Raw genomic sequence first — 144,179 nt, forward strand, 5'->3', positions numbered from 1 at the left:
ATGACAGAATTAAAAAAACCACTCAACACTCAGCCAGCGATTTGAAACATTGTCCGACCGAGTCACTAAACAGGAAGAAACTTTGGTTACATTCACACATGAAACAAAAAACAATATCACCCGATGTGAGAATCAGTTAACTCAAATAGTTTATGTGCAGCAGGAAGTGAACACCCGTGTGGAAGAATTAGCTCAGGCCGACATTTCAGCTAGCTCCACCCAAGAAAAGCTGACTGAAGAAGTGGGAAATATTACCCAACAGCTCACAATGGTAGTTCTTGAACAAACCTACCTCAAAGAAAAGATAGAAAAATTAGAAGACCGAGCGGACCTCGCGTCACTAAACAACGACACCAACATGACCGAAAGAATTGTAAATGAATGTAAATTGTGTGACGACTATCTGTACAAAAACTTGAAACAATTACACAGGACATACTTTCAAAAACAAAGACACATGTTAAAGACGAGACAAAACACACAGAAGACGAAGTGACAAAATTACGAGACAATGTTGTGCCGTGTTTGGCGATTGGTGCAAACGCATCGTCAGGGAACGACAAAACAGCTAAAACCATGGCTAATGACACAGACAGAACACCTATTGTGGAATCACCTATTTCAAATCAAAATTACAATGTGCCGCTTTCCTTTCCACCAAACGAGCAATATTTCGGTACGACACCTAGAGTAGCAAGTGACACAAACCACGTCAATGCAGTTATGCCAACCGGCATGGCCGATGACACGTTTGTAAGGCATTTGTAAGGCATGGGTATTTCCAGACATTTTCCAGTGAGGACAAGCACAAAGTCCACCCTACTGTGTTTATTAGACCATTTGACGGTGTTTTTACACGAAGTTGGTCAGAGGTCGATAAAATAAGATACGTCACCAATCTCATGAGAGGACGAGCTGCTAAGTGGGGTGCCGCTATGAAACGGCGGTGCCTTACGTTTGAACAGTTCGAACAAGCCTTCTTGGACGAATTCTGGTCCGAGAATGAGCAACAGAGTCTAAGGAGAGAAGTGTGCAACCCCGAGACCTATGACCCTAAAAAAGAGACATTAAGACAATACTTTGAGAGAGGTACCTAGACAAGACACTGTACTGGTCCAAACCAGCCAACTTGCCAGAGATAATTGACACTTTAAAGAGCCACTTACCCTTTCCATACCGAGACAGATTAATAGGAGTAACGGAGAATGGCATTAAGACTTTCTTAAACTTCTTAGATCAAATGCACGTAGTTTACAGAGGCGATTCACGCCATTCAAATTTTACTCATATTAGTAACCAAAATCAGCACCCACCTCAAAGGAACCGTAGTGACGGTGGTTGGTGGAACCATCCGTCCGCGCCGCGACACAATACGATGCCTGCGCGCGAAACATATTCAAATGGAAACGGGTATGACGGTAGGAACAACCGCAGAAATTCGTGGAATAATAATAACAACAATAATTATCACCCATATCAAAATGGTAACGACATGCAAAATGAAAATCACAGACAGAACAACAACCGCAATAGGAGACGTGAGAATAACCGGTACAACCCGGGCTACTTAGAAAGGAACATGTCATATAACAGACATAATTACCACCAAAACAACATCAACCCCAACAATCACCGACAGAATATGTGGAATACACAAAATTCACGCATGACAAATCATATCCCTCCACGGAATCCGCCGCCGTTTCCCAGTACAGTTATGCACTCCCCTTCCCAATACAGTTATGCACTCCCCGCCATGAAGTAGCAATAACAATTGCGGCGCGCCATCAGCTGACGCGTGGGCGCCAACCGGCCGGAATGTAAACATAGTGGAGCTGGTCAATGAACCCGGCCAAACACAGCAGACGACGGAAAACAGTCGACGACCGAGCTAAGCGCTCGTGCTTCGGTCGTGAGGTGTTATAAGAGCGCAACGGCTGAGACGGTTTGTTTCCTCAGGTACGATGACAGCAGAACAGGAATTAACCGACGAGAAAAACATTAAATCAGACAGTTGTGTTAAAGAATTCATACAAGCTACGGCATGGGTTAAGTTTAACGATTATGATGTACAAATTTTATTCGATACTGATGCTGCTGCAAGTGTGATGATGTCAACCGCATTCTATAATGAATTGAAACAAATTATAAACATACCTACTTTACGTGTACAGAATTACCACGTGGTTAGTGCCACAGGTACTAAATCTAAGAACATACGCATGCAAGCCCTCGTTAACTTCACATTTTCCAATACACAGTTCAAGTGTAATTTTCTGATTGTAGACAAGCTTATTGTACACTGCATCCTAGGGATGGATTTCTTAAATGAACACAAAGCAATCATAGATTTAAGTAATGGCATATGTCAATTATCTGTAGGAGAACAACTAATCAATGTTGAACTTAACAAGACGATTGAACCACGACAAAAACATTACGAAGTAAGTCAATTTCAATTGGTATATCCTACCATAGTTAGTGTATGTAATTTAACACTTGAAGATTCAGACTATCAGGAAATTGAGCAGGATTTATTGTATCAGAAATGTGTCGAATCTGACTATTTAACGAAACAACAGCAAGAAGAATTGTACAAATTATTATGTGATTATGCACAAGTTTTCAGTGAAAGGCCTGGTGTAATCAGAGGTTATAGCTACAAAATGGATGTTAGGCCACATAAGACTTATTGTAGGACACATTATAATATTCCATGGGCGAAGAAACCTGCAGTTTTACGTGAAATAGAGCATATGTTGATCTGGGGTGTCATAGAAAAATCACATCCCTCTTATTGCAAACCTATCCTGGCGGTAGGCAAGCAAGATGGCAATGTCAGATTGGTGCTAGACGCACGTGAAATCAACAAATTTGTGATACCTGTTAACACAAGACCCGTCAACTTGGACGAACAGTTGCTAAAATTTTATAATGTACAATACCTGACTAATATTGACCTCCACTTATCGTACTGGCAGGTGTCCCTTCACAATGACAGTCGTAAATACACTGCTTTCCTTTGTGAAGGACGCAGTTATCAGTTTTGTGTGTTGCCTTTTGGTTTGTGCGTAAGCGCGGGCGTGTTCATCGAGGCGCTTGACGCCGTTCTCGGCCCGTGTTTGTTGTCACGCGTCACGGCGTACGTCGATGACATTGTCGTGGCAACAAATACGTGGGAGGAACATATTGATCTGTTACAGCAAATTTTATTTAAATTTTCACAAGCTGGAGTCACAGTAAATCTTTCGAAGCCCAAAGTAGGAAGGCGTGAAATCAAGTTTTTAGGCCATACTGTCTCGCCGGAAGGCATTCGTCCCGATTCTAAGAAGATTGATGCTATTCGTAATTTCCCTCCTCCACAAAACCGTAAACAGTTAAAAGCATTCTTAGGATTATCTTCCTTCTTTCGGAAGTTTATTTAACAACAGCTTCTGAACAGCTCTCACCTGCTAACTCTACTGAAAAAGAACGCAATTTGGAGATGGACAGAGTTTTGCCAAGCTGATTTTCAGGCTATTAAAGATACATTGGTGAACGCACCCCTCCTCTGCCACCCTGACATGACGTCAGATTTTTGCCTAGCCACGGATTCGTCATCATACGGCCTTGGAGCTTTTCTATTTCAAATTCAATCCGAATGAAGACAATCTGTCATCAAACCGGTAAGTTTTGCGAGCCGCACGCTCACTGAGTGCGAGAGGTCGTACTCGGTGACGGAACGGGAGGCTCTTGCCATTATTTGGGCATTCCGTAAGTTTCGCTACTTTCTTTGGGGTAAACATACTCGCATATACACAGACCATCAAGCCCTTTCTTTCTTGCTATCATGCAAACTGCTTCATTCACGATTCACCCGGTGGTGCCTTTCACTCCAAGAGTACAGCTTCGAAATTATTTACATTAAAGGTGAATCAAACGTAGTAGCCGATGCCCTGTCCCGTTTGCCGCAAGGCATACAGGATTTTTCGGAACTTTCCGAGCAAACATCAGACTTTAACATCTTACATATGTACGATGATACATACGCCCCATACTACCGCAATGTGTGCAAGAACTTTGCTTCACTTCAGGACAGCGAGCCCAGGTGGTCAAACATCAAAAAGAAATTAGGTACAGATCCTTCTTCCCACTTGCAAAAATATTCCACAATACACAAAAATGTACTTTTTCATAGGCGTACCCCAGACTCGCACCATTGGTGTGTTTGTCTACCCGACGCGCATGTTGACGATTTTATTCTGTTCACACACAAAACTTGGGGACACTACGGAGTCACCAAATGCACTGATAAAATAGTACAGTATTGTTATTTTCCCAATCTGCGTCGAAGAGTGTTGCAAATTGTTCGTAAATGTATCATCTGCCAAAAAGAAAAATTTTCCAACCGATCATCTTCGAATGAATTACATCCCATTGTACCAAGCCGACCTTTGGAATTAGTATCGTTGGATATCGCCGGACCTTATCCCAGAGCTCGTGGAGGTGTGAAATACATCGTTGCTGTACTTAATGTCTTCTCAAAATACTTAAAATTGTTTGTTATCCGTACTGTCAACGCATCTGCTATTGCTAGATGTTTGACTAACAGCTACTTTACAAGGTTTGGCAAACCCCACAGCATTATCACGGATACCGCACCCTATTTTACAAGAAGAAAATGGAAATCTTTTGTTGCCACACATAACATCAAAAATATTCTTACATCAGCATTTCACCCGGAAGGGAACCCAGTAGAAAGGATTTTTGGAGAGTTTGGTCAATTCGTGAGAATACATTCACCTCGCAAACACACAAAGTGGATCGAATTTTTAGCACCCTTTGAGCAGATAGTAAACAATTTGCTTCATGCCTCAACAAGATACCCACCACAGGAATTATTATTAAACAAACCTGAACAGAACAACCGGGCTATGCCCATTCCAAAGCTAACAGCGTCCACAACACATATACTTTTGGAAGATAAAGTAAGACAGGCATACAGTACGTTGTGCAATAAAGCCAAGATCAGGAAAGAGAAGTATGACAAACATGTTACAAATACACAAACCTACCAGGTTGATGACCTTGTTCTTTTGCGTTCACATCCCAAGTCTACAACATTAAAACAACTGAACAGAAAATGGCAGCTATTATATTCAGGTCCTTTCAGAATAGCAAGCATACCACATCCAGGTTGTTACTCCCTAGAATACCCGTTATCTCACAAACCGAGGGGGGTGCATCCCCACAGACATTTGAAACCCTTTGTGCACTAAAACAACATAATATAATGATAACTAATTTGAACATGAGCAAGTCGCTGTGAAAACGAGATTGAAAATATTTGTACTGAATACACGAACATTAAGTTATACAGCCTAAGAACACAAACGTTAATTTATGGAAATTATATATTGCAGTTATACTTGTACACATAATTATGAAGAGAATGTAAACTCAGGTAAGTACACTTACTGAATGAGAAGATATTCATATAAGAATGAGATCTACACAGGTTACATTTGTTGTTAATTGTAAATTATAAGGTGAATCAACAATTAGTTAGTTATTTCAAGGCACTCTAATGACAGGAGGTAATAGCTATTGAGATCAGTAATGACATAGGTATGTAGCAGAATCAATGAGGATGTAAGAATGAATGAGTTAATATTTAAGTTAATATAAGAAGGTAAGTTACTGTGAAGTAGTTGATGGAGACAAGAGATTATTTGAGGAAGATATTATTGGAGTTTTATTAGAATGGAAGTGCCAGATGGCCCCATGTACGTGATATATTAATGTTTGATGAGGAATATGTTTAATGTATAAGGATATATATATTATATCTAAAAACAAAGATGATGTGACTTACCAAACGAAAGCGCTGGCACGTCGATAGATACACAAACAAACACAAACATACACACAAAATTCTAGCTTTCACAACCAACACTTGCCTCGTCAGGAAAGAGGGAAGGAGAGGGAAAGACGAAAGGATTTGGGTTTTAAGGGAGAGGGTAAGGAGTCATTCCAATCCCCGGAGCGGAAAGACTTACCTTAGGGGGAAAAAAGGATGGGTATACACTTGCACACACACACACATATCCATCCACACATATACAGACACAAGCAGACATATACAGAGGCAAAGAGTTTGGGCAGAGATGTCAGTCGAGGCGGAAGTGCAGAGGCAAAGATGTTGTTGAATGACAGGTGAGGTATGAGTGGCGGCAACTTGAAATTAGCGGAGATTGAGGCCTGGTGGATAACGGGAAGAGAGGATATGTTGAAGAGCAAGTTCCCATCTCCGGAGTTTGGAGTTCCAGATAACCCGGACGGTGTAACACTGTGCCAAGATGTGCTGGCCGTGCACCAAGGCATGTTTAGCCACAGGGTGATCCTCATTACCAATATATATTATGATGAATATGTGAGTATGGAATGAGTGAGAATGTTTTGGTAATACATAGAGAAGTGAGTAAATAGTCTACATCTTTAAGATTACATAAGGATTTCAGTTTGAAAGAAAACATTTGTGATGAGTTAGAACACGTGAGTACAAGGCGTTAAATGTGAATCTATTTACAATGCCCTTGAAAATGAACGAATGCAAGAAAAGCAGAGTGAACATAATGATAATTACAGCTGTGGAAAGAAGTGTAATAAGAATGTAACTTGGAAACACATGAGCTTTAATTTATTTCAGCTCCACACACTCATGCTGTGTTCCAACTGAGCCCTGCCAAGCCACACTGCACAGTCGTGAACCACCGTGCAGTCTGTCACGCTCAGGAGTGCTGCTGGGCCTTCAACTCAGATGTCAACACCATCACCCGACATACCCACATTGCTGGTCATCTCTCCACACACTGCCCATTGTAGAATGACAGACTGCAAATGTGCTAAAGCACTGCTTTCCAGCTGCTGGTGCGCCCACTCATCAGAGAAGAGAGCAATATTTTAATGTTGTATGTATTTTCAGGTGGGAAGTACAATGGTTAACACCTACTGATGTATTTAATCTATGTTTTAAAATAATTCACTGAAGGAAGTTCAATATCATCTCCAGGAACTAATATTCGTAAGTGTCTTGATGACATCAGAGTACCTGGGTTGGCTATTATGTTCTCCCATTTTCATACTGTTGAGCATCGCTTCTGATTTTACACACATTCTTTCTCTATTTTTCCATCTCATGTAATTCCACCTTCAGGCATCAGTTGCAAAGTGTTGGACTACACCTCCACAGGTGTGTAGGTTAATAACAGAGTACTAAAGTAACACAAAATTAAAGATATGATGATTTGGTACACACAACTTAAGTTTTTAAAATAAGAAGCACTCTCACTAGGTTAGAGTACCTTGCAGCTACAAAAAAAACAGATGTGACACAATGTATCACAGTCGTTAAACAAAATAACACTGAGGATTGATAAAGTTTCTGAGTGATGTGTATTTTGTAGAAAAATGTCCAAGAATTAAGATTATGTTGCCTGCACCATCTCAGATGCTCACTAAACCACATTTTGCATTTGTAACTGGAAACACCAGTGTGCCAAGAATTGCCTAAGACACATTAAACTTTGCTGAAAGTGAGTTTTTGTTGCAGGGCCAAAACAGACACATTGCAAGGATCTAGGTATAAAAAGAAAAGCCAGATACTTCAGTACTTAAAATCTGTCAAAGCAGTGTGCAGAACGGGAACTCAAAACCACTTTTAGTGATAATTTAAGAGAAGATATAATAAGACGTACACAGTATTGGAAGTGTGACATCTCAGCTGACAGCACAAATTTACAAAATGCTTCAATACTACGTCTAGTTATGATGAGAGATGCACACTATAGTTTTGTGATGTTTTACATATTTTCTAATGTTCATATACATGTCTGATTAATGATGATGATGTTGATAACTCTATTGACGAACGTGTCTATAAAGTTTTTATTTTAAGTTAAAAGTGAACCTTCTACTGGTACCTCCCAAGAGTTAATAAAGACCGTGCTTAGACTGAACTTCTGCAATATGCAACTAAATACTTGAGCCATAACTTGAAAACCACTTACTATTTTTGTTTTTTAGAAAAAAATGTTTTATGGAAGAGATTAAGAACACAGATGTGAAGAAGTTCTGAACAAAAGTACTGGTTCAGAACACCAGTCAAATCAGATATCTCCATCCTTCTTCTTCTTATTATTATTATTATCATCATTATAATTATTATCATATCCAGCACAGTATGACACAGTTATTTACAAAGTCAAAACCCGTCTACAATATATGCACAAGACTTTTTACTTGTTCAATTGATTTTGAGGCCAAAAATCTGATAGCCTTGATTGCTGGAACATTTGCCGATACCAGGTTCTTCAGTAAGCAGGCTTCAAACAGATCAAGTGGTGTTCAGCATCCTGAAGGTCTTCACATTTGCAGGTTGCGTCACCAGCAATATGGCTCCCACAGCTTCTAGTTTTGTTTGTACTGTTTCACTCCAGTTCATAGTCCATTCAAAGTCTTCCACGTCTGATAGGGTAGTTGGAAACCAGCAGCAGGCTCTTACTTTATGTTTCAGTTATTATTTCCAGTTGCCTCGTTTCACCACAGTTCAGTTTGGTGAGCAGGAGGTGATGATGTAATGGGTCCAGTTGCTTGAAGAACACTCTTTCTTGACTGGGACGTGACACTTTGCTTCAGACATGGGATACCTGGAATTATTTTCCTGTTTTTCTTCTCAAACTACACTGCTGTTCTTCATATAATATACAAGTGTGCTATACCTATAAGGTGGTAGATTTTGTCAACTGTAGTTGGTCATAGTCAACCAGCTGTAATCCGGTCTGCCTCATTAAGAGTGGCGTCAACATGCCTGGTGTTTACAGAGTTCTGCCCCATTGGTGCAGCACATAGAGAAACATGGAGCCAGAGTTAACATATGTAGAACATTAAGTTGAGCCCACTGTGTGCTATTAATGAGCTTGTGTACAATAGTATTTTAGCTGCAGACTTCGAGCTTCATGTTCTCACAACAGTCTTTGAAAGTAAGCGTGCTGTTGAGCTTTAGTCTGAAATACGTAGGGGTGTCCCAGTGTTGTAATTGCTTTCCTTGCTTAATGTCATGGATGTCTCTTCTATTACAAACATTAGGTTATCAAGCAATGGAAAATGCAGGATGGAATAAAGACAATATTATGGAAAGGATGGATTGCTACTCACCATGTAGAGTAGTCAAACTTTTTCGACCCCAACCCTACTAATGAGACTCAACTCAGAGCCAATGGTGAACCCTTACTGAGTCTGTTCCTCCTTCCAATCATGATTCACCACCACTGCCCCCAAATCATCCCCTGTCAACATTCCATAATTTCTTAAACTTAAATCTTGCCTTGCCATCATTTTCTAATTCACTCTACATGGAAACTAACCTTACATCCACAGACAGAACTGTCATCCACCACCCAAAAACTGATCCAGACCTTATAATCCTGCATGCCAACAAAGGCTCCACCACTGTGGTTTTGCACCACAGAGATTACCTGGTGAAGGGACTCCGCAGCTGTCAGATTTGTCCACTTACAAACCCTACCTCATTGATCCCACTCCAGAAATCCAACAGGATCTCCAGTCCCTCCTCAAATCCTTAATCTCATCCCATAGCTTCTTCCCGGAGTCTATCTCTCTCCTCACCCCTACCACCCCCTGGAGTCCTACTTTCAGCATGTTTCATAATGTCCCTAAACTCAACCACCCAGGACGCCCCATTGTGGCCGGTTACTGTGCCTCCCACTGAGAGAATCTTTGCCTTAATGAGCCAACACCTTCATCTGATTATTCATAACCTAATGTCATATATAAAAGACAGCAACCATTTCCTCCACCGACTCGCCACAGTTCCTGACTGTTCGTTTACTATGAGGTACCCTGCTTGTCATTTGTGATGCCACCTCCCTCTCCACTAACATCCCACTGCTCATGGCCTTGCCATTATTTAACACTCTCTTTCCCATTCCCCAACTGATTCCAAAATTATTTCGCCTTCGAAAGTATTGGCTACAAACATATCTGTGGCATAACAATGGGCATCCGCATGACACTATTCTATGCCAACCTATCCATGGTGCCATGTGTGTGCCCATTGCCAGTCATGATTTAGACTGAAGGTCAGGAAACCCTATCCACATTCCTCTAGAACCTTCATTTCCCTTGGTCATTCTCAACTGAACAAGCCACCTTCCTCAGTGTTGATCTACACTTCAAAAATAGCTACATCAGTACCTCCATCCATATTAAACCTACCAACCACCAGTAATACCTTCACTTCCATACCATACCATACAGCCTAGCTACATGCGGCCATCACATCTGTAGGCTCTCTCCAAATATACCAAGGGTCTCACTGAGACCTTCACAGATCAAAATTACCCTCCCTGCCTTGTACAGAAACAGATCTCTCTTGCCTCGTCCCTCCAGTCCTCTATCACCTCCCACATTCCCATCATCCAGCTGCAAAGGGGCACTCCCCTCATGACTTAGTACCACCCAGGACTGGAGCAACTGAATCACACTCTCTGCCAGGGTTTCGACTACCTCTCATCGTGCCCTGAAATTATGAATATCTTTACACACTACCCCTCCCATTCTTCCCACAGTGGTAATCCACTGTCAACCAGACCTATACAATATCTTTGTCCATCCCTACTCCACCCCTGCCCCCCACCCATTGCCTCATGGCTCATATCCCTGCAATAGACCTAAATGCAAGATCTGTCCTATACATCCTTCTATCACCATATGCTCCACTCTGGTCACAGGCATCACCTGTCTCATCAAAGACAGGGCTACCTGTGGAAGCAATCATGTGGTCTACAAACTAAGCTACAACCACTGTGTTGCTTTCTACACAGGCATGACAACCAACAAGCTGTCTGTCCGCACGAATGGCCACAAGCAAACCATTACCGAGAAACAGCTGGACCACCCATTTGCTTAGCCCGTTGCCCAACAGAATGTGCTTTACTTCAACAACTGCTTCACAGCCTATGCCATCTGGACCTTTCCTACCAACACAAGCTCTTCTGAACTGCACAGGTGACAAGTCTCCCTGCAATATATCCTATGTTCTTTAACCCTCCTGGCCTCTATCTTTACTAGTCCTTGCCTTTCAGCCACCTACACCTTTCCTTCCTCCCACTCCAGCACCACAAGGCCTTCCATTCCACCAATGTGCCCATTACTTTTTTTCTCCTTCTCTACTTCGCTCCTTTCCCACTCCCATTCGTCCGTCCCCCCCCCCCCCCCCCCAAACTCCCAACTGCATCTAGACCCCACCACATCCCTGCATGCTCCCACAAACAGCACTACACCTTCCCCACCCCTACAATGCTGCCCTCCCCCTTCCTGCCCCAGCCTCCTCCTTACCCCCATCACTCACGGATTGCTTCTCCCATCAGCTGCAGTCTGGCCTCAGCAGTCGATCAGAGACAGTGGTCATGTGTGTGTGTTGTGTTGTGTATGGTTTTCTACTTTAGAAATGGTTCAAATGGCTCTGAGCACTATGGGACTTAACATCTATGGTCATCAGTCCCCTAGAACTTGTTGTTGTTGTTGTTGTTGTTGTTGTTGTTGTCTTCAGTCCTGAGACTGGTTTGATGCAGCTCTCCATGCTACTCTATCCTGTGCAAGCTTCTTCATCTCCCAGTACTTACTGCAACCTACATCCTTCTGAATCTGTTTAGTGTATTCATCTCTTGGTCTCCCTCTACGATTTTTACCCTCCACGCTGCCCTCCAATGCTAAATTTGTGATCCCTTGATGCCTCAGAACATGTCCTACCAACCGGTCCCTTCTTTTTGTCAGGTTGTGCCACAAACTCCTCTTCTCCCCAATTCTATTCAATACCTCCACATTAGTTATGTGATCTACCCATCTAATCTTCAGCATTCTTCCGTAGCACCACATTTCGAAAGCTTCTATTCTCTTCTTGTCCAAACTATTTATCGTCCACGTTTCACTTCCATACATGGCTACACTCCATACAAATACTTTCAGAAACGACTTCCTGACACTTAAATCTATAATCGATGTCAACAAATTTCTCTTCTACATAAACGCTTTCCTTGCCATTGCCAGTCTACATTTTATATCCTCTCTACTTCGACCATCATCAGTTATTTTGTTCCCCAAATAGCAAAACTCCTTTACTGCTTTAAGTGTCTCATTTCCTAATCTAATTCCCTCAGCATCACCCGACTTAATTTGACTACATTCCATTATCCTCATTTTGCTTTTGTTGATGTTCATCTTATATCCTCCTTTCAAGACACTATCCATACCGTTCAACTGCTCTTCCAAGTACTTTGCTGTCTCTGACAGAATTACAATGTCATCGGCGAACCTCAATGTTTTTATTTCTTCTCCCTGGACTTTAATACCTACTCCGAATTTTTCTTTTGTTTCCTTCACTGCTTGCTCAATCTTCTTCATAAGTCGCCAATCCTAAGATTGATTTGCAGCAGCTCTCCATTCAGTGCGATTGTCGGCCAGCCTCTTCAATTCCGTGAAACTTCCGCATCCTAGGTCCTGCATTATCTGGCTTATGTACTTTCTTCTAGGTCTGCCTCTTGCCCTTTTGCCCTCCACAAGGCCTTCCGTTATAGTGTGGAGAAGACTTTCATGTCTCAGAATGTGTCCCATCCATATATCTCTCCTCTTCTTGACCGTCTTCCAAAGAACTGGAACTTCCTCCGCTCTCTGCAGGACTTCTTCATTTGTCATCCTGGCCGTCCATGGAATTTTTAACATCCTTCGCAGACACCACATTTCGAATCCTTCAATCCTTCTTCTTTCGTCCTCTCCAAGTGTCCAGGTTTCGCTTCCGTAGAGAAGCACACTCCCAACAAAGGTCTTTATTAACCGCTTCCTTAACGACAGACTTATGTTAGATGTGAGGAGTCCTTTCCTTTTATAGAATGCAATCTTTGCCTGATTTATTCTACTTATTACATCTTTCCTACTACGACCATCTGATGTTATTCTGCTTCCTAAGTAGACAAAGTCTTGTATTTCTTTCAGCTTCTCTCCATTCAGCCTTATATTCGTAATTGCTTGATTATTTTGTTTGCTTGCAACTAAGATTTTTGTTTTTGACTTATTAATTTTCATGTTGTACCGTGTAGCAAAAGTGTTTTCCATTTCCTCCAACACTACTTGTAATTCTTCCTCATTTTCCGCTAGGACAGCAATGTCATCCGCAAAACGCAGCATATCAACTATTTTTCCCTGGATCCTGATTCCATTAGCTTGTCCTAACTTTTCTCTGACCTCGTCTATTGCTTTCTGTATGTACATATTAAAGAGGACAGGGGAGAGTGCACATCCCTGTCTCACACCCTGTCTAATTTTTGCTTGTTGTTGATGTTCCCCACATCTCACTATTGCCACTTCTTCTTTGTATATGTTCCATATCGTTCTCCTGTCCTTGTACTTAGCTCCAGTTTCCCTCAATATCTGGAATAGTTTTTTCCATTCAACCTTATCAAAGGCTTTTTCGAGGTCAATAAATGCTATGTAGGTGTCCTTTCCTTTTTCCATTCTTTTTTCTATTATGAGCCTTAGGGCCATAATGGCTTCTCGCGTACCTCTCCCTCTTCTAAAGCCAAACTGGTCTTCTGTGAGCATGCATTCCACGTTCCCTTCAATTCTTCTGAGGAGGATGGTCGTCAAAATTTTTGATGCATGTGATGTTATGCTGAGGGTTCTGTATTGTGCACATGATTTTGCTGGCATTTTCTTTGGTAATGGAACAATAATACACTTTTTGAAGTCCTCAGGCAGCTCTCCAGTATCATATATTTGGCAGATTAATTTATACAATTTATCTTTTATTTCTGTTCCAGCTGCTTTGATGATTTCTGCAGGCAATGAGTCAATTCCTGGTGCTTTTCCGTGCTTAAGTGCCTGTAGTGCCTGATCAAATTCAGACCTTAGTATGTTGTCTCCTAGTTCATCTTTATCTACTTCGTCCTCACTTTCAATCATGTCATATTGTACGTTGCCTCCATATAATTTCTCTAGGTATTCCTTCCACGTAAGTGCTATATCTTCATGATTATACACCATCTTATTATCCTCTCTTATTAGGGCATTGCATCTAATCCTTTGTCCTCCTGAGAAGAAGCGTTTCACTGTTTTGTATGCTAATTCAAGGTTTCCTTTCTTCAGAAGGTCTTCTACTTCTTTGCATCTGTCTTCAAGGAATCTTTCTTTTACTTGCTTCAACTTCCTGTTGATTTTGTTCCTAAGCACTCGGTATGCCGTTTTCCCTTCTTCCGTTTCATTATTTTTGAGCTTCCTTCTTTCCTCAAATATAAGTATTATTTCATCAGTTATCCACTCCTTCCTCTTTTCAGGTTTTTGTTTTCCAATTATCTCTTCAGCTGCTTTTATTAGACCATCCCTCATATTTTCCCAATGTTGTCCTACATTCTCTATAGGATGCTGTTGTATTAGATCCTTAGCCCTTTCTTGGAACTCCTTCTGCGTCTCACGGTTTCCAAGCTTCCCTATATCCAGTTTTCCATTTCCTATTTTCTTCCTTATACATTTGAACTTGAGTCGGCATTCCGCAACAACCATGTTGTGATCACTCACAATATCTGGGCTTGCGTATGCTCTAGAGTCTTTTAGTTGATTTCTAAATCTATTTTTGACTAGAATGTAATCAATTTGGTATCGTTCTCTATCCCCTGGTGACTTCCAGGTGTATCTTCTACGGGGGTGATGTTGAAACCACGTGTTCGATATTATCAGTTGATTCCTGTTACAAAATTCTATAAGTCGGTATCCTCTATCATTCCTCTTACCAAGGCCGTAGCGTCCAACAGCTGGCTGTACCTCTTTATCTCCTACTATTGCATTCCAGTCTCCCATGATTACCAAATTTATTTCCCCTTTGATTCCTCTCAAGGCTCCATTTAACTCTTCATATACAGCTTCAACTTTCTCATCCTCCTGGTTTGTGGTAGGCATATAGACCTGTATCACAACCGTCTCTGTAGGTTTGGTATCCAGACTGACAAATATTATCCTTCCTCCATATTGTATATATCCCTTCACTCTCTGCCCCAATTTTCGACTCATAACTACTCCAACCCCACCTGCTCCAGGTCTATCTTCTATCGTTCCTGTGTGAATTATCCTGTACTCATCACTCCAGAAATCTCCGCAGTTAGGCCATCTCATTTCAGACACTCCTAGTATATCCAACTTCATTTTCTTCATTTCTTGCTTAAGGTTTTCGAGCTTCCCCATCTGCAGTAAGGTGCAGACGTTCCACGTTCCAATTCTACTATAGCTCTTTTTATTTCCTTTCTTCCTATGAACTGTTGAAACGAGATCTCTGGTAGTCCCCTCCCGGAGATCCGAATGAGGGGCTATTACTCCGGATTGCATTTTTACTAGAGCTTGTTTCATATTCATATTATGGTTGCTGATACTTGAGAAATCTAATTAGATCTTTAATGAAGTGGTTTCTCCTTGCCTTCTTCATCCTATGCCGTTGGCCATCATGTGGCTCTTCCGCCTTTAGGGACAGTTTCCCATCCCAAGGACAAGAGGGTGCCCTGCCTCTACCTGCTCATCCGCCCTCCTAGGAGGCCGTTGCGCTTGGTAGAGGGTGTCTCCTTATTCCGGGAGATACTCGGTCGCCATATCCTCGTTAGTGGTAACAGGGTGTACCGTGCAGCAATCCTTAGCTGCAACTCGTGAAGGTGAGGTTGGCATTTGTATGGAGAGGCTGTTTGAGACGCATCACATACCTTACACCCTTTACTTTAATACCTACTCCGAATTTTTCTTTTGTTTCCTTCACTGCTTGCTCAATATACAGGTTGAATAACATCGGGGAGAGGCTACAACCGTGTCTCACTCCCTTCCCAACCACTACTTCCCTTTCATGCCCCTCAACTCTTGTAACTGCCATCTGGTTTCTGTACAAGTTATAAATAGCCTTTCGCTCCCTGTATTTTACCCCTGCCACCTTCAGAATTTTAAAGAGAGTATTCCAGTCAACATTGTCAAAAGCTTTCACTAAGTCTACAAATGCTAGACACGTAGGTTTGCCCTTCCTTAATCTTTCTTCTAAGATATGTCGCAGGGTCAGTATTGCTTCACGTGTCCCAACATTTCTACGGAATCCAAACTGATCTTCCCTGAGGTCGGCTTCTACTAGTTTTTCCATTCATCTGTAAAGAATTCGCGTTAGTATTTTGCAGCTGTGACTTATTAAACTGATAATTCGGTAATTTTCACATCTGTCAACACCTGCTTTCTTAATACTTGAAAATGGCGTAAAAGGCTAAAACCTGGGTTGTACTTAAATAAACAAGACAGTCAAATGGCGGTGTGTTCCCTTAAAAATATTGTATGACTGTTGCTCAGGAACATCAAAGTGTCAAGGATATAGGACAGTAGTGTTGTGGATCACTTCTACTACTTCCATATAGGTTGGATGACACATATCTCACCAATATGATGGCCTGTGTAATGAACCAGTAATAAAAAAGCCACTGCAGAGGCAAGTCTGTAGGTAATAAGGCCTGCAAACATTGTAAATGATACAGGTACTAGAAATTATCGCGGAGGATGTTTCACAGAGTCGTCTGTCTTACCCAATCCTTGTGGGCTACCTCCCCAATGTCGGGGCATATTCTAGCATTCAACATCTTTTATATCAATGGCCTCAGAATGCATTCCCAGCTGTAAGACTTTTTTTGCTCCTTATCCTCCCAGAGAATGTTTCCTCCAGTTTGTCCCTGTTTAGCAAGATCACCTGTATTTACACCATTATTATTTGTTTCAACTACAAACTGAAGTATCAAATAATGGAAAATCCAGGACAAAATACCAACAGTATTATGAAAAGGATAGATTGCTGTTCACGTGTGTGTGTGTGTGTGTGTGTGTGTGTGTGTGTGTGTGTGTGTGTGTGTGTGTGTTTGTTTTCCTACTTTAGAACAAGGCCTTTTGGCTGAAATCTTGAATCTATAGCACACTTTTTGTTGTGCCTGCCTGTGTCTCAACATCTCCTCTATACGGTGATTAGCAATCTATCATTTTTCACAAACTGAAATATGTGATATGTTAGTAGCAGTCTAAGAAAAACTGGTTCAAATGGCTCTAAGCACTATGGTACTTAACATCTGAGGTCATCAGTCCCCTAGACTTAGAACTACTTAAACCTAACTAACGTAAGGACATCACACACATCCGTGCCCGAGGCAGGATTCGAACCTGCGACCGTAGCAGCAGCGCGGTTCCGAACTGAAGTGCCTAGAACCGCTCGGCCACAGTGGCCGGCGCAGCCTAAGAAAATCCATTAGCATTTTGCTAGTAGGATGAAATGTCCATGTTTTGAATATGGATGATAATGCATGTCATGCTGTTCATTATTCCAAGTCTCACTTGATTTATTAGCTTCTGCCTGTAGGATTCTTGATTGTCATCCATTTCATAACCATTCTGGTCCAAACCTACCGATTTTTCACGGTCATGAAAATATTTGGAAGTTCTGATCCCACACTATCATCGCTATGGCAACTTTCTGTATTATTGTGATTCCTGCAATCCTCCTTTGATCCCTTATTTATTATCTCAAAACCGTCTTCTAATACATTCAGTAACTCATTTCCAGTGAATTTTTAATTCTTCCTGCTCTTTTTAGTGCTACAAGGTCACAGTGACAGTTGATTAGCCACAATTTCATACAATGTATATCACAGGCAACTAAGCACAAGGAAATGTAACTGCAGGCACAAACACTTGTTTGCTGAGGTATCATTGCTTGAACAAGAACGTTGCTCACAACTGCAAAACTGGACACGCACATTTGTAAGCATCTGCCATACTGGCTTGTTGGTGGCAGAAGCACTCGGCTCCTGTTAATGCTTGTAAGTGTGAGCCCCAGCAAATGCATTTAACACTACTGTGAGAGCAGCCGGCACCCCTATTTTCATCAATGTGAGCTTATCTGTGGATTACGGACTGGGCTGCTGAATAGGTATCTGACCCGAGTCATCTGGCTCAAATTGCAAATTTTTTTTTACTGTATATATTCCAACAGGTTATCAAGAAGTGTTTGCAACTTGTTAACACGTGTTTTACTAAATTAAATTTTCTCCTAACATGTACCAATTGATATATTATTTTCCACGGATCCTATCCATTGAGAAAACTCTTAACACTTGGTATGTGAAATGTGTCAAGCTATAGATGCTCATACAACAGACTGCTCCTGTGTGCTACAAGTATCTGCTTCACATCAGTCCTATAATTAGTTTAACATCCATTGTCGTTGACTCATTTCACAGAGAGTAAATGTTACTATTTTACAAATCCCTAGTAGGGAAAGCATTATAAAAACATAGGTATATTTGAAATACAGAAATAAAACAAAAACAGCCAAACTGAATTCGTAACTGAGGTTTCAGGTTTTTATTTTTTTAAATGTCAAGATGTTATAAAACATACACTTCTGCATTTTTTACACAAACATATTTTACATGTCACACAATATTAGTTTTTACATAGAGATTATACAAAGTTAAATGGCACTCGGCATTTACAGTCAAGTTTTTGGATTGCATGAAGATAAATTCAACTCCACAATCATACATTTCATATAAAAAAACCATTATTGTCCTGTATGCAGTATGTTTCTAAACTTCTCGTTACCATTGTCTTCTGTGATCCATGAACCATGAATTTTGCATGAAGGCACAACAATGTCTGATCAGGTACACACACAGATGTAACAATTAAGATAAAACACTAGAACAGCAAAAATACAGCAAAAATATACATAAAAACCTGAGCATTTCTTTCAACAAAATCTATGATCGAAGTCATGTTTTGTTAACATGAGGTGAAAAATTGGAAAAAAATAGCTTGTTTTCCGCAGCTTTCACAGCAGATGTTTCGAGAAAATGCGACGACTGTAAAACCTTAGTTTCCAAAATTGGTAAACTGAAAATCTTTACAGATATCTCTTTTGTTATAAAATCAACATGTCACATGCAACAATGAAAACTTCGCTTCCAAGTTTGTAAACAGGACTGATTGTGCATAAGACCTCTTTGAGGAATGCAGGTATGCTGCGCTAACATGACAAAGAGGTATCTAAAACAACTTTGGTCCACTTAAAATGTCTCATTAAGAAATTGTAGCACAGGGAAAAGACAATAAATGGGATGGCTATATACGTTTTTGTGTTTGTGAGTATTCAATTTTTTTCCCCTTGGAAGTGCCAATATGTAGAAACAGTAATTACATCATATGCACATTTAAATAACCTGGGCAAAGATAGGCCCAGTGCCACTCATAAAACATTAATTGAGATTCAAGGAAGTCACCTCAAAGTCCATAACCACTATGTCACAAATATTCACTAGAATTTAACAGATCACACATTATAACTATCAGCAGCAATCTCTTCCTTCCTCTGTCTTTTCTAATATCTTACATCAGAAACAGCTCACAAGTGACAATTACAAAAAAGACATGATGGTCCAACTTCATGTGTAAATGAATCATAACTGAAAATAAATCAACATGAGAATACTGCTGACAGTAAGAGAGTCATCAAACCTTCTAAAAGTCTTTCAGTCATCAGGTCATGTCAGACAATTCACCATCACGCATCACTAGCAATGGTACTCGTACCATCTAGGAGGAATGATGCATCAGCTAAAATCTCAGCACTTGTTGTGACCAAAAAGAGTAACCTACTTTCTTCAAAAGCTGTAAGATGATGATGAGGCCGAGTGGGAACAAGAGCCAGCTCATGTAATGCTGTTGCCCGTTCCAGGTCAAGCCATCGCTGCAGAGCTTGTTCACGTTCCACTCTCGAACCAGTAAGTGCAGCATCTGCAGGTCCCCATAACCACAGTTCGAGAACAGATTTTGCCTGTGCAAAAATAAAACACTGTATTTTGGTTTGTTATTTATTTTCTCACAGATAACATTTTTATCTGAGCTATCAAGCAAAACAGTTGTAATGGGAAGCTCCAGACATGGAATAATTCAAGAAATCATCCCAGTACTCAGGTTTTTTTATGTTTTATTCTAGTTAATGTATTATTCAATATTGAGGATATTTATCAAGATCAGCATTTGTACACATGAATAAAAACTCTTAATATCCATTTCTCTCTACCTGATGAGCATGTTTGGTTAAACTGTGTCACTGTTGTATAACAATAAAGCATGCTGCACAATAATGGATATAAAATCGGCTACCCTAGTTGGGAACTTAACAGTGGGAATGAAGTTGAATGACAGTGTTACTAACTCAAATAAGTTCTTATTGGGAGAGTCTTTAAGGAAATCTACACTGAAGTCACCAGAAACCACTATTTCTTTATTTTTGTTTGTTAAATGGGCCAGTACAGCTTCAAAGTGGTTTATGAACATATTAAAGTGCAGGTGCTCGATATACACTTAATATTATTATTATTTTATTTTTTTTATGAAATTCTACTTCTGTTGCACATGCTTCCATATGCTGTTCTAGGCAAAATTTATGAATGTCTATGTTCTTAAATTTATGAGAGTTCCTGATCAATGTGGCAACTCCTCCTTTCTCCATATCTGCTCTACAAAAGTGAGATGCTAACCTAAATCCTGTAACACTTGAAAGTTCTATACCAATGGTCATTTGATGTTCGGAGAGGCAGTGCCTGTCTGCTACTTAACATCATCTCTACATGGTGAGTAGCAATCTACCCTTTTCATAATACTGTCATTATACCAGCCTGGATTTTTCATATGTATTTTTGCATGTCCATGGTAGTGTACAACTAGCTATTATATGCAGTACCCAGTGAACATCTTTTCTTCACAAATGAAATGGTTAGATTATTTTTCAACTGCTATTATTTATTCACTCAAAATTTATGTCTAATGTAGTAACTGTCGATTATAGTTACACTAACCCCCAATGAACCATGGACCTTGCCGTTGGTGGGGAGGCTTGCGTGCCTCAGCGATACAGATAGCCGTACCGTAGGTGCAACCACAACGGAGGGGCATCTGTTGAGAGGTCAGACAAATGTGTGGTTCCTGAAGAGGGGCAGCAGCCTTTTCAGTAGTTGCAGGGGCAACAGTATGGATGATTGACTGATCTGGCCTTTTAAAACTAACCAAAACGGCCTTGTTGTGCTGGTACTGCGAACGGCTGAAAGCAAGGGGAAACTACGGCCGTAATTTTTCCCAAGGGCATGCAGCTTTACTGTATGGTTAAATGATGATGGTGTCCTCTTGGGTAAAACATTCCGGAGGTAAAATAGTCCCCCATTCGGATCTCCACGCGGGGACTACTCAGGAGGACGTCGTTATCAGGAGAAAGAAAACTGGCGTTCTACGGATCGGAGCTTGGAATGTCAGATCCCTTAATTGGGCAGGTAGGTTAGAAAATTTAAGAAGGTAAATGGATAGGTTAAAGTTAGATATAGTGGGAATTAGTGACGTTCGGTGGCAGGAGGAACAAGACTTTTGGTCAGGAGAATACAGGGTTATAAATACAAAGTCAAATAGGGGTAATGCAGGAGTAGGTTTAATAATGAATAAAAAAATAGGAATGCGGGTAAGCTACTACAAACAGCATAGTGAACGCGTTATTGTGGCCAAGATAGACACGAAGCCCACGCCTACTACAGTAGTACAAGTTTATATGCCAACTAGCTCTGCAGATGATGAAGAAATTGATGAAATGTATGATTAGATAAAAGAAATTATCAAGGTAGTGAAGGGAGATGAAAATTTAATGGTCATGGGTGATTGGAATTCGGTAGTAGGAAAAGGGAGAGAAGGAAACGTAGTAGGTGAATATGGATTGGGGCTAAGAAATGAAAGAGGAAGCCGCCTGGTAGAATTTTGCATAGAGCACAACTTAATCATAGCTAACACTTGGTTCAAGAATCATAAAAGAAGGTTGTATACATGGAAGAAGCCTGGAGATACTGACAGATTTCAGATAGATTATATAATGGTAAGACAGAGATTTTGGAACCAGGTTTTAAATTGTAACACATTTCCAGGGGCAGATGTGGACTCTGACCACAATCTATTGGTTATGAACTGTAGATTAAAACTGAAGAAACTGCAAAAAGGTGGGAATTTAAGGAGATGGGATCTGGATAAACTGACTAAACCAGAGGTTGTACAGAGTTTCAGCGACAGCGTAAGGGAACAAATGGCAGGAATGGGGGAAAGAAATACAGTAGAAGAAGAATGGGTAGCTTTGAGGGATAAAGTAGTGAAGGCAGCAGAGGATCAAGTAGGTAGAAAGACGCGGGCTAGTAGGAATCCCTGGGTAACAGAAGAAATATTGCATTTAATTGATGAAAGGAGAAAATATAAAAAATGCAGTAAATGAAGTAGGCAAAAAGGAATGCAAACATCTCAAAACTGAGATCGACAGGAAGTGCAAAATGGCTAAGCAGGGATGGCTAGAGGACAAATGTAAGGATGTAGAGGCTTGTCTCACTAGGGGTAAGATAGGTCCTGCCTACAGGAAAATTAAAGAGACCTTTGGAGATAAGAGAACCACTTGCATGAACATCAAGAGCTCAGATGGAAACCCAGTTCTAAGTAAAGAAGGGAAAGCAGAAAGGTGGGAGGAGTATATAGAGGATCTATAGAAGGGCCATGTACTTGAGGACAATATTATGGAAATGGAAGAGGATCTAGATTAAGATGAAATGGGAGATACGATACTGTGTGAAGAGTTTGATAGAGCACTGAAAGACCCGAGTCAAAACAAGGCCCCGGGAGTAGACAGCATTCCATTAGAACTACTGACAGCCTTGGGAGAGTCAGTCCTGACAAAACTCTACCATCTGGTGAGCACTATGTATGAGACAGGCGAAATACCCTCAGACTTCAAGAAGAATATAATAATTACAATCCCAAAGGAAGCAGGTGTTGACAGATGTGAAAATTACCGAACTATCAGTTTAATAAGTCACAGCTGCAACATACTAATGCAAATACTTTACAGACGAATGGAAAAACTAGTAGAAGCTGACCTCGGGGCAGATCAGTTTGGATTCCGTAGAAATATTGGAACACGTGAGGCAATACTGACCCTACGACTTATCTTAGAAGCTAGATTAAGGAAAGACAAACCTACGTTTCTAGCATTTGTAGACTTAGAGAAAGCTTTTAACAATGTTGACTGGAATACTCTCTTTAAAATTCTGAAGGTGGCAGGGGTAAAATATAGGGAGCGAAAGGCTATTTCTACATCTACATCTACATCTATACTCCGCGAGCCACCTTACGGTGTGTGGCGGAGGGTACTTATTGTACCACTATCTGATCCCCCCTTCCCTGTTCCATTCACGAATTGTGCGTGGGAAGAACGACTGCTTGTAAGTCTCCGTATTTGCTCTAATTTCTCGGATCTTTTCGTTGTGATCATTACGCGAGATATATGTGGGCGGTAGTAATATGTTGCCCATCTCTTCCCGGAATGTGCTCTCTCGTAATTTCGATAATAAACCTCTCCGTATTGCGTAACGCCTTTCTTGAAGTGTCTGCCACTGGAGCTTGTTCAGCATCTCCGTAACGCTCTCGCGCTGACTAAATGTCCCCATGACGAATCGTGCTGCTTTTCGCTGGATCATGTCTATCTCTTCTATTAATCCAACCTGGTAAGGGTCCCATACTGATGAGCAATACTCAAGAATCGGACGAACAAGCGTTTTGTAAGCTACTTCTTTCGTCGATGAGTCACATTTTCTTAGAATTCTTCCTATGAATCTCAACCTGGCGCCTGCTTTTCCCACTATTTGTTTTATGTGATCATTCCACTTCAGATCGCTCCGGATAGTAACTCCTAAGTATTTTACGGTCGTTACCGCTTCCAATGATTTACCACCTATGGCATAATCGTACTGGAATGGATTTCTGCCCCTATGTATGCGCATTATATTACATTTATCTACATTTAGGGAAAGCTGCCAGCTGTCGCACCATTCATTAATCCTCTGCAGGTCTTCCTGGAGTATGTACGAGTCTTCTGATGTTGCTACTTTCTTGTAGACAACCGTGTCATCTGCAAATAGCCTCACGGAGCTACCGATGTTGTCAACTAAGTCATTTATGTATATTGTAAACAATAAAGGTCCTATCACGCTTCCTTGCGGTACTCCCGAAATTACCTCTACATCTGCAGATTTTGAACCGTTAAGAATGACATGTTGTGTTCTTTCTTCTAGGAAATCCTGAATCCAATCACAAACCTGGTCCGATATTCCGTAAGCACGTATTTTTTTCACTAAACGTAAGTGCGGAACCGTATCAAATGCCTTCCTGAAGTCCAGGAATACGGCATCAATCTGCTCGCCAGTGTCTACGGCACTGTGAATTTCTTGGGCAAATAGGGCGAGCTGGGTTTCACATGATCTCTGTTTGCGGAATCCATGTTGGTTATGATGAAGGAGATTTGTATTATCTAAGAACGTCATAATACGAGAACACAAAACATGTTCCATTATTCTACAACAGATTGACGTAAGTGAAATAGGCCTATAATTATTCGCATCTGATTTATGACCCTTCTTGAAAATGGGAACGACCTGCGCTTTCTTCCAGTCGCTAGGTACTTTACGTTCTTCCAGAGATCTACGATAAATTGCTGATAGAAAGGGGGCAAGTTCTTTAGCATAATCACTGTAAAATCTTAAGGGTATCTCGTCTGGTCCGGATGCTTTTCCGCTACTAAGTGATAGCAGTTGTTTTTCAATTCCGATATCGTTTATTTCAATATTTTCCATTTTGGCGTCCGTGCGACGGCTGAAGTCAGGGACCGTGTTACGATTTTCCGCAGTGAAACAGTTTCGGAACACTGAATTCAGTATTTCTGCCTTTCTTCGGTCGTCCTCTGTTTCGGTGCCATCGTGGTCAACGAGTGACTGAATAGGGGATTTAGATCCGCTTACCGATTTTACATATGACCAAAACTTTTTAGGGTTCTTGTTTAGATTGTTTGCCAATGTTTTATGTTCGAATTCGTTGAATGCTTCTCTCATTGCTCTCTTTACGCTCTTTTTCGCTTCGTTCAGCTTTTCCTTATCAGCTATGATTCGACTACTCTTAAACCTATGGTGAAGCTTTCTTTGTTTCCGTAGTACCTTTCGTACATGATTGTTATACCACGGTGGATCTTTCCCCTCGCTTTGGACCTTAGTCGGTACGAACTTATCTAAGGCGTACTGGACGATGTTTCTGAATTTTTTCCATTTTTGTTCCACATCCTCTTCCTCAGAAATGAACGTTTGATGGTGGTCACTCAGATATTCTGCGATTTGTGCCCTGTCACTCTTGTTAAGCAAATAGATTTTCCTTCCTTTCTTGGCATTTCTTATTACACTTGTAGTCATTGATGCAACCACTGACTTATGATCACTGATACCCTCTTCTACATTCACGGAGTCGAAAAGTTCCGGTCTATTTGTTGCTATGAGGTCTAAAACGTTAGCTTCACGAGTTGGTTCTCTAACTATCTGCTCGAAGTAATTCTCGGACAAGGCAGTCAGGATAATGTCACAAGAGTCTCTGTCCCTGGCTCCAGTTCTGATTGTGTGACTATCCCATTCTATACCTGGTAGATTGAAGTCTCCCCCTATTACAATAGTATGATCACGAAACTTCTTCACGACGTTCTGCAGGTTCTCTCTGAGGCGCTCAACTACTACGGTTGCTGATGCAGGTGGCCTATAGAAGCATCCGACTATCATATCTGACCCACCTTTGATACTTAACTTAACCCAGATTATTTCACATTCGCATTCGCTAATAACTTCACTGGATATTATTGAATTCTTTACTGCTATAAATACTCCTCCACCATTGGCGTTTATCCTATCCTTGCGGTATATATTCCATTCTGTGTCTAGGATTTCGTTACTGTTCACTTCCGGTTTTAACCAACTTTCCGTTCCTAATACTATATGCGCACTATTTCCTTCAATAAGAGATACTAATTCAGGAACCTTGCCCTGGATACTCCTGCAGTTTACCAATATTACGTTAACTTTTCCTGTTTTTGGTCTCTGAGGACGGACGTTCTTTATCAACGATGATAATGTTCTCTCTGGTAAGCCGTCAGGTATTTTATCGTTTCGCCCAAGGGGGGGTCCCTCTAACCTAAAAAACCCCCGTGTGCACGCCACACGTACTCTGCTACCCTAGTAGCTGCTTCCGGTGTGTAGTGCACGCCTGACCTGTCTAGGGGGGCCCTACAGTTCTCCACCCAATAACGGAGGTCGATGAATTTGCAACCATTATAGTCGCAGAGTCGTCTGAGCCTCTGGTTTAGACCCTCCACACGGCTCCAAACCAGAGGACCGCGATCGACTCTGGGCACTATGCTGCAGATATTAAGCTCAGCTTGCACTCCGCGTGCGATGCTGGTTGTCTTCACCAAATCAGCCAGCCGCCGGAAGGAACCAAGGATGGCCTCAGAACCCAAGCGGCAGGCGTCATTCGTTCCGACATGTGCTACTATCTGCAGCCGGTCACACCCAGTGCGTTCAATAGCTGCCGGAAGGGCCTCCTCCACATTACGGACGAGACCCCCCGGCAAGCACACCGAGTGCACACTGGCATTCTTCCCCGACCTACCCGCTATTTTCCTGAGGGGCTCCATAACCCGCCTAACGTTGGAGCTCCCTATAACTAATAGGCCCGCCCTCTGTGACTGTCGGGACCTTGCCGGAGAATCGGCCACTGGCCCAACAGGCGAGGCATCCTGTGGTGGCTCGGAAACGATGTCATCACCACTAGGAAGCACCCCGTACCTGTTGGAAAGGGGTAAGGCAGCCGCCACGCGGCCAGATCCCACCTTCGCCTTTCGGCCAGGCACGCGCGAGCCCACCACTGTCCGCCATTCACCCTGGAGTGATGGCTGACCGGTAAGATGCTCACTGCCGGAAGACGCAGCGACATCAGGGGTTCCATGTGATTCCAAGGCCACCGAAGTAGGCATAGGTCTCACCACAGTTGCCCCAACGCCACTACGAGCCGACGCCTGCGCCTCGAGCTCGATGAGCCTAACAGACAAAGCCTCCACCTGTCCCCGAAGAGTGGCCAATTCTCCTTGCGTCCACTCACAACAACCACAGTCCCTACACATGACTATGTTTACCCTACTCTATACGGTGACAAATTCCCAAGATAATCTTCTGATGAGCTACTCTGATAATCAAGAAACACTCACTGAAATACGAGACGCGAAAACTACGCTAGGTTTTCCCAGAAAAACTATTTAAAAGCTAAGCGCAGCAAATAAGTACAAAAACACTGTTATTGAAATAAAAGGTTCTACCTAGCAAGCACTCGAACACGCAAGAACTTACAAAAATAAACTAGTAATTACACAGATAACTGAAAATAAGTCGCTGCTGTTTGTAAAATATGTAAGAAGCAAACGGTGTACTCGCCTTAGTAGTAGCAGGAGCTAGCGATGCGCTCTCGCTGACGGTCTAACTGACACTGACTATTTACAATTTGTATAGAAACCAGATGGCAGTTACAAGAGTTGAGGGGCATGAAAGGGAAGTAGTGGTTGGGAAGGGAGTGAGACACGGTTGTAGCCTGTCCCCGATGTTATTCAATGTGTATATTGAGCAAGAAGTGAAGGAAACAAAAGAAAAATTCGGAGTAGGTATTAAAATCCAGGGAGAAGAAATAAAAACTTTGAGGTTCGCCAATGACATTGTAATTCTGTCAGAGACAGCAAAGGACTTGGAAGAGCAGTTGAACGGTATGGATAGTGTCTTGAAAGGAGGATATAAGATGAACATCAACAAAAGCAAAACGAGGATAATGGAATGTAGGCGAATTAAGTCGGGTGATGCTGAGGGTATTAGATTAGGAAATGAGACACTTAAAGTAGTAAAGGAGTTTTGCTATTTGGGGAGCAAAATAACTATGGTGGTCGAAGTAAAGAGGATATAAAATGTAGACTGGCAATGGGAAGGAAAGCGTTTCTGAAGAAGAGAAATTTGTTAACATAGAGTATAGATTTAAGTGTCAGAAAGTCGTTTCTGAAAGTAATTGTATGGAGTGTAGCCATGTATGGAAGTGAAACATGGACAATAAATAGTTTAGACAAGAAGAGAATAGCTTTCGAAATGTGGTGCTACAGAAGAATGCTGAAGATTAGATGGGTAGATCACATAACTAATGAGGTGGTGTTGAATAGGATTGGGGAGAAGAGAAGTTTGTGGCACAACTTGACTAGAAGAAGGGATCGGTTGGTAGGACATGTTCTGAGACATCGAGGGATCACCAATATAGTATTGGAGGGCAGCGTGGAGGATAAAAATCGTAGAGGGAGACCAAGAGATGAATACACCAAGCAGATTCAGAAGGATGTAGGTTGCAGTAGGTACTGGGAGATGAAGAAGCTTGCACAGGATAGAGTAGCATGGAGGGCTGCATCAAACCAGTCTCAGGACTGAAGACCACAACAACAACAACAACAACAACAACAACAAAAACTACTACTACTACTACTTGGAAGGGCCCCCACAAAAAATGAGCCATCGTAGGTCAATGAAACTTTGTGGAAATACCTGTAAGGACATGCAGTAGAGAAATAACCACATTGCAATTTCCACACGAGAGGGTAACATTTGCCCACTGTGTACCATGCTTACATTCCAGGTTACAAATGTTGCTCATTGTTATGACCACAGGGTGATGACCATTTGCATCCACAATACCATGGATACCATTTCACAATTGTTCAACAGCAACTTTTGAACGGTGTACCATGGAATGTTCAAGCTGCTGTGGCACAGGTTGTGCACTGCTTGAAGATTGCACGTTGCGTAATAGAATTCACGCCTTTGGCAGCAGTAGCTTCTTCAACAATTTGTGGTGCAAATAGCCACTGGCATCTCCCAGGCACAATTCCCAAATAACCTGTTAATTCAAACTTCCAAATCGTGTTCTTCAACCCCAGTGCAAAAAGAGGACCTCTGTATTCCTTTAACACGTTGATACTGGTAAAGATCAGCACAGTATTGCTGATTTCATAAAACAGCTTTATGAATAAAGCCCTCGTCACCTTGTCCAGATCCATGTTGACTGTCTGCAACTGTTAATTCAGACTAACACTTGCATTTCAACCCTACATCGCCATACCAGTACTGGTGCCTAATGGCAAGTCATGACACTAACGCTACTAACAACGATAATTTGCAGCACACATTCCGAACATCAGTCCTATAAGTTGGGTGCCCATACAGTAAATAGCTTTCCATCTACACTGGCACAAGTGGCACAAGTTCAATTACAACCACCCTCTATAACGGCAATCTACCAAAACTGCATTATATGATTGCATAAATACACTATTAGAAAACAACCCATAACAGGCATATTTCTGGATCTGTCAAAGGCTTTTGACACTGTTGACCACAAAATATTACTGGAAAAAAACCAACACTATGGTATCAGAGGAATTGCAAACAACTGGATAGCTACATTCCTAACCAAACGGATGCAGACAGTCAGCATGAAATACACTAATAGACAAAGCAACACAATAACTGAAATACTATCAAGTAATAAAACTGTAAAGCAAGGTGTTCCACAGGGCTCAGTATTGGGACCCCCACTTTTTCTCCTGTATATTAATGACTTCAGTCTGAATGTTGATGCACACAAAACAATAATATTTGCTGATGACACAACTGTACTCCTCAAAGGGGAGAATACAGAGACTGCAAAAATTTGTGAACTTGGCCACTGACCAACTCAGCAACTGGGCTAAAATCAATAGATTAACTATCAATACCAAAAAGACAGCTTCCATGAACTTTCACACAACACAAAATGCAAATTCCTCTCAGCCATTTGTCACTGTAAATAACCAGCCAATAGATACCGACACTGTTTTCAAATTCCTGGGTCTGTGGGTTCAAGATAACTTGAAATGGAATACACATACAGGAAAGGTAAATGCCAGGATTTGTACTGGCTGGTATGCATTGAGTGTTCTGAAAACATGTGCTAGCCTGAAAACATTAACCAGCGCGTACTACACTTACATACAAGCCCACCTAAAATATGGTGTAATATTCTGGGGAAATTCTCCAACTGCTCTGAGCACATTCAGAATCCAGAAGAGAGCAATGAGGATTATTACTGGGAGCAAACCCAGAGACTCTTGCAAACCCATCTTCAGAAAGTTTGAAATCCTTACACTGCCTTGCCTCTACATTCTCGAGACTCTAAAATTCTTCAGAAACCACATAGTGCCAACTGATCCCAGAGTCGTAAAAAATAATGAAATACATGAACACAACACCAGGAGAAACGCAAATCTGCATGTTATACGTACTCAACTGTGTAAAAAGGGAGTTTTCCACATGGGCCTCCAACTGTTCAACAATCTTCCCACTAGTATTAAGTCAATCAAAGACAACATAAAATTTAGCAAAGCCGTGAAGTCATATTTGTTGTGTCACTGTTTTTACTCTGTTAATGAATACTTAGAACAGTAATCTTGCTATTTATGTTAAATTGAAAACATTGAGCAATATAATACATTAGGATACTATAGGCCTATGTTAATATATGTTAACAATGTTAACTGATATTTTCAAACATCTGCAACACACTGTGTACCATCAGATCACATGGAGTAAATAAATAAATAAGGTCTGTCAAACCTATCTACATCTCTCTCCCTCTCTCCCTCTCTCTCTCTCTCTCTCTCTCTCTCTCTCTCTCTCTCTCTCTCTCCCCCCCTCTCTCTCCCCCCCTCTCTCTCCCCCCCTCTCTCTCCCCCCCTCTCTCTCCCCCCCTCTCTCTCCCCCCCTCTCTCTCTCCCCCTCTCTCTCTCCCCCTCTCTCTCTCCCCCTCTCTCTCTCCCCCTCTCTCTCTCCCCCTCTCTCTCTCCCTCTCTCTCATTTTCTCTCATGCACGCACATGCACACATTACTGGAGAAGTTTGTATTTGGAAGTCTTAATACTGTTAACCCAATCCCTAATAATTCCTTTTTCTGATAACTTCAGATTTTACTAACTAAATTTCTCATTAGTTTATATCAATATGCTATTTAAACTACCTGTGATAAGGAAGCTGCCTGCCCACGGGTCAGAAGATCTGTTAACAATGATGTTCTCTGTGTAGCAATGGCTGCTGGATGCAGGTGGCGCAGTCCAACTAGAGCGCACCGACACAACGACCTGAGAAATCACGAAATATATGAGGTTCCAAAGTAGTTTTGAAATAGGAAACATTTGAAACACACACACACACACACACACACTTTAATTTTATATATAGACTGATGTTGTTGAGGTTGTAGTTTTCATTTAAAATTGTAAGAGAATATCACACATGCAATGTAAATCACATTAAAACTTTTATGACAATATTCTGAATGATACAGTCTTTTAATTAAGCATGCTATCCACTTCAACATACTGTACTGCAGGGGTTTCCATTGTGCCCCCTTTCTATAACAAATTATTCTGACTGCTCCCCAGCCCATTTTGCTTTCCTTCATCAGTACTTCCCATACTTGGCACAAACAGGGCCCACAATAGCTATTATTGCAACTATCAGTTACAATGACAGTAATAATAATAATCATAAACTTGTGTTATTCAAAGATGATGCAAGATGAAACTGCATCCAGTTTATAAATAACAATGGCTGCAAGTGCAGTTACTGAAATTGAGCAAATATGTGCATTTCACTAAATTTTTTTACAAATTAGTTCACAAATTCATTAGTTAGTTAAAATTTAACAATTTCCATCTGTAGTGCTTTTAATTCATTTAGGGAGTTTTAATATTTAAAACCTCAGGATGTACAAATGCTACAATATTCACTACTTAAATGCCAAATTAAAAATTGTTATATTCAATTTGATCATTCAAAAAGCAAATAAATAAGGGTAAAAATGTACATGGTTCAAAATTAAGAACACTTTTGGAATTTGTGTGTGCTTGGATTTCTGAAGAAAGCAGACAGTCTTCATTGGATCTTTGAAACAGCAATTCACAGAGCCCCTTCCATCTACAGTTTCGTCTCGATTAATACCACTGTGGGAAATGTATGGTGATTTGAATTTTGCAATTAAGTAGATTACCTCTAAGAATGCTACTATATTAGGACTTTCTTAGGAACTTATACCTTTTTTTTTAAAAATAAAATTTCATTTTAAGTGTTCATCATGCCACTTAAAAAATTCAATGGTTTTACCTTCATAGTCTGGTTGTTTTGTCTCAAAGTGTTTCTTTAGTTTTATACACTTCAAGCTATCGTTAACTAAATCTCCAAAGAAGAACACATTGTGATCATGCCTCATCATTCAAAAGGATGCTGGTAAAACCTAATGTAAGAAAATCAACTTGATATTATGGATGTTGGATTTGCATTTAGAACTAATGTTGTTAACAGGAACAGAAGAAGATGCGAAAGAAGAATGTCCTTTGATTAAATTCAAACCTTATTAGAACTACATGCATGGGATCTCTTATCACCATTGCAAATCAGCCACTTTTGCATGGGAAGTGCAGAACTTGTTTCAGTTTATTTTAAATCTAATTAACTACAATTTAACTCTTAGCTAATTCACTACCTTCAGCTGACTCTGGAAGCCTGCCTGAAATCTAGTGGACAGTCAAAATGGTTGTTATTAAAAATCTATTCTTGTACCCAGAGTTGCAAAGAAGTGGTGGAAGCATTGTCAAGCATATTATTGACATCTTGGGTTGTCGGATGTTCTGCCGGATATCAGCGTCGTACTTGCACGATATTTCGGTCACGTAGCTCGTAACCTTCATCAGGTGCGACCTGAGGCTGCTCCTCGAGTGGACCCGGTCCAGTATTTATGCCTATGGCCTTCCCCCTACACCAACGGCTGCAGGCGCTTCCTCTGTGGTCCGCGCCCATTCCCTGCGACCTGCTGGAGCGTTGCTGTTCCGTTTTCCGTCCGCTGCGGTATTATTGTCATTAATGATTGTTAAATGTTTGGTAAGTTGCTAACCCTGTGGATGGTTGGTGACTTGGGCTATGTAATGAAATACAACTTGTGACTTTTCTCGTAATTCCAGCTGACAGGATCTACTGCTCAGTTCTTGTGAGATATGACAGGAAATCAATGATGGGCTAGCTTGGTTCATGGAATTTGAGAATCCAACACTAACAATATTTGTTCCCCAGGTGTCTTTTCTTACATAATATGAAATATATGTAAATATTTCAATGAAAACCAGCACCCCCTCTATTACTATCTGCACCCTCACCCCCTCCTGGGGGTACAAAATACCTCAGTTATCAACAATAAAATCAATTATTATAGCTACAGAGTTATCAAAAGTTATTTTGGCAGTACCATATTACATTCAACAAAAGGCAAAGGTCCCGAGTTCGAGTCTCGGTATGGTACACAGTTTTAATCTGCCAGGAAGTTTCATATCAGCGCACACTCCGCTGCAGAGTGAAAATTTCATTCTTTCTACATTCAACGAACTCCCAGATTATTTACATGCAAAGATTTACAATTACTATTAGTTACAAAACAATTAGTTGTCTTTATTGTAAAGCTGCACCACTCACAGTAGTGTATTGTAAACAGGTCTCTGCTCTTACAGACGTAGGTACCTGTTTTCTTTGAAACTTTATTCTGATCAGTCTTCCAACTTGTTTGATGCGACATGCCATGAATTCTTTTCCTCACCTGTCTCCTCATCTCGGAATAGCACTTGCACCTTATGTCCTCAACTATATGTTGGATATATTCCAAATCAGCTTTCACTAACTGTTTTTATACTCTACAGTTCCCTCTAGCACCACCAAATTGATGACCTCATGTCTTAACATGTGTTATCATATTGTCCCTTCTTTTGTCATTATTCTCCATATGTACCTTTCTTCAATGATTCTGCAGAGAACCTCCTTATTCTGGATCTTATCAGTTCACCTAATTTTCAATATCCTTCTATAGCAACACATTTCAAAGAGGTTTTCTTCTTTTCTGGTTCACAATTCACTACTGTATAGTGCTGAGCTTTAAATGTACATTCTCAGAAATTCGTTCTTCCAATTAAGGCCAGTGTTTCATACTGCAGTTAGTAGTGAAATTCCCATTGTACTCTAAATGTTAACCTCTTGCTTTTAATTTTGCCAAAGGTTATTTTGACTTCTCTATATGCTGAACCAGTTCTTCAAATGCCTACTGCCTTTCTAACTCCCTCATATTTCTGCTGAAGCTATTTTGTTTTGGTTTCCCTGCAATTTCTATTTATTTCATTCATCTGTAGTGCTGTATTTCTCTCTTTCCCTTGCCATTTTTGTACTTCCTTCTTTTGTCAATCAGTTTCAGTATTTCTTCTGCTACCCAAGGTTTCTTCACAATTACCTTCCTTGTACTTGTGATTGTCTTTCCAACTTCTGTGATTGATGTTCTTAGAAATGTCCATCCCTCTTCCACTGAACTGGCTACTGTGATATTGGTTATCATCTTCTTGGAAGTTCTGTTAAAGTTCAGTCTACTCTTCACAATTACTAAATTTTGATCGAAGTCTACATCTGCTGCTGCGTATGCTTTACAATCTAATACACGATTTCAGAATCTGTCTAACCACAATGTAATCCAGCTGGAATCTACCCATGTCTCCAGCATTTTCCATGTATACCTCTGTCTCTTGTGATTTTTGAAGAGAGTATTTACTATTATTAGCCGAAACTAACTGTAGAACTCAATTAGTCTCTCTCCTCTGTCACTGCTACTACCAATCCCATATTCTCCTGTAACTCTGATGCCATTTCCTTCACATACTACAGTGTTCCAATCCCCCATTATTATCATCCACATAATTACCCATTAAATATCTTCAAACACTTTCTCTACCTCTGCCTCTACCTCTTCATCTTCACCTTCTGACTGCATGTGTGCCTGAACTATTCTTTTTGCCATCGGCTAGTGGTAGATTCTACTGAAAACAACCCTATCACTGAACTATTCTCTCTGCCCTACTAACCTATTCACAATGAATCCTACTCTTGTTACATCCTGTTCTGCTAATGTTGATATTACTCAATATTTGTGTGACCAGAAATTCTTTTCTTCTTTCCATTTCATTTCGCTGACCCTAATTATATTTAAGTTAACCCTCTGCATTTCTCTTTTCTGATTTTCTAGCTTCCCTACTTGCACTCCTGAAATTCCATGCTCCAACTCATAGAAAGTTTCCCTTTAGTTGCTTATTCAATCTTCTTCTCATGGCTACCTCCCCCTTAGCAATCCCCTCCTGGAGATCCAAATGGGGGTCTAATCCAAAATGTTCTGCCAATGGAGAGATCATAATGACACTTTTTCAGTAACAGACAACATGTCATGTGGACACACATTATGTCTTTAAGGCAGTGGTTTCCACTACCATCTACATCCTCATAACACTGATCACTGCCGATTCTTCCACCTTTTAGTTGCAGTCTCCCTCCTCTAGGGTAAGGAGGTGCCCCAAAACTCTGTCAGCTCCTCCTCCAATGTTGAACTACCAACAGAAGATATAGCAACTGAGGAGGCAGTAGCTTTTTTTCCTCTCAAAGTAGTTGTTTTCTTCTAATTTATTAAATTACATTTTGCTGGAGCATAGAGCAGTACAGTAATTATTTATTGTCAAGGCAGGGTACAGACTTCATTTCTTTTGCTTTGCTTGTCTTCTTTGAATGGATGTCTTGAGTCATTCCTCTCCCCTGAATGTTCTCATTCCTCATTCCTGCTGGGATCTATCACATCTACAGAACACAATGACAAAAGAAAAAAATATTCCATAGAATGGAAGTTAGGTTCTAAATTTCCATCAATGTTGAGGTTTTAAGAGAAGGACTATTAGCTCAGCTGCAAAAAAGTGAAGGAGAAGAAATCATCCTGGTACTCATCTGAAGTAATTCCATAAAATCATGGAGAATTCAACTTACATTGACCTGACTGGTATTAGAGATCCATTAATCCCATATGGAAAGTCCATGTCATAATCATTGCCCCAACTCACTAATTAAGTATTCCATGAGCCACTCATATGAGATAATGATAAAAAAGTCAGTTTACAGGATGTTTAATGTCCTGTGTTTAACACGAGTACATGCTGCCCATTCTTAGTCTTAGTTTCTCATACTTTCTCAATATCTTACAAAGAAATTATTTTATTACCTTACCGTGAGGTTGTTCACCTCAGCATATTTTGAAAAGAACTTTATGCTACACAGCCATAATTTTTTTTTTCCTTCTGTAACAGTAATATTATACAGAAATTAAATTGCACTCACCCTCTTGGAGCAGTGCCACCACCACCCTCAGCTGTGCTAGCACCCAGTTCCCTCAGAGCACACAAGTGTGGGTGCATATCAGCCTGCTGGCAGTCCTCGTAGCGGCAAAGGACAAAGTTGGTCAGTGAAAGTGGCGCCTCCTCGATTCCCTGAGCCTGCAGTCTTTTCAGGCCATTGACAAGCTGCAACAGTGCAAAGCTTGCTGCTTCTTCTTCCCACCTTTCCTTTTCCCGTAGCCTGCGACCGTACGACTGCACTGTGTCCACCTGAAGTCGTACCAGCACTGACACAGATGCTGCCAACAAAAGGAGAAAGGCTAATGAAAAAGTGAAACCTTTTTGATATTATTATTATTTTAATTTTTTATTGGCGTTAGTGATCAAACTTTTGTTTGTGTAGAGTGTGCGAGAGTTTTCCAAATTTTATTTTTTTCTGTAAAATGTAGTTTTAACAGCTCCAACAAAAATAATACATCTCTACACAGGCATCTAAAGCCCCTTTGAAACTCTTGATCAGAGCTTCACAAACTAACAAGAAAATAATATGAGGACAGAGGGCATAAAGAAAAAGTCCAACTGCTGATTAAGTAAGCAAAGCACACATATTAATGCCAAACTTTTATTATTCTATCTTGCATTACCTCAAACTATTTTTTTCCTGTCCCAATAGTTCGCACTTCTATTTTTGGAATATTCCCTCCAAATGAGTCTATTTACGTTAAATACTCTTATCTTTTACATTAAGCTGATCCTCTCCTTTCGCATAATTCAAATGTCATCACCACATACCTAATGTTTTACCACTAAAAACAACATAGAAGCAACTGACATGGGATGGTTCTCTAAATTTACGGTAACACAAATCACAACCAAAACATGGATGGGAAGTATTCACATTTAAAGGATCCAATTTCTAGTGTTGCCATCACAAAAAACTGGGAAAATGTGGAATTATGGGCACTGTATTAGAATGGTTTAGGTCCTACCTAACCAACCACAGGCAAATTGTGGTTATAACATCAGAGAAAGGAAATCATGCTTTAGAATGGAAAAACCATTTCACAAGGAGTACCCCAAGGTTCAGTATTAAGTCACATTCTGTTCCTGTTTTTCGTAAATGATCTACTGCTTAATATTGATTGTCACTCAGTTTTATTTGCAGATGAAACATCCATAATCATAAACATATACAGTACATTTCAAATAATTTTTCATAACAAAATTCAGTCATCAAATACATTTTTATTACACCTTACCAGTTTCAACAAATTAGTCATCTTCAGAAACCTACAAAATTAATCTTTATATCTTGGATATACAGTTAAGTGAAGTATAGGAAGTGTATTACAGAAACTTACTTAGTACTGATTTAGCAAATGTCAAAATCTTCTACATAGAGGCATAATACCATGATATGTCCAGAAATTTACTTATTGCATGCGATTATGGTATACACAGATTGACAATTTACATTAACTATCACATCTATGTATATGTCAAGCTGTTGTGCTAGCAGCAAAGAACACACATAAATGCAAATAAAAATTGCTATTGCTACAAAACTTAAAATTATTAAGTACATAGTCATCAAAAGTGTCTCAAGCAAACTGTACAATACCAAAACCAACAAGAATATAAATTCCTCTCAACAGAATAAAAATGTCCTTCACTGTTAATAAATACACTACAATCCCATTTCAAGGTGACATTCCACATTGCATAGATAATGTATTTAAAAAAATATGAAATCACTGTGTTCTTTGCCACCAATAATACTCTTTGGACATAATGGAAACCTGTGACAATTTTCTCAAATCTGGAGTATAGAAAAAGGACATAATGTGTGTCAAAGTTTTTATATAGGACAGACAAGGAGGACATTTAAGATCCGCTTTTGTGAGCATTTGCTCCAGAAAGATGGCGAGAATTCATGCGTCAACTTCTGCTGAACATCTCAAAATAGAGAAACACACTCTTCCTCTGTAATCCTTGCTTAACATGGAAATTTTGCATGTAGTTGAAAAGGGCCACCAAAAGAACCATTTGGGAGAATTTGAAATATACACACTTTCCTACCTAAATTCAAAAGATACGTTGAAGAATCAATTTGCATTAAAAACAGACCCTATCCTATCTCTTATACAACATGAAAATTGGCCTAGTCCTTTTGTATATTAGAACTATGTGACTTTTTTTAATGAAATATATATAAGTTCTTTATATACCTTGGTTATATTTTTATATATGCTTTTATATACGTTCCTTGCTGCTAGCACAACAGGTTGATGTAAATATGACGTGACTGAGTTACTGTAAATTATCAATCTGTGTTAACAATAATCACATACAACGTGTACACTTCAGGATGTATGGCATTAAGTTTGTATGAGGAAGATATTGACATCTGCAAAACCAATACTAAGTAATTTAAACTTTTTATATTTCACATAAATATACAGCAAAGATCTAAAGATTTATAATATACATACATCTGTAGGCTTATGAAGATGACAAATCAGTCTGTGTAATAAATACGAGGGTTGCAACTTTAATAGTGGTAACTATTTATTTACAGCTCGTACAAGATAGATACATGTTTCAAAGTTTTACTGACCTTCAAAGTAGTCACCAGCATTGCCAGTGATGTGGAAGTCATAGGATACTCTTAGCAGTGCCAGTTGTGTTGACAGTTCGAGCAGTGTGGTCTATTGCCCGACGAAGCTTGTCGTAGGTTGTGTTCCAAAAATGAACCAGCATACACACAGAAGTGATGACACTTTCTGCAGGACCTGACCATCATTTTGCTGGACAATGCTCAGGCACACACAGTTACTGATTTGTTTGACTGATGGGGCTGCTAAGTGCTATACCACATACTGCCCCCCTGACTTAAGCCCTCGTGAGTTCAACTGGATTTCTAACACTTCACGCCATTCGCTTCAGAACTGCTACAAATTCGTCAGGCAATAGACCGTGCCACTCTGTCAACACAACTGGCAATAATAAGAGTATCCTACAACTTCCACATCACTGGCAATGGGTTATACACAATGCTGGTGACTATTTTGAAGGTCAGTAAAACTTTGAAACATGTATCTATTTTGCATGAGCTGTAAATAAATGGTTGCCACTATTAAAGCTCCAACCCTCGAATATATTTTTTTGAAAAATATATACTACAGTTGCTGAAAATTATAGGCATGCATAAAATAACAAACATTTAAAATAAATAGCTTAAAATTTGTGGTCATATTATATAGTGTTAGCAGCAAGCAGTATATCACAATTACTTTGAACAGTAATATGGTACTGAATTATATTTTGTGGTAGCCCGTGTCATACATCTCTAATATTAAAACTTCAGAAAACTAATCATTAGAAACATGCTCAGTGTAAAGCAAAGAAATTTATGTCGCCCACTCCAAAATTCTTAGTACTTTAAGTGTTCGCTCACTGTACATCTATAAACTGACTATCTTTGTACACAGTAACCCTGATTTAATGTAACAAAAATTTCAACATTACTACAACACCAGAAATCAAAATAGTTTTACGCTGCCTACTCACTGTTTGAAACTTCACACTATATAGAGGGTGAAAATTTACAACAAAGTAAAAGCAAAATTAAACAAACTCTTAGCTTTCAAAATTAGAGAGGTGGAAGGAGGGGAGAACCATTAGTAAGCACTGGGCCAACTTCAGTTCAGAGTTGATAGAAAAATCTGTGTGAAAAGTAAAGGTGGAAAGGAAGAGGAAACAAAACAAATCAGAAAGAATAATGCAGTTAAGAAATAGAAAGAGGAAAGGAGAGGGAGGAATCAGGAGAAATTAATGTAAAAAGCAAATAAAAAATTAAATAATGAAATTTTACCGTATAGGAAATTAGGTTGAGAGGGGGTGGGGCAGGAGGGTTCCTGTGTTCAGGCAACCCTATATCAGGGTGTTTCACAATTCATGTTACACACTTCTAGAGGTTGTGAAGGGGACTTAGAAGATCAAATTTTACATAGGAATCCATGTCCAGAAACATCATCCAACGACAATGACGCTACAGAGTGTCAAAGTTATAGGCACCGGCATATACAAGGTGATTCCATGATGATTTTACAACTTTCAAGAAGGATAAACATATCAGTTTTACATACGGGTCCCTGTACTGGAAATGAACAAGTCAACAATTATAAGTGAAAACTGTTGTGATACGTCTGAGGGTGGAATATATGTACTGGTACTGTGGTTGCTAAGATTGTAGGGTAGGCAACATTCAGATATGGCAGTTATGGACCAAAACAAAACAAAATGTCTAGTAAACATGGGTTCTACAATGGATACCTTACGAGCTATGGGCACTTCTCAATATAGGAGATATGTTTCATGCTGGTGAAAATGAAACAAGTGCTCATAGCTCCTCAGGTATGCATTTTAGAGCCCATGTTTACTAGACATTTTTTCTTGTCTTGGTCCATACTACCACCCCTGAAAGTTGCATACCCTACATTCTTCACAACAACAGTACCGATGCAAGTATCAGAATGATTTTCTCATGTAACTTTCAACTCATTTGTTTCTGAACCAGGGATTCCTCCCTCAAATTGATGCAGTTATCTGTCTCCATCATCCTCAAGAGTTTGCAACATCACTGAATTATCCTGCATATGCATGCATTTACAGACACTAGTGCCTGCAACTTTTACATTCTTGTAGTGTCATTGGATGACATTTCCAGGTGTGGATTCCTGTGTAAAAATTGATCTACTACGACACCTCTACAGCCTCTAGAAGTGTTTAACACAAATTGTGAAACACCCTGTAAAATGCCACGCAGTAAACACATTTAAGCTGGTAAACAACATGTACTGTGCTTCACTGGAACTTTGAAGTAGCGTGGGCCAAACTGGTACAGGTAGCTAGTGTATTTAGGCAGTAGATTGGTGTGCATGGGACAAAAGGCACAAGAACTTCTATGGAGGCATTTTTAGGGCCTTGTAACGGTAAAGCACTTTTACATTCTTCTGACACTCAGTTTAGGTGGAATGTTAGCATGGGAAACGATTTTGTATGTGTACGTGTATAAAAGCTGATGAAGCTTCTCTACCACATGATCCTTGTGGTCAAGTACCACAGTAGTGGAGCCTTTGTCGGTATGGAGGATAATAGTAGAGCAGAATGCCTTTAGATCAGAGATAACTCAATATTCAAGAGTAAGGCTTGAAGTTCCATTTTCAGGGAGGGTTTGAAAGCAATGTTGGAATTGAGGAATCACTGGATTGTATGGTATGGATGATTTTGACGGGATGGACAGGTATCCGTTTGAAATTTTGATCACAAGCAGAGTTCAATGATCATTGTTTTGGTTATGGGTTGGATTTGCCTCCACTCCTCGCGTACGGTGGGATACGCTCAATCTAGAGACTAAGAGAACTGCTTCCCACCCCTCTTTTCCAACCAATCCCTCTGTCCTTTCTGGAGAAGCAGGAGAAATATATAGTTCTGAAAGGTGCGAAAACATCTAAAATTAACTGGTGGCATTACTAAGAATTGAGCCTCCAGAAGGTAGGTACCAAATAATTCAAATTAACCTTAGAAATTATTCATTATTAAAATATCCTTTAATGCAGCACTGCTAACTGCCTTACAGGATAACAACTTCAACTTATGAGGGAGTAACCAATGCTGTCAAAATATTTTGTCACTCACTACTGGCCAATTATCAAATTGTTCCTAGTGTAGAGGTGGCAGTGGTACTTTTTGTATCCAGTCTCTGTTCTTCTTAACTTTAGTAACATCTTGATTTTTCATTTTCAGGAGATCTTTTAAGCTTGCACAATTTCAAATTACATATAAAACTTTAAAAAGTACACAATTTCATAGCTGATCCAATAATGTAAAAAATAAAAGCATGTGTGCTTTATGCAGTTCCACTTCTGTCCTTTATATTACACATGACAAAGATTTTAAGCTTTTTGGCAAAAGCCAACATAAGTATTTACATTCTTAGAAAACTAGTTGGAAATTTAGACTACAAAGCCACATTATAACACTGTTCCTAATAATTGGGAAGGAATTTTCAAGATGGAATAAACAGTACTCTGAAGCAATGTAACAATTCTATGGATTAAGAAAATATGGCAAACACACAAGCAGAAATGTAGCTATCAATATGGTCATGCCTGGCACCTTAACGATTTGCACCAAACAGCGTTAATGCTGCAACCTCATTCATAGAACATCGACATCTGTACTCTTCATCCTATACACTAATAGCAGGCAATAAATATTCCGTCATCAAGATGTTTTATTCAGATTGCATAGTTGTTTTGTATGAAAACTGATAATCAAAGTTGACATTAAATAAATAACAGAGATACAGTGTAAATACTGATTGAGTTTAGTGCAACACCATTACTACTACTGTATACCTTATGTAAATTTTATATTACCTCTAACCAGCTGATCAGGATCAACAGATGGAGGCCGGAGAAGGTATCTGGCAGGAATCAGATCACAGAATTGAGCAAGGGGAGTAAGCATCGGTGCCCGAGATGCAGGTAAATCTCCACCACCACGCCCAGCAGCACTAACGCTTAACGTGACCGGATGGCCTGACCAAAGGGCAGGATAAAATGCACGCCGCCCTGCCAGTGTTCGGCCTCGTTCATCCACAGAAAAGTCAGACCAATGGAGCTCAGGTACAGTCTTGAGACCTCTTAGAGTTACCGGTATAGTCAGAGCAGAACTATGCTTAACCTGTTAAATGGAATTTACATAAATTTGTAGTTCACAGCACACAGACTGAACATGTAAAAACTATAATTATTGTAACATCATATAACTATAATATTTCTTGGTTTTGAAATGATTAAGGTGGTGGTGGTGCACTGCTCTTGTTTTCGTAGTACATGATTAGTGGACCTTGTGTCCATGAAAAGTGGAACCCTTGTGTACATGAAACGTGGAGTCCTAATCCTCACCCCACCATATTGATTTATGTTTGAGTAAATAATCCCAGGAGAATGCTACAATAGTTCATTCAAATGGACATAGTTGATCCCTTGCCCCTCTTATTTATTTCTCCTACAATTAACTTAGTAAGCCACCTTTAATGACTTTGGTGATGACGGACAATTTGTAATTCTCTTTCCTTTTGTTCCCAATAGTTACTATAAACATCACACACATTGTGAGCAGTTTTTATTTAAGAACTGTGACAAGCTGAATATATGAAGAGGGCTGATCAATAGAGATAGAGACTAATTTTTTTTTTGCTGTTGCTTCTGATAGTTTCCTACCAATACCATGAATATTTGAGAACAACGGGCTTTTATGTTTAATGTCCACAGACAGTAGCACCCTCATATCAGTAGGTTGGTAGTAATGCTCTATTTTGTAGACACACTGTGCATTTGGCATACGGTACAATGGAGGTGACATGTTAGGAGGAGCAGTACTGGACACAAAAAGTCTGTTCGTTTAGTGCATACAGCCACAGCAACTTAAGAAATGTGGCATTAAGCATACAGTGAAGAAGCACTACCTCGTGAAACAGTGTTTAGGTGATTCAATGACTTCAAAGATGGGCGACTTGTCTGTGTTAAGCAAGGTGGGCCTGGTATTTCTACCTCTGCTGTGACTGACGTCAACATCGTCACAGCTGATGTACTGTCCATGAGGATTGGCGGATGACAATCTGAAATAAATGTTGAGAACTTTGTATTGCAGGGTTTTACAATTATGCATAATCATCTCCATATGAACTGTGACTGTGCCTGTCGGGTACCATGCCTGTCGAGTTCCAAGCAAAAGGCTGTGCGAACTGAGATAAGCCATGACGTGCTGCGTCTCTCTGCTGACAGAGGTGATGCATTTCTGGGATCAGTTACCGAAGGTGATGAGTCATGGCTGCAGCATTATGATCTTGAAAGAAAATGAACCAGCACAGTGTAGAAATCCTAGCACCAAAAAGGGGGAAAGTTGTTCCATCTGCAGGGAAAGTGATTTTGATCACATTTTTTTATTGTCGTGGAATCCTTTACCAGTGTGTAGTTCCCCCATTACACTACCGTTGTAGCAGCTTACAAACACACCTCAGTATTGGCCAGATTAAGAAAGCACATTACAAGGAAATGACCAGAACTTTCTCACACTGGGTGGCAACTTTATCATGACAACACACAGCCTCATGTTTCAAATCAATTTGTGCAGTTTCCCACTCAATTCAACATTATCCGTGTACACACAGCTTCAATCTTGCGCCATGTGATTTCTTTTTATTCCCATCTCTTATGGCAACACTTTGCGACATTCAATTTGAGAGCTCTGAAAAATCGCTCAAGAAAAGTAAGGCAATTCTCAAGGACCTGACAAAGAATGGTCTGCACCATGTGTTTGAGGACTGGCAGAGATGCTATAGAAAGTGTATTCAAGTAAATGGGGAGTACTTTGAAAAAGATCATGTAAACATTGAAAAGGAGTAATAAAAATCATGGGGGGGGGGGGGGGGGGAATCAGCCTCAGTGTTTGTCAATCGGCTCTCAGACCTGCAGCTATTCTCTAATATACATTATTATTAACAAACATAGTTAATTCATATGTAAATGTAGACTTTCTCAGTGTATATTACTGATTAAAAGTTCTTGAGTGGTAGCATTAAAATACAGTGATGATTCAGTGAGTATCGTACTTATTATCTTTTCACCAAGCGTCAAGATTTGTGGATGTTCCAATTTTTTATTTCACTGTTGATGAGAACAACACTTGTCAAAATATCACAGTATCTTAATCCTACTAGCTGGATTGAGAACCAAGAACTTTTCCTCCATTAATTAATGTTTCGTAAACTATAGCTAATCTGCTATATCCTTGCAATGATTCCTTCAAATTGTGGTTTGATAAAATCATGCAAAAAGATGAACAAAAATGTGATAACATTATCTCTGATTTCTCGTATGATGGAAATTATGTAAGAACACCACTGCTGAACTAGTACATTCTGTTCCACGTTCATCAAAATTATTGCTAATGATTTTACAAGGACGTGTTGGAATTTTTAATGCGAAAACTCTTAAAGCTTTTTAAATAAAATGAATGTTATTAACATTCTACATATTTATTCCTCAAATCTACATATTTATTTCCCAACCCAGTCAACGTGACAACAAACACAGTCTCCCGACAAGACACCAGTTTGTCAATACCCTCACTGTAAAATGTTTGACTTTTGCTATTAGAGCTATGACTCATCTCTGCTTGCACTGCTTTGTCACTATCAAAGTGAAGTGTTCAAAGATGTTCTTTAAGTTTTGGAAACAGACGAAAAATGGATGGGGCCAAGTGGGGACTGTAGGAAGATGACTGATGACAGTGAACCCAGGCACTGGATTGTTACAGATGTTGCAGAACTTGTGTGTGGTCCAGCTTTGTCATGCTGAAGGAGAGGGTGCTCTATGTGTGGACGAACTCCTCAAATTTGGAACTCTTATTAAAGCACACTGTTTCTAACACACTGACATAATTACATTATGCACCGCCATGTTACATGCTAAAATTCAGCACACTGAAGTGGTAGAGGACTGCAAATATATAGACATGAAAAATAAACACATAACAACACTTGTTTTATTTAAAAAAGCTTTAAGAGTTCTCACATAAAAAATTCAGAGGCATTACTTTTCAGCATATTATCCTATATCCTTAGCTTTAACCTACCAAAAATAAATAAAGACTCAAAATAACTTTTAGTTTAAAGTGATGAAATTTATTAATAAAGTATGTACACAGACCTGCTCTAGAACTTGTGCAAGTGCTTCATGATTAGCCACAGTGACTGCACCATAATTATCCTCAAGGCTTTCATGTATAACACTTCGTCCTTTCCTTAGACGCAAGTGGCTGTTCCTACAACTGTGTCCACTAGATGAGATCCAGTCAGCATCATCGTCATCTCCCTGGAAAAAAAAAAGTAATATTTCCCCCTGAGAGTTACGTACAAAGATTGCCAAAAAAACACCACCATTTATGAAATCATACTAAGAAAACTATAGGAAGATACACAGAACTCTGTTGATACCTACAAAGACAGGACATTTCTAAAAGTTTATTACATAAACTTGCATGTTAAATACACTGTGCAGTAGATGCATGTATCTTTCATGCCATAAAAAAGGCACTGCTTCAAAGCATTCATTACTTAGTGGTGTTTGTGGAATTTTAACAGAAGACTGTACTACAATACATTCCACATGGTTACTTTGCAAAGCTACAGCAAAGCAGAACAAATTATTATTACAGAAAATAATTTTTCAAAAACTAACAAGACAAAATTTGTAAATTATTGATGTATAATGAATAATGAGAGCATTTTGGTTTGCCCAAGCAGCTTTTTTTATTGTTGCTTGTAACTATTATAACTATTGTTATAATTATTCTGTTGGCTATAAGGGTGCTATATGAGCACACATGTCAAGTCATACTTCCAAAGGGCATTGTTGATCTTTAGACTTTTTCTAGTAGTTAACAGGAAATTTACAGATTCCTAAGCCCTTTAGATGAAATCCCATCAGCATTATCATCAGCATAATTCTAGGGACCTAGGAACCTGCTACACCGTATGTGCCATTTGGCTTCTCCCACCCAACACCAGTCCCTCTGAACTGCGGAGATGGGAACTTGCACTCCAACACATCCTCTCATCCTGCCATCCCTCTGGACTGAACCTACATTAAACAACCTCACTCCCATTTACTCTTCAGTCTTTTCCTCTTTCCCTTTCCTCTTTAGCCATCCACACATATTTTCATCCTACATAGTTGTGTTTATCTTTATACTATATACCTCTTTACTTCTGTATGCATCCATCCTCTTTGGTTTGAAGCTGGCACAGTACTTACAGTAGAATATCTTTGGCTTCCCTCTGACAACCATGCCTCCATCCTTGCTACCCTCCCTGTTTTCCTTTCCCTGTTGCTTCATAACCTGCGTTGTGAGTAACTGAATCCACTTTCCCTTCTTCCCTTTCTTTCCCCTCTCTCCTCCCTGATGAAGGAACATTTGTTCCGAAAGCTAGGAACGTAAATTTTTGGTTCTGTTTTTTGTGTATCTATTGGCTGTACTGAGCTGAGGTAAGTACTGGCCAGCCCCTCTATCTCTTTGTTAGTATTTCTTTCACAATTAGCACCCTTATATGATATGACAATCTTCAGATTTTGATCCTAGTGGATTGGTCTTATTTTGTGCCAATAAATTCTGTTTTACTGTTTTTAACAAAAAAAAAAAACAATATGACCTTTTAGAATAACCTGTCTCCATGCACTTGTCTGAGATAACCAACAGATTGTACCTATCTATAGCGAATGGTTTCTGTTATTTTACAGTAGACTTTTATGGTGAGTGCTGTTCTTAACAATGGGTCCTACAGTACAAATCATATAATCTAAGTACCAATACATGACATAACAACAAGTAGGCATCTGGAAAAGTTTTGATAGTACAAGAACTTTTGGAAATATATTTCAAAAGAATGAAAACTTTATAAAGGAAAGTACCAGAGAATTGGAGCAAGTCTAGCCTTAAAATAACAATGATGATGATATTATTAATTTTATTATTACTATTTTTGCTACCAATTTAAATCATAAATGATCATCCTCAGACACCTGAGTAACACAGAAACAAAACAAGACTTATTTATAGATTGAGATATAATTTAAGTAACCTATTATCGATTATGGGAGAAAAGTTGATCCAACACCTTGCAACAGACTCCTTGATTCTAACCTGACTTGATATCATGTAAATTCTATTTTTATTACACACAAGACATGTTTCTAACATGAACACAACACTGCTGACTGCTAGGTAATCCTGTAGGCACCAAACAAACCTTCTGAAATTATATTTTCATCTCTCTGTAACAAATCCCTATTTTGAATGTGATAACCAGATGAATCTATTACTCCATATTTTACTATCACAAACTGAGGATCTATAACAAAGATTGCAATAGGATAGTAGGTTTCATGGGGGACCTATTCTTTTGGCTAATTACAAAACTGTGTCATATATGGACAAAAGAATCTACCAATCCAATTAAATGATGTTTTCAAGTACAGTGAAACTTCATTTATACGTTTTTCACTTGTCTGTTTTTCTCACTTATACATTTTTTTATTCGTGTCCTGGCGAAATATCCACAGTGCGCACAAGTTATGATGCAGTGTTTCAGAGTGGTTTGCCGGAAAGTGGGTTGGTAAGGCCGACATTAGACTATAATAAAATTTGAGAGTGTAATAAGGAACTTTGTCAAAGTTAGGCAATGGGCAAATTTTCTTTGATAAAATGTAGCACCTCGCCTCAGATTTTATAAAAGGAAGCGTTCGTCTTATGTTTACTGCATGGAGAAATGAACCACTTTGAGAGCTAGCATCGCTGTAGCTGTCCAACACACAATATTTATCAATATAACTCCCAAATTTACATGGTGTGTCACATATATAATGAAACTGATAGAAATACTTGAGGTACATGAAGCACTGTGTAGCTTATGACATCCCGAACTATTTCCGAAAAGCCGGATTTGGAAATGAAGTCTATTATCATGGTGAAAATGATCATACTGACAATATTTCACCTAATGATGAAGAATGGAATCGACTTGAAGAGCAGGCATCGTTTGAGGATTCCATGAATGTTGATGAAAACCTCGTCACTACAGAACCCACGACTATCGCTGAGATAATTCAATGTGCATCGCAGGACCTGGACGAGGGAGAAACTGACGATGAGAATGATACATAAGAGCCTCAGCATTACACCGTGACATTTAACAATGCAGTAAATGCGTTAGAAATAATTAAGCAATTTGTGATGCGCCACAATGTTTCTGATGAAATGATGACAGAGTTATTAGTTTTGATGGTATTTACGAAGTGACATTTTCTTCTGTGTAAAGGTTTACATTTTTCTTTACATCTTTGTTAAGTATGGTACCTAGTAGGCCTATATAATGTTTTGTATAATGTAAATTTTTATTTACTGGATTTTTCATTTGTGTTTACCAATTAATTTGATAGTATGGTGCTATATTTCATAAATACGTTTTTCGCACTTAAACAGTTTTTTTTCCCCGTAGTCTGCTGAAAAACGTGTAAACAAAGTTTTACTGTATATAGGTCATTCAACTAACGTCAGAGGACGCGTCTGAGATGACGTCGGTGTGATGGCTCTGTCCGCCATGGTCGTCACTATACGTTTGCTCGATTTACTCTTGATTAACCCAATCGCTGGTTCCCAAGCCTTGCTAAGATTATAGCCACAGTCACGGTTTATGAGGTCGTCATTGGTGCAAATTTCGATGGCCTCTCTAACAACGCTGTCCCAGTATCTCGACGTCTGTACCAGAATCCTTGTGCGTTCATGAACCACGGAGGACAGAGCCATCACACCGACGTCACCTCAGACGCCATCGCAATCTGTTCCACCGCGTGACCGTGGCGCGGACAGCGGAGGGAGTGCGCCGCGGGCAGTGGGTATTTAAATCGGCCGCCGCCGCGACCGATGCCAGTTCCCCCTGAGCAGCCATAGCGTACAGATCTCCGTACCGGCACGTTCACAGGAGCTCAGTCCGTCAGTTCACCTGATGATGGCGACATGTATGATCGCCAAAATATTGTGCCTGTTGGACACTGTAGACTGGCAGTACACCCGTGGATATTTTGATAATATTTTGTTATCGATAACTTTGGAAATATGGCCATCAAGCAAAACCTAAGATCAGTTTTGGAATTAGCACGACTAATGCTTTAAGCTGAGGCTTTTTCAACATTTTAAAGTCTTTTTTCAATTCTGTAAAAATTATGTTTATTTTCTTTTGCTAGGATGGCAAAATGATTTTTAGATGGAATACACGATTCAAATATTGTTGCTACCATATTTGTATACATTTCAACCAATTTAATTAGCAAATGAAAATCTCTTCTGTGTTGAAATAACAATAAATTAAAATATTGCTTGCCACCAGACAGCTTACTTTTACTGTTAAGCAAATGTTTACACTCTGTTTTCATGAACCTACATGTCACTATATACATTGTTTTGAGACGCCAACAGTAGTTCAGTTTGGACATCAATGTCATAGGCCATATATCTTACAATTGGTGTATTTTTTGTGATTATCTCCACAAATTAAGTAGGGAACACTGAAACAACATGACCACTATTTTGTTGTTGTAATCTTGTGTGAACAGTGTGATTTCTGTGAATGGTGTTTACCAATAAACATCATAGTCTGAATTAATGTTTCCACTTATTATTTATACTTTAAGCACAGCACAAGTGAACACAGGGACCAATCTCCTTCAATAGTCTGCGGCCAATATTATCCAACACTGTAATCAATGAAATCCATTATGGTATATGGATCTGTGGTATCATTTAATTTATTGGGCTCGAATTTTGATTTATTTTAGACATTCAGTGATAGGAAATGCCACAAGATGAATATGCGTGACAGACATAGTACTTTTATCAATTTATTTTTTACACTGTTATGTCAGCATCTTTATGTGTAAACAATCATGGCATCGGAATTGGCTATTCCACGTTGAATTAGTTATTAAAATGATCAATTTGCTTCAAATTTTTTTGTCTGCCTATGCATTTAGCAATTTCATTGCATGTATGTATCTATCTATCTCTTCAGATCTCCTTGTAAGCCACTGATACGATTTCAACAAAACTTGGTACACACATCACATACTGTCTGAAAAGAAGCATTGTGGCGTAAGAACCGCCTACCTCCCAGAGGGGTGAGGTGGGGGGTGAAAAGGTGCTGCCACAGAAGCACTTTCAATCAAATTTTGTAAATATACGTGTATAAAAGTACTGTGTGGACAATATACCCCTACCCTCTAGTGATCATAACAAGCAATAGCAGTTGCTAAGCAACTGGTGACAGTCCTGATGACATTTTTCCCATGGCAATGGGTGGAAGTGGATGATGGGGGGGGGGGGGGGGGGTGCAAAGAAAGTGATGTATCAGCATATCTCTGAAATGCCTGAAGCAATTTCTGCTAAACTTCACCCACATCTCACTTGATATCTGGACAAAATTACTGTAGCTGTAAGATGGCCCTAGTGCTCATACAGCCTAGGAAGTGGTTGAAAAGGGATGACACGAAAGCATCACTCACAAATGCCTGGAGTAATTTCAGCCAAATTTCATTTGTACCTGATGCGTTATCACTATAAAAACACTTTGGGAATAAGATATACCATTATCCCGAGGGGTGGGGGTGGGTGTGAGTGTGAGTGACACGAAAAAATGTTCAAAATGGCCTGTTGGTATTTATGTCATGAAATATGTCAGAGAGAGAGAGAGAGAGAGAGAGAGAGAGAGAGAGAGAGTTTGTGTGTGTGTGTGTGTGTGTGTGTGTGTGTGTGTAATAAATCACATGAATATGTGGGTGAAGTTATGGGCAAAATGATAATACTCATAAAATTAGTAATCAAACACAATGACTGTACGTCATGAATGTCATTAATCACTACTTCATTATAAAATACAAAACTTACACTGCGTTTACAAATAGTAGTTAAGACAAATGTGCTGCCAAGAATCACTCAGCCCTATCTGCATTACTATACCAATACTAAAATATTCCTATCAATGAGAGGTAACGGTTCTTGTCAGTAAGCAAAATGAACATGCACCAATGGTACAATTATTTGGAAAGTGTTTTGTTCAAGTTTATTGCACAATGCCACTGAACAATCTCTAATAGTATAAAGAACAGAAGTGTTTATTACAAACAGATGTACAACAAGTAAACAACATTTATCTATTGATCTTCAAAAGAAATTATAACCTCGTCAGCCATACAATTGGCCCACAATCTCTATCACATAGTTACAAGATTATTATTAGTACATCAATGTTGGACATAAATGCAAGGAACATCAACACAATAGTTTTCATGAAAGTAATAAGATTAATGAATAAGAAGACCATTTAGCTTATAACAGTTACATTACAAATCATTAAGACATCCTGATAATTAGATGTGCTCATTCTGCAGCCACTAAAATAAATAAATAAAAGTAAAATAAAATAATTCTAAAAATAATGGAAATTCCTGGCTGGAGCAATAAATAAAATAAGGGAAAGGTCCAGCAAGTCACTATAAGCAAGTGGTTGCCTTTCCCTTATTTTATGTATTACAATATATTTTTGGCATTATCTGAGTGCCTGAAGAAGATTGTTTCCTGTAAGCTGGTAGCAAAACAAAGTGATGCATCTTAGCAGTTGTCTGCATTTTCAACATGGCTTTCTTAACATTTAAAATTAGTTGACTCCTGCTTATTGAGAACATTATTAATAACACGGCACAGAAGACTTTCATTCCCTTACCTCTTCAAAATAGAAGCTGTATGGACTATAAGTATCAGAATCAGTTTCAAAGGCACAGTATGTATATGATGAGGAGCGCACATATCCAGGCCTTGCTTTGACACAGCTGCAGTCATCCAAACTGCCATCCGACCTTCGACGAGGACTGTTACCCCTCCTTGAAGATTTCTTACTGCTTGATTCTGGTGATGTTGACCTTCCCCTAGTCATGTGCTCATATATAAAGTCATTATTGACCTAAAACAAAACAACCATGGTAAACCAAACAATGGAAAATCCAGGATGGAATGTAACAATATTATGAAAAGGAAAGTTGCTACTCACCATATATCAGAGATGCTGAGTCACAGATAGGCTCAACAAAAAGGATCTCACAATTAAAACTTTCAGCCTTTAAAGCCTTCACCAACAATAGATGACACACACACACACACACACACACACACACACACACACACACACACACACACAAACTGCTGTCTCAGGCAACTGGTTTCAGTTGCCAGAGACAGCACTTTTGTGTGTGTGTGTGTGTGTGTGTGTGTGTGTGTGTGTGTGTGTGTGTATCTATTGTCGACAAAGGCCTTAATGGCTGAAAGCTTTAATTGTGAGAATCTTTTTGTTGGGTCTACCTGTGACTCAGAATCTAGGCTATATGGTGAGTAGCAACTTTCCTTTTCATAATATTGTTACAACCATGGTAAATGTCATGTAAAATTATATAACTCTGAACTTTACTCTGAAATTAGCACCTAAAATAAAAACAAACTAGTATAAATTACTGTTTGGCCCCACTAATATTTTATGCTCCGCAAGCGATAAATAATTTCATTTTGATCATTTGTTTACAGATAGGTAGAGACAGGAGGGGAAGGGGGGGGGGGGGGGAAGATACAGAATACAGAACAGAAATTCGTAAACATGAGAGTTAATTTAACATCTAAGGCAGAAGAACATTAGATTTAAGCAATAAAAGATTATTTTACTCTTAAAGTAATGGAACAGCATTTTATTAGGATACACAAGTCCTCAGTTAAGTGGAAGTAAATGTGATTATAAATACATATAAAATATATTACAGCATTCTGAAATAAAGAGATGTTTCTGTAAATTCTTAAAGGCTAGGATTTTCCTGTCTTTTAATAAACAATATTTTGTTATTTTGCTTATTTCAATGTAAAAGAACAGCCTACACAATATTTATGGTGACTGTGGACCTATACATAAAAAAAGACTATTCCTATAAATGACAGTCTTGCACAAAAATAACCAGCAAGAAGCTGTTTACAAAATGGAAATGAAGTGTAAGCATATACAAAATGGGCATCTTACCTGTTGTGTTTGAGTAACAATTCTCCCGTCTGCCATTTCCACAGATTCATATCCACTATCTTCTGAAGCATATTTCCTCTTTGGCATTTCACACGCAGCATCCCTCATGCTCGCTGTTCTCTGAGGCTTGTCTGGAGTTAGACCCAGCCGCACCTCACCTAAAACAGGGGCTATCACTGCCAAATCAGGGCAACTCTACTTTTCTTATTAATTATACTAACATGCATTACTGCTACATTCTTCATACATACAAATGATCAATACCTGAAAAAAGTGTAACATCCATTATAACAAAGCCTTAAAAAATGATAGCAATAAGATAGGTAAGGTATACCAGCCATCATCCTGAAGGCTGGTTTTACTTTATCCAAGCACTGTCATAGTAGAGATGGCACATGCTTACCTACCTCTGACCTCTGAACTGAAATTCACACTTAGTTATGCTCGTGCATGCTTTTTAACTTTGAGTCTGACTTATGGCGCAGCTTGGCGTTTTTCATACACAAAAATCGATGCCAATGGTGAAATAAGTGATGAGTGAGAAAAAATTACAGAACTGACAGACTCTGGGTTCTTTCTCGTGAATACTATTTAAGCATTACTTTAAATAACATGAAGACCCCTTACAGTTCCTGTGAGGTATGTGCGTAATACTGAATAAACATTCAGCTACACCTGATTGATTGGATTACTTGTGCAGTAAGATATGTGCAACATTTCAGATGTTATAAAAACACAAATCCCATTTTCTGAGACATGGCAACAAAAACAATTCAGGTATTACATCACTTTGACACTTTAATATTCTACAACCGGGTCCAAGTAGAAATACCTTCCATTCCTTCACCCCCCCCCCTCCTCCTCTACGTCACTGTGTGACACACAACTTACACCACTATAGTGACATTAACCTTTCATACAAAGAACTATAGTCCACGACAGCAATGACAGCCTCTTGGCCGGGGATGCGCAGTATACAGGTGTGCAACTAGCAAGTCAGCAGTTTCCAGATTCCATACTGCATGAATCTCCATTGAATTTGAGCATTCTATCGTCTTTCAAGTGCACAAAACTATGATTGATTTCTGTGGCATTCCTGTGTTCTGTTAGTGGTTGTAATGGCTGAAACCCTAGACAGCACCAAGTGTTCCACAAACAGGCAAGGGACCTTCATGTTTAAAATGTATTCACTCTTAAAAGTGAGGTATACTCATGTGAGCCAGTCTGCAACATTGCCAAGGTACAGGAACACACTGCAGTGGCCTGTGGGGATACCGGTGGGCGAACTGTCAGGTGAATTGTGCAAGAGGCCAAACTGTTTCAGCAGACAACTGGAATAGTAGAATTTCGGTCTCCAGGGAAGAAGCATAGCATGCCGAAGTGGGTAACAGGAACCAACAACTTCGATCAAGATGTTTTATGTCAAAAGGGTTTTGAATTTTACGAAAGAGGCGAGTTCCCCACAGCGTGGAAATTGCTCACTGTTATGTATGAAGCTACTGCCTTTAAAGGCACTGCAAGATCAATGCAAAGAATATTTAAGAACATCAGATTTAAGTAAGTAAAATCCAATTATGGATAGAAATTTTTAATGGAGCATTGTGATATTGCTGCTGCTGATAGGATGATGTTTTTAAGCACAATCCATGAAAGCAGATGAAATGGAGCATCAGTTGTGTATTCTTGGAAGAGACTTGGGTAAATCAAAACCACACTAGAAATTTTATTTCACACACAATGGAGGGACAAAGCAGCTCGAGAGTTCCAAGGGGAACAAGAGAGTGTCTTATAACATGTCACGGCATTTTCACTGTCACTGGATTTGTGCCAGAAAGTAAACTTGTATTCTGAGCAAAATCAAATATCAACTGACTACAGTGATGAAATGAATGGAGAAACATTTCAAGATTGGATCCAGAATCAGCTGTTGTCTTATTTGCACTGAGGCTCTGTCACTTATCGACAATGTGAGGTGTTACCCACATCCTGCCTGAGCTAATTTGTAGTTGGGTTAAGAGTGCGAGCTGACCACCTATGATCTACTTTTGCTTTGCAGTGCTTATATACCACGTTTGTTCTTCGTAGTTGACTGTCTCCGTGCACTGAAATCTTGAGGCTGAAAACTTAAATTCAAACTACCTCTCGGATCCACAAAATAAGAGATCTAGGTTCTTCATGGAATATTGTATATTAACTGAATATTACTGCAGGAAAGATTTTGTTTAATAAACGTCTATTGATTAACATTAACATTCATCATATTAACTGAGCAGTCTTTCCACTGCACGAGATAGACACACCACGAACATTTTGCTGTCCTCGTGACACCATCCTTTTACTATCACCAGCTTCAGCACTCTCTGGAGCACTGCACGTCACCGAGAAGGGATGCACCTCCAGGGAGCAGCTGTTGACCCAGCAAGTACCGTATTGTGGTACAGAGCTGTTATAGTCGCTCCATCTTGTAGGAACACAGCGTCCATCCTCCCGATTTCGTGCACACATAAGTGAATTCCCGCACAATATGTGTATTTGCAGTTATTACCCACTTAATGAAATTTCTATGTGCAGATGACTGCAGTCATCCTGTACACAACATGTGTATACATGCGACAGCACCAGGCCACCTGTGCTCTACACTTCCAATAGTCCACGGCAGTTGTGCTGACTGGTCACCAGAGGGCACCTGTGGTGAGTCACAAGACTAGTGTGTGTGGCACAACATCTGCTGTGCTGCCTACCTGATCCCTCCTCTATATAAAGACAGTGCAACCAGCATGCCTCCTCAGATTGTTTTCTATTGCTCATTGTACTGTTTCTATGCTTGCCATGGATCAGTTAACTTTTGTTCTCAGTGGCCGTACTATTGGCTGTGTCTAGCATTATGACAATTACAATCGTCACTCATCGCTAACTGTTACTTCTCACTCTTAAGAAGTGATATGTTACACTTCTTACTCTTTACAGGCCTCCCATGACAAACACTAGAAAAAGTGATATTGTTTGATGGCTGCGAAGTAATAAAATACCATATATTGAAACACAAGGAAGAGCAAAGCCGTTAGAGCCCACTAAGATTTTAAAAGGCAGCATAAAATGTATGGAATTGATTCTATAGCTCTGCAACAGGGTCACAGGGTGATACAAGTACCTCCTCCTAATGACTGCCATTATAATCTCAAGGAACTAGTGTGGGCACATGTGAAGAGAGATGTGGCAGATAAAAATACTACTTTTAAAGTAGTCAACAAGGAAGGGCTGATCCATGAAGCAATAGACAAAATCACCACTGCTGATTGGGAAGCTTGCATGCATCACACTGACAAACTGAAAGAAGAAGATTACCACAAAGAAGTTGTCAGAGGTGAAATAATGTATTTTTTTAATGGTCTGTCTGGCACCTATAGCCAGTGGCTCCAGTTCTGATAGCACCGACAAAGAAACAACTGAGTAAAAAGGTACGTGAATAGGATCTAAATTTACTTTCTAATTTTTGTGGAACATTTACTTTCTTGTCAAGCTGTTCATGCTGCAGATAGTAGCCTCAGATCTGTTCTGTAATGGGAATTGTTTTTACTTGTCTCACTATTAGGTCTACAATGTAACATAGTTTAAAATTCTGTTTGCCCTGCTGTGGCTATTTTAAATTTGATTCTTTCATCATTTTATTAGTAAAGTAAGAGGAAATGTAATGTATAATCCACTCCGCAGGGAGCAGTTTATTATAGAATCCATTCTGCAGTGCGAGAACCTGTAGCACTGGGAAAGATTGAACACACAATCTGTTCTTTAAAGTGTATGTCATACTTAATAGGTACACTTGATAAATTTATCATGAAGCAGTTTGTAGCATACCATGAACCTGACCACAGTAAGATTGGTTAAACTTCCGCTGTTGCAGCTGTCTGTAATGTAGCTACCGCCAATGCAGTTTCAGCTGAGGAGTTGACAGAGCAGCACTCCTCGTGAGCTGCAGGATGAGAGGTTATTAGTGCTGTCGCGGACTACAGCCTTCCAACATACTAGTCCAAAGGTGTGATTCCCAAACATTTCTTGTGTTGCTAACCACAGCAGCAACCATGACAGAACAAAACATATTGTTTTTACATTGTAAATAGCCACCAGACAAGGCTTATGCTGTGTGTGTGTGTGTGTGTGTGTGTGTGTGTGTGTGTGTGTGTGTGTGCGCACGCGCACACACTCGCTGGCATGCAACTCTCACTCACCGAGGTTAGCATACAATGTGTCCTGTGGAGATGGTCGTGTTAAAGCCACTGCAGGAGGAGGCAGCTTCTGCTGGCGCAGCAGCTCCGCTGACCTAGGTGGCGGTGGCCTGACTGGTTTGTTGGCTGTAGCATCAGAGTTTCTTCCGTACTGACTACGTGGAGGAGGTGGGGGTCTTATTGGCCTTCCTAAAACACAAAGAAAATTTCTTTTTTTTCCCTATAAACATAATACTGCTGTACATGAGCAAACCATTTTAGTCCTTTTCTTTCAATAAATGAAATTTCACTGATTACAAGCCAAAGAGAGAATGTAATGTACATCATACCCTGTGATAAATAGTAATTACAACAATCTGTATTTTAATAGTACACAATGAGTGATACAAGAAATGCTACAACCTTTAGCCTTACACGAAACATAGCCACTTTTACAAGCAAACAAACAGACCAGATTCTCTCTCTCTCTCTCTCTCTCTCTCTCTCTCTCTCTCTCTCTCTCCCCCCCCCTCCCCCCCCTTTTTTCCCTTCTTAACACAATCACCCACCATCGACTTTCTTAGTTCAAAACATAGGTGGGCATCGCCAAATATATATACCACAATTGCCAATGGATTCAGACAGATCTCACTGTATGGACACAGAAGATGTAGGGGAGGGACAGGACAGGAAAACAAAGAACTGTTGATGTCAGCTGCATCGGAATTTTATGCGAAATCAGTGGTGATGAGTGACAATGTGTACTGGACCGGGATTCAAACACAGGATCTCCCACTTATTAGGCAGTTGTGTTAACCAACATGCCAGCCAGACACAATGTTTATCACAATTGTGCCGACTATCTCAGCATGCCTCTCGACCAGCCCACATTCCCTATCCGCAGTCCCTGTCCCTGTCCCTATCCTCCATGCTTGCCACTTTTCACAGGAGGTTGATCACAATTGTGTATCTGCGCTGAAGGTGGCAGATTTATTGCCCATCAAGGAAATGTACGAAAGAACTGACATGACACATTCATACAAGTGAATTGCCTCAATGGGCAATGAATCCACCACCTTCTACATGGGCTGTGGATGAGTGGCGCTAGCTGAGAATACAAGTCAGCAGAGAGGCGTGCCAAGATAGTTTGTGCAACTGTGATAAACACTGTCCAGGTGGTGCAGTGGCTAATGCAACTGCCTAGTAAGCAGGAGATCCCAGGTTCAAATCCTGGTCTGGCACACATTTTCACTCGCTGCCGCTCATTCCGCATAAAGTCCTAATGCAGCTGACATCAATAGTTCCTTCATTTTCCTTTCCTTTCTCCCCTTTACCTCTTCAAGTCACATAGTATATATCATAGCTGTGGATTCCATGTGCTGTCAGTTCTTTCGGACATGTCCAACAGAACACCATGCATTCATAAGGAAGATCTCACTGTGCTAGCTAGCTTCCTCTATTCGTAAGCCATCCCATCACAATGCTAACACCTGTACTCTATGTAAACAGCACTGAGAACAGAGGAATATTCATTCTGTCTCTATCCCATGAAGTGGAAACACAGCTCAATGATTCTGCTTGATGTGCTGAACAGTGCTTTTAAAAGCACCCACGCAAATTTCGTGTGATGTAGCTATCTAAAATACTTAAAATATGACAAACCCATATTAAGACATGAATTCCAATCTGAAAGCATGATATTTTTATGGTTTGAAATGTACTAAAATGAAGTGTGTGTGGTCGTGGCTACTTGATCTTGCATAACATACGATAAACTAGTATCTCTGTTATCCCCAGTATCTCCATTATCCCCAGCAACATACCTTTCAGTTTTCAGAGGAATTCCAACACTAAACTTTATATGCATCATTTACTGAAAGTACATTCATAGCAACTGAAGTGTGGAGGAAGCTAAATTCAAGTCTGCATACTTCACTTATAGTTCTTGTAAGTTACAAAGCTAACAAAATGAAGAATGTCAGACTTCAACTAGAGTATTTTTGTATTTTGTGATGTAACTATAGATTCATGAATACTTGTTCCACAATGCTAGTATCATTACACTCATGTGTTTCAAAATATCTGGCAGCACATTGCATAAATTGCAGTGAAAAATTGAGGATTATGTTAGGGAAACATCTAGGCCAGATGAAGCAAAATGTCCACCATCAAACAAGATATTATATAGCTGACAAAACCACTGATTTATAATAGCAGAAATATTTGTATACAAGTGCAGTCATCAAGTACACTTTTCAGGGAGCATCAGTTTTCTTTAGTGCCCATTTCCTTCCATTATGGCTCAATGCTAAATTTTAAACAAATTGTTGGTTCTAAATTATGACAAATATGCAAACTCTTTCGAAATGGGAATTACGTTTACCCACTCATCACCAAATGCAAATTTATTACATATTTTTCTTACCTGTTGGGGAATGATTTGGGCTATCTGCCTCCACTGAGCTTGAAGAATCTGTTGCCAAAATTTCAGAATCCTGAAACAAAAATTATTTATTCAGTTTACAAAGTTTGCTGCAAAAATGGAGAGCTCTTTACACATAACACACAGTAAACATCAAATTTAAAGTTCACAAGTCACATGACAATGCACGGTGTATGTCAGGGAGGGAAAGTCTATGCAGAGAAGAGTTTTAATCAACAAGTAAGAAGACATGTTAAATCAACTCTCTACCCGATCATGCGACACACAATTATTCGAAATGAGTTATGCTCACCGTAGATGCCAAATTATCTGCAGATGCTGAAAGTGTAACCATGCTGGCTGACATCTGAGGCGACTGTGGCTGTAAGTGTGGCTGTGGGTGTGGTTGTGGTGCTGGGGAGCGCACCACTTCGACAGCTGCACCATCCAGCGAGAATGGATGAACTATCTCAAGACGTGGTCGCAACTGGGGGCGAGTTTTAACCCTTATTTCACTCTCGTCTGGTTCTGTGGGAATAACTACAGTGAGAGATTCTCCTGCTGCGGGTTTGCTGTCTCCTTCCTTGTTTTGATGGTGACTCGAGCTAAGACGGAGGAACTTCCGCAATGAGAAACGGCCCTTCTTCTTATCTGCTGATGTCACAGGTGCCGGAGATTGTGAGCCTACAGATGTAACAGACACCTCAGTAGTTGAATCAGTGACTGAGCAAGGTGGTGAAATGTCATCTGATTCTCTTGCAGTCCCTTTCACCTCCTGCTGAAACAGAGAAGGAACAATATATGTCAGAGCAAAAATAAAAATAATTACAGTAACACACAAGGTGTTATCAAAAAAATTCAGTGAATAATTTTATTAGAAACAAAGCAACAAGATTACAAGGAATCTGATTTAATCTCTTTCAAAGTATTGTCCTTCGCTACCAAATGCACTTCCCCCAATGTTGAATCCATCATTTCTGGAAGGCTCCTTATGGGAGGGCATTTAGCCACTCTGTCATGGCCCTCTCAATGTCAGTAACGGTGTCAACACGTTTTCCTTTAAGAACAACTATGTAACAAAAAAAGATTGCTACTTACTATAACAATGTGGGTAAGGAGGATGTGGACGGACAGGAACACATTTTCTGACCCCACACACTCAAACCAAAAGCAAGGTATGACACTGCATGTTGTTGCGATGAAAAGGGAAGCCATTGGCCCATTTTTCCGGTCTCTTTGTTCGTACATCATTCCACAAATGTTCCAGTATTCCCTTGTAAAATCTGGCATTTACAGTTGTTCCCCTTGGAAGAAACTCTAATTGCACTATGCTCTCTATATCGAAAAAACCAAGAGCATGATTTTGACTGCTGAGCCTTTTTAGGGCAAGGATATTCATTTGTTTTCCATTGAGAACCCTGAATTTTCATCTCAGGGTCATATTCATAGACTCAAGTTTCATCTCCATTTACAATTTTGCATATGAAGTCTGGGTCTGAATGAACACAATCCTTCAACATGGTCCAAACTGACACGATTTTCCTTCTGTTCATCACTCAAAAGTCTGGGGACAAATTTTGTACTCACTCTTTTCATTTGCAAATTGTCGGTTGAAATGATTTTCATGGAGCTGTACGAGTCGCTAATTTCTTTGGTAAGCTTTCCAATAGTTATTTGTCTGTCTCAACAAACAATTTCAGCCACTTTTTGCACGTTTTCTTCTGTTTTTGAAGTTAATGGACGTCCTGAATGTTGTTTCTCTTCTACTGACTCAATTCCTTTGTTAAATCACCCATACCAGTTATATAGTCTTCAGAGATACAGCACTATCGCCATACACCAATTTTAATATTTCATGAGTTTCTTTGGCACTTTTTTGCAACTTGAAACAGAAATTAATGCTGACACATTGTTCGAAATCCATGACGTGCAATGGATGTGCCAAACACAACCTCATTCTAGTGTCTCTGCACACTGACTCATATGTCAGAACTTGTTCCAGCTTGACCCTGCCTATCTCAGTGTCACTGTATTTTTTTATCACACTTCATATAATATAAACTGGAATCTGGAGGATTATTTCACTTATTGTGAATGGCTGCGATACTGAAGGCATATTATTGCACTGACACAGTTTTTTTTTTTACAAATACATGCTAAATAACCTGGGCACATAAGAACAATGACAAATATTCATGGGGAAGCTAACATTCCACCTGTTTTACTTATGACCTACTACTGGATAAAGTATGAAGTGTATCATAAGAAGTTATGAAACATACTTTGGCTTTACATTCAATAGAATAACTTTGTAACACACATTTCTATTCATAATTCTACACACACACACACACACACACACACACACACACACACACACACACACACACAGAGAGAGAGAGAGAGAGAGAGAGAGAGAGAGCGCGTTTTATGACGTACAGTGCTGGACTCTCCAGTTTGCCCTTGATGGGGGTGGTGCTGGGGATGATGATGTTGGGACTCCGTGCTGTTACTGCTGCTACTGCTACTATTGCTGCTGATGCTCACAGAGCTGGAAGGTGGTCGAGGTGCCTGTCTCTTGTGCGGACTGCGGCCGTCTGCTGCCAGTGCACACATGAGTGACGGAGCCACTGCAGTTATGAGTGCTGCAGGTTCTTCCACTGGTTGTGCCTGCAGAATTGGTTCCTGTGATTGCAGTAACTGTTGCTGCTGCTGTTGCAGTGGTGGTAGTTGTGGTAGTGGCTGATGTTGCTGTGGTTGCTGTAATGGTTGATGTTGCAGTTTTGACTGTGGCTGCTGCTTCTGCTGGTCTTCTTGCTGGTGTTGGTGTTGTTGTGTGTGTTTCTGTTGCTGACATGTTACTGGTTGTTGTTGTTGTTGTTGCTGCTGCTGCTGCTGTTCAGCCTGAGAAAAGAACATCAAACATGAATCACTCAAAATGGTTCAAATGGCTCTGAGCACTATGGGACTCAACTGCTGTGGTCATCAGTCCCCTAGAACTTAGAACTACTTAAACCTAACTAACCTAAGGACAGCACACAACACCCAGCCATCACGAGGCAGAGAAAATCCCTGACCCCGCTGGGAATCGAACCCGGGAACCCGGGCGTGGGAAGCGAGAACGCTACCGCACGACCACGAGCTGCGGGCTGAATCACTCATTAACTATCCACCCACCTTACCTCAAACACTATACTACTTGATATGAATTGAAATGTAGCACCATTTCAACTACGTTTGATACAGTTCTCCATGTTAGCTTATCATTTGTCAGCCTCTATCCCTGCATCACTAACACAACATACATCCATTTTACTGTCTCCCTCTACAATCCCCCTCCCCTTACATTACTAACCTGACAGTTTGTTGACTTAGGACTTACAAATTAAGTGAATGCAACTGTTGGCAAATGCTCTTTGTGTAAAAAATGTTCACATATTTCAGTTTCCCAACTGGTCTATTTCTGAATATGAAAGTATCACATTTTTAGTATCCGAAAGCTATTTGGATTTCCCTCCCAGCTCAATAGCCACAGCTTGATCTCACGAGTGGCACTGCCACAGAGACAGACCTCTTACTCAGCCCCGACCTCTATCACTAGTGTGACAGTAAATACTTCACTGAAGCCTTAGATAGGTGCCACCGACTGGTATAGTGTTTGACCATGCTTGCATTATGTTTTTGATCTAGACTGCTCCCTGGACTGTTTTTGTATGATCACAATGCTATGCTCTGGACTTTGTTTGAGGGTAGCCACTCACTTTGTGAACACTGCTGTCGTCAATCTCAGGAACCGCTTGTTGTTCCACCAGTCTCTGCCTTACCGCCAGTGTGAGTGATCATTAACTGTGATTCGCATATGCACAGTAGGGTGGAATAACATTAACACTACCGTAAATGTTTTGCAGATTTGGAGAGAGGGGAGTGAAGTAGTCATGAACAATAGAACATTGGATTCAAAAGCACCAACAGCAAAAGTCATTCTCAATGTAATTTTCAGTGATCAAATTAGATAGATAAAAAGAGCTACACACCAAGCAGCAGAAGAAAACACATGTATAAAAGTATTTAAATTTGCAGCCTTTCAGGATTGAACGGAAAGGAAAAATGCAGAACCATGGGTCAGAGGAGCCTTATTGGACGGGATGAGAAGGAAAGACTGAATTGGTCTTTCCTTCTCACCCCATCCAGAACATCTCCCCTGACCCGGGGTTCTGGCCGAGTTTTCCGAACACTCCTTATTTCCTAAACCTTACCAGCCTTTTTCTTCACCCCTTCCCCATTCAACCCTTCTGCCAGAAGAAGACACTACTGGCTCTAACAACTTGCAAATTTAAATACCTTTATGCATGTCTTCTCCTGCCACTGCTTGGGGAGTAGATTTTTTTTATCCATCCAATTAAATTACATTTTCAAAAACAGGTTATTAGCATTGACGTATTCCCAAATGAGTGTTACATACCTGTTTTTGTCCCCTAACTGGTGACTGCTGCACAAATGAACTGCTTGGCTTCTGAGGAAGTCGAGGCTTTGCACCGTGAAGAAACGATGGACGAGGTGCGGCAATAGCAACAGCTGGAGAAAGGGGCGGCTCCTCTTCAGGATCTTCAGCACGGCCGTCAGGCTGCTCACGTTCCTGATCTGGGATGCTGCAGGTGCTCGTATTGGAATTAACTTCCACTTCTGAAGGCTTCTTTATCTCAACTGTCACAGGCTTATCTTTCATATTAACTGCTTCATTTTCATTTCCCATCTTTCGGTGGTCCTGAGTAGATCGATTCATTTCTCTTCCTCTCATGGCGAACAGGTTCTTTCCGATACTAGATTTATATACATCTGAATTTGGTTTTGATACAACTTCCTCCATTTTTTGAAATGTTTTGTCTGCTGATTGAAGACTTTTGTACGATTCTATTGCTAATGATTTCTCTTTTGTGGAAGGTAGTTCTGTTGCTTTACCCTTCCATTCACATTTTAGTAGTGTGCTGCTAATCTCATGAGCTCTGGTTGTAAATAAGCTTGAACTTGTAGTGTATTTGTATGGAGTTCCATTCAGTTTCATGGGAAGATCACCAGACTTTTTCGAAAATTTTGTTTCCGTTGTAATGCATTTACTAACTTCAGATGAATGTTGTTTACTCATTTCTTTCTTTGTCTTTGTCACAGAATTTTCAACTGCTTGGATTTCTACTGTTGATGGTTTGCTCATATTCCTGTCTGTTACAACTTCTGTTACTGATGAAACTACTTCTACATCATTATTGGTCTCTGTGTTGGATATACCAACATCGGCATTACCATTAACAGTCACTTCATGTGAGGCAGGTATATTATCTGTGTTAATATTAACCTCATCTATTGCTGGTGTACAATTATTAACAGTATCTGCCTTGTTTTCAGTGCTGAAAGATGTAGGTAAAGTTTCTGTGAATGCTGATTCATTGTCAGTAGTTACTGTTGGCTCAACAGTTGACGCACTGATAGATTCAGTGGGAAGAAATTTATCTCCCATGCCTACAGGAGTACAGATTTCTTTTTCATGAATTTTTAAATCTGCTGTTTTTTCACATTCAATAACAGATACCCCAGTAATACTACTCTTTGAAAAATTCTCCTTTTCTGTTTTGGTAGTAACTGACACACTTTGTTCTGCACTGGTAGCTCTACCCTTTAAAACTGGTATTCTGCTGCTAGATGGTGTAGCAGTATTTTCGTATGGCTTTTCCTGGTCTCCGTCAGTTTCATTTCTGCAAATATACAAAATAAATGATCACTTGCTATCTTTTAAAGCTAATACAATTCCACATCAAACTATATCTAAATACGCAATTATCAAAATTTTTGCAGAAAAATGACTGTCAGCCACTGGACTCAATACTGAATATAAGAGCCAAGAAATGGCAAGGCAAAAATATTTGTTTTCATTAGTTAAAATGTACAACAATAAAAGTATTTCACTCAAATAGACATGCTGATGACAAACAGACCCGAACTTTTCAACTCAGCATAGAATGGGGAATCAGTGATCATAAGGCCATTACATCATCACTAATATGGCTGTAAACAGCAAGACAAAGAAATACAGGAAGATTTTTCTGCAAGAGTGACAAGAAACATATTTCAGATTACCTGCGTGGTCAACACGAAAATTTCATCTGCAGTACTAACAACATTTAGTATCAATGGACAAAGTTCAAGAACAATGGACAAAGTTCAAGAACACTGTACAATACGCTTCACACAGATATATGCCAAGCAAAGATGTGAGGGATGGAAAAGATCCGTCGTGTTCTACTGCCATATTACAAAACTACTATGAAAGCAAAAACAGCTTCACTGCAAAGTTAAATGAAGGAAAAGCCTCCGAGACAAACAAAAATTATGACACCAAAATTAGCATAAGAAGAGTCATGTGTAATGCATTCAACAGTTTCAAATGTAAAATTCTGTGTACTGACTTGACAGAAAGTCTTACAAACAACAAACGGCTGATACCAAAATAAGCAATCATAGGACAGAAAAGCAACTGAAAACGCACAACAGAGGGAAGGCTACTGACGAGATACCAATATGATACTCCAGAGTGTGTGAAAGTACTTGTTCCTTTTCTAGCAGCACTGTACTGTTTGTCTTTGAAGGAGCTAAGAGTTCCTGCTGATAGGAAAAAAGAACAAGTCATTTCTGTTTTCAAGAAGGGTCATGGTAGACACACACAAAACTATGGGCCTGTATCTCTGATGTTGACCAACTGCAGAATTCTGGAACACGTTTTATGCTCACATACTATGACATTTCTGGAGACCGAAAATCTTCTCTGTAGGAACCAACACAGGTTCTGAAAAGAATGATCAAGTGAAACTCAGCTCATTCTGTTCATCCACAAGACCCAGAAAGCAGTTTGATATAGTTATGCACTGCAGCTTAATAAACAAAATATAAGCATATGGAATATAAGACCAACTGTGTGACTGGACTGAAGAGTTTCTAGCAAACAGAACACAGCAAGTCATTCTGAAAGGACAGAAATCTTCAGACATAAAAGTAGCTTCAGCCGCGCCCCAGGGGAGTGCTATAGAGCATTACTTTTCACAATATACATAAATGACCTAGTAGATAATGTCTAAAGTTTGATGAGGCTTTTTGTGGGCAATTCTGTTGTATATGGAGAAACTGTGAAACCAAGAAATTGCAACAAAATGCAGGAAGACCATCAGAGCACCGATGCTTGGTGCAGGGAGTGGTAATTGACCCTGAAAAAAAAAAAAAAAAAAAATGTAACTTATTGCAAATACACATACAGAAAGATGCTTCATTGTATGATTACAAAACTGTAGAATGATCACTCAAAGCAGTCACTTCCATAAAAGTATCTAGAACTCCTATGTATATCTTACAAAAAGACCACGAAGATAAAATTAGAGGGATTCAGGTTCACACAGAGGCTTATTGACAATCGTTCTTCCCAAAAATTATTCACAACAAACGGGAAATAGGGGAAGTGACCGTGGTACACAAAATACCTCCGCCACACACACACACACACCACACACACACACACACACACACACACACACACACACAATCGCAAGATGGCTCACAGATTACAGATGTAGATTCAGATTTATTGTTTATACGGTGACGCAAATGAACTGCAACTTTTAACTCAGAATCTCAACATGTTCCATGTTGAAGAATTAAAGTCAGTCTCTCATATCCAGAACATAATGCAGCCTCCGAATTGCAAAATATTTGAGATGGGTGCGGGAGAAAAGCCATCATGAACTGTGAAACATAGTTGCTTTCAAACCAGATGTGGTAGAAAGCACATTTTCTGATCTAACAACCAATTTGGGCTGCACTGTATACTCCAACAAAGGGTGAAAGGCAAGGAACAAACTTTGAACAATATTCAAGGCCTTCAAGTGTTCCCTTAAGCTACTAATTTGGCAGTTTGAAACCTACACATTGTCAACATACCTACAGCACTAGAATAATGTCTTGGTGCACTAGCCTCATCTGGCCCGAGTTGGTGGATGTTTGCCTGCCTATTACACAGCTGGCAGTCAGTGTGTTGGATGAAGAAAATAGCAATGCGAGTATCATCTAATTAAAATCAGTCATAAATTATTTTAGGTCCATGCCACTACTACTATCCGTCAAGAACTTCACAAGTTTTTAGTATAACCAATTTGAATAAAAACTGAAAACTGATGCAGTCAGTTACATGTTACACTGGTTATATAAATGATGATCATTAAGATGCTCATTATCAATTTGAAGACATGTAGTTATCTAACTTCTATTTATGAACTTGTATACTGCACAGAAAAAATTGTTAAAGAGGAAGAACTTGAAAATATATTCTGGGAGCTACTTGTTAGCTACCTAGATAGTTAATATTTAGTGTTTTAGAATGTTAAACCATGAAGTCATCTGCACCATTACAATAAATATGTAGAGAGGAGTTTGATAAAATCTAGTATATCAATAAATTCCAAGACCAAGCTCTGCCAACAAATACAGCACAATAAGCAAGAATTTAAATTACAATGTTTACATATGGTTGTGACAAGAGATGAAAACTCAGCAGAATAAATGCAGATAAAATCAGTCATTAAATGCCAGGACAGATATATTTAATGCATGCCAGATTACTGTGACTAGGGGACTTTTTAAAATGTCGTCTGGAACACACTAAACCATCACACCCAAAATTCTGAAAAGGAGCCCCGACAACACAAACAACCTTAAAACACATACCACATTCAACTCATTGAGGTAAGCCATGGTCACCTAAGTTTCACTGACCACAGCTTATTGCTCCTCATTTCCAGCCACTGAGCCTCCAATTAATGCATGAGCTCCACAGTTACATACCATATGGGTGACTACACAGAGGGGGGCCAAACAGCAAGGAGGAGGTTGGAGGGAGCAAGCCTCATTAGCAGCCACACCAGCAAGTTCATTTCCTCTGAGCTCTATGTGCCCCAGAATTCAGTAAAAAATGCTGATAAAATCGCTCACATTTGGAGACCAATAGGTAATTATCATATGTGGAATTATTTTTCTAGTAGGAGCTGCATTTTTATTGACAAGGGCAGAAATTTCAGAGGTGTTAAATTGTACAGCTGTTGCTAGCTTTAATGAAAGCAATCGGCATAGAAATTTGTACACTAGCACATCTCATTTGCAGATCTGTTTCATAGTAATATGTGGTCTAAGAAGTAGCACAAAGCAAGGAAAAATGTAGTATCAAACATGTTAAGTAACGTCTTTGGGAGTTAAATTTGATTCGAAGACATTTAGACAACTGCAAATCACTGTCAAATTAATGGTTTCTCCCAATCCAATTTGCAAAATGATGATAGAAAAATTCCATATTTACACACGAGTTTCTCTGAGTCAGAAGATATTCATGGATTCTGTAGAGCGTTTTTCAAAGATAGAAAAGAAATTGACTAATGGTTCTTGAACTGGCCAAGCATCATTTTCCTAAGGTGAGATGGGGCAAGAGTAGAAATCATAAATGAGAATAAGCAGAGTGGGACTTGGACCAATGTGTTTTTCGTTTACAAGTGCCGTCTTTTTCTGCTGAATTAGAAGGTATATGACAAGGTATATCAGATGACAATTAATTGGATCAGAAAGAATGCATGGGAAACATAATAATTATCTTGACCAAAGCAAGCATAAATAACTTATTATTTACGCTACTCACGTCAATAGTTCAGAGACACAAGATGTAAAGTGGCGTACATAAATAAACCTGGATCAAATATGAAGAAACATTATCATATTTGGAAACGCTAAGATAGGAGCCTTTCATGCTCGTGTGAATGACGTCTACATTATAATCAGCAAGGCTGTTTCAAATTAAATATGTCAATCTTTAGGTCTACCAATATCGTCACTGCAGTTTCAGTTTCATATGAGAAATGTTATAGCAAGTTTCGGGAGTTATGTTGTTTTCGCAACATGACCCAACAAAACATCACTACAACTATTGTAAATAAATCAATTACAAACAAAATCAAGCATATTAGACGTTGTCACAGTAAAAACCTAGGTTGACAACTCATACCGTTAATAAAATACCAGGTGATGAAAGTGAAGGCGTAAAGAGATGAAACGCTGCTACATAAGTGCTAAGTCTAGCGTTTGCGTAATCCGACAGAAACGTCAAATTGCGCCGGTCATTCCGTTGCCAACTGCAAACGATAGTTTCATAAAATCCCGCACGCCTATAACAATTTTCTGTAGACAGCAAAAATTAATTCATTAAGATGCGGTATGCTCCGTTAAAATTACGTAAAAACCCTTGTGAAACAAAGCGTGGAAATAATAATAATAATCATTATCATTATTAATGACAACAGCAACAATTAAGATTACGATATGCAATTGTTTGGCAGCAAACTCGCGACGTGACCGAGAGATGCCACGGCTGTCGCTGGCTCACCTGTCAGGGCCACTGGCGCCGCCAAAGGGCGTGACGCAGACGACGAGCGGCGTGTGCTTGCGTCCTTCGGCGTCGGTGCGCAGCCGGCCGAGAGGCAGTTGCATCAGCTGCACCTTCCCGGACACGGTGTTGAAGTCGGTGTTGGAGCGCGTCAGCCGCTGCAGCGCGCGCTCCTCCTCGTCCTCGGCCTGCCATCACACACAGATCACGCCCTCCGCCGACTGTCTTTTGCTTCGAGTTTTGTTAGTGGACTACAGTGACGGAGGACCATGGGGAAGGAATTGGATACAGACAAAGGCGATGCCCACGAAAAAGGCAGTTCGTAAATCACTTATTCGAACGATAAGGCTACTAAGTGTGGGGCCTTTACTAGGTAAAAATGAAGAAACAGGAAGTAGCATGTTTCGCCACAGTTTCGTTTTTTAAACATGAAAGTGCCTCTGAGATGCTCATCCGATTTCATTGGCAGCCGGTACAAAAGAGGCGTCGTGCACAGCTATAGTGCACTTACGGTGTACGCGGCTCATCCTTCGCGTTGGTTTATTCGTTGTCTTTGGTCGGAGCCAAATGACCAATGTGAGTCTCTCTTTCTTATAATCTTTCGCAGCATATCCAGTGTAATCAGTGGTATGTCGTATGTTGTCCGTTAGATCAGGAAGAGCCCAGATACATCCTTCACAGACAGGATCTTTCAGATACACCCACAACCAGAAGTCACATGAATTTAGGTCGGAGGATCTGGAAGACTACACATCTTGAAATTGCCTAGAGATTATGTGATCGTTACCGAAGTTTTCTCGAAGCAAATCTTTCACCTGACGAGCGACATGTAGTGTCGCCCCATCTTGCATGAAAACAGTAGTGTGGGCAATCACAGTCACGTTCTCGCAAAACTCGGACCGTGTTACATAAGGGGGTCCATATAATGAGCAAATGTCACTACACCTAACAGGCCCACGAGGTACCATCTCCTCGAAGAAAAACGGACCAAAAATAAAGGACGTTCCGAAACACACCACACAGTCACTTAAGCTGAGTGCAGTAGATGTTCCTGCACAACATGTGGCGGAGAAGAGCCCCATATGCGACAGTTCTGTGCATTCACGACACCGTGCAGAGTAAAATGTGTCTCGTCCGTCCAATGAATATTCCCTGGCCACATGTCAACCCTTTCTATGCGTGCCAAAACACGAAGGGCAAGGTTAGAGCACTGTGGCTAATCTTGGGGTTACATTTGGTTCACATTGTGAATCCTGTGTAGGGATACCAGAGTAAAATGCGTCGCAAAATCGTTTGAGCTGTTGACGAAGGGAGAGCGAATTCCCGTGACACAGCTCAAGGACTGGCTGCAGAATTAGGGTCGCATCTCTCTCTCTCTCTCTCTCTCTCTCTCTCTCTCTCTCTCTCTCTCTCTCTCTCTCTGCTGTACCTCCTCATTCACCTATTTCTTTGAATTTCTTGTTCATACTCTTTAGTCCATTTACTGACATGGAGTCTCTTTGCAGATGTATATGCCGGTGATATTCCCACAATGTAGCGCTGCTATTGCTGCTGTTCTGATAACAGAACTCTACCAGCAGTGCACACAGTCTTTCTTCTCAACAGCGATTGCATTTTATACAGGAATCTTCGACCTTCTTAAGCCTTTACACCCACGAAAGAAATCAACACGTGTCGTCAAGCGACAAACAGCATACTGATGTCAAAACAGGAAACATTCCATATTATGACTGCTTACAGTGCCACATTTTCACTTGTTGGCAGAAAGTGGAAACCTCGCAGAACAAAGGGGTGGGAGGTGGCGGCTTACTTTGAGCCCATCTTCTAAAACTATCCTATCTAAGGCGGTATTTTATATTGTAAAATTTTGAAAAAATATTTATTGTTTTAAGTATTCCAGTAACAGTTATCCCTAAAAATTTAAGTGTTAGAAGTGACAGTTCATATTTTCAGGTTTAGGGCCCTTCTTACGCATGTATATAACTTTAAAAGTTACGTTGCAAATGAAAATCAACGACAATTAACGAAATTTGTATTTTTTAATTTTTGTAGTGGTCATGTAGTGCCCCTCCATTTCGTGTAAACACTACAGAAGATGTGTTGCTAAAAAATATTTTCAGGTTATGTACCCTACTCACACATCAGTACCTATTTAACAGAATGTTGTTAAAAAACGGAAAACACATTTAACAAAATGTTTTTTAGGGTTTTTTATTGGTAGTGGTTACACAGTACGCCCTTCCCCCTTGGTATTACGTTTAATGGAAAATGTGTTGGTATTGCTAGGATTAGTGAACATACCTACAATATTTCAGCGTCCTGTGACGTATGCTGAATGCATTGTAGCACTCGGAACACCGTCGGTTCAATCATAACCACCTCGTATTAGGATGTCATGGTCCACACAATCAAAAGTGTTAGTCAAGTCATAAAATATTCCCAATGGTAACACTATACAGGGTGAATTAAAAAGGAATTTACAAATTTGGAGTGATACAAAAATTTATTAGATAACTTACAAAATCAGTAAGTGTGTTACCTTATAGCAAACGACCTCAAGTTTGACACAAAATTGTCAAGTGTCATTTTAGTTCGATGTTACTACCATTTGTGATGCAGCAAACATGCCACCGATAATCTGTTTCTTTCTACACTCGTTGCAGCAAATTGGGCGTGACTTGTGCAATGGCACTGCAGATTATACTTTTTCAGGTCGGCTAAACTGTTTGGTAGGTGAGAAACATACAAGCAGTCTTCAGTGAAACACCAGAGAAAGAAATCCGGCGGTGTCAATCAAAACATACAGCGAGCACGCTCCGCACCAGTGAAAGTAACCATTTTAATGGTACACTGCGCTGGCGCTCCTGGTGGTGGAATGAGGTACTGATGCATTACGTGAATCAAACTTGAGATTTTTTAGCGACATGATTATTATAAATACCAGCGGCGTACACTGCTCTTTAAATGGTTTTTATGTTATAAGTTATTCACGATTAGCCCATTTCAACATATTTCCATCATCAGGTAACCTGTAAATACACAAGTAAGCGATGTCGGAATATAATGGTCTGTAACTATGATCAGAAAAGTTATAATACATCGTTAGGTGTTTTTACCTTACATGTAAAATCGTTGCTGCCATGTCCGATCTTTTTTTTAGATTTCTTAGTTTCTCCTTATAAGTACACGAGATGTATATCTGATTTTGGTTGGTTTTTATGTAGGCTATTTTTCTCTTGACAGCTTGGATGACAGTGGATCAGCGATATTACATGTTCACATAGTTACCATTATAAGTGAGCGATGTTTGGAAATTCGTTGTTTTTTATATAGGTTTGGTGCTAATTATTTTTTTGTCTGGACATCAGTCATTTATAATAGTAACTATCTGAACATGTAAAATCGCTGATCCATTGTCATCCTAGCTGGCAAGAGAAAATTGCATACATAAAAACCAACTAAAATCTGATATACAGGGTGCGTCAAAAAAAATGTATACACACTTTGAACTGTCATAGACAATTTATATCCCGTTCTACAAGGTTAAATATCTGTGAGAAAGTAATGTTACGTTTCTTCAACAGGTGGCAACAGTGGCAAGGAAGTAACTGCAACATGGCGGACGTGCGTTTGAGCTTTGAAGCGCGGAAACAGATAATTAAGTGGTACTGGAAGTTTGAGAATGTAGCTGCGGTTCTAAGACAGTGGAGAAGTGAGTATGGTACAGAACCACCTTCAAGGTTAACAATTACACGTCTACGAGACAAATTCGAAATTCATGGAACAGTGTGTGATGTGCATAAATGTCGATCAGGGCGACCTCGTACAGCTACAAGCGATGATTCCACAACTAGCGTTCGCCTCAAAAATTTTCAAGGTAAGCGGCAAGTGAGAGCAATGTAAGTCTAGTAGTGTGCTACGCATTCTGAAGAAAAGCAAGTTTTGTGTGCACATTCCAAGGCTGGTGCAACAGCTAAGTGATGACGATTCAGATCGAAGGTTAGAATTTTGTAAATGGGTTCAGGAGATGGTGAGACGTGAACTGGGGTTTATGAGTAGCATAATTTGGTCAGATGAAGCCCAATTCAAACTCAATGGATCTGTCAATAGCCACAATTGTGTGTACTGGGCTGAAGATAATCCTCACATTACAGTTGAAATGGCCTGGTGTAAATGTGTGGTGTGGTTTGTCTGCAAGGGGACTCATTGGGCCTTTCCGCTTTGAAGGTACTGTAACTGGAGAAACGTACCTAACAATGCTTTCTGACTCCATATTCCCTGCCATTCGTGCATTATACGGTAATGATGAGTTTTATTTCCAACAAGATGGCGCCCCGCCGCACTATCATAGGGATGTACGAGCATACGTGGATCACAATGTGCCAGGCCAGTGGATAGGACGCAAGGGACCAATCGAGTTTCCTGCACGCTCTCCAGACCTCACGCCGCTGGATTTCTTCTAATGGGGCACAGTAAAAGATGAGGTGTACAAACGTAAACCACGTAACCTGGACACACTTTGGAATGAGATTCAGGCGGTGTGCGCAGAAATCTCATTGGACACTTTGGTACGATGTGCAGAATCAGTGGTGACTCATACTCGGAAATGTATTGATGCTGAAGGCCACCAGTTTGAACATTAATCACATTTGCAAAGTACATTTATTTCTCCAATTGGATTTTAAGCTTTCCATTTCCAGAAATTTAACATTGTAGAACGGGAAATTTTCTATGACGCTTCAAAGTGTGTATACATTTTTTTGATGCACCCTGTACATCTCCTGTGTACATATAAGGAGAAACTAAGAATTGTAAAAAAAGACAGGACATGGCAGCAACGATATTACATGTAAGGTAAAAATACTTGATGATGCAGTATAACTTTTTTGGTCATAGTTACAGACCATTATATTAAGACCATCGCTTATTTTTGTATTTACAGAGCACCTGATGATGGCAATATGCCGAAATGGGCTCATCATGAATGATTTTTTAAATATAAAGCATATAAAGAGCAGTGTAGCTGGCTGATATTCGTAATAATAATGTCACTAAGAGACATATTTTGCACTGCGGGCCACAAAGAACAAAAAACTTGACGTTGTTTGCTACAAAATGACACATCTACCGATTCTGTAAGTTATCTCAATAATTTTCTTTATCATTCCAAAGTTGTGAAATCCTTTTTGATTCACCCTGCACTGTAGGCTTAGGTACTTTGCACGGATTTATCCGTGAAGAGCCCACGCTCTGCCCCACCACAGTGCGAGGACGCGAGGAATGGCTTGTAGAGGAGACAGGGCCTCACCTCGAGGGCGGCGAGTTCCGCGGCGGCGCTCGCCTCGTCCAGCGGGGCGTCGTCGTCGTCATCGTCGTCGTCGTCGGAGCAGAGGCACTCGAGGCCGCCGACGCCGATCACGTGCGACTCCTCGCCGGCCGTAGGGAAGCGCACAGACGGCGCGCCGCCGCCACGGCTCCGTCCGCTGCCCTTCAGGATGCCCTGTGGAGGAACCACGCGACACACCTGCCGTTAACAGCTTATCCGTGTCCTGGCGCGACGCGCGGCCGGTTATTCCGGCGAGCCTGCTTTCCGTAACCGCCAGCACAAATGTCAACCGCCTCATTAACGACTAGCATTACCCACTGCCTGACAAAAACGAGTGAAGCACCCAGAAGACACGGTCGGACGTCAAAGTACCTTCGTATACGTAAAAACCATCGGCAGGCATGTACACGATTAGAGCTGCCATTCTGTGTGAAACGTAGAGTGCCTTAGTGTTCTTTGTGTTTGGTAGAGTATACGAGGGTGGTTAGGTAAGTCTCGTAAATTCCCATGAAATAGAGCAGGGGTCTCCAAACGTTTTAGTCTGCGGCCACATTGACTCCTCCACGAAGTCATAAGGGCCGAGATCTACCTAGTTGGATTAAAGCACCCTAGCACTCCGTGATCACCGTAATGTAAGGCTAAAGAAAAGATGTAATACCAAAAATCTAAGGTTGTGGGAATAGCTAGCACTGAAACGAACTACGATTTTTATTTAATTACACAATTTTGTATTGGTGGACGTACCTGACCGAAATTCTGGCGTATTTCATTCTGGCGAATTTCACCGACAAAAAAGTATGTCACTGCACATTCTTCACGAAAGCGTCCTGTAAAGTTAACGAAATCTCAAAATCATTGTTAGCAACACTATTACTGCAAGACGTAACATAGGTAGTCAATGCATTGTTATTTTAAGCGGCGCAACAATAAGTTTAGTTATGTAGTCTTGTAGCGAGTAGCAGAGCCAATGTCGCAGTGTATTGGTCGCGATAGGCCTCGAAATTCAATTGTCGGAGGTATAGGTACCACCTCAAATATTTGGCGGGCCGGATACCGGGGATGTCCGGCCACATAATGCGGGCCGGTTTGCCGGCCCTCGCGGGCCGGTTTCGGCCCGCGGGCCGTAGTTTGGAGACCCCTGAAATAGAGGAACATTTTTGTTGAGACTTCATGGTTGGGAAGCTTGATTATTCCAAGGATCCTGTAAAGATTTTCAACAACGTACACCGTACAGTACATTATTGACACCCGCCTGAATTGCTCAGTGCGTCGGCTGCGATTGAAAATGGAGAAAACTGAATTTCGTACTGCTATTAAACGTTTTCATTTGAAGGGATGGGCTGCTGAACAAATCAAAACAGAAGTGAAGTTCACACAGACTCCGCTCCATCACTGAACACCATGAGCAATCAATTTAAATGTGGTCGAACAGTCCACGGGTATACTGCCGGTTCGTAGTGTCCAACGGGCACAATATTTCGGCGCCCGCCCTCAGGAGCTCAGTTCGTCAGCGCACCTGACGATGGCGACATGTCTGATCGCCGAAATATTGTGCCCGTTGGACACTATGAACCGGCAGTATACCCGTGGACTGTTCGAGCAACAAATACGTCGGGAGAAACTCAAGAATCACAATTTAAATGTGGTTGGCCAAATGCCGAAGATGAAATGCGATCTGGTCCTCCAATTGAGGTCACCACTAGACGAACCATTGACAAAATCCATGATATGGTGATGCCCTCTAGCATATTTCAACACAACGTCTGGCGATGTCTAGTCCGCAAGACTTTTTGTGTGCCGAAACCTGGCTCCATCGTTACATACCAGAGTGAAAACAGCAGTCAAAAGAGTGGAAAGATGCTGGTAAAAGTGTAGCGAAGAAGGCAAAGACCATTTTGTCAGCTGGTACGGTGATGGCTGCTGTTTTTGGATTAAAAAATGGTTCAAATGGCTCTGAGCACTATGGGACTTAACTCCTGAGGTCATAAGTTCCCTGGAACTTAGAACTACACAGTTATCAGCACCAGACAGGGTTTGTGACATGTTGTTACCACTAAAATTATACCAGGCAGAAGTGCCTCTAAGGACATTACACACATCCATGCCCGAGGCAGGATTAGAACCTGCGACCGTAGCGGTCGCGCGGTTCCAGACTGTAGCGCCTAGAACCGCTCCGCCACTCCGGCCGGCTTTTTGGATTCTCAAGAAATAATTATAATAGATTACTTGCTGAAAGACAGAGCCATGACTGGATGCTATTTTGTTTCATTGTTAGATCGTTTGAAAATTGCGCTGGCTGAAAAAAGACCAAGGTTGGCAAGCTCTTTCACGAGGATAATCCACCATCACCGATAACAATAGCGAAAGGGCATGAATCGGGCTTTGAACGGTTTCCTCGGGCACCTTATTCACCAGACTTAGCCCGAAGTCATTTCTTCCTGTTCCATAACTTGAAACTTTAGCTTCCAAGGAAGAAATTCTCAACAAACGAGGAAGTGGAAGTTGCAGTCAACAAGTGTTTTGGACAGTTTGACACAACCTATTTTTCAGATGCTATGAAAAAGCTGGAGGGTCGCTGGACCAAGTGTACATCCCCCCTTTAACTACGTCGAGAAGTAAGGTGAGGTGTTTACGAAACAAACATTTTTTCTTGCTTTTTTCCAGACTTATCAAATAATCCTTGTACAAGCGGCGAGAACAGCGTCAGACGTTGAGTGATCCCTTTGTAAGACCCGGGGATGCCGCATATTTGTGTGAAACACAGTTATCAGCACCAGACAGGGTTTGTGACATGTTGTTACCACTAAAATTATACCAGGCAGAAGTGCCTCTAATTGGTTGTAACATATAAGTATGTCTCTCTTCATCATCTTTGCATTCAGAAATACACTCATTCGCAGCAATTTAAGCTGTCCTCTTAGGTTCGTGCCTAATCACACACTCGGAAGTACCCACGTATTCGGAAATAAACAGTCAGATATTTGTAACAAGGAAGAACACGAATTTTATTGTTGTGAATGAATGCACCATTGTTTTGAAGTACCGTAAGTTATAAAACAAAACAGCTAAATATGCCAAAATCAATACGGCGTCTACCGCATTGAGCAGCACGTCATTTTGCTATCACTTCCATGCGCTGTAATAGTCTCTGGCCCTAGACGGAAATGGAACAATTCTGTCGTCAAGGTATACTGTCTTTGTAGGTCTCCATTTGGCCTCCTGGTCAGTCGTGCAGTATTCATATTTGTGGAGCGTTGGGATGTGGCAGTAACCCGCTCTTTTATTGTATAGGAATGTGAGGGCAGGCACACTTTCCATAACTTTCCGGCCGATCAATTGCGACCACCACAAGCGAAGATCGCCGTACTGTGCAGCAACATTCACTGCCATCCAGCACCACTGGTGGGTGTCCGCCAGCAGCCCCACGGGGGAATTACCGTCCCAACAACACAAACGGCGTCGCACTGTGTTCAGCGATGAATCGCGGTTGACCACAGTCGGTGAGTACGGCCGGGACCTCGGATAAGCTCGCATTCTTCCAACGTTTTGGAGAGGTATAGCGGTGTTACCTCTGGCGACTTGATGTGGGGAGCCATGAGGTATGATTTCAGGTCACAGTTGGTAGTGATCGGGGAAACTCTGACGCCACAACGGTAAGTCACAGACATCACGAGTCCCCATATGTTACCTCTCATGCGACAGTATCGTGGTGCCATTTTTCAACAGGACAATGCCCATCCACACTTGGCTCGTCTGTCTGTGAACTGTCTACGTGGTGCTGACGTACTCCCGTGGCTGCAAGATTTTCAGAGGTCACCGATAGTACATGTGTGTGACCACCTCGGACATCGGCTCCTTATGAGTGTCAGTACTCAGGATATCAAGATTCAGTTACAATAGTCGTGCCAAGTTTGCCTCAGGGAAGGATACAACGGACTTATGACACCCTTCCCAACTGAATCAGTGAACGCATGCAGATCAGAGAGCGTGCAACGTCATGCTGGTGACTGGGCTCGTACTGCTAAGTTCTTTGTAAGTCTGACTCGATATTGTAATCCCTAAAATAACATCACATGCCCCCTCAACCGGTGCAGTTTCATTTCGTTTCCTCCTCCCATTCTGGGTGGCCCACTTTTTGTCAGGCAGTATACTGTTTTCGGTATCAGTAGGAGTGAAGTGGCACAGTGGCAAGACACTGAACTCGCATTCCGAAGGGCGACGGTTCAGATCCCCGTCCGGCCATCCCGATTTATGTTTTCCGTGGTCAAATGTGACCAGATTAGTACCACATCCCAAATTTTCCCAACTGGGATCACCACTGGTAGATTGCTTGGTATTTTGAGTGGGAACGTATGAGCCCTACTTTTCATTTTGTGAAGTTCGGCCCCCAACGAATAGAAAAGAAAAGTTGTATTTCTTATAAAATGACCCTTCTCTCCATTTAAGATCGTTCAGAGCAGGGCTAATGAATTTAAGCGTAATCGTGCGTACAGTGAAGATGACGAGCGTGCAGAAGGTCGAAAATCATGCACAAACAGTGAGATTACGACAAAAATAGATAATGTCGTACTCAATGATCGCCGATTGAAAGCACAAGAGGTTGGCCGGGGTGGCCAGGCGGTTCTAGGCGCTACAGTCTGGAACCGCGCGACCGCTACGGTCGTAGGTTCGAATCCTGCCTCGGGCATGGATGTGTGTGATGTCCTTAGGTTAGTTAGGCTTCAGTAGTTCTAAGTTCTAGGGAACTGGTGACCTCAGAAGTTCAGTCCCATAGGGCTCAGAGCCATTTGAACCATTTTTTTGAAAGCACAAGAACTCAAAACAATAAAAAGATATAGGTCGTCCTTGCACACCACAGTTCACTCGAAAATTTTGGGTATCGATGGATGCCACGTCCTCATCGACAGCATTCCTTTCGAGTTAACTTCGCTCACGACTGTTTGGAGTTATTTCAAACGCGATTTACAGGGAGTTTCTCCGACATTCCGTAACAGGATTAAATATGATTGCATCATTACAAGGAAGTGAAAATATAGCAAAGAAAGCAAAACCGGTTCCATCTGCAGAGAAGATAATAACTAGCGTTTTCTGCATTCCCATCTTGTGACGCGCTCAGAGTGCCTCGAGAAAGGCAGAGCCAGTGTCGATGTGCATCACCTTTCACTGCTGAATAAACTGAAAAACACTATCGCGGCTGAAAAACACTATTCCGGCTACAGGTCCACATATTGCGAATACGCAAATCGTCGTCCACCATCAAGGTTAGGCGCACTAATCGGTGTTTCGGATCGTTAAGTCTTTCATACCGCGCCCGACAGAGGCAGAGGTACTTTGGACACAGTAAAAAAAAAAATGGCCAGGTGTGAGCAGGACTTACAAACTTAACTATGTACGTAGATAGCTCATCCACTCTGGAAATTGAGGGTCTCAACCATTTTTGCCTGTTATCGACATTGATACTGGCAAGATATCAGTGCCAGGGATTAGAAGATACTAGGCATTCCAAGATTCTCGAGAATATTTTAATTTCAATAATATAAATGTGACAAAGTCATGCAGGAGGCAGGCGATCATTAGTATAATAATCAGTAATTCTCCATTCAGGCTGACTGGGTCACAGTGGTATAAGCCAAACATCAGGTAAGGAATGACTGTATTGCTCATATGACGTGTTTCGGAATTTATCTATAATCAGGTATCCAGTGCAGTAATCGCTCCTGGATATCTGATGATGGATAAATTCCGAAACGAGTCATATGAGCAATAAGTCATTCCTTGCCTGATGTTTTGCCTTTTACCTTTGCGACCCAGTCTGCCTGAATGTAGACCTACTGACTGTTTTAATATCAAATACGACATCGGAAAACAACTGACAAAGGAAATATTTCTTTCGTGTGATAATAATACAAATTACAAATTTTCGGATTTTTTTTCCTTTACCTGTACTGTGAAACCTTTCGTCTTACCAGATTTCATTACCATAGATCAACGAGAAGTACCATATAAGGTTTTGATGATTGAGTTCGCGAGTATCAAAATATATGACATAAATGGCTAAGTGAATTAGAAGCTTCAATTTTTTACACCGCCAAGAACCGTAGGCATAAATTTCAGCTTGGTGCGTCTACCCGTTTCTAAGAGACGCACGAACTGACAATCAGATACGAAATGACAAAAGAAGTGTTTCATGTGATATAATTACAAGCTCATAGTTTTCGGATTTTTTCCTCTGGTTGTACCGTGAAACCTTTTTTTCCAAATTTCATGACTCTAGCCCAACGGTAAGTACCCTACACGTTTTGATAAGTGAGTTTGCGAGTCTTAAAATATGTGACAAACGGCCGTATCTTTGGACTGCATTGGCTTCGAAGCTTCAGAAAGACGGACGGACGGCGAAGCGATCCTGTAACGATTCTTTTTTTTTACCTACTAAGGCACGGAACCCAAAATTTATAAATGTCACACTTTGTTCCGGCAATTATATTTGTATCAGCGGCGAGTGAGAAGGCAGAGAAATTGCTTACGCTGAATCCCCCTCTCTTGTCGCGTATAAGGCTGAAAGAAGCGAAGAAACGAAAAGCAATTAATGTAGAATAAAAAAACGTCTGGCATGGAATCTTGCAGAAATCAGATGAGTTTTCCGAAATGTCCGACTGTACGTGTAATCTTGTTGTATTCTCAACGCATAATTACTAATAAGAAAATAAATTTTGGTGAGTTACAGTGTAACACGTCGACTACATTATTTACATCAATTCGAAGTCACATTTTTGCTACGAACCATACGCCAGCTCGCGTCGGTTATTGCAGCTGCTGCCAAGCTGCATGACCTTCGCTTCTAAGTGCTTCCACATCCACTGCTTTCGATAACGGTGTTTTAGTTTTGTTGCCAAAGTCGAAGAAAATGACTACTTAGGAGATAATTCACATCAAATGAAGAGAGTGAAGCTGAAACATTTATTATACACCCTTATATCAGACGTTTTGAAAAATCTTATTTTACTGAAGGTACTGAAATGTTGGAAGCCGTTGGATTAAATATAGTGATTTGCAAGGCTACTATCTTGAAAAATAAAGAAACGTCACTAGTGCTTTCTTTGTCAGGTTGAGAATTCTTTACATTCGTCGTAGTTCAAATGGTTCAAATGGCTCTGAACACTATGGGACTTAACATCTGAGGTCATTAGTCCCCTAGAACTTAGAACTACTTAAACGTAACTAACCTGAGGACATCACATACACATCCATGCCCGAGGCAGGATTCGAACCTGCGACCGTAGCGGTCGCGCGGTTCCAGACTGAAGCGCCTAGAACTGCTCGGCCATACCGTCGTAGTATGAGGGTGTTTAAAAAAGTAAGAGTAAACTGACTTTTCTGAGATATATTGTTTGTATTTATAATTGAAATATATAGCTTACCACTGCTCGACATAATCTCATCGCTGAATGTACAATTTTATTCATTCACTAAATAATGCTTTTAGTAGTATCGTCTCAAACAACACGCAGCTTTTTTCAACCTCATTAACATCAATCTCAAATCGTTGAAAATTCAAAGCGTCCTTCACGATTCGATACACGTGATACACCACGATACACGGTCCAGTCACATTGCTCAACGGCAGTGTAATATGTCGGGGGTACGCGGGAAACTGCGGTCGTTACGTACTGGCAAACAGCGCCCTACAGAGGTCCTTTCACAGTAGTAAAAAATGATAACTGTCAGACTTTGTTCCAGCAACTATATTTGCATCAGGAGCCAGTCATACAAAGCAAAGAATTTGCTTACGCTTAATCCCCCTCTTGTCGTATAGCTGAAAGAAGCGAAGAAACGAAAAAAAACGAAAAATAATTAATGTAAAATAAAAAAGTCTGGCTTGAAATCTTGCAGAAATCAGACGAGTTTTCGGGAATGGAGCTATTTATCTCACGCCAAAAAGGTTATGATCGTAGGCTATGTGGACAAGGATGGAAGCATTTCCGAAATAGCTAAGTTTCTAAACTGTTCCTGTGTCGTTATGGTTAAAGTATACGTGCACGGCAAAAATGCCGCTATCCAAAAAGGGGCCGAGGCAACAGTGGCACACCACGGGCCGTAGGATAACAAGGGTGAGCGACGGGTGCGGGGGTGTTTCCGGGCGAATAGACGTTCAACAACTGAGCAACAAGCCGCACAGTTGAACAAAAACGCTACCAACAGTATCTTCTCAATGACCGTTCAGCGAATGTCCCTTGGTATAGGCCTCCGCAACAGGTGCCTGGTTCAAGCAGCCATGCTAACTGCTGTTCTTCGGCGACGAAGGCTGGAATTTGCATGCCGATACCGCAACTGGGCGTCCGCTGAGTTGCGACAGGTAGCCTTCTCAGATGCCAGATTGCCGTTGGCGTGTACGGCGTGAAACATCTGACAAGGGGACCCTCCATACTGTAAATCACGGATTTTGATGCGCTTCAAATACGTTGTAGAGGCACTTACCCTGAGTACCTGGCTATCCGGTTATTTAGCGACGGGCCTTGGTTTTTTGAGAAAATCGATTTTAAAGTTCACTGCGCGCTTTATATACCCGTAACATTACATACATTGCGAGCAAGTCAGCGGAGTGCAGCGGTAAAGGCTCGCGGCTACCGCGCTGGAGGTACCGTGTTCGAATCCTGCTCGTGCACCTTTTTTTTTCAAAATCGACCGAATTTTTCAATTTCATTTCAAACAATATCACCAGACAGTGTAAGATGTGCGAAATTATAAAGATATATTCAGTTATTAATTTTTTCAAATATTAATTCCGTTTGTGGCTCGCAGTTGGAGTGCCAAATGTTCGTACAACGGTCGCTTCTTGTATTACCTGAAATCGATCTCCGCCCATTATCGTCCCATCTCCCGTGAATACCGTTAGCCGTAGCGGGAAGCCCAGCCCCTAGTTGCGGCCAATGAAGATGCGAGTTGCATTCCTTTACGTTCGCATCTAACTACCGCGTCAGTTGCTCGCAAATCATCTCTAGTGCCGTGTGTTAGAAAAGTTCTGTGAAATGGAAGAACCAAGTGTTTCTGCAGTAGTGCAGACAGAAGGAGATCCACAAGTAGAGGAGTTGAACGAAGAATCAAAAGCCGAAATCACAAATGCCATTAAATACGCCGAAAATCTACTCCGCGAGCAGGATTCGAACACGGTACCTCTAGCGCGGTAGCCGTGAACCTTTACCGCTGCGCTACGCTGACTTGCTCGGAATATACGTGATGTTACGAGTATACAAAGTGCGCAATGAACTTCAAAAATCGATTTTCTCAAAAACCACGGCCCGTCGCAAAAACAAATAAAAAAAATCCAGATAGCCAGGTACCCAGGGTAAGTGCCTCTACAACATATTTGAAGAGCATCAAATTCCGTGATTTACAGTATGGAGGGTTCCCTTGTGATAGGAAACACCTGGAACAATCGTCGGAAGGGTCCAGGCCGCGTTATGGTCTGGGGAATGTTTTCGTGCCATTCACTGGATGATCTAGTCATTTTGGAAGGCACAATGGATCAACATAAGCGTGCAGCTATCCTAGGGATCATGTCCACCCCCACATGCTGTTAGAGTTTCCTCGGCACGCTGACATATACCCGCAGGACAAAGCAACTTGTCACACAGCTCGCAGTGTAGGTGGGAGGTTCCAGGAGCAGTTTACCGTACTCGCCTGGTGGCCACCAGATTTCCCGGATGTACACTCAACTGACAGTCTGTAGGACCACCTCGAATGCGCGCCACGAATCCCCAACCGAGAAACCTATCACATTTGACCTCGTCGCTGGAGTCGGCATGGCCCCACACCCCGTCGGTACCTTCCAAAATATCATTCACTCTTTTCCTGCACATCGCGTGGCGGTTTGCGCTGCAGAAGGTGGTTATTCAGGCTTTTGACAGGTGATCGCATTAACGTGACGTGACAGATTATGATCTGCATGAGAGACGGGGGAATACGGGATTCAAGTTTCTGAATCCTACCAACTTCAGTGAAAGTGCTCGGTCTCCGAACGAAAGACACTGCCAAAAAACGGACGGTTTCTTTTGTCGCCGTCGAGTTGTCAAGCACTGCTCCATCTGGATATTTATACTTCTGTAAAGCGCGCGCAAACTAACAATTAGTGAATTACCATTCAACAATTATAATGATCACTACAAGACAAAAACTGCTACCGGAATGCTCACCTTTACACTGTTTGCCGTGTCATCTGACGACAGAAGACACAATATTCGCAACTACAATTTAATATAAAAACGGCTGTTAACTTGATGTACATATAATTTCAAACCACAGATGAAACACAGAGATAATAATAAAAAAGTGACTAGTTTAAAGCATACTACTAAATTCAATATTTATTAACTTATTGGCTTACGATTTTTGAGGATTTACCATAAAGAATTAATACTTACTTTTCAACTTAAAAATTAAATAAAAAACGACAGTCATAAAACACTAATATTTCTTTTAAAGCTAGCTATCTTAAGAAATGCTGACATCTCATTTCCGTGGTAAAATTATTGATGATTATAAAACATTAACAACAATTAGACGCTAGATCAGCCAAAACCCAGGCTATTGTAACAAACAGTAATATTGTGATAAAGCCTAACGCAAAAGGCACAAAAATTAAAATATACTACTTACAATCTGAATTATAGTTCATAATCCGCTTACATTACTAATAAACTAATAACAGTGAATTCTGTCTAGCATTAGATTAACAGAAAACAATAAAATATAGATCTATCACTTAATCACTTAATGAGATACGCTTCGAAAAAACAAAACTAAAGCGGAAACAGTTCAACGATTTATGATGGCCGTGCAATTATAAAGGAAGGGAAATACTCCGTGAAGTGGTCTTGAAGGCTATTCCACACGAGTGTTGCCGAAACTGATGTGATATGCGTCCTGATTACGTTAATAGCATATATTTTCAAAAACTGCAGCCAACTCCAGCTCTGCTTTCTACATTATATGAGAAAAGCCACTAGGAGCTGTGACTGATATAATTTACTTTCAGGTTCTTCAGCCAATCAGCTGAATTGTTAATTCCATATTTAGCTCGTTCCTAATAGCGAGGGAGAGGCTCATGGTTACGGCGTTATAACATTACAGCAGTGTCATTTAATGATGTGGTGGTAGTCTTTTACAATATACTTGTGCTGTGCCGTTTTCTTGCCAAGACTTTTAAACCGTCCCTGGCTTCTGCAACTGAAATATTCGGAGAAAATTTAGAGTTTAACGTCTCGTACTTAAACAGAGTTATCTTGGATGGAGAGCCATCGTCTGATGTAGAAGTAACTTCGGGTGTGCCCCAGAGAAGTGTTGGGACTCTTGCTGTTCATGTCCATTATTGACTTTGCAGACAATATTAACAATAAAATCAGGCTTTTTGCAGACGATGCAGTTATCTATACTGAAGTACTATCTGAGAGTCAGGTCAACATGGTGCAGAGACTGGCAACTTGTTCTGAATGTTCAGAAATGTAAAATTGTGCACTTCACAAAACGAAGAAAACGCAGTATCCTATGACTATAATATCAATGAGCCACAGTTGGAATCGGCTAACTCATGCAATTACCTGGGTGTAACACTTTGTAGGGACATGCAATGGCATGATCTCACAGGTTCAGTCGTGGGTAAAGCAGGTGGTAAACTTCGGTTTTTGGTAGAATACTGGCGAAGTGCAATCAGTCTACTAAAGAGATTGCTTACAAATCACTCGTGCGACCCATCCTAGAATATTGCTCAAATGTGTGGGACTAACAGAGGATACTGAACGTATACAGAGAAGGGCAGCACGAATGGTCACAAGTTTTTTTTTTTTTTTTTTTTTTTTTTTTAAATCCATGAGAGAGTGTCACAGAGATCCTGAAGGAACTGAAATGGCAGACCCTTGAAAACAGACATAAACCATCCCGACAAAGTATTAACAAAGTTTCAAGAGCCGGCTTTAAATGATTACTCTAGGGGAATACTACAATCCCCTACGTATCGCTCACACAGGGATCGTAAGGATAAGATTAGAATAATTACTGAACGCGCAGAGGCATTCAAACGTTCTTCCCGCGCCCCATACGTGAATGGAACAGGGAGAAACGGTAACAACTGGTGCAATGGGACGTACCGTTTGCCATACACCTCACGATGGTTTCCAGAATACAGATGTCGATGTCGATGTAGAAAGAGAGCATTAAAGACGGAGCGTTAGCAGGCGACAGAAAGACGGGCAGAAACATGGGACGTGGCCTTATTGCAGAAAGTCTCCATACATTCGCCCAAAGTGCTTTAAGAACCCAGAAAAAACATAAATCAGTATGGGCGAACTGGGTTCGAACCCTACTAGTCCCATTTATGGTGAATAACTGTTGTCGAAACAGCAATTGCAATAAATTATATTTTCAACAGCCAAATGTGGAACCACCTCATTCACTAATTCCAATTATGGTTTAATGACTACATTATTTTCATCAGATATTCAGACAAGCACTACGGACTTGAATGCACTGCTGCTCTGCGCTAATCTCTCTCTCTCTCTCTCTCTCTCTCTCTCTCTCTCTCTCTCTCTCTCTCTGTGCACACAGTACGGAGAAGGAGTGGAACAGACAGGGACAAGGATTAACGAAAGATAAGAAGTTTTGCCTTGTGATGTCTAGGACAACATTCCGCCAGCGACGGAATTCCTGAGATAAGAGCACCATTGTTTGTCGTCTCCTAAATATAGTCGTAACTCTCTAGGAAAAGATTTTATGCCCTTTGGTACAGCGCTACCTGAGGGCATATAACTGAGTCAAGGAGAAAGCGCAAAGCCTTACCAAGGCGTTGTTAGGCTGGTTCATAAACATCCCATAAGCTCTAAGGACTGTGTTCCCCCTTGCACCAAAGGTCGCAAACCGACCTAGGAAGCGTTAAGACACGGGACTTCTGCTAACAGTCTCACAGTCCAGCACACACCCCCCCCCCCAATAAAAAAAGATGCATCAACAACTTTATATTTACTATTCTGATAAAAAGCTGGACTTGTTTTCGGGAAAGATGAGTTTCAAACACACTTGCAGCAGCACCCCCAACGCCCTTTAGGGTTTCTGTGCGTTCCGGATAATTCATTCTAGAAAACAAGAGCGATCAAGAACGATTTCCTCCATAATTCTCGAACCAGTGAGCTAGTGTTCAGTCCCAACAACCTCAATGTATAAGTGACTTTGAACTCTACAAGGTTCATCGTACTGAAAAGCGAAGACTAACATTGGTGAAAGTACATGACAATAGTTAGTTAATGTTCCGTTAGTTAATGTTCCGTTAGTTATGTTCCGTTAGTTAATGTTCCGTTAGTTAATGTTCATTTCAACGTTTATTTTATAGGAATGATGTGGAACGAGTCAGTTTACAAGATATGCATACATGATTAGTGTTAACGTCAATGAAGACATTTTTTTGGTCTTACTCGTCCAACTAGTCTTAGAAACAAGGTTTCTTTTTGCTGGCTACCACTTTTAAGCAGAAATTCGTCAATGGAATGGAACTAGTTGACCGGGACAAATGATTTTAAGTGTGGTTTAAAACTTGCTTTGCTACCCGTCATACAGTTTACATTATTGGACAAATGATAAAATTTTTTTGCTGTTGCACACTGAACTCTTTTCTGAGCCATTAAAAATTGGTAACAAAGTTCATGTTTCCTTCTAGTGTTGTAGCTATAGACACCCCTATTCTTCTCAAATTGTCATGGATTATTTGTGACGAATTTTATTAGCGAATGTATGCATTACGACGGCGACCTTAAAGAGGTACCTACATGACGTCCATTGATGAACACCACATTTTATTCTTACTGCTCTCTTTTGTGCAACCAATACTTTCTAAGTTGAGTTACCCCAGAAAATTATTCCCTAAGATATTATTGAGTGGACCTATGCAAAAAATGTCAAGAGAATTATACGTTTGTTTCCAATATTATCAATTATACGAAGAACGAAAGTAAGTTAACTTCGCTGTTTGAGAAGCTCAGCAATATGCTTCTTCCAGTTCGAGTTCTCATCTATATGGATACCCAAAAATTTTGAGTATTCAACCGTATTTATTGACGCCTGCTCATGTGCTACATCAGTTGCTGGTATTATTCTGTGTTGCACAGAACTGAATATAGTGTTTTTCTGTTTTTTCAAAATTTAGGGAGAGTCCCCTTTATGGAAGTACGACTCTATAATTTCTTCGAAAATACGTTTTACCGTATCTACTGTTACCTTTTCACTAATAGGATTTATTGTAACATTACTATCGTCCGCAAAATGTACCAGTTTTTTGGAAGGCCATTCACATACAATAAGGACTTTGAGTGAACCAAAATTGAACCCTATGGCTCTCTTTGTGATTTCTTCCCAGTCACTAAAATTTTCTATCCTTGAGACAATGCTTGAATTATCCATCACAACTTCTTGCAGTCTGTTTGTTAAGTATGATCCAAACCAGCTATGTTTTTCTAACATGATCTACACAATCAAATGCCTTGGTAATATATTTTGTTATTTAAGATTTGTACTACTTGATGAGTGAATGTATAAATAGTATTCTCGGACGATCAACCCTTTTCGAATCCAAACTGCAATATGGTTAAGTCTGAGACCACATTTGAGTAGGTTACTTTTTCGAATATTTTGAAAAAAAAGTCGATAAGGAAATTAGACGACAATTGTTTAAGTCGGTAGTCATTTTTCTAATGAAGAGGTTTAACATTTGCTTACTTAAGCCTGTGCCAGTGATGCGTTGCATATATCACTAAGGATAGTATTTATAATAATATGACGAGAAATGCTCCAGTAAACATTGATGTCCAAATGATCCGTTTGCATGATAACTGCGAATGTGCGGCTACAAGCTGCCACAGACTTCAGTATAAAATAATCTCAAATTTCACCCAAGGCCTACCTTAATAAAAAAAACAATACCACTTCAGCACGTTACACGTTACAATGTACTGCACACTCACACCTGTTAAAAGGATATGTTCCACGTGTCGTCCTCGTACTTGGATGCAATTCCTGCGGTCGTCTCCGCCGCGTGTTATGAATTCTTTCAAATACCTCTGGATCACCTCGTAAAGCCTGATGAATGGGTGTAATTCGCTGTTCCAGTAACTGCGACATGCTGTACCCTTCACTTCTGACCATCATGCATGTACGACATCTCGAAGGTTGCACAAGGCGAACATCCTCAAGAAATCGAAGATCCTGCCGCAGAAACCGGAAGTACCGTCGTTCATCAAGTTTCCTTGGAAAAATGCATGGCTCAGTGAGACGGTCACCTTGTATCCGTGATGACACATTCCATGAGAAACGCGGCTGATGCGGTAACTCGTGCAAAGACTGAGGCTGTACTTCAAATTCGAGCCTATTTGATTGGGGTCTTCGTCGAAAAGTTTACATCTCAAATACATTTGTACCATAAAATTTTTAACTTGGCTGGAGGCAGCAGCGTAGAATGCAATCTTCGCGAGGAGAAGGTGGAAAACAGCCATATCAGTTGCAGTAATAAAGAGGTTTATTAAAACCACTTGACCTAGGTTTCGACGTCTTTTAAACGTTTCTAAAGACGTTGAAATCTAGGTCAGGGGGTTATAATAAACATTTTTACTACTGGTACTGATCTGCCTGCTTTTCACCTATTCCCGGAGAACATTTAATTAGATAGAACAGGGATGTCCAACCCGTTGCCCACGGGTCGCATGCGGCCCAAAGCTGGTGTCAATGCGGCCCAAGAAGTAACCATCTGTCACTTTCACACAATCAGTAAAAAAGATAAATAAATACACGTGCAACTTCGTTTATGTAAAGTTATGATAAATTGAATATTTTCAATTTGAAACTCCCACAACACGATGCTATTCCCTCATTGGTTCATTCCTTTCTTATCAGCGGTTATTGTTAAGTACATTATGTGCGGCCCAAAAATACTCATCCTGTTGCAACGTGGTCCAGGTACGATTAAAGTTTGGACATCCCTGAGATAGAACAACGTTTCATACTGAAGACAGTCGCAGCTCATAACACAGATACGCAAGTACGAGTAACTCGCAAACAGGACACAGACATGTTTATTAGAGCGTTATGATATCATATACTTCCACCAGCGTCAGTTTTCACAATTGATTATGATACATCTCGCATACTTCGTACCTTGCTTAGCTCCAAGTAATCGAGCTGTTCGCTGCAGAGAGGTTCAAAATGGTTCAAATGGCTCTGAGCACTATGGGACTTAACAGCTATGGTCATCAGTCCCCTATAACTTAGAACTACTTAAACCTAACTAACCTAAGGACAGCACACAACACCCAGCCATCACGAGGCAGAGAAAATCCCTGACCCCGCCGGGAATCGAACCCGGATATGGGACAACTGATAAGTCGAGATACGACTCTGACAGGTGACACGTACGTAAGCATCCATTCATATCCATTGCGCACTCCGACGGACTTGGGAATTCCAGCAGGACAATGCGACACCCCACACAGAATTGCTACAGAGTGGTTCCAGGAACACTACTGACTTTAAACACTTCCGTTGGCCACCAAACTCCCCAGACGTGAACATTAATGAGCGTGTATGGGGTGCCTTGCAACGTGCCGTTCAGAAGAGATCTCGAGCCCCTCGTACTCAGCCCTGCAGGACTCATGGTCTCAGTTCCGTCCAAAACTACTTCAGACATTGGTCGACTGCATGCCACATCGTGTTGCGGCACTTCTGCGTACTCGCGAGTGCCCTGCACGATATTAGGAGGGTGTACCAGCTTCTTTGCCTCTTCAGTGTAAATGCCCAATTGGATGTAAGCTATCCAAAGCAACAGAAAACGAAAGATATTATTAATAATATTATTAATAACGTTTGTGTCAAGTAATCCGTCAGCACTTCCAGGTACCGACATCAGAACTTTGAAGGCGGGAAACTTTGCTTACGGTGCAATGGAGGTGAGAATCCACATCGTCAGCAACGCCAGTCTTCTATAGCAGCACTTTTCCCGACTGTTTTATGTTACAGAATGAACCACTGGAAAAATTAAGAACAGCATCGCTCTGTCCTCCTTTTCAGAGATACTCAACATCTGTTAAGGAAAGTACCGAAATAAAAATTGAATTAAGAAAGAAATAATTTTCCTTAATAAGAAAGATACGAATTACAAACTAACCGCCCCTATTCGTGCCATAGATTGTCAAAACTTTTTTTTATATCTAACGTTTTATGAACTAGAAGGGGGTGTATATGTTCCGTAGATTATCTGTTCACGTTAGCTGATAAGACGCCTAAAGCTGCTAAATTCGTAACTCCATCCACCATTCAGCCTCTGAACTACAAAAGGAAGTGAAAACTTCGGCGCATCAATATGTCGGTTCCATAGTGAGAAGTGAAAGAGCGTAAGCCACTGCCAGGCTGGCAGAAATTCCTTGAGCGGCGAAAGCACCTCGCTCCGTGCATACAGTGAAAGTGTGGGAGGTCGCACACGGCTTATACAGTCCTCTCCTCTCCCTGTGGGAGTTTTCCTCCGTGTGAAAAGAGAATACTTGCCAGAGAGAATACTTGCTATGCTCCAAGACAAGAATCCAGTTCAGCATCCCGTCGAAATCGATATCATTAGGGTCTGTGCGCAAGCGAGATGGATGGGAAATAAATCACGTATCTAAACCGTGTGCAGCGATGAAGAGAACTATGTTAGCAAAAGAAAATGGCTGCGGTTTCCCAAGACAAGGATCTAGGGACTGGGTCGGCCTCGCCGCTACCACGCTAAATAACAACACAGAACAACTTTAACAAACAATGGCGCCTTTGAGTCAAACAATATGTCCTTTTCTGTGTAACAATGGCATGTCCTTCCGGTGTGTCCAGAATGATATGACACTTATCCGAGAAAAATTTTGAGGTGCAGACTACAACGTGGCTTAAAGATAAAAAGCTCATCTACTTCATATCAACCAGAAATTTTTAAGGCCAGCCATGTGTGCAGTTTCAGTCAAAACTGTTCGGATGCTTCCAGGTGACTCCCATTTTGTCTATCGCAGCCGCATAAGGCCTTAGATAACAGTGTATTCCGTGTTATATGGACACAGAGGCCGAAGAGTAAAACATTACGCCCGTGTATCAAAACAAACATTACCAGCCATGAAATACAGCAATTGTGTTTCATTAGAGTTAGGGATCCACTGTAGGATTCTAGTTCAGCTATTGTTGCTCGATAGATATTTTCAAGTTGTTCTAGGTAAGAAAATACGAAACCGGAGAAATCTGAAGAATGGACTCCCACAGTACTCTGTACTTGCACCAATTCTTTGAAACTTATATATTGTTGGTACTCGTAATGACACCAGGAAATTCGCTTATGCCGAACTCTCAGTTTTGTGGCAGTACGAGACGATTCACTTCTAGCCCAAGTCCACTTCGGTAACCGCGCGTTGCGGACTGCTAACCGAAGGGGAGCGGGTTCGATTTTTACCGCTGTTGGACTGAGTGATATGTTACCCTTGCGTTCGTATCGCCATAACTGGCATTCCACTGTTGAGACAGCTGTATGGGCACGTCCCCAAAAGCCAGTAAATTAAAAGAAAAAAAAACTCCAGCCCGAGTAAAACAAAATGCTTATGGTTCTATTTCAGTACCACGCGGGCCAACAGCCGATTTAATGAAAACATGTAAAATACAGTCCTCCTACAAAGTATTTGGGAGTCACACTTGATAGATCCTTGACCTATCGATCACACTTAAAACTACAGTCGAAGACCCCGGCAGGACTAATACCCTCCAAAACCTTGGTGCTATCATTTGAGGAGTAAGAACGACGACTAACTCAGTACTGCAATGGGCGCGATGACACAGTCTACAAACTACAGCAGCTTACTAGTTCTCAACATTAAGCGATACATCTCCAACTACGGTAGCTTACGATAATGATCGAAGCAGAAGAAATGAATTAACATTTGTGCTGTGGCCAGGACTCGAACCCTGGGTCTTCTTACTTGATAGGCAGAAATGCTAACCTTTACACCACCACAGCACTATGGTCAGTATTGCTGCACGAACTACCAAAGTTGAGTGCCCTCCCCAACAAAATCTTCAGTTCATATCTTCAGCTTATTTTCCCTTACATCGTCACTACTGCCAGGGCTCCCCGGCATTGGAATACCATTTCTGCCTAACAAACAAGAAGACCCGGTGTTCGAGTCCCAGCCGCAGCACAAATTTTAATTCATTACCGTAGATAAAGAAAAGAAGGGAAAAATTTAATTATAAGATCTATAAGATGACCTATGGAACAGCACTTTCCCATTACGTCCAACGCTGGGATGCTATTCCAATGCCGAAGAGCCCTGGCAGTAGTGACAATGTAACGGAAAATATGCTGAAGATATGAAGTTTGTGTTGGGGAGGGTAATCAACTTGAGTAGTTCGTGCAGGAATGGTGACTATGATGTTGTGGTGGTGTAATGGTTAGCATTTCTGCCTAGCAAGCAAGAAGATCCGGGGTCCGCAGCACAAATCTTAATTCATTTCTTACGCTTCGTTCATTATCGTAGATAAAGAAGAGATCTAAATCTTTAATGGAAAAATTTAATTGTAAGATCTATAAGAGAAAAGAGTATAAGAAGATATGACTGGACAACCGCGAGCTCCCCGTTCATGACTATGTCCCAAGTGCTAAAATCCAGACAATCACCATTAAAAACCGCTATAGAACTCTTTGACGAAGGATTTTGTATATGCCATAAATGGGAGCAAATATGGATCCATCGAGCGCCACCAGAACTACAAAACGACCTAAATATCCGTATCAGATCAGCAGGCTCCGATTTGTCTCGATGCAAGGGGAAGTTAACACACAGAATTGGTACAAACCATGAACTGTGCAACGTGCTTCTTTTCGAATGGAAAAAGTGTCCCACACACCTTGCTGTTGCGACGAAACACCGCATACCATCCAGCTCATCATGCAGGAATGTCCTTTAACAATCGTATCCACGCAACAGAAATGACTGTCTGACACTGATTATTGATGCTGATACTGGACTGAGAAACTAATATTGTTGTGGGGTTGATTTGGGGGAGGAGACCAAATTGCGATGTCATTGCCTCGTCGGATTAGGGAAGGATGGGGAAGGAAGTCGGCCGTGCCCTTTCAAAGGATTCATCCCGGCATTTGCCTGAAGCGATTTAGGGAAATCACGGAAAACCTAAATCAGGATGGCCGGACGCGGGACTGAACCGTCGTCCTCTCGAATGAGAGTCCAGTGTGCTAAAAAATTGTTGTGCTATACTAAATTATTGTCCCACATATGCAAGATATTTAAGCAATTTTTAATTATTTTTCATCACTACTATTGAATCATATTGTAATACGTACCGTCCCGGCATAGGCTACATAAAACTTTGGAGTCTGTGAAGTAGAGATTCGGCTTCTAAGGTTTCTACACACCAAGCGTCGTGAAGTAGGCATTCATACGTAAAACTATGTGAATTCTTAGAAATGTCTCTGGCACGGTGAAATGCAAGATACTATCTAGCAAACCCGGCAATGTTTCGCAATTGCTAAATATGTATGGGAATTGGATTTACGTCCTATTCTCTTTCTCCCCCTCACTCTCTTTCCCCCTCCTCCTCTCTCCCTTTGTCCATCTCCTCTTCCTCCCCCCCTATCACTGTCCACCTACCCCCCCCCCCCATTCCGAGTATGCCTCTTATCCACACGCTCTCTACCATCTCCTCCTCCTTCATCTCTCTGTCCATATCTTCCTCGCCTTCTTTATATCCATTCCCTCCCCCTTTTCTGTCTATCTCCTCCCCCTACCTCTCTCTCTAACCTTAGTTATTGTTATTGCAAACGGAACCTTGATTGGGAATAGAAGGCAAAATGAAGGGGTAAATCGGTTGGGTCACAAACAGAATTTTTCTTTTTTCTGTTAAAAATTACTACGAAAAGGAAAACAGCACAGCTTAGCATATTCTTTCTCGCAGGCGGTTTAACAGAGAGTGTTTATCGTATAATTCTTATTCGTCGATTTATTTTTCCGCACGCTGTTTGATGATGGAATAATAGAGAATTATTGTGAAGGTAGTGCGAGGAACCGTCTGCTGGCACTTGAGTGTGATTTTCAGAGTATCCATGTAGATACAGATTTAGATTTACCTCCAAGAGCTATCTATGTTGTTCTTCATTCTCACTGACTCGATGAAGTTAGCTTGCGTTGCGCGTACGCCGACCGATATTCCGACGACGTGGAATTTTTTCGAAGGGAATAAACCAAGAGCTGAAATCAATTAAATGTTTGCAACGCACCAAATTACCACAAACTGAAATCAATTCAATCTTTGCAATACACCAAAGATACGATCACCAACGATAACATTCTGCATTACCGTTTTCAATTCCATCCTTTTTCGCGGAATTTGTTGTTATGGAAACATGCGGCAGCAGAACTGTCGTACTGAACGTCACATTTTTTTTCTTTTTTTATGAAAACATATGACAGCAGAACTGTCACACCGACCGTCACATTTCTTTCACTGAGATTTTCATACAAAAATACCATCCGAGTTTCCGATTTTTCCTATGGATTTTTCAAAAATTTTCAATTAGTCAAAACTTGTCCTGACAATTACGAACACACACACACACACACACACACACACACACACACACAAACAGACAAACAAAGTCAGCCAAATCGGTTGAGCCGTTCCCAAGTGATGATCTTTCACACACTAATTGTTTATTTATACACACTACCAGAGAGTAATTACAACATTTAAAAGACGTAAACACTTTGCCCTCTGAGACAGTACAAACACTGATTGTTTATTTATACACACTACCAGAGATGGTTCAAATGGCTCTGAGCACTATGGGACTCAACATCTTAGGTCATAAGTCCCCTAGAACTTAGAACTACTTAAACCTAACTAACCTAAGGACATCACACACACACACCCATGCCCGAGGCAGGATTCGAACCTGCGACCGTAGCAGTCCCGCGGTTCCGGACTGCAGCGCCAGAACCGCTAGACCACCGCGGCCGGCCACTACCAGAGAGTAATTACAACATTTAAAAGACTTAAAAACTTTGCCCTCTGAGACAGTACAAAACACAAAGGTGAATTTCGCTGACGTACTTGTAAATCTGTGTACCGGGCCGGCCTCGCTGTGGAATCTCTCTCTACGTTTGGGTGTCGAGCACTCTATCGCCAAGGCTATCACAATGGCCCCGCCGCTGACGACGCAATGTTTAATTCTGTCAGACCCTCTCTGCTGCTGCAGAAAACTCGACAGTGGACCTGCTTCCCATCTTGCATGTCTGCCTCCGCTGAGAGAAAAGATAGGCGAAAAAGCATTTCGATTTCAGGTGTTTCAATCGCTTTAGACGAGTGGTTTATTTCTCATTCATCCCACTTATGGACTATCTTTAAATATTTCGATATCGGCGGGATCCTTATGTCTTTACATTGTTTCGTCGGTGGAGTTGTGTAAAGTAGAAGTCTAGAGTGGCGTGTTCAAGGCGGTAAGCAGCAAGGATCCGCATTCTTGTCTGCACTGCATAAATCTTAATGAATCACAAATACAGTGTACTAAAAATGTCGTGTGACTAGGGCCTCCCGACGGGTAGACCGTTCGCCGGGTGCAAATCTTTAGATTTGACTCCACTTCGGCGACTTGGGCGTCGATGGGGATAAAATGATGATGATTAGGACAACACAACATCCAGTCTCTGAGCGGAGAAAATCTCCGACCGAGCCAGGAATCGAACACGAGCCCTTAGGATTGACATTCTGTCGCGCTGACCACTTTTTTTCTTTTTTAATCTCATTTTGTTCTATATTGTTGGACGTTCGATGACACCCGTTCAGGTTGTTCGTTGATCCGTTCACTCAGTTATTTTATTACAGAGCGTAGACAACCCTCCAACCGAACAAGCTGAGCTACCGTGCCGGCGCAACCTACCGGGGGCGGACACAAATATACTGTTGTGGCGCTGGTACTGGTAAGAACGAAAAACAAAACGAGTCTCGAATGAAACATCCGTTTAGGACAGAGTCAGCTACGACCTATGTCAGTACCGTGACAGGTATAGGCCTACTCTTTACTGTTAGTTGGGATAACTGTGTAGAAGATAGGAAGGTTTGGTCTTCAGAATGAGATTTTCACTCTGCAGCGGAGTGTGCGCTGATATGAAACTTCCTGGCAGATTAAAACTGTGTGCCCGACCGAGACTCGAACTCGGGACCTTTGCCTTTCGCGGGCAAGTGCTCTACCATCTGAGCTACCGAAGCACGACTCACGCCCGGTACTCACAGCTTCACTTCTGCCAGTATCTCGTCTCCTACCTTTCAAACTTTACAGAAGCTGTGAGGACCGGGCGTGAGTCGTGCTTCGGTAGCTCAGACGGTAGAGCACTTGCCCGCGAAAGGCAAAGGTCCCGAGTTCGAGTCTCGGTCGGGCACACAGTTTTAATCTGCCTGGAAGTTTCAGGTTTGGTCTTGTTTAGTCCTCACATCACGTACCAAGTAATTGGTCTAGCTTGTTATTTACACTACGGAAATTTCCAAACAAAACAGACAAAATTTACTTAAATTTACTTAAAAAATTTACGAACATAAGCTGAAAAATGTCGTCCAAAGTAATTTACTCTTCTTGCCGATTTGACTGTTCTTCGTTTTATAATTCCGTCCATTCACTCTTTTCCTTTTAATTCGCTTATATTTCGGTATGTACTGCCCACTTCTATTTCGTGTTGGCTGGCGTCTTCACAAGTACTGTTGTACCTTTCAAATCAAGATCAGTCTTGACAACTTGGGTTGTCGGGTGTTCTGCCGGATATCAGCGTCGTACTTGCACGATATTTCGGTCACGTAGCTCGTAATCTTCATCAGGTGCGACCTGAGACTGCTCCTCGAGTGGACCTGGTCCAGTATTTATGCCTATGGCCATAGGTATAAATACTGGACCAGGTCCACTGGAGGAGCAGTCTCAGTTCGCACCTGATGAAGGTTACGAGCTACGTGACCGAAATATCGTGCAAGTACGACGCTGATATCCGGCAGAACACCCGACAACCCAAGATGTCATTAGATCGCCGGGAAAGCCTGAAGAGTTACAAGATCAGTCTTGCTTTTGGACAAAAGTGCCAAAGCTGAATCACGCTCGTGACTCTGGGTAGACGTTTGAAACGTTTTCATTCTTTTCAAGGCAGTAAACGAGCTTTCTGCACAGGCAGTTTAAAAAAAGGTAAATGGTTATTACTGAGAAGATATAATCTTCAGATGCGCCACGACCAACGCACTAGTTAATATGGCTGTTCTTCAATGAATCTTTTTAAACGTATAAAGCAATAGCTGTTCATAGGTGCCTGCGAATTTCTGCACTCTTTTCCAATGCTTGGATACCGTAGCTAGCGCTAGATGAAATTAACAGACATAACAGACACAAACAAGGAATGGCCAAAGGCATCAAATCACTCCCCTGTAAGCAGCAAGCATTCGACAGCCAGTTAGGACTCGAAAATAGCCGCTGCGCACTCGGGAGATAGATCGTGGCTGTACAACCACTTGACACGGCTGGGAGCCCGTAGACATTTTATTGAAATCTTTATCTCTGTTTGCACAAATCTTTTGTTACACGACGACCAACAGACTGTTCTTCTTGAAGGAGCAGCTTTAAATCTGAGTTAAAGAGCACACGTAAACACGCAGCAGCTGACCGTGTAGAGATGATCTCACCGCTGCTTGCCTTCACGTCATCATAACACGTTTCGTCACCTGCGGCTCGAGGAACAGACCGCGTGATAGTTACCCACAGCCCTCGCTAAGCCGTATGCTTACATGACGAGGAGTGGGTACCCCACACATCTACATCTAAATTATTACTCTGCAAGCCACATTTAAGTGACCTCCTTCGAGCAATTTCTCAAGCGTTCCACTCTCGAAGAGCGCGGAGTGGGGGGGGGGGGGGGGGGGGGGGAGAAATGAACACTTCTTTCCGTGCGAGGTCAGATTTCTCTTATTTTATTGTGATGATCATTTCTCCCTCTGCAGGTGGGCTCCAACATAATATTTTCGCATTCGGTGGAGAAAGGTGGTGACTGAAATTTCATGAGAAGGTAGTGCCGCAACGAGAAACGCCATTGTTTTAATGATTGTCACCCAAATTCGCGTATCATATCGATGGCACTCTTTCCCCTACTTCGCAATTATACAAAACGAGCTGCCCTTTGAACTTTCGCGATGTCCTCCGTCACCCCTACATGATGAGGATCCCATACCGGGCAGCAGTATTCAAAATGGTTCAAATGGCTCTGAGCACTATGGGACTCAACTGCTGTGGTCATCAGTCCCCTAGAACTTAGAACTACTTAAACCTAACTAACCTAAGGACATTACACACATCCATGCCCGAGGCAGGATTCGAACCTGCGACCGTAGCAGTCGCACGGTTCCGGACTGCGCGCCTAGACCACCGCGGCCGGCCAGTATTCCAGAAGAGGACTCGAGAGAGTCTCTTTAGTAGACCTGTTGCATTTTCTAAGTGTTCTGCCAATAAATCGCAACCTTTGGCTCTCTTTCTCCACAACATTATCTATGTGATCGTTCCACTTTAAGTTACTCGCAATTGTAATCTCTCTGGCCGGCCGCGGTGGTCTAGCGCTTCTAGGCGCTCAGTCCGGAAGCGCGCGACTGCTACGGTCGCAGATTCGAATCCTGCCTCGGGCATGGATGTGTGTGATGTCCTTAGGTTAGTTAGGTTTAAGTAGTTCTAGGGGACTGATGGCCACAGATGTTAAGTCCAATAGTGCTCAGAGCCATTTTTTGAATTGTAATCTCTAAGAATTTAACTGAATTCACAGCCTTCAGATTTGAGAGATTTATCGTGTAAGCGAAGTTTAGCCGATTCGTTTTAGTATTCATGTGGATGACCTCACACTTTTCATTATTTAGAGTCAATGGCCACTTCTCGCACTATACAGATATCTTATCTTGTGTAAATCGTTTTTCAATTGGTTTTGATGATCTGATGACTTTACAAGACGGTAAATGAGAGCATCGTCTGCAAACAATCTAAGAGAGATGCCCAGGTTGTCTCCTGAATCGTTTACGTAGATCAGTAACGGCAGAGTTGCTTGCGGAACGCCAGATATTACTTCTGTTTCATTCGATCACGTTCTGTCAGTTACTACGAACTGTGACCTTTCTGACAAGAAATCGCGAATCCTGTTTCACAACTAAGACGATACTTCGTAGGCATGCAATTTGATTTGACGTTGCTTGTGAGAAACGGTGTCAAGAGCCTTCTGTAAATTTAAATAAATGAAATCGGTTTGACATCCCCTGTCGATAGCACTCGTCATTTCGTGAGAATAACGGGATAGTTGTGTTTCATAAGAATGATACTTTCTGAATCCGAATTGGTCATTTGTCAATATCGTATCTTCGAGATAACCCATAATACACACAAAGAAGAAGCGTTCATGGCAACTCGAAGCTCTCTTTCGAAAGGAAGTGGAGGGTCTGAACAAGTAATGTGATCAGAGAGGCTGAAGAAAATAAATGTGGCAGTTCCTAGCATCGTTCTCTATGGAAAACGGCGCTTACTTAGGAGCGACGGAACCACACAGGCAGGTAAAAACTGAGCCGGACCGAGAATCTAACGCAGGAGTTTCAGAAGGATAAGAGAGGTACTGGCGGAATGACGCATGTTCGGATGGTAGTTGCATCTGCTGGGAAGGTTCACAATACGGTAGTGAAAGTAATGACCCAATTTTGGACTTTTTTTTGTCAAGCCAACTTCGAAGTATAAATTCATGTTCCACTCATTACATCTACAGCATAAATTACACTGGCGAACATGGAAAGCGTTACACCTTAAACACCTTGACCGAACGCTACCGAACTGGTACTGCAATATTAGCTTGTGGTGTTTTATTATTGACTCTGCGTGTATGTGTTTTCCTCGTCTTGATTTCATCAACATCGACAGCTCTAACACGGCGGGGCATCGCATCGTGTCAGACTAAACTTCGGTGGGAGATATGGGTTCGTCATTCTGTGCTGTGATTCAGCCATAGGCCAGAGTCCTGTAATCGTACTGGTTGTGAGGCGGTGATGTATTAGCCGCCCGACAGCCTCTGACCGGATGTTATCAGTGGATGACAACTCTGGGGAACGTGTCGGCTAGGGCGAAATTCGAACACCCTCCGTACCGAGGCTGGTCGGAACAGTACGGACAATAAACATTCACGGGGACATTTAAGACAGGGCACAGAAACCTGCCCTTACAGGGCTGCTACCCGAATTCTCAGCTATGTGAACCAGGGGTGTTGTGTTGTGCACGCAGTGGCAGCTTTCACGGCGACCCCAGGTGCTAGGCATGCATGACAGTTTCAAATGCAATCTGACAACACACGGATATATCCATGTGATGTTGAACTCAGAACGGGTACTCGTCTAAAAGACGTGCTGGTACTCCTGTGCCCATTGTTGTTATTGGCCGGATTGCTGTCAGCATTCCTCTCTCTGCCCCCATCCCAATGGAAGCCATGACAGTTGCTGCCATGCTGACTGTCCTTGGTGCTTCTGATATATTTGCACTGTCCGTGTTGATACTTGTGTTGTTGCAGAGAAGTCCATTTCCTGAATCGAGGTGGGTGTTGTGCCTGTACAATCCTGCACAGCCAAGCTAACAATATGTCAATCCTCTCGGGCGCTGGTCACGTGGGTCAGTGATATTCTGCATGAGGTTGAACATGGCCCACCTGGACGCATCGATTGCATATTCACGTGACGCGCTTGGAGACGCTTGGAGATAAAAATCGATTAAACGATGTTGGCAATCGAAACTGAAACCGTTTTACGTGTTGACATTTTTAATAAAGACCCTAACTGCAACGATTACGTACACTTATCACAATGAAAGGAAATGTATGGAGTACAACAGACAGTACAGAGCAGACATCAATGGCTATCTCACACAGTATTGTCAGCTATGTAGGTAGTGTTGGCGGTAGCGACAGACTAATGACTATTGGTCCCAGTCTACCGCCCTCTACCAGTTTAGATACTTCCACACCCCCCCCCCCCCCTAAATTGGGCCGGCCGCTGTAGACGAGCGTTCTAGGCGCTTCAGTCCGGAACCGCGCTACTGCTGCGGTCGCAAGTTCGAATCCTGCCTAGGGCATGGATGTGTGTGATGTCCTTAGGTTAGTTAGGTTTAAGTAGTTCTAAGTCTAGGGGACTGATAACCTCAGATGTTAAGTCCCATAGTGCTTAGAGCCATTTGAACCCTAAATTGGCATTTGGTCACCGTCACACAGCATTTCTGATCTGGGGAGCTGACCGGCCAATTTAAAGCGAAACTCTGAATGGCTATTGAGTGCAAGTGTTTTATGGACTAAGGGCTGCATTTTTTAAGTTCAGTTACATTTACAAAAGTATAACGAACAGACCACATAGTGCGAAATATTATCCGTTCAGGTGTAATCGGATTATTTATGTATACCCACAAGGTTTGATCGGGAGTCGGGTTTCGAACAGAATAATCTGGCCAATCACACCTAAATCGGGTTAGCTGGCAACCCTGGCTGTGACGGCCGTGGCTCCTCACCTGCACGGCGGTCTGGGGCGCCGCCCGCTCCCTGGACGGCGTCGCGACGGCGGCGGGGGCGGCGGCGGCGGGCGACGCCTCCTTGGCGGAGTGCTCGTCGCGGCTCTTGAAGCAGTTGGCGCACAGGTCGCGCCGCCACGCGTTCTGCACGAACTGCCGGCACTGGCCCACCATGGAGGACTCCTGTACACACACAACAGACGCATCCTCAGCTAGGGTAGTCGAACCTTAAAGCCGGCCGGAGTGGCCGTGCGGTTCTAGCCGCTACAGTCTGGAACCGAGCGATCGTTACGATCGCAGGTCCGAATCCTGCCTCGGGCATGGATGTGTGTGATGTCCTTAGGTTAGTTAGGTTTAATTAGTTCTAAATTGTAGGCGACTGATGACCTCAGAAGTTAAGTCGCACAGTGCTCAGAGCCACTTTGAAAGTGAAGTGTAAGATGTCCACCTGCTTGCCAGATGAGAAAAGGCAGTTTTCTTAGATACAGTGAATTAGAAGTTACCTATAAGTACCTTTCCATTTCGAAAAAACGTTAAGGAACTGTTTTTAAATCTACAACCTAGATGTCAAACCATAACCTATGTGTAAAAAGGACAAATCATGTAATATTTCAGGACACTCACTGAAGATGCCTTGTAAAAAAAGGCGAAACACGTCCGGGTGCAGAAATAAATATAAAAAATTTCGATGTGCAGCATGCAAAAGGCATTTTCTTTGAAACAATTGAAATTGATATACAGCTGCTGCGAAAATGACCAGTACAAGAAACGTGTTTCACAAATTTCTTTGGCTTGCGACAGAGGGCCGAAAAAGTACCGTACCTGGCGAAAACGAAGAGAAGAATCCACTGTGATTTCACCGTACTGTTGTCGTCCATAAATCGCTGGAAACATACTGTTTCCATTACATCATTGACTTTCTGGGACAAAAACCGGTTATGATATTTTTTGATTAAAGGCAGTCTCAGTTGCAAAACTGTTTTTGTTAATGTCAGTTACGCGTTTCGTCCTTGTGAGGCATCATCAGATTTTGTACAAATGTAGCAGAGAAACTTCATTCATCAGTTCCTATAACAGGGCATAAAATAAGAATAAATAATCATCTGGATAAGGTATCCGTCCGTGAGAAGACGGAAGTGGAAAGTGTATGTACTGAGACGGGATCAGTATGATGTGATCCGGTTTTTACTCTCTTTCGGTTCCGATAAAACTTTTGACGAACGGGTACCTTATCCAGACGAATTTTTATTCTTATTTTATGCGCTGTTGTGTCAACTGAAGAATGAAGTTTCTTCTGCTACATTTTTACACAATATGATGATGATCCACAAGGGCAAAACACGTATTGTTATCAGCTTTTCAACCGAGACTCCTTTTATTTAAAAAAAAATCGCCGAAAACAGAACTGTTAAATGTCTAGGAATATGCGTCTGTAGCGACTGCAACCGAAACAACCACACAAGACAGCTTGCAGGAATGGCAGGGAATCGCTCGAACACTCCTAACAAAATTTAACCACGGCGGAGCTAGCTCATAAAACCACCGTTACGCCGATTCTTAATTGTTGTTCGCCAATCTTGAATCGTTGCTAGATGGGATTATTACAGGAGGTAAGGATAAGACTGGAGAAGAACTGCTTATTTCATCCCGACTTCGTTTAGTGGGCGCAAGAGTGTCACCAAGATGTTTAGCGAAGTCCGCTACCAGACGCTGCTTGAGCGGCATCACAGAGAGACCACTCCCTAAATTCCGAGAGCCCTAGTTCCGAAATGAGACAAGTCATATATTACTCCCTCCCAAATGTGTATCTGATCAAGCGACCAAGATGTTAAAATAAGAGAAATTCCACCTTATAAAGACTTGGTTTACAGTCGTTCTTTCAATTGATTATTAGCTACTGAAGCAGAGAGGGCGCAGCAGAGGATGGGGACCACGAGTTGGTGGCGGTAGCACACCATGTGCCCCCGACTACAAATGTAGATTTACGTATCACAGACGCACTGACAACTCCGATGAAAATGAGGTAAGCGCGAGCAGTGTAATGCTGTTTTGGGGTAGCTGTTATAGCAGACGAGTATACAGAAGGGAGAGCACGAAGCCACCACCAACAAGTAGCCAATTCTCTCCACTAACATCAGGAAACAGGAGGCCGCCAAGTTTAACGTCCCTGTCCAACGAACGAATCACAATCCTTCCTAACAAGAGAACCTCCCCATCGCACCCCCCTCAGATTTAGTTATAAGTTGGCACAGTGGCTAGGCCTTGAAAAACTGAACACAGATCAATGGAGAAAACAGGAAGAAGTTGTGTGGAACTATGAAAAAAATAGGCAAAATATACAAACCGAGTAGTCCACGCGAACATAGACACCAACAAGTACAGTATGAACCAAGGAGCGCAGTGGTCCTGTGGTTAGCGTGAGCATCTGCGAAACGAGAGGTACTTGGTTCAAGTCTTCCCTCGAGTGAAAATTTTAATTTTTTATTTTCAGATAATTATTATCTGTCCGTCCGATGCGATCACCTTTTTCGGAGTGATTATCACATCCACAAGAAAACCTAAATTGGGCAAGGTAGGAAAATCTTTTTACCCATTCGCGAAGTGTACAAGTTAGGTGGGTCGACAACATATTCCTGTCATATGACGCACATGCCGTCACCAGTGTCGTATACAATATATCAGACGTGTTTTCCTGTGGAGGAATCGGTTGACCTATGACCTTGCAATCAAATGTTTTCGGTTCCCATTGGAGAGGCACGTCCTTTCGTCTACTAATCGCACGGTTTTGCGGTGCGGTCGCAAAACACAGACACTAAACTTTTTGCAGTGAACACAGACGTCACTGAACGAACGGACAGATCATAACTTTGCGAAAATAAATTAAACTTTTCACTCGAGCGAAGACTTGAACCAAGGACCTCTCGCTCCGTAGCTGCTCACGCTAACCACGGGACCACGGCGCTCCTCAGCTAACGCTATCCTTGATGTTGCCTATCGTCCGCATGGACTACTCAGTTTGTATATTTTGCTTTTTTTTTCATAGGTCCACACAAATTCTTCCTGTTTTCTCCATTGATCTGTGTTCAGTTTTTCAAGGCCTATCCACTGCGCCAACTTATAACTAAATCTGAGGGGGGTGCGACGGGGAGGTTCCCTTGTAAGAAGTCAGGTAATCAGAAATGTTCCGGCAACATCCTCTTTTCTCTGCTACCCAGTTACTGGGGACTAAAAATTCCTTCGTAAGTGGGATGTGAACAGCCACCTCTGGGTCGAGTGCTCTGGTATTGAGGAACGTCCCTAACCTCGGCTATGAAAGTGTGGAACTAGTAGCTGCTTGAAAAAAAAAATGTTCTTACCTGGAGTAAATGTATACTTCACATACAGATTTTTTGCGATGAATCTACAATTACTCTCCACATTCCTGCAGACTGCTCCCATACTGTTATGTATGCCAACAAAGTGTCATTATCATATACTCCAGTGGTAATTACTAATCAGATACTCTCTCTCTCTCTCTCTCTCTCTCTCTCTCTCTCTCTCTCTGACACGCACGCACGCCCACCCATCAACACACACACACACACACACACACACACACACACACACAGTAATATATACAGGGTGGTCCAGCCATCGCATAAATACTACATTCAGGAACGTTATAGTCCTGAGAGATGCCGATCATGTCATACTAACATATCTCGTCTCCTCTATTGCAGTAAGTTTCTCTCATCTTTTTCGAACAACCGGACGCGGAATTAGCACAAGTCTGCTCACAGCAGAGAACTTGATTGGTCCTAATTTATTGCCTCCAATGCCTGCCGTGCACACTTCTGCGCCTTGTCAAAGTGGCGAGCCTGCGCTTTACTCGGAAATGTGACGTCACTTCGCGGCGGCAGTAAACAAGTGCCGAGCAGCTGCGATAAGTGATGTCATCTGCGTCTCGTCCTCGGCGATCGGATTCAGAACGTAAAAATACGAATAACAGGCTACATCAACACGAGTTTGAGTACGGCTGCTATCTCGCTTGTGTCTGTGTTTGAATGGACTATCATTGTTTCTAGCGAAACTAACTACTCGTTACCCCAATTACATACGACAAACGGCCCTCCTAGGGGTATACTTGACGCAGAATGTTGCACCAGCATATTTCGTCGTGCTCTACCAGTCACATCCTGATGTACAGTACCCCTATCAGCGAATGGAAGAAGTGGACAAATCTCTTGGCCTGCATGCTCCTGGGTATTTATCTGCAGTATCTTGTCAAGTTAAAGATCTACGCAATATATGGTAAAAAGTAAGTATTTCTTCTCATGTAAGTTTTGGAAGCATGTGAGACAGACAGTACGAATTATCCTAGTGAGTTCGAGCGTGTCCCAAACTGACTGTCGCGACGGGGAATACAGGTTGGAGTAAGTACTGGACACTTGGGCGAGTCACCTTTAACTATTCGTAAAGCAAAGTAATAAATGATAAGTCCAACGAAAATTTGCTTACTGACATACTAAGTATAACAAATTCAAAATTTAGACACTACGGATTTTCAAACCAACGTTGGTGTACTGTAAGCGTTTCTCATCATTTGTAAATGACAATCCAGTTCATTACGCATTGCCCACTGTTTTCGACACATCCAGTACGTGCAACTGATTACTTTCATTTCTCCTGCGTTTCATTCATTACTAGGCGAGGTGACAATGACCCCAATAAACATAAAAGAGGTAGTGTATGAATGGTAAAAGAAGAAGAAGTTTTAAAATGAAAATGAAATTTATTTATCTGTAGTGAACTGTTAACTTACGAAACGTGTAGCACTGTATTTTTAACAATTGTTCCTTAAAAATAATATTATTAAGATCAAGAAGACATGCACCCAGTCACCAGAATTTACTGTACAATGGGGACTGCCAGCACTTTCTCCTTGTAAACAAACACTGGCGGTGAAATCTACGACATATGCACCAAAAATGAAGACGAGCTCAACTGGACAAACAGGGCAAGAAGTGCAGTTTGTTATCGCACTGGACTCGCGTTCGGGAGAACTAGGAGCAGTCCTCGTCTGCCCATCTACACGACGTCAAATATGAAGTTTTGCAGCAGACTGGTTTTCAGTTCAACACATCATGAGTGCAATCACTTACTCGAATCTTTCAACTAGCATAGCATACAACTTTCGTGTTACATCCTTTCGGTTATTTGTTGTTCCATGTTTTCCGCATCATATCTACGTTTGGGCATAATTAAATAAACAACGCTTTCTTTATAGATGTTAAGCCCATAACTGCAAAATATAAAATTAAAATAAATGATTCACCTCCTAAATTCAGATCAAGATGTTTCAAAAAAATGGTTCAAATGGCTCTGAGCACTATGGGACTTAACATCTGTGGTCATCAGTCCCCTAGAACTGAGAACTACTTAAACCTAACTAACCTAAGGACACCACACACATCCATGCCCGAGGCAGGATTCGAACCTGCGACCGTAGCAGTCGCGCGGTTCCGGACTGAGCGCCTAGAACCGCTAGACCACCGCGGCCGGCTAGGATGTTTCATAACAGTGACACCGGACTGACAGTTACTCAGTCGAAGTTCTTGTCAAACATAAATGGAACTTGGACCAACTGTCTTGCTTTTTGTTTAATTATTCTTTGCACTGAACATTTTTGATGAGTTCAAACTGTGTTCGGTGTTGTTCATATGATAGTATACCATCCAAGAGTAAAAGGGTTTCATCTCACTGTCAGTAACAAGAGAACGTGGTCAAGAGCAACTCCTGTTACTCCCTTTGACCAGGAGCCTTACTTTACAGCGCGGAGTTTCCTAGGAACGAAAAAAGGTAATATGAAATGGTTCAAATGGCTCTGAGCACTATGGGACTTAACATCTATGGTCACCAGTCCCCTAGAACTTAGAACTACTTAAACCTAACTAACCTAAGGACATCACACAACACCCAGCCATCATGAGGCAGAGAAAATCCCTCACCCCGCCGGGAATCGAACCCGGGAACCCGGGCGTGGGAAGCGAGAACGCTACCGCACGACCACGAGATGCGGGCAGGTAATATGATTAACTGAGTTGATGGGGATGTGCTCGGTTGGTTGATCTGAAAGAACTGTCCGCTGAAAGCAGGTGTCGTAATTTGAACGCATGTGCAGAATAGTTTTAACATTTCGCGATTTTGAAGACGTAAATAAGGCTTAAATGATTCATTTAAGAGTAATTCAACACTTCTATATGGGATCAGTTTTGTTTTAAACAATTACCACAGAACATTACATTTATAGTTACTCGAAAACAATTACCATGATCCTAGATTCCACTGTAGAAAGAGGTATTAACTGTTCATCTAATTTGTGAAAGCATATACAACAGAGCATCGATTATTCTAAACAATTGGGGATGGGAGATGTTCGATTAACTGATTTTTCAAATAACTGACCATTTACGAAAGCATGCGTACCAGTATTCACAGGAATTTGAAACACAAACACTGAAATAGAGCCGACCGGTGTGGCCGAGCGGTTCTAGGCGCTTCAATCTGGAACCGCGCGACCGCTACGGTCGCAGGTTCGAATCCTGCCTCGGGCATGGATGTGTGTGATGTCCTTAGGTTAGTTAGGTTTAAGTAGTTCTAAGTTCTAGGGGACTGATGACCTCAGATGTTAAGTCCCATAGTGCTCAGAGCCATTTGGACCATTTGAACTGAATTAGAAACATTACTATACTTAGAATTTTTTTATCAATACGTCTCATGAATAACCCAGAGAACTGATTACACAGCCTAGTTTGAAACGCTCAAAGTGACCATTAAAGTACGGCTATAGTTTACAAAATTTGCTCTTGCTTCACAACTAAGACCTTTCTTTTAGCTAAGTGCAGTCGCAAATTATATAACGGCATCGCCGTTCTTTTTAATGTCCGATCTTGTTGCTTTTCCGGCTCCATATCCGCGAGCTAAATTTGATCCACTTTCACGTTTCTTCGACAGGTCTAGAGATTTTACGTTTTCCGAAAAGAAAAAATGCATTATTCACGTATAGTCGCTATTGAGAGCAACAGCGTGATCTCATATAAGCAAAGGTTCAGACATAAACAATGACGGCCAACAGGGAGGGGGAGAGGGGAACCTACGAACTCTGCTGCCCATACAGCGCAAGCGCAAATTTTAATTTGCCAAGTCGAACGCTTTCCGTCAACCGATGTCTCAGGTCCTCGGTATTCGGATAATCGCTGCACTACTGTACGTAACTCCGTCATGGAATGGAATTTAGTCAAGTCACCGTGTGTCCATACGTACGTCAAACACTTTTAAATACTGTTGAAAGAAATAAACAGGAGACGACTGACCTCTGTGGGGCCCGCCTGTGTAGCGGACACTACGTTGGGCGGCATTGTGCCGCAACAGAGTTGCTGCTGCTGTTACGGGTCACAACAATCTCTGTGGCGAGGATATAGTATTGTTGATACCGAAACGTCAAAATGGAGCTGTAGCCGCCGACGCACAGCCAGGCGAAACACAGCCTGCGACACTATTCGCGTAAAACACGGTGGCCGCGCGCGTTGAACGCACCTGACTAAACTGGGCTCTGCCACGAGAGAACCTTTATAACAAAAGGAGCTCTCCACTTCTCCCTCCCCTCCTCTCCCGCCATTATTACCCCCCCCCCCCTCCGACTCGCTCCTTCACACGGTGATAAGAAACTTTACCACGAAACGCACCAGCTACGAGGGAATATGTGTCGCCGCCGTCATGCGACCCACTCTCTGAGAAAGATTTAAAGACGTTTCGCGATCATGCGATTAGATACTTTTGTTTTCATCCCGAGTCGTAATTGTCATATCTTTACCTCATTGACTCGTTCGAGGAGGAGGAGACGGGCTGGAAAAAGCTCTTGATCGGTAGGGAGTTTCTTTTTTGATATCTTATCCTGCGACGTAGTTGCATAAGCGGCGTGGAGTAGGTCTATAATATCTTGTCTTCCCATCTCTTCCGAGGCTGTTTATATTTTGTCACTAATACGTAGCAGCCCAGTCAGCGATGAGTCAAAACTGAAAATACTGTTAATTCGTCGAAACCTTCGATTTCAACAGTTGAGTTAAGCGTTGAGAGAAATTGAGCAACCCAGACATCGAGCTGGCTCGAAAGTTTTGTCGGTATCTTGTGATTAGTGTCGCAAAAAACCGTTTCTCTCTCTCTCTCTCTCTCTCTCTCTCTCTCTCTCTCTCTCTCTCTCTCTCATCATGTGGATTCTGTAGTCAAACTACTTGGTATTCTACTAACTTCGAACATCGTAGCCTGGTTTCAATTCTCTGCTATAGTAACGATATTGATAAATGTTTACTTACTGCTCTTAAATAACGTAAGATGGAGAAGAAAAAAAAGCAATTAAAAACAAAATCGATCAAGAGGGTGAGGAGGAGAAGAACAGGTAATCTATTTTCACTCCCAGTGTACACCGCTCTGTTCAAGTCTGTCTCAGCGAAGTGGTTCAAATGGCTCTGAGCACTATGGGACTTAACTTCTGAGGTCATCAGTCCCCTATAACTTAGAACTACTTAAACCTAACTAACCTAAGGACATCACACACATCCATGTCCGAGGCAGGATTCGAACCTGCGACCTTAGCGGTCACGCGGTTCCAGACTGTAGCGCCTAGAACCGCTCGGCCACCCAGGCCGGCTCAGCGAAGTGGCTGATGGATTTAGCGGAACTGATGCAAACAGACTACCAAGTGTAATTACCAGACGGATTTAATTTTAGTGCGTCAACATCTCACTAAACGAGACGATTTTAAATTTAATCACATACAACTTGAAACTTCCTGGCAGGTTAAAACTGTGTGCCAGGAAGTTTCATATCAGCGCACACTCCGCTGCAGAGTGAAAATCTCATTCTGGAAACATCGCCCAGGCTGTGGCTAAGCCATGTCTCCGCAATATCCTTTCTTTCAGGAGTGCTGGTTTTGCAAGGTTCGCAGGAGAGCTTCTGTAAAGTTTGGAAGGTAGGAGACGAGGTACTGGCAGAAGTAAAGCTGTGAGGAGGGGGCGTGAGTCGTGCTTGGGTAGCTCAGTTGGTAGAGCACTTGCCCGCGAAAGGCAAAGGTCCCGAGTTCGAGCCTCGGTCCAGCACACAGTTTTAATCGGCCAGGAAGTTTCATATCAGCGCACATCCCGCTGCAGAGTGAAAATCTGATTCTGGCCACATACAACTTTTCAGCAACCTTTAGCTAACCATATCACTTCTCCGTCCATAAACGTAGCAGTCTACTCTTGCTAGCTAAAGTGGGAAGCAACTTGGAAACAATGCCGGTGCATGTAATACGATTTCTATCGATTCAGCTATTTTCAGTCAGCGTCCTCGCAGAAAGTCGTCTTAGAGCATAGTAGACACCGCTCAACTACCACAATGCCGCCGGACGTGTCCCCAAAGACAGAGAAGGGGAACACGATAAAGGTAGATACATACTAGGCCAACCAGTACTAAGCAAACAGAATAAGGAATGCCTATTACGCGTACGACAGACCTCATGAGAGATTTTTCATGTAGGCTGTAGAACTTAGGCAAAGTTCCTCAGAGCTGGAGAGAGATTTTTTTCAGCCACTTTCTGAAACACGTATTTACAGGCTGTGATCCTTACCCATAATATTCGTGCCCGATTGGAGGAACGGCTACATTAGAGTGTCATTCCGGTGATCCTTGTTCTGGCAGTTGTGGTCTTCAGTTCTAAGACTGGTTTGATGCAGTTCTCTACGCCAGTCTATCCTGTGCAGGACTCCTCATCTCTGCGTAACTACCGGAGCACACACCCATTTGAACAGCAGTCAAACCTTGCTCTGCGTCTCCGATTTTTATCCCTCCCTCCCCCCCCCCTCATTCTCCACTCTCTCCCTCATCCCTGTATAAACATACTAATAATTCCTGGATGCCTCAGCATGTCTTATCAACCGATCTCTTATTTTAGTTAAGTTGTTCCATAAATTTCTTTTGTCCTTGGTTCAGTTCAATGCCTTTCCTTTAGTTATCCGACCTACCCCTCTAATCCTCATCATTCTTCTGGAGCACTAAATGTAATCCGCTGAATTACAGGCCTATATCACTAACGTCGATTTGCAGTAGGGTTTTGGAACATATACTGTATTCGAACATTATGAAGTACCTCGAAGAAAACGATTTACTGACTCATAGTCAGCTCAGTTTCAGAAATTATCGTTCTTGTGAAACACAACTGGCTCTTTATACTCATGAAGTAATAAGTGCTATCGACGGGGGATGTCAAATTGATTCCATATTTTTAGATTTCCAGAAGGCTTTCGACACCGTTCCTCACAAGCGTCTTCTAAACAAACTGCGTGCCTACGGAATATCGCCTCAGTTGTGCGACTGGATTCGTGATTTCCTGTCAGAAAGGTCACAGTTCGTAGTAACAGACGGAAAGTTATCGAGTAAAACAGAAGTAATTTCCGGCGTTCCCCAAGGAAGTGTTATAGGCCCTCTATTGTTCCTGATCTTTATTAACGACATACGAGACATTCTGAGTAGCCGTCGTAGATTGTTTGCAGATGATTCTGTCATTTACCGTCTTGTAAAGTCATCAGATGATCAAAACGACTTGCAGAATGATTTAGATAACATATCTGTATGGTGCGAAAAGTGGCAATTGACCCTGAATAAGGAAAAGTGTGTAGTTATTCACATGAATACTAAAAGAAATCAGCTAAATTTCGATTACGCGATAAGTCACACAAATCTGAAGGCTGTAAATTCAACTAGATACTTAGGGATTACAATTACAAATAACCTAAATTGGAACGATCACATAGATAATGTTGTGGGTAGAGCAAACCAAAGACTGCGATTCATTGGCAGAACACTTAGAAGGTGTAACAGGTCTACTAAAGAGACTGCTTGCACCACGCTTGTCCGCCCTATTCTGGAGTACTGCTGTACGGTGTGGGATCCGCATCAGGTTGGACTGACATCGAAAAAGTACAAAGAAGGGCAGATTGTTTGGTATTATCGCGAAATAGGGGAGATAGTATCACAGACATGATACGTGAATTGGAGTGGCAATCATTAAAACAAAGGCGTTTTTCGTTGCGACGGGCTCTTCTCATTAAATTTCAATCACTAGTTTTCCCCTGCGATTACGAAAACATTCTGTTGGCACCCACCTACATAGGGAGAAATGATCATCAAGATAAAATAAGAGAAATCAGGGCTCGCACAGAAAAATTTAAGTGCTCGTTTTTCCCGCGTGCCGTTCGAGAGTGGAACGGTGGAGAGACAGCATGAAGGTGGTTCATTGAACCCTCTGACAGGCACTTTATTGTGAATAGCAGAGTAATCACGTAGATGTAATGTAATACGCTATGATAATCTTGTATGAACTGAGTGCCCTTACACGAAGTGATATTGAACAATGAGAAAAATGGAGAAGGGCCATTTTAACAGGATGAGGAATTAATTATTTCTGATAATCATATGGTCAGAAACGGGCCACCAGCAACATCAAGAACAACAACAACAACAACATCAGTTTCTTCATCTTTATATATGTCTAGCACTGCCCGTTATCACGGCGTTAGCATTCTCTCTTTCATGTTTCACCTTTTATTTATTTTAACATTGGACCGGATGCTCTTGCTATCATCACTTGTTTCCACTATAGAAGCCATTCTATTCACCCCCTTACAGTAAATTGTGGTGGGCGACTTGTTGCTGAAAGAGATCTTCTACTGTAAGTTTGGCCTGGAGGCATCTATACACACACCATAAAATGGATTTGTTGCACTCATTCACATGCACAAGCCTGCATTCGAATGACGTCATACGTAGCACGAATGCATTTCTCCAGTCCCTGAACGTCGCGGGCGGTCTCCACGTATACGAAAGTTTTCATGTGATTCTGTTCGTAGAAGTTCCAGTGGTTGATGTCCAGCAACTGGACGGTTCATGCAACGGGACCGTTTCGTACGATTCTTCGACAAGGAGAGACGCTGTCGAGACGCGGTGATGCGCTCGCATCAGTATCTAGCGGCATCGTGTTCCTTCATGTCATCAAAAGCGCTTCTACCAGTGAACGCAGTAACACGCCTCCATTTGAGGTGTCGTGGGAGAACAACCACTACGCGTGGGGTTCGCCAACAACCACCGCTCATACTCTGAGATTCAGCTGGTATTCGTGGTAAGCTAGCGACCACGCATCAGAAGTGTTCGCAGCCCTTAGATGGGTGATGTGGAGAGTGACATGCACTGGGAGGTACTAAACAGGGTGGGCACAGTACAACGTGCTGCGCTAATGCATGCATTAGTATTTTAACCAACTATAATGTACCATGCATTTAGATGACTAGAAATTAATAGGCTCAAAATAGTAATAGGGTATGAGAAACTGAAAATGTAAATTTATTGACATTCTTCGGATGCACCTTATCGCTCCGAGGAGAAGGGGGCATTCTGAACAAAATAGGTAGGATGTCAAATTAAACACCTTTCAGCAGTCTAGTTTCCAACCGTATTTTATTTAGCAACCAGTTACAGCTTTTCACTACGCCATCTTCAAGCCCCTGACCGACGTGTAGCAAGATTGGTTCAAATGGTTCAAATGGCTCTGAGCACTATGCGACTTAACTTCTGAGGTCATCAGTCGCCTAGAACTTAGAACTAATTAAACCTAACTAACCTAAGGACATCACACACATCCATGCCCGAGGCAGGATTCGAACCTGCGACCGTAGCGGTCGCTCGGTTCCAGACTGTAGCGCCCAGAACCGCACGGCCACTCCGGCCGGCGTAGCAAGATTCCATCTCGGTTGTGATGGTGTAGTAAAACGCTGAAACTGGTTGCCAAATAAAATAAGGTTGGAAACTAGACGACTGAAAGTTGTTTAATTTGTTATCCTGTATCGAACAGCCGAGTCCCGCAACCATCTCTAGAAACATGGCCATACAGAAAATAGGAATGTTTCATTACATTAGTCATGCACGTTACAGAGATTAAAAATATTAAAATAAAGAGATATATTAAAAACTTAAGGGCCGGCCGGAGTGGCCAAGCGGTTCTAGGCGCTGCAGTCTGGAACCGCGCGACCGCTGCGGCCGCAGGTTCGAATCCTGCCTCGGGCATGGATGTGTGTGATGTCCTTAGGTTAGTTAGGTTTAAGTAGTTCTAAGTTCTAGGGGACTGATGACCACAGCAGGTAAGTCCCATAGTGCTCAGAGCCATTTGAACCATTTGAAAAACCTAAGGTTCCGGTAAGAAAAAACATTAAAAACATCTTATTAGTGGAAAACAGTCTTGGTTGCAATTTTAGTTTTTTTTTATTTATCAACTACGCGTTTCACCTTATTTAGGCATCTTCAGGCTGATCTTAATTTGGTATTTCTTAGTACGATCCTTTAGACCGTGTAGCTAAAGGACATCGTCGAGTACATCAGGCCAACATCGCCTTCGTTAACCTCAGTAAATACTTTCTAGATGATTTTATTATCTGCTCCTGTGAACGTGTACGCGTTTGCAGGTCTTGGAGTCACTCACGTCCATCTAGAAAGTATTTACTGAGGTTAACGAAGGCGATGTTGGACTGATGTACTCGACGATGCCCATTAGCAACACTGTCTAAAGAATCGTCCTAAGTAATACCACATTAAGATCACCTTGAAGATGCCTAAATAAGGTGAAACGCGTAGTTGATAAATAAAAAATCTAAAACTGCAACCAAAATTGTTTTCAACTAATACTATTAAACACTGGTTTGCTGATTCATGCCACAGATGGATTGGAAGAATTTTAAAAACGTCTACTTCGTAACGAGGAATAGGTTCTATTGAAATACAAAGAAAGGTGATTACGAGCAGCAAAAGATATTATAGAGAGAAACGGTAGAGTACGCATAAATTAGAAATACAACTAGAACCACAAAGGACTATAGAATCTAATGGATGAATCACAGCAGATGGAGTGGATCGCGCTACTGCTACTCCCAAAGCAATGTGTAGGCCTATAAGATAAGGTTCTTCGGGAAAATCAAGGACCAATATCGTTGTTAGAAAGGGAAGAGGGAGGTGTTGTTGTTGTTGTTGTTGTTGTCTTCAGTCCTGAGACTGGTTTGATGTAGCTCTCCATGCTACTCTATCCTATGCAAGCTTCTTCATCTCCCATTACCTACTGCAACCTACATCCTTCTGAATCTGCTTTGTGTATTCATCTCTTGGTCTCCCTCTACGATTTTTACCCTCCACGTTGCCCTCCAATGCTAAATTTGTGATCCCTTGATGCCTCAGAACATGTCCTACCAACTGATCCCTTCTTCTAGTCAAGTTGTGCCACAAACTTGTCTTCTCCCCAATCCTATTCAGTACCTCCTCATTAGTTATGTGATCTACCCATCTAATCTTCAGCATTCTTCTGTAGCTCCATATTTAGAAAGCTTCTATTCTCTTCTTGTCCGAACTATTTATCGTCCGTTTCACTTCCTGACATGGCTACGCTCCATACAAATACTTTCAGAAACGACTTCCTGACACTTAAATCTATACTCGATGTTAACAAATTTCTCTTCTTCAGAAACGCTTTCCTTGCCATTGCCAGTCTACATTTTATCCCCCCTCTACTTCGACCACCATCAGTTATTTTGCTCCCCAAATAGCAAAACTCCTTTACTACTTTAAGTGTCTCATTTCCTAATCTAATTCCCTCAGCATCACCCGATTTAATTCGACTACATTCCATTATCCTCGTTTTGCTTTTGTTGATGTTCATCTTATATCCTCCTTTCAAGACACTGTCCATTCCGTTCAACTGCTCTTCCAAGTCCTTTGCTGTCTCTGACAGAATTACAATGTCATCGGCGAACCTCAAAGTTTTTATTTCTTCTCCGTGGATTCTAATACCTACTCCGAATTTTTCTTTTGTTTCCTTTGCTGCTTGTTCAATATACAGATTGAATAGCATCGGGGAGAGGCTACAACCCTGTCTCACTCACTTCCCAACCACTGCTTCCCTTTCATGCCCCTCGTCTCTTGTAACTGCCATCTGGTTTCTGTACAAATTGTAAATAGCCTTTCGCTCTCTGTATTTTACCCCTGCCACCTTCAGAATTTGAAAGCGAGTATTCCAGTCAACATTGTCAAAAGCTTTCTAAGTCTACAAATGCTAGAAACGTAGGTTTGCCTTTCCTTAATCTTGGTTCTGAGCACTATGGGACTTAACATCTATGGTCATCAGTCCCCTAGAACTTAGAACTACTTAAACCTAACTAACCTAAGGACAGCACACAACACCCAGCCATCACGAGGCAGAGAAAATCCCTGACCCCGCCGGGAATCGAACCCGGGAACCCGGGCGTGGGAAGCGAGAACGCTACCGCACGACCACGAGATGCGGGCCTTAATCTTGCTTCTAAGATAAGTCGTAGGGTCAGTATTGCCTCACGTGTTCCAATATTTCTAAGGAATCCTAACTGATCTTCCCCGAGGTCGGGTTCTACTAGTTTTTCCATTCGTCTGTAAAGAATTCGCGTTAGTATTTTGCAGCTGTGACTGATTGAACTGACAGTTCGGTAAATTTCGCATCTGTCAACACCTGCTTTCTTTGGGATTGGAATTATTATATTCTTCTTGAAGTCTGAGGGTATTTCGCCTGTCTCATGCATCTTGCTCAGCAGATGGTAGAGTTTTGTCAGGACTGGCTCTCCCACGGCTGTCAGTAGTTCTAATGGAACGTTATCTACTCCCGGGGCCTTGTTTCGACTCAGGAAGATGACGCACGTTAAAAATAAGAATCGAAACACCAAGAACACAGACCGTTCGCAGGGAGTCCGGCAATTTGCCTGGAGATACTGGAGGCACGTCAGCTAGTTCTGACGGCGTATCTCTCCTGCGAGATCGCTACCCGCGCCCAAGGCTGCACATTCCGACCACGCCCAGGAGGTGTGAACAGAAATGCGCAACCGCTGCTTCTGATTCCGAAGAGTTGCGCCGCAAGCTGTGTGCCTTATCCTTCCGTATAAAGTGGATGATGTGAAATACAGGTATTCGTCCCTAGGTTCTCTGTACCTCTCTCTCGGTCTAGCGAATTATCGTCACGAACATCGCAGTGGTACAGCAATTAATTAACTGGCACGGAATCCGTTGGAGTAGTCTAACGACAACTGTTTGTCCAGTACACACGAAAAGTGCAAATGTAACTGAATTCCTTCATATTTCTGCAAATTACACTACTGGCCATTAAAATTACAACACCAAGAAGAAATGCAGATGATAAACGGGTATTCATTGGACAAATATATTATACTAGAACTGAAATGTGATTACATTTTCACGCAATTTGGGTGAATAGATCCTGAGAAATCAGTACCCAGAACAACCACCTCTGGCCGTAATAACGGCCTAGATACACCTGGGCATTGAGTCAGAGCTTGGATGCCGTGTACAGGTACAGCTGCCCATGCAGCTTCAACACGATATCACAGTTCATCAAGAGTAGTGACTGGCGTATTGTGACGAGCCAGTTGCTCCGCCACCATTGACCAGACGTTTTCAATTGGTGAGAGATCTGGAGAATGTGCTGGCCAGGGCAGCAGTCGAATATTTTCTGTATCCAGAAAGACCCGTACAGGACCTGCAACATGCGGTCGTGTATTATCCTCCTGAAACGTAGGGTTTCACAGGGAGCAAATGAAGGGTAGAGCCACGGGTCGTAACACATCTCAAACGTAACGTACACTGTTCAAAGTGCCGTCAGTGCGAACAAGAGGTGACCGAGACGTGTAACCAATGGCACCCCATACCATCACGCCGGTCGCAGTTGCCGAGCGGTTCTAGGCGCTTCAGTCTGGAACCGCGCGACCACTACGGTCGAAGGCTCGTATCCTGCCTCGGGCGTGGATTTGTGTGATGTCCTTAGGTTAGTTAGGTTTAAGTAGTTCTAAGTTCTAGAGGACTGATGACCTCAAATGTTAAGTACCATAGTGCTCAGAGCCATTTGAACCCCATACCATCACGCCGGGTGATACGAAAGTAGGGCGATGGCGAATACATGCTTCCAATGTGCGTTCACCGCGATGACGCCAAACACGGATGCAACCACCATGATGCTGTAAACAGAACCTGGACTCATCCGAAAAAATGACGTTTTGCCACTCGTACACCCAGGTTCGTCGTTGAGTACACCATCGCAGGCGCTCCTGTCTGTGATGCAGCGTCAAGGGTAACCGCAGCCATCGTCTCCGAGCTGATAGTCCATGCTGCTGGAAACGTCGTCGAAATGTTCGTGCAGATGGTTGTTGTCTTGCAAACGTCCCCATCTGTTGACTCAGGGATCGAGACGTGGCTGCACGATCCTTTACAGCCATGCGGATAAGATGCCTGTCATCTCGACTGCTAGTGATACAAGGCCGTTGGGATCCAGGGCGGCGTTCCGTATTACCGTCCTGAAGCCACCGATTCCATATTCTGCTAACAGTCATTGGATCTCGACCAACGCGAGCAGCAATGTCGCGATACGATAAACCGCAATCGCGATAGGCTACAATCCGACCTTTATCAAAGTCGGAAACGTGATGGTACGCATTTCTTCTCCTTACACGAGGCATCACAAGAACGTTTCACCAGGCAAAGCCGGTCAACTGCTGTTTGTGTATGAGAAATCGGTTGGAAACTTTAGTCATGTCAGCACGTTGTAGGTGTCGCCACCGGCGCCAACCTTGTGTGAGTGCTCTGAAAAGCTAATCATTTGCATATCACAGCATCATCTTCCTGTCGGTTAAATTTTGCGTCTGTAGCACGTATATCTTCGTGGTGTAGCAATTTTAATGGCCAGTAGTGTAGTAGCAGCTTGCGAATTGCGAGAGCTGATTTAAGGACAGGAGTTGAAAAGCTTCGCAGGCTCATTGGAGTGTGTTGAGTCTGTTGTCTGCGGGCCTGTCGCTATCATCACATTCCTGTGCAGTAAAAAATAGTTACTCTTTGCGGAAGGAGGAATTCGGGTTACGCGCGCCATTTTAAGACTGCGCCGTATTTTTTATGGCTGATAAGACGTGCAGGAAATCTAGCAAAAGAGAGAGCTGCCAACCATACAGATTTATAAGAGTATTTTTTACGAGAGCCACACATTGCACATTTATGAAGCTACATTCCAGGGAGCTAGATAGAAGACGAAGATGCAAAGGAAAGAGAAATGATAATGCCCCGTTGAAACTGATAAATTCATAACAGTCTGGGCACTCAGCCCTCGCGAAACACAGTAACTTTACAGTCTAAGGTCACACAAACTGTATCATTCATGCATTCACGATTTAGACATATCGCAAGCGATCATCGGACGATCCGATTAAACAGAAAGAAAAATGAGAATAGAAAAATACAAAGAAACTGAATTACAAATCAAACTAACTACTATAAGCAACTATACGTGCTTTAACATCCTTCTTGTGAAGAAGGCCGAAGAGGCGCGCACAGACTGCTTAATATACCAATGTTTAACATATCTGTGCTCTGATTTTTGAACATACCCGTCCTCCGACTGTTGGAACTGGAGGCTTGCGCTTGATTACCTAATAAGAAACAGATGACATCTCTTAAACCACGAATATAAGATTAAAAATATTCAGGATGGAAAAATGATTGTGAGAGAAGGAATTCTAAAAGTTAAACATAGTAAAAAATTACTGAACTACTGATGTAGATACGGTAGACATAAACTAGAACCAAGACAGATTATGCCTACTTGCAAACGCGATCCGCGAGTAGCGAACGAATAGCTTGCAGTCGCAAGTATATACAAAATAGACTGGATGAAACAACAATTAAATCTAACTACTATTAGCTAAGTGCGAGCGGAACCGCAACAAAAGAGAAAAAAAGAAAATGACAGGGAGAAGAGCCATCGTAACAGATCAGAAAATACTTTGAAAAAGACTTTGTTCGTTTTCACAACTGCTGTGGGCACTTCCCCAAATCCACCAAAATGTCAAACTTTTCAAGTGTATCCAAATGGCATCCTTTAGGAACATAGTGACGGGTATTTCTGCGTTCAACACAAACCTTCTAATCAGATACGAAGGGGTTCTTTCTCTTTGCTACAGGCACTATCTTGCATTTATCCACGTTTAAAGAGAGCCGCCATTTATTACACCAAGCGGAATTTTCTTCGAGTCTTTCTGCATTTCTTTACGATCTTCCATGGTAACACTTTTCTATACAAAGAAGAGTTTCTTGAACGGTTTGGTTTTGCTGCTAATTCTACGTGATCAATTGTTTATGTACTCTGTCGTTTGTGATCAATTGTGGGCATGGCCAATGCGCCGATATGGCCGATTCGCACACTCTCCTTACAAATGGGGTGCTACAGAGTCTCCGGTTTGTGACTGTGGGGCTCTGAACCAGACAATCAAGCACATTAGAGATGAATTCCCTCTGCCTTACTACCAGAGGAGTTGGAGAGACCTCGTGAAAGCTGATGATACGGCTCTTATACGGATTAAGAACAAAGATATTGACATTTAGTTAGTTTTATAGGTAGTTTTGTATTTTCATATTCCTGCTGTATACAGTATTACTAACGTCATATACCTTTAATTTTCAATTGCATTTGAGCCATACGAATAAATAAATAAATAAATAATTGTTTATTTACTCCGTCAGTCCAAAAAGTTTCGAAACTGGATTAATAAAAAATAGAAAAAAGTTAAGATGGTGGTTCTAATACTTCAGGTGTTCTACAGTCTCCCACCACTCGTCTGCAATGCACTGAACGTTCATACAACCACGTGAAACTATCAGAAAAGTCCTTCTTTAGGATTTTGTTCAATGTCAAAGCGTTGACCCTTATGTGGATTTCTACACCTTGTCGTTTGGTATTACGTCCGTATTGCTAACACCAAGTCTCGTTGCCTGTGATCATTTTTTCTATAAAATAATTGTCCTTGATTTACATTTCAATGATGCCGCGATACGCCTTAGCGCATCTTTGTTTCTGTTCTGGAATCAAGGTGTGCAGGATAAGCATCGCACACACTTTTCTATTCTTTAAAACATCCCAGAGAATGTCTTAAATACTTGTTGCTCCACTGTGATTTGTGAAACGGCGATATTGACACACTACGATCGCACTTCCACTGCTTAACACGGCCTGCTCACAACTGACTGTCGAATACACATCTGTTGTTTACAGTTGTTAGCTAAAGCTACCACCGTAGTCACTGCGACGGCGAAGCTTATACGATAGAAATAAAATGTGTCTCAGAACGTTTTGGGCGGGCGGTATATATACCTTGGCGTACACGAGGTATTATTTTCATTCCTGTTGAACTTCCGCTGGCCAGTGCAGAGTAGTGTGTTGTATTAATCAAATATTCTTCAAGCCAGTTGAATATCTACGCGGTCTCAGGCGCTGCAGTCATGGACTGTGCGGCTGGTCCCGGCGGAGGTTCGAGTCCTCCCTTGGGTATGGGTGTGTGTGTTTGTCCTTAGGATAATTTAGGTTAAGTAGTGTGTAAGCTTAGGGACTGATGACCTTAGTAGTTAAGTCCCTTAAGATTTCACACACATTTGAACATTTTTTTGAATATCTACGATGGTACAGCGTACGATCGTATCTTGGTATTACAGCGCCGAACAACTGTCGGAGATTTAGGAAGACGGAAGCTGTTTCCGAAACACATACGTATCCGTAAAAGCAGGCAGGCGCCACGTGCAGCGCCGTGTTTTCAATCGAAGCTACTTTCTCTGCACTTTACTGGAGTTACGCACTAGTGTCGCCTGCTAATTTCGCGGCATCATCACAGACCCGCCCCCACAGCACACTTCGCTCTTTCGAGGCCGTAATCACGCCTGTAATAGCCTCGTGCGGTTGCAAATGGCAAACCCCTGCGCCATTTGCGGAATACGAGCATGCGGACGTCTGCGGCGCCGTTTCGGTTTCCAGGAAAAGGGATCACAAAAGAACAGCGAGAAAGTCACTACGCGCGCATGACGTCAAATTACGAAACATCGTTTCCATTCAAGAGCACTATACTCGATAAATCCTCTGTGATAAGCGACACTCTTGAGATAAATACATTCTGTTATCTCGAGTACATTTAATTTTGTTCCATAATGAAGCGAGGTCAGTACATCTGAATCTAGGATAGCAGCTACCAATACGAGTGCACGAGAGCACTCCAACTGAAGATTCAGCAGTAATTACTCACAACCACACGACAGAAAACAAATCATAATCTCTTACGGGCATGATTTTTTAGCGTTGATGGAAACAATGACTCATCATCTTCGCCAGAAGATGATGAGTATGTCACTCGTCGAAACGTCGCAGTTTGAAGACACCGCCACCCGGCTGGAAGCCCGAGAACTCTTCGCCAGCTGTATACGCCGGGAAAGCATACATTCACATTAATGACGTTCTCATTTCCTATTATCCTTTATGTCTCACTGGCGAGTGAAAGCTAAAACAGAAAGACACATACACTCTGCCAGAGTTCTACCTCCCGCGCAAAGAGCCATCACGCACCTCGCAGGACGACACACATTTCCACAAGTGGTGGTCTGCGATAACTATTGCGCTAGCTGTAGCAAGAGAAACTCACATGAATGGGCGAGGAAACGAGTATGATCTTCCTTTGGTTCGAATGACAATATGTTAACACACACTGCCTTATCCGCTCAATCACAATTTAATGAATATGACATAGAGTCTCTTCAACACCAATCAAAAAACATTCGACGAAAGTGCTACTACGGTCCATTTTAGAGAACGATAGCGGATTCTTTAGACCCTTTGCGTCGCTACAATAAATGTATGACCATACACACAACCCACAGTACCATTTCAAGGTGTTCTTGGTGAATATGGTTATTTTCCGAGGAGACTGGAAGCCGTGGGTGCTAACGATAGTAAAAACCTTCCGGTCTGGCAGTGAAAGACTATGTATGCTTTGCACGTAAAAAAAGGAATACATTTTTGGAGATCAATACATTTTATCCCTGAACATGAAGATACCCATCTACAGCTACCACACCTCCTTCACTGAACTCTAAGCGTTTACCAATCGTAAATTTATTTACATATAGGGCTGAATGGAAGTCAGAGGATGTCAGACCTCATGAAGAGGGTGGATGTTATAACAAGAGGAGTTTCAAACCCGTCTCTTTGCCAATTTGCAATTCACCTCTGTGGGCAGGTATATACCTCTTTTATCAAAAAGTCTCCATAATTACACACTGCTGTCAGCGTTCCTTCCGTGACTGCATTACTTTCGTAAAATAAAAAACGAACTCCCTTCAGTCACAAATCGTTATTATTTCAATGCACGCATTTCAACACACTGCATAATTTTTAAAATTTCGTTTACTAATGGCCCTGTTAAGAGTATATAGATTTGTTAGAAGGTGGCATAGTATGACTACTATTTCCTTAAAAAAAAAAGACAAAACCGAAAAACGACTTTCTGTTTCCAATTATTGTTACGTGGATTTTAAGCACGGTGGGCCGGCCGGAGTGGCCGAGCGGTTCTAGGCGCTACAGTCTGGAACCGAGCGACCGCTCCGGTCGCAGGTTCGAATCTTGCCTCGGGTATGGATGTGTGTGATGTCCTTAGGTTAGTTAGATTTAAGTAGTTCTAAGTTCTAGGCGACTGATGACCTCAGAAGTTAAGTCGCATAGTGCTCAGAGCCATTTGAACCATTTTTTAAGCATGGTACGAACACATATATACACACTTTTCGTCTTAAAGCACATTTTTAAAGAAAATTCACACAAATCAAATAATATCTAAATGTCAAGATGTTTCATTTTTACCTGTACACAGGCGTCGTAATTTCTAAGATGATACGAAGATGTTAAAAATTAAAAACACAATATTGTGTATGTTCAGTAGCATTAATTTTCTCAGTTAGAATTTAAAAAAATTAATCATGTAGAACACACTCAGTATTGTGTTTTTCATTTGTAATTCTGTTGTTCTACGAAGAAGGGACAGAAGAATCAGTTAATGTAACAAACGTGGTACATTATTATTTATACAATTGTTGTTGTTGTGGTCTTCAGTCCAAAGGCTGGTTTGATGCAGCTGTCCATGCTACTCTATCCTGTGCAAGCTTCCTTCATCTTCCAGTACTTACTGCAACCTACATCCTTCTGAATCTGCTTAGTGTATTCATCTCTTGGTCTCCCTCTGCGATTTTTACTCTCCACGATGCCCTCCAATACTAAATTGGTGATTCCTTGTTGCCTCAGAACGTGTCCTACCAAACGATCCCTTCTTCTAATCAAGTTGTGCCACAAATTTCTCTCCTCCCCAATTCTATTCAATACCTCCTCATTAGTTATGTGATCTACCTATCTAATCTTCAGCATTCTTCTGTAGCACCACATTTCGAATGCTTCTATTCTCTTCTTGTCCAAACTATTTATCGTCCATGTTTCACTTCCATATATGGCTACACTCCATACAAATACCTTCAGAAAAGACCTCCTGACACTTAAATCTATACTCCATGTCAGCAAATTTCTCTTCTTCAGAAACGCTTGCCTTGCATTTGCCACTCTACATTTTACATATTCTCTACTTCGACCATCATCAGTTATTTTGCTCCCCAAATAGAAAAACTCGTGTACTACTTTAAGTGTTTCGTTTCCTAATCTAATTCCCTCAGCATCACCCGACTTAATTTGACTACATTCCATTATCCTCCTTTCAAGACACTGTCCATTCCGTTCAGCTGCTCTTCCAGGTCCTTTGCTGTCTCTGACAGAATTACAATGTCATCGGCAACCACAAAGTCTTTATTTCTTCTCCCTGGACTTTAATTCCTACTCCGAATTTTTCTTTTGTTTCCTTCACTGCCTGCTCAATATACAGATTGAATAACATCGGGGATAGGCTACAACCCTGTCTCACTCCCTTCCCAACCAATGCTTCCCTTTCATGCCCCTCGACAATTATAACTGCCATCTGGTTTCTGTACAAATTGTAAATAGCCTTTCACTACGTGTATTTTACCCCTGCCACCTTCAGAATTTGAAAGAGTATTCCAGTCAACATTATCAAAAACTTTCTCTAAGTCTACAAATACTAGAAACGTAGGTCTGCCTTTCCTTAATCTACCTTCTAAGATAAGTCTTAGGGTCAGTATCGCCTCACGTGTTCCAACATTTCATAACATAAGGTCACATCTGGTAACTGCGCAAATTGTTTTGCAGATGAACAGCAGGGTGTGTGCTGCAGTGCCGGCATAATGCAACCACACATGGTTCAAATAGTTCAAATGGCTCTGAGCACTATGAGACTTAGCTTCTGAGGTCCTCAGTCCCCTAGAACTTAGAACTACTTAAATATAACTAACCTAACGACTTCACACACATCCATTCCCGAGGCAGGATTCGAACCTGCGACCGTAGCGGTCGCGCGGTTCCAAACTGTAGCGCCTAGAACCGCTCGGCCACTCCGTCCGGCACAACCACATATGGTCTACGATTATTTTTTCGTCGAGCTCACGTATTAAACAATGGATGCAACATGTTAAAAAAAATTCCATTCATGTACTCTTCACATAGATGGTCCCAACGGGTATCGTTACATCCCGACCCATACTACAATATGGAGCGTTTCCTTCCAACCTATTGCACACAGTGCGAATTTTCATTGGAACAGTAATGTTTGTCATCTGCTTCACAGCAGGGATGCCAATAAAACAACTATTTATTTTGCCAGTTATACAAGGTCTAGAAGGGTATGAGAAGTACTCAGTCACCCTGTAGAGGGAAACCAAGGCTTGAATAAAGTAAGCAGGTTCCAACGGAGTACGTTTCAGTGGTTATAGAGAGATCAGCGAACCTGATGATGCTTCACTGTTGCCAAATATACACTGAAGCGCCAAAGAAACAGGTACAGGTATGCGAATTCAAATACAGATATATGTAAACAGCAGAATACGGCGCTGTGGTCGGGAGCGTCTATATAAGACGAGTGTCTGGCGCCGTTTTTAGACCGGTTAGTGCTGCTACAATAGCAAGCTATCAAGAATTAAGTGAGTATGAACGTGATGTTATAGTCGGCGCACGAGCGATGGGACACACCATCTCTGAGGTAGCGATGAACTGGGGATTTTACTGTATGACCACTTCACGAGTGTACGGTGAATATCAAGAATCCGGTAAAACATCACATCTCCGGCATCGGTGCTGCCTGAAAGAGATCCTGCAAGAACGGGACCAACGACGGCTAAAGGGAATCGTTCACCGTGACAGAAGTGCAACCCTTCCGCAGATTGCTGCAGATTTCAATCAACAAGTGTCAGCGTGGGAGCCTTTCAACGGAACATCATCGATATGGGCTTTCGGAGCGGAAGGCAGCACGACACAAAGCTTTCGCCTCAGCCTCACCTGGGCCCGTCAACACCGACGTTGGACTGTTCATGACTGGAAACATATTGCCTGGTCGGACGAGTCTCGTTTCAAACTATATCGAGCGAATGGGCGTGTACTGGTATGAAGACAACCTCATGAATCCAAGTCAGCAGGGGACTGTTCAAGCTGGTGGAGGCTCTGTAATGGTGTGGGGCGTGTGCAGTTGGAGTAATATGGGACACCTGATACGTCTAGATACGATTCTGACAGGTGACACGTACGTAAGCATCCTGTCTGATCCCCTGCACCCATTCATTGGGCAATTCCAGCAGCACAACGCGACACTCCACACGTCCAGAATTGCAACAGAGTGGTTCCAGGAACACTCTTATGAGTTTAAACACTTCCGTTGGCCACCAAACTCACCAGATGTTAACGTTATTTAGCATATCTGGGATGCCTTGCAACGTACTGTTCAGAAAGGATCTTCACCTCCTCGTACTCTTATGGATTTATGGACAGCCCTGCAGGATTCATGGCGTCGATTACCTCCGGCACTACTTCAGCCGTTATTCGAGTCCACGCTACGTTGTGCTACGGCACATCTGCGCGCTCGCCGGGGCCCTACACGATATTAGGGAGGTGTACCAGTTTCTTTGGCTCTTCAGTGTGTATGGGAATTGGATCTACGTCCTAATCGCCTCCCCTGTGCTCTCTCTCTCTCTCTCTCTCTGTCTCTCTTCCCCCCCCCCCCCCCCCCCGCCCTTCTCTCTCTCTCTCTCTCTCTCTCTTTCCAGTTCTCTACCCATCTCGTCCTTCTCCTTAGAGCAGTATGTAAAAATTTGAAGTAAATCAGTCAAGATCTTTTCGAGATTTTTGTTGATAAAGTTCCCCCTTCATAGAGCCTATGTGTGTGAATGTGTGTGAAATCTTGTGTGACTTAACTGCTAAGGTCATCAGTCCCTAAGCTGACACACTACTTAACCTAAATTACCCAAAGGACAAACACACACACCCCTGCCCGGAGGAGGACTCGAATCTCCGCCGGGACCAGCCGCACAGACCATGACTGCAGCGCCTTAGACATAGAGCCTATGTCTGTCTGTATTTATCAGAGGACAGTGTAAACATTTGGAGTAAATTGTAGAACTTTTCGAGATTTTTGCTAACAATATTCCCCTTTATAGATATACTATAGTATTAAAATATATAGGCTATGTGCGTCTGAAAGCTTATTGGGGGATCGTGTAAAAACTGAACTGATCACTGGCGTCTCTGGTCAACCTGAGTTCATTTTCTTCTGTTTAGTACGGCCTTTGTATATCAGACGAGAAACATTTCAACCAACGTCCGCAGGATGTATCAGCACTTACTTCTGTTTTGTACGGCCTTTGTATATCAGACGAGAAACATTTCAACCAACGTCCGCAGGACGTATCAGCACTTACACGTACATATCGAAATCAAAAGCGCTTCCTGCGCACGGCACAACGCAGAGCTGACAGCGGCCGGCCGTGACGTCACAGAGGCCGTGGCGCGTCCTTGTGGTCCGCTTCGTAGCCTCTAGCAGCGCGGCCGCCAGATTTCGCCTGTGACGCACTGCGCTGCGGGTGTTGTTGCAGCGAAGGCGGCCTCTTTGTGATGCGATTAGTCAACTTTTATGGCGGCAAGAGGCACAAGTTGCTTCCATTCACTCCGTGAGTTCTGTTTCCAGCACTTACGAGTCGCTCTCGGCCGCCAAGCCTTCCTTAATGGACGTTAGGGCACACCAAATAACAGTACCTTCTGGCCTAGTAACGAATACTGGTTTCGCTTCACTCACGAAAGCCGACTACATCAGTGACCGACTAACGGTCTTTTTTCATAAACTGTACTTTGCAAGTAATACATATAAGTGAACAATTAGAACGAGTTGTCTTAGATTTCCGGAAAGGTATGCAAAGTTGACACTCGCCGCAGTGGATGATGGAAGCGACTGTAAATGGGAAATGACTTTACAGTCGGTACCATCAGCCACCGAGCCACGTGTCAACTTGGTTTGCGCGTATAATATACGAGGGCTATTCGGAAAGGTCGCGAAATGGAAACCACAGTGAAAATCAAAACCGTTTTATTTGTAACAGTTAGCTACAACTTCCGGCTACTTATCTCCATAGTCGCCGATCCGACTTAGACGTTCGTCGTAGCGTTGTACCAGCTTTCCAATACCTTCGTTATAGAAGGCAGCCACCAGTGCTTTCCGCCAATTCTCTAGGCTGGCCTACAGCTCGTTGTCTATGCCAAAAAGTATTCATATCCAGCGGTTCATGTGAGCAGAGATAGCAGACATGAAACTCAGAGGGAGACAATTACGGGCTGTATTGTGGGTAACCAAACATTTCCAACCGAAAACGATGCAGGAGCATCATTGTCCCTGCAGAATGCGGCTGAGAATTGTATTGAAGAAAACGCACGACAGTTATGTAATGTTGGCTGCATAGCTTCAGGCGAAATTTATCACTAGGCCATCGTACTTGCCGGGAGACACTATTGTTCTAAGTATCTTTATGTGCTCCCTGTGTGCTCAGAACTAAAAAGAACGACGTAACGCGATCGACGGGCATACTTAGAGACACTGCCCAACAAACCTATGCAAAACTTCATCAGATTTTCACTGTGGTTTCCATTTCGCGTCCGATGTTCCTTACTTTCCGAATAACTCTCGTACAACACTGTAGCACAATGTCTAATGCTTACGACCATATAGTAGGTTCACAGCTACGTCACTGACGCATATAATTTATTCCTGACAGAACCCAGTACGCTGTACTGAACGGCGGACATTAAACAGAAACGAAAGTAATGTGGTACGCCCGAGAATGTGTGCTGATCGTTACCTTGTTCCCTGACAGTTCTGTTGTCTACGCGAAAGTATCGTCGTCGGCTGATTGTAAGGACATGCTAAAAGACTAGGACAGTATTTACATTTCATGTACTGAAATGGGAGGCCTCTTCAAATGTAGGCAAATGCATAGGATTTCCTTACACAGGAGGATTAATCTGATAATAACTGATCACAGCATTAATTGGTAAACTTGTGGAGTGTGTCGCATCGTTGACCCCTCTAACGGTAAGGTTGGGGTTGGATCCGACCCCAGTGAGTCTGCTTTGTTTATAACTCCCCACACCCTTTTCTGAGAGCGCTGTGGTTCCAGCTACCCTACCAGCCAGTCGTCCCGAGAACGCCGAAGAGGCCACGTCAGTCTGGTGAGTGACCTGCAGCTACCCTCTCTATGCGAAACCTACATTACCCGCGCTCGGGTTGGATCTGACCCCACCTTAGTGTTTACGTCACTCTTATTAGTTTCTTTTGTGGGGAGGATTCAACCCCATATTGATGTTTATATTACATCTAAATTTTGTTCTCTCTTCTAGTATCTTACTAAAATGGCGCATCAACTCCTTAGATCTCCTGAGGAGATAAACAACGAGTTTCTCCGACAGGAGGCTGAGTCAGAGGATGGCGACAATACCGATGCAGAAAACTGTTCAGAAACCGAGGATGATGTATTATCTAATACTGATGACGAGGATGATGTATTTCATTGTGCGGCAGGAGCAGTAGAGTTTGATAATTGAGCTAGGTAAAGACTTAGAGACAATATGGACCAACAAACCCATCCATTCAAAATTTTCTAGGACACCAGCGTCAAATATTATTACTCATCTTCCTGGTCCACGTGGGGCAGCAAGGAGGGTCAATAGTGAATTGCAAAATTTTTTATTATTTATAGATTCGAAAATTATAGAAAAAATTGTTTTGTACACAAATCTTGAAATCGAGAAATCTAGGCAAAAGTACAATACGGTCAAGTGGTTTCATTCACCCACAGAGAGCGTTGAAATAAAAGGGTCGATGGGCCTTCTCTTCGTGAGTGGTGTCCTAAAAAATTCTATGCTCAGTGTAGATGAGATGTCCTCAGCAACCTATCGACCTCCGGTACTCCGTTGCACTATGTGCAAGAAAAGGTTTGCATTTCTTCTGGAAAACCTCCGCTTCGATGATAAATCCACCAGAGAGGCCAGAAAAATCAACGACAAATTTGCGGCTTTCAGAGAAGTGTGGGACATGTTTGAATCTAACAGTGAAAAAAATTATAGTCCATCTGAATGTGTCACAGTAGACGAGTCTCTACTGAGTTTTCGGGTTGCCTGTCCATTCAAAACGTATATCCCATCGAAACCCGACAAATATGGGTTCAAAATAATGTCACTATGCGACGCAAGGGAATTCTATTTTTTGCGTGGCATTCCATACACTGGCAAGGACAACAGAATAAAGAGGAGACCTGGAGATTTGCCTGTACCTACCCAGTATGTTTTGCGCCTGACGCAATCTATCAGGGGTCCTAATAGAAACATTACAGCGGACAACTGGTTCTCCTCACTGGAGGTGACTGACGCCCTCTTCCGAAAGAAACTCACATTTGTAGGTGCACTGAGGAGGAACAAACCGCAAATACCACCATCAATGCTGCTTTCCGCTCCAGTAGGCTCTTCAACATTTATGTATCAGGACGACAAAACTTTGGCGTCATTTACCCTAAAGAAAAAGAAAAAAGTTTTACTGATATCGTCTATGCACTTCTCTGGAGAGATAAATGAAAAATCAAATAAGCCTGAAATTGTGGAGTTCTACAATCTAACTAAAGGAGAGGTCGATGTATTAGATATGCTTTGCCACAGCAGGACCACAAAAAGAAAATCGAGAAGATGGCCTATGCGGTACTCTTATGCTATTTTAGACATCGCTGCTATATATAATTTTATCATTTACAAAAGCAATAGCAAAATGGACAGCTTTTCAAATGACGCGAGAATATCATTTCACAAAAATCTTGCGCCCTCTTTGACAAAACCTCTTATGGAAAAGAGGTTGAATAGCACACATCTTCCCCATGTGCTCCGTTCGTCTATTGGAAAACTTTTAGAAAAAGAACCAATCGAATTAGACAAGCCCACCCAAGCACAGCCACTAAAGAAAAGAAGATGTAATTTTTGTGACAGATCAAAAGATAGGAAGGGGAATGCTTTTTGTAGTAAGTGTAATCGTTCTATATGTGGGGAGCATAAAGTAAAGAAACTGAGATGTGATAAATTGTGCCAAATATGTATTTTCAGGGCTGTATGTGATTTCCAGGATAACATTATACATTTATTATTTGTTCCTATTATATTATGTGTACAAAGGCATTTATTATTGAGAACTTTAAATTTCGAAATTGCTGACACTATAATTATTTTCTACAATTAGTAATAGATGTTTCTCATTTAGTTCCCATCTTTAGAATTTCTAAAGCACTCAAGTTCCTAGTTGATGACTGAATCTATTGATTTTTACTATGTTTTCAATAATTTTATAGAGAATATTTCTATTAAGGTATTTTTTTGTAATCAAGTTCCTATTTTTTTCCAAAGTACTTTATATTCTTACTTATTGACTATAAAAATAAATAAAACTTGTTGTTATAACAAACATTATGTCTTTAATTGATAATAAAACTTTTCCCATTATTCATTTTTTATTTTACCCCGAAAAATCGATATTTGGAGGGTGGGGTCTGATCCAAACCCACCTTACCGTTTATGTCAGGAAACTCCACCTTGCCGTTAGAGGGTTGAATATCAAGAGGTAATACTGCAAAGGAGTATGAAATGTAATAGGGAGCAGGAAAGTCGAATGGAGGGCTTAGATTTATTGGGAGGATTCGGTGAAAGTATAGTGCATATCACAAGGAAACCAGTTGTACTAACGTGACCTATTTTTACGTCCTTATGAAGTAGGCGTGATATATGCAGGAAAAACTAAACAAGTTGGTCTGACGAGCGGAAAAAAGCCCATTCTGGGAGACAAGTAATGTAGGCGCAATGGAAAGCTAAAACAAACTCTGGAAGTTCTCTCTATTGTGCAACAGACTTAAATAACAACAATAATAATATTATTCAATACTATTATTATTCATATTATTTGTCTCCCAGAATTGACTCTTTTCCGCTCGTCTGAGCAAGTTGTTCCACTTTTCCTCCGTTTTCCTGCCGGTACTACTGTCCATTCCTGAATTTTTCTGCCTAAAAATGCTTATGTCTGGTACGTGAAGTTGCGTTATTCCCGCTTCCTTTTAGGTCCTGTTTTACTGCACCGAACCACTTTATTGTTTCAGTTTTAGTCCTATGCGACTTTGTAGAATTCCACAACCTGTCTAGTTAATCTAGTTCGTTCCGTTCTTTTAATATGCCCATAAAATTTTAGCTTGCGTGTTTTCGCAGCCGAATAAATATTGGCATTCTTTTCAATTTCTTTACTTCCTCTTGGTCTGCAAATACACTCCTGGAAATGGAAAAAAGAACACATTGACACCGGTGTGTCAGACCCACCATACTTGCTCCGGACACTGCGAGAGGGCTGTACAAGCAATGATCACACGCACGGCACAGCGGACACACCAGGAACCGCGGTGTTGGCCGTCGAATGGCGCTAGCTGCGCAGCATTTGTGCACCGCCACCGTCAGTGTCAGCCAGTTTGCCGTGGCATACGGAGCTCCATCGCAGTCTTTAACACTGGTAGCATGCCGCGACAGCGTGGACGTGAACCGTATGTGCAGTTGACGGACTTTGAGCGAGGGCGTATAGTGGGCATGCGGGAGGCCGGGTGGACGTACCGCCAAATTGCTCAACACGTGGGGCGTGAGGTCTCCACAGTACATCGATGTTGTCGCCAGTGGTCGGCGGAAGGTGCACGTGCCCGTCGACCTGGGACCGGACCGCAGCGACGCACGGATGCACGCCAAGACCGTAGGATCCTACGCAGTGCCGTAGGGGACCGCACCGCCACTTCCCAGCAAATTAGGGACACTGTTGCTCCTGGGGTATCGGCGAGGACCATTCGCAACCGTCTCCATGAAGCTGGGCTACGGTCCCGCACACCGTTAGGCCGTCTTCCGCTCACGCCCCAACATCGTGCAGCCCGCCTCCAGTGGTGTCGCGACAGGCGTGAATGGAGGGACGAATGGAGACGTGTCGTCTTCAGCGATGAGAGTCGCTTCTGCCTTGGTGCCAATGATGGTCGTATGCGTGTTTGGCGCCGTGCAGGTGAGCGCCACAATCAGGACTGCATACGACCGAGGCACACAGGGCCAACACCCGGCATCATGGTGTGGGGAGCGATCTCCTACACTGGCCGTACACCACTGGTGATCGTCGAGGGGACACTGAATAGTGCACGGTACATCCAAACCGTCATCGAACCTATCGTTCTACCATTCCTAGACCGGCAAGGGAACTTGCTGTTCCAACAGGACAATGCACGTCCGCATGTATCCCGTGCCACCCAACGTGCTCTAGAAGGTGTAAGTCAACTACCCTGGCCAGCAAGATCTCCGGATCTGTCCCCCATTGAGAATGTTTGGGACTGGATGAAGCGTCGTCTCACGCGGTCTGCACGTCCAGCACGAACGCTGGTCCAACTGAGGCGCCAGGTGGAAATGGCATGGCAAGCCGTTCCACAGGACTACATCCAGCATCTCTACGATCGTCTCCATGGGAGAATAGCAGCCTGCATTGCTGCGAAAGGTGGATATACACTGTACTAGTGCCGACATTGTGCATGCTCTGTTGCCTGTGTCTATGTGCCTGTGGTTCTGTCAGTGTGATCATGTGATGTATCTGACCCCAGGAATGTGTCAATAAAGTTTCCCCTTCCTGGGACAATGAATTCACGGTGTTCTTATTTCAATTTCCAGGAGTGTAATTCGGACTTACCATTTTCCTGATTACTATTCATTCTGTTCGAGATTCCTTTCCCTTCTCTTTCTGTTCAAAATGAGTCTTCAGTCCGGAACCACACTGCTGCTACGGTCGCAGGTTCGAATCCTGCCTCGGGCATGGATGTGTGTGATGTCCTTAGGTTACTTAGGTTTAAGTAGTTCTAAGCCTAGGGGACTGATGACCTCAGATGTCAAGTCCCATAGTGCTTAGAGCCATTTGAACCATTTTTAAAATGAGTGTTTCGACGCCATAATCATAGTGGTTTGATAACTGTGTTGCGAGGCTCCACTTTTGTGTATTTTGATATGAATTTTTTGTTACAGATTTCCTTTGTAAGTCTGAGGGCTGTTTCCATTTTGTAACTAATCCTTTGTAGGCCAGTCTCCCGAATGATTTCGGCTAAACCTTTGAACTGAGAATCACCCCCCATTTTTACCTTTTTTTAGTTATACAGTTTTGAGAACCGGGTTGTTACCAGACATATACTTGTAGGCCAGCTCTTTCTGATGTTCTTTAAGAACTTACGTTACTTTTTGTGTTGTCTGAATATCTTGACATTTTATTATTTTCCCGTTTCCGTGTGCAGACTTATGTGTACAAGGAATCCGATCCTGCGGGAGACGCTTGGATAAATCTAGACTGTACTTACGTTTCCTGTCGCACTGCAGATCAGATACTTCAAGTTGTATCTCGGCACAAGGTACTGGAGGTTTTTCAGTTTCTCATTCAGTTACCCCACAACTCCTTATTTATTTTAGAATATGATTGGCGCTACGTTTGTGGACACACAAACTAGTAAATTTCATGACATACCTACATATCCTATACTTCCTTCAGCCACTGCTAAGAATGTCATAACCCTAAAAATGTCACATCCCTGTTGTCTACACTTTCATAAGGCGGTAAAGAACATACGATAAAATCTTTACAAAGATTTAGCAAGCTGGCTTTGCACGATATCTGCCATAACCTGTGTGGAATGCGTAATTGTCGTGCTTCGTAACGCCACTACGCGAAATTGTTCTACCTGAAGTGGACATAAAAGTTCAGCTTCAACTACGAGTATTCTCTTATTAAATCACCATCCACGAAAGGGCGCAAGGACTTTGCTAAAAGTAGTGCAATTTCGTAGCTCTTCGGAAGCGCACACGCGCTTGATATTTCATCCTCCTCCTCAGAGAAGATTTGAAATCTCTTGTACATCCTCAGGTCCATCACATTACCCGTTTCCGCATTCTTTAAAGTGGTAAGACAAGTGGTGCCTTTGTAAATTGAACTTCGTGAAAGTATTCAGTGTGTTATTGTACGCTGAATATTATCTTTTTGTGTAAAGTTATAGGCCGGCCGCTGTGGTCGAGTGGTTCTAGGCGCTTCAGTCCGGAACCACACGGCTGCTACGGTCGCAGGTTCGAATCCTGCCTCGGGCATGGATGTGTGTGATGTCCTTAGGTTAGTTAGGTTTAAGTAGTTCTAAGTTCTAGGGGACTGATGACCTCAGATGTTAAGTGCCATAATGCTTAGAGCCATCTGAACCATTTGTAAAGTTATGATTCTTCGCACTGTGATTTGAAGTGCGAAGACATAGTCAGTGTTACACAATGGCAACTCGCCAATGCTTCTATGAGGTGGCGCCACTGCCAAAACTAACATTCCCTTGTTTCACGGTTGGAGCTTTGCCCGTGTTGTGGCGACAACATGGTGCGCGCACGTTTCCCTCACTCCCCACCACGCCGCAACTGCTCTGCCTGCGAGCAAGAGCGTGAGTAGGCGGCGCGAATTGTTAAACGCTGACTTAAACATGCATCAGTTTGTCCATGCATCAGTTTGTCATGCTGAACGTGTGAAACGCTTCTCCGTAATGGACGAAACAAGCATAAACATCGACACAAGCATCAGAACATCTTTGTATCAATACTTAAGGGCTGATTATCATCTACCGAGTACCGAAACCAAGCCTGTATACACTACTGGTCATTAAAATTGCTACACCAAGAAGAAATGCAGATGATAAACGGGTATTCATTGGACAAATATATTATACTAGAACTGACATGTGATTATATTTTCACGCGATATGGGTTTATAGATCCTGAGAAATCAGTACCCAGAACAACCACCTCTGGCCATAATAACGGCCTTGATACGCCTGGCATTGAGTCAAACAAAGCTTGGATGGCGTGTACAGGTACAGCTTCCCATGCAGTTTCAACACGATACCACAGTTCATCAAGAGTAGTGACTGGCGTATTGTGATGAGCCAGTTGCTCGGCCACCACTGACCAGACGTTTTCAATTGGAGAGAGATCTGGTGAATGTGCTGGCCAGGGCAGCAATCTACATTTTCTGTATCCAGAAAAGCCCGTACAGGACCTGCAACATGCGGTCGTGCATTATCATGCTGAAATGTAGGGTTTCACAGGGATCGAATGAAGGGTAGAGCCACAAGTCGTAACACATCTGAAATGTAACGTCCACTGCTCTAAGTGCTATCAATGCGAACAAGAGGTGACCGAGACGTGTAACCAATGGCACCCCATACCATCACACTGGGTGATACGCCAGTATGGCGATGACGAATACACGCTTCCAGTGTGCTTTCACCGCGATGTCGCCAAACACGGAGGCGACCATCATGATGCTGTAAACAGAACCTGAATTCATCCGAAAAAATTACGTTTAGCCATTCGTGCACCCAGGTTCGTCGCAGGCGCTCCTGTCTGTGATGCAGCGTCAAGGGTAACCGCAGCCTTGGTCTCCGAGCTGATAGTCCCTGCTGCTGCAAACGTCGTCGAACTGTTAGTGCAGATGGTTGTTGTCTTGCAAACGCCCCATCTGTTGACTCAGAGATCGAGACGTGGCTGCACGATCCGTTATAGCCATGCGGATAAGATGCCTGTCATCCCGACTGCTAGCGATACGAGGCCGTTGGGATCCAGCACGGCGTTCCGTATTACCCTCCTAAACCCACCGATTCCATATTCTGCTAACAGTCATTGGATCTCGACCAACGCGAGCAGCAATGTCGCGATACGATAAACCGCAATCGCGATAGGCTACAATCCGACCTTTATCAAAGTCGGAAACGTGATGGTACGCATTTCTCCTCCTTACACGAGGTATCACAACAACGTTTCACCAGGCAACGCCGGTCAACTGCTGTTTTTGTATGAGAAATCGGTTGGAAACTTTCCTCTTGTCAGCTCGTTGTAGGTGTCGCCACCGGCTCCAACCTTGTGTGAATGCTCTGAAACGTTAATCATTTGCATATCACAGCATCTTCTTCATGTTTGTTAAATTTTGCGTCTGTAGCACGTCATCTTCGTGGTGTAGCAATTTTAATGGCCAGTACTGTACAAACAACAGTCTCCAGTATGTATTACTGCCCTGACAGCAACAGCGCGTTAACATTTCCAGCGGAGCCGGCTTATCTTGACAGTAACATGGACACCTCTTCGTTATGCGAAGTGCAGGTGAGAAGCCAGTTTTGGCTACAAATCCCCGACAGCGTAGTGTAACACCCTGTGTTACTCGAGGATATGGTGTCCCACTACAAAACGACCGGCGCCCGAGGAACAGCGAGGCGGAACGCAGCCCCTCAAACACCTGGCGTGCCTGCTGACCTCCGACCGGCGCGACCTGGTTTCCAGCGGCGATCGCTGGAGTGCGTCGGGCCGGGCGCAGGTGCGGGCTGGCCGACTTGGCTGAAATTCCAGCCGCCACGCGGGCCGGACTACCCATCACACGTGTTGCGTGGGCCCACGCACTGTCCGTACCAACCCACCCTGCGTTCCCACGGGCACCGTCCAGCGACCACTGAACAGCGAAACCTTATAGGACCGAGAGATTGGTCTCGTGCGGGATGTAAGAACGTCGACTTTGTGAACAAAATACACTGCAGAGCCGAAGTATCATCTCTTTACAGACGCGACGTCTGCGCTCTATTAATCCAGAGTTGCCAAAAGTTTCCCCAAGTTGTTATGAAACACAACCGGCTCTTTATGCTAACGAAGTAATAAGTGCTATCGACAGAGGATGTCAAACTGATTCCATATTTTTAGATTTCCAGAAGGCTTTCGACACCGTTCCTCACAAGCGTCTTCTAACCGAACTGCGTGCCTACGGAGTATCGCCTCAGTTGTGCGACTGGATTCGTGATTTCCTGTCAGAAAGGTCACAGTTCGTAGTAATAGACGGAAAGTCATCGAGTAAAACAGAAGTAATATCCGGCGTTCCCCAAGGAAGTGTTACAGGCCCTCTATTGTTCCTGATCTATATTAACGATATAGGACACGATGCTGTCATTTACCGTCTTGTAAAGTCATCAGATGATCAAAATGACTTGCAAAATGGTTTAGATAACATATCTGCATGGTGCGAAAAGTGGCAATTGACCCTGAATAAAGAAAAGCGTGAAGTTATTCACACGAGTACTAAAAGAAATCAGCTAAATTTAGATTACGCAATAAGTCACACAAATCTGAAGGCTGTAAATTCAACTAAATACTTAGGGATTACAATTACAAATAACCTAAATTGGAATGATCACATAGATAATATTGTGGGTAGAGCAAAACCAAGGACTGCGATTCATTGGCAGAACACTTAGAAGGTGCAACAGGTCTACTAAAGAGACTGCTTACACCACGCTTGTCCGCCCTATTCTGGAGTATTGCTGTACGGTGTGGGATCCGCATCAAGTGGGACTGGCGGATGACATCGAAAAAGTACAAAGAACCGCAGCTCGTTTTTTACTATCGCGAAATAGGGGAGATAGTGTCACAGACATGATACATGAATCGGAGTGGCAATCATTAACACAAAGGTGTTTTTCGTTGCGACGGGGTCTTCTAATTAAATTTCAATCACTAGTTTTCCCCTGCGATTGCGAAAACATTCTGTTGGCACCCACCTACATAGGGAGAAATGATCATCAAGATAAAATAAGAGAAATCAGGGCTCGCAGAGAAAAATTTAAGTGCTCGTTTTTCCCGCGTGCCGTTCGAGAGTGGAACGGTAGAGAGACAGCTTGAAGGTGGTTCATTGAACCCTCTGTCATGCACTTTACTGTGAATAGCAGAGTAATCACGTAGATGTAGACGTGAAATTCCCTTATATTTCCCTGACTTCCAGACAATTTTTAGTATTCTTCCCTGATAGATTTTGTGAGATCAAGGGTAAGTAAAGGCAATAGTTGACCAAAAAATGAAAGGACTTCTGTAATTCTAAACGTGTGAGCAAAAATCTTAAGTGCTAACATCCACGTTTTTTTTAGATGAAGAAAGCTAGCCAAATAGTATGTGTGTTCCCTTAAGACCGTGACATTTTATTTCAATAAAACGAAACACATTTTGTGACAAAAATACACATTTCGATGGAGTCGCAAGACAAATTTAAAATACCTTCACTGATTTCCGAGAAAACCTCAAAAGAAAGTAGGCCTCTTTAGAGAAGTGTATAAGGCAGGGAACAGTTGTGTAAACCAACATTATAGGTGACCGCTAGTAAAACGTTGGTCTATTACATTCGTTATTGTAGGTTATTACCCACTGTGTTATATCTATTATTTTACAGCCAGTGTGTGGTTTTTCTTTCAAGAAATACCTGAGTACATAGTGTACAAACTACCGGCGACTGCCACAATTTTCTTATTCTTATCGTCCATACTTCCTAGTATACAAATTACTTTCGAAGAGCCGGCCGGAGTGGCCGAGCGGTTCGCCGGCACGGTTGCTCAGCGTGTTTCGTCAGTGGGTTAGCTGCCCTCTGTAATAATAAAACTGAGTTAATCAATCAACAACGAACTTAAAACGGATGTCTTACGACGCCCGCCCCGAGCAGATGCAACGAACAAAAGCGAACAAAATGAGACTTAAAAAAAAAAAAAAAAATGCTGTTCTAGGCGCTAC

General features: G+C 41.8%; 1 protein-coding gene across 1 annotated transcript; it reads right to left on the reverse strand.

Annotated features, from left to right (window-relative positions):
- Positions 1-18,445: 18,445 nt before the first annotated feature.
- Positions 18,446-112,600, reverse strand: LOC126260751 (uncharacterized). Its single transcript, XM_049958090.1, has 16 exons — positions 112,471-112,600; positions 105,119-105,301; positions 76,465-76,656; positions 71,157-71,344; positions 65,160-66,444; positions 63,137-63,601; positions 61,011-61,475; positions 60,701-60,770; positions 58,300-58,485; positions 54,074-54,231; positions 52,742-52,978; positions 46,119-46,283; positions 42,780-43,086; positions 36,341-36,635; positions 31,122-31,242; positions 18,446-19,939 (listed from the first exon to the last, which is right to left on the reverse strand). The coding sequence occupies exons 1-16, from the start codon at positions 112,513-112,515 to the stop codon at positions 19,667-19,669; spliced, it is 4,635 nt and encodes a 1,544-aa protein (XP_049814047.1). The 5' UTR covers positions 112,516-112,600; the 3' UTR covers positions 18,446-19,666.
- Positions 112,601-144,179: the final 31,579 nt, after the last annotated feature.

Source organism: Schistocerca nitens, chromosome 5 (genome assembly GCF_023898315.1).
Source record: "Schistocerca nitens isolate TAMUIC-IGC-003100 chromosome 5, iqSchNite1.1, whole genome shotgun sequence".
In the NCBI taxonomy this organism is placed as follows: domain Eukaryota; kingdom Metazoa; phylum Arthropoda; class Insecta; order Orthoptera; family Acrididae; genus Schistocerca; species Schistocerca nitens.

Bases quoted from the DNA above. Each gene is read 5' to 3' on its own strand.
- LOC126260751 (XM_049958090.1), bottom strand. From the start codon at position 112,515: ATGCCGCCCAACGTAGTGTCCGCTACACAGGCGGGCCCCACAGAG. The intron at 76,657-105,118 runs GTGAGGAGCCAC...GTTCCTCCACAG, and splicing joins CGCCCCAGACCGCCGTGCAG to GGCATCCTGAAGGGCAGCGG. The intron at 43,087-46,118 runs GTCTGTGTACAT...TCCATTTAACAG, and splicing joins TTGCACAAGTTCTAGAGCAG to GTTAAGCATAGTTCTGCTCT.